This window comes from Coregonus clupeaformis, chromosome 31, assembly GCF_020615455.1.
Source record: "Coregonus clupeaformis isolate EN_2021a chromosome 31, ASM2061545v1, whole genome shotgun sequence".
NCBI lineage: Eukaryota > Metazoa > Chordata > Actinopteri > Salmoniformes > Salmonidae > Coregonus > Coregonus clupeaformis.
In genome coordinates, this window is record NC_059222.1 from 29,797,905 (window position 1) to 29,942,083 (window position 144,179).

At 42.8% G+C, this 144,179-nt stretch overlaps 4 protein-coding genes across 6 annotated transcripts in view; 2 read left to right on the forward strand and 2 right to left on the reverse strand.

Annotated features, from left to right (window-relative positions):
* LOC121547434 (gastrula zinc finger protein XlCGF57.1) overlaps positions 1-8,333 on the reverse strand; it is a 14,812-nt gene extending 6,479 nt beyond the window's left edge. Inside the window, exons 1-2 of the mRNA XM_041858716.2 lie at positions 8,116-8,333; positions 7,829-7,991 (exon numbers count right to left, since the gene is read on the reverse strand). Coding sequence (XP_041714650.2) covers positions 7,829-7,991; positions 8,116-8,289 — 337 coding nt within the window. The 5' untranslated portion in view covers positions 8,290-8,333. The remainder of the gene's footprint in view (positions 1-7,828; positions 7,992-8,115) is intronic.
* Positions 8,334-26,650: 18,317 nt separating this feature from the next.
* On the reverse strand, positions 26,651-30,668 carry dhrs7cb (dehydrogenase/reductase (SDR family) member 7Cb). Its single transcript, XM_041859395.2, has 7 exons — positions 30,513-30,668; positions 29,227-29,383; positions 28,872-28,984; positions 28,124-28,334; positions 27,950-28,042; positions 27,551-27,706; positions 26,651-27,257 (listed from the first exon to the last, which is right to left on the reverse strand). Exons 2-7 carry the CDS (start codon positions 29,378-29,380, stop codon positions 27,073-27,075), a joined length of 912 nt encoding a protein of 303 aa, XP_041715329.1. The 5' UTR covers positions 29,381-29,383; positions 30,513-30,668; the 3' UTR covers positions 26,651-27,072.
* Positions 30,669-46,962: 16,294 nt separating this feature from the next.
* LOC121547435 (myosin phosphatase Rho interacting protein) lies at positions 46,963-120,718 on the forward strand. Of its 3 annotated transcripts, XM_041858719.2 has the most exons (23): positions 46,963-47,893; positions 53,559-53,636; positions 59,793-59,858; positions 77,341-77,492; positions 77,587-77,852; positions 80,527-80,968; positions 82,606-82,732; positions 99,222-99,320; positions 101,063-101,119; positions 101,771-101,839; positions 102,084-102,173; positions 102,357-103,034; positions 103,185-103,322; positions 104,973-107,648; positions 112,002-112,149; positions 112,438-112,555; positions 117,436-117,595; positions 117,686-117,799; positions 117,913-117,999; positions 118,139-118,304; positions 118,807-118,892; positions 119,312-119,383; positions 119,680-119,771. In XM_041858719.2, the coding sequence occupies exons 1-22, from the start codon at positions 47,771-47,773 to the stop codon at positions 119,342-119,344; spliced, it is 5,973 nt and encodes a 1,990-aa protein (XP_041714653.1). In that variant the 5' UTR covers positions 46,963-47,770; the 3' UTR covers positions 119,345-119,383; positions 119,680-119,771. The 3 variants fall into 3 exon arrangements, with proteins under 3 accessions (XP_041714653.1, XP_041714652.1, XP_041714654.1); XM_041858718.1 differs by lacking the exon at positions 119,312-119,383 and having other exon boundaries at positions 119,680-120,718; XM_041858720.1 differs by lacking the exons at positions 104,973-107,648; positions 119,312-119,383 and having other exon boundaries at positions 119,680-120,718.
* Positions 120,719-122,001: 1,283 nt separating this feature from the next.
* Positions 122,002-136,390, forward strand: LOC121547436 (transcription factor 20). The gene is made up of 6 exons (XM_041858721.1): positions 122,002-122,279; positions 124,135-126,806; positions 130,195-130,288; positions 131,507-131,556; positions 135,273-135,350; positions 135,583-136,390. The coding sequence occupies exons 2-5, from the start codon at positions 124,140-124,142 to the stop codon at positions 135,318-135,320; spliced, it is 2,859 nt and encodes a 952-aa protein (XP_041714655.1). The 5' UTR covers positions 122,002-122,279; positions 124,135-124,139; the 3' UTR covers positions 135,321-135,350; positions 135,583-136,390.
* The last annotated feature ends 7,789 nt before the right edge of the window (positions 136,391-144,179 follow it).

Here is a 144,179-nt window from a genome sequence, read left to right on the forward strand (position 1 = left end):
TTATTTCCCGAGCCCTTATCAGAGTCAAGTAGGGCTGACCCCAATTAGTCGACTGGTCGATTGTTTGGTTGACCAAGATTTTATTTTAGTCGAGCAGTAGTAAATAAATAAATATGCAGTGCATTCGGAAAGTATTCAGACCCCTTCACTTTTTCCACATTGTTACGTTACAGCCTTTTTCTAAATGGATGAAATTATTTTTTTCCTCAATCTACACACAATACCCCATAATGGCAAAGCGAAAACAGGTTTTTAGAAATTAAAAACAGAAATGCCTTATTTACATAAGTATTCAGACCATTTGCTATGAGCCTCGAAATTGAGCTCAGGTGCATCCTGTTTCCATTGATCATCCTTGAGATGTTTCTACAACCTGATTGGAGTCAACCTGTGGTAAATTCAATTGATTGGACATGATGTGGAAAGGCACACACCTGTCTAAATAAGGTCCCACAGTTCACAGTGCATGTCAGAGCAAAAACCAAGCCATGAGGTCGAAGGAATTGTCCGTAGAGCTCCGAGACAGGACTGTGTCGAGGCACAGATCTGGGGAAGGGTACCAAAAAATATCTGCAGCATTGAAGGTCCCCAAGAACACAGTGGCCTCCATTCTTAAATGGAAGCAGTTTGGAACACCAAGACTCTTCCTAGAGCTGGCCGCCTGGCCAAACGGAGCAATCGCGGGTGGCCAGACGGAAGCCACTCCTCAGTAAAAGCCACATGACAGCCCGCTTGGAGTTTGCCAAAAGGTACCTAAAGGACTCTCAGACCATGAGTAACGAGATTCTCTGGTCTGATGAAACCAAGATTTAACTATTTGGCCTGAATGCCAAGCATCACATCTGGAGGAAACCTGGCACAATCCCTACAGTGAAGCATGGTGGTGGCAGCATCATGCTGTGGGGATGTTTTTCAGCAGCAGGGACTGTGAGACTAGTCAGGATCGAGGGAAAGATGAATGGAGCAAAGTACAAAGAAATCCTTGATGAAAACCTGCTGCAGAGCGCTCAGGACCTCAGACTGGGGCGAAGGTTCACCTTCCAACAGGACAACGACCCTAAGCACACAGCCAAGACAACGCAGGAGTGACTTCGGGACAAGTCTCTGAATGTCCTTGAGTGGCCCAGCCAGAGCCCGGAATCCAATCGAACATCTCTGGAGAGACCTGAAAATAGCTGTGCAGCGACGCTCCCCATCCAACTTGACAGAGCTTGAGAGGATCTGCAGAGAAGAATGTGAGAAACTATAGACTGAAGGCTGTAATCTCTGCCAAAGGTGCTTCAACAAAATACTGAGTAAGAGTTCTAAATAAACTGTTTTTGCTTTGTCATTATGGGATAGTGTGTAGATTGATGAGGGAAAAAACTATTTAATTTTAGAATAAGGCTGTAATGTAACAAAATGTGGCAAAAGTCAAGGGGTCTGAATACTTTCCGAATGCACTGTATGTATGTATGTATTTATATTTTATGTCACACCCATCTCAGTGAAATAATCCAATGCGGAGGCCACAGGGATGGCACAGTCCAAGAAGAAGAGTGTGCTAAAATGCACGTCTCTCTCCAGAATGCGCTCTCCTGCCAATTTGTGCACATTCATTGTTTCATAACTTCATTGTGTGAATTGTTTGCATTTGACTGTTAGTGTCTTAATTCCCCATTACATCCATCACCAGTAGTACATTTACCATTAATTCCTATAATTTCTCATCTACAATGTTTGTTTGGTTACGGTAATTTCTGTTAATGCCTTCAACATATTATTCCAGTGTTTTACCATTCTCATTGTTGGAGTGGACACGTTGTTTGTTTATTTCATTCCTTTTACGAGTTTTGTCAATTTAGTCATTTTAGTCATCGTCTTTTGTTTGGAGCTCTCCTGTCAATGTTGAGTAAGGACGCGCACTTGATTACGCATAGAAGTAGGCCTATAGGCTACCTGGCCTGCGCGCAAATGTAGGCATATAAATGTAGGCATATAAATGTGCCCATTTGGGGATCTGATAGTATTTCTGATTGGCTTAACGCACCACCACTAATGAGCTGTGTAGCTTCTCAAAGTAATGTTTTCTTCACCTCAAACAGCAAGCAAACAAAGAGAATGACAACAGTTCCTCAATGTATTTTAAACATCTTTCCAGCTCTTTCCCTTTCGATAACCACTAAGCTTGAAAGGGAAAAATGTCATGCTCTGATCCAGTGGAAACGTCATAAAATAGGGTTGCCTGATTACTTCTTATCCCTTAGCGAAAATAGCCTACAGCAGTGTCTGTCCTAAGCTCAGGAAACTGAGGGCCCAGAATATTTTATACAATGTTGCGAACTTCGGGCCGACCCAAGTTAATAGTTGATACAATGTTTCAAGTTCGGTGCAGACAGGCCATGAGTAGCCAATGTGATTCATAGGATATGTATTATTATTTTTTATTGGGATATTTTCTACCTACAGGCTGCAATGTTTTTATTTGTTGGCTTTATGTAGGCTATTTTTACATAGTTGGCGATATAAGTTACTTTTTAGGTTTGTATCATTTTCATTTAGATAGAATTTTGATTAACCACATGACAATGATTTTGAGATACGAAGACGTTATTATAAATTAAATGAAACTGTTCCACGAAAATATGCATATGAAAACCATATCTCGCACTCAGATCGGTAGAAATGGTAAGATAAATTGGTATTCCACATGAGAAAGGTTGCCAACTCCTCGTGTAGCCTATTACCGGCAACTTCAGGAGAGTAATGGCAGTAACTGCGAAAGCCAGCAGGAGCGGGAGGAGGATGGTCATGTCAGGTTAAGTTTTTCTTCTTCTGGTTATCTCGAGTCATTTGTGTCTCATTTCATCAAACAGTGCGCTTAAAGCATCAGACAAGCTCAATGCATATAGTTGATTTTATTAAAACACATAGGGTGTGTCTATAGGCTATGTGGATTTTTTTTTTTTTAATGTTGACCAATCGATTGGTTCGAAAGAACAAGACAACTTTTGGTCGACCAAGATTCTTTTTTTTGTCGGGTACAGCCCTACAGTCAAGAAAACTATTTTATAGTAAAAAAACATGATGTAATATAACAGAATAAAATAGAACAGAATAGTGCGAAGTGATTCGCATCTCGCATCTGGAACAGTTATTCTCAAAGAGTGATCATTTGAAACGGTGCTCAATTTGGCAAGTTGAAAGACATTTTTTAGGGTTACAAACCAATATCTGCCTTCTTTTTGATATACAGACATTTGATTTAGTTTATTATGCCTGTTCCTTTGGATTTTCTAAATGGATTAACAATTCTACATTGAACACTGCATGGGGATGAATTATGGCCAGGACATCTGTATGGTGAGTCGGCCTAGGCTTAATGATTGATGAAAATACGCTCTGTCTTTATCAAACTAATGTTTTTGCATATTTGTGGAACCTGTCTATGTTTAGGGGGGGTAAATAGCTTTAGAGGTCCTCTGTAGCTCAATTGGTAGAGCATGACGCTTGTAACGCCAGGGTAGTGGGTTCGATCCCCGGGACCACCCATACGTAAAAATGTATGCACACATGACTGTAAGTCGCTTTGGATAAAAGCGTCTGCTAAATGGCATATTATTATATTATTATTATAGCCTAGGCTAGCCAATTCTAAATGCCACTAACAGTTCGCAAAGTAGGGCCGTCACTAACGTTACTTCTTAACCCTAGCCACACAGTTAACCTTATGCCTAACCCTACCCTTAAATTAAGACCAAAAAGCTAATTTTTGTTTTCAGGAATTTCTACGATATAGCCAATTTCGACTTTGTGGCTGTGGCAACTAGTGACAACCGCAAAGTAGCCTAAGTGGAAAACAACACAATTGTTCCAAAACTGCAGATCACCGTTGGAACATATTTCCCTACTTCAGTCAACCAGTCCATTTAGAATGTGATAAAACTGTCGTCATTTGGCAAGGAATGTACTGTAGCTTGTGCGTCCCATCAGTTAGATACGTTTTTATAGGCATTTATTTATGTGCACATAGCATGCGTGTGTAGAGGGAGCAGTAGGAATGGAATTTAGTGAGAGAGAGACACGGAGGGAAAAGGGAATTTAGGGAGCAGAACTGTGTGACGCTTGGCTTGGTTTATTTTTTGTTGTGTACCACAGATGCACATGTACAAATGGAACACTAGAGTCAAAGCAAATGAACGTCGTCTTCAAGACACATTTTTGACCAAATAGTTTTACATTATTCTATTTATTTTTTTAAATCTCTGGTTAAAGATAGTTTTGACCTCAGTTCAAGTACTCGATTACTCATGCCCATCCCTACAACCAACTACTACGTCAATGCCGCTATCAAGCCAATCTGCTAACTTTAGCTAAATTAAATATATGAAACTAACTATGACTAGATAATTTTGTGCACAATTCTTTTTCTTCATTAAAAACTGTTCATCCGATGGATTTTGGATGTCCTTGGTATTATTTATTTGTTAGAGGGCCAACTTTACCATATTATAGTGGAAGCATACATACAGTCGTGGTCAAAAGTTGAGAATGACACAAGTATTGGTCTTCACAAAGTTTGCTGCTTCAGTGTTTTTAGATATTGTTGTCAGATGTTACTATGGTATACTGAAGTATAATTACAAGCATTCCATAAGTGTCAAAGGCTTTTATTGACAATTACATTAAGTTTATGCAAAGAGTCAATATTTGCAGTGTTGACACTTCTTTTTCAAGACCTCTGCAATCCGCCCTGGCATGCTGTCAATTAACTTCTGGGCCACATCCTGACTGGTGGCAGCCTATTCTTGCATAATCAATGCTTGGAGTTTGTCAGAATTTGTGGGTTTTTGGTTGTCCACCCGCCTCTTGAGGATTGACCACAAGTTCTCATGGGATTAAGGTCTGGGGAGTTTCCTGGCCATGGACCCAAAATGTCGATGTTTTGTTCCCCGAGCCACTTAGTTATCACTTTTGCCTCATGGCAAGATGCTTTACTGTTGGCATGACACAGGACTGATGGTAGCGCTCACCTTGTCTTCTCCGGACAAGCTTTTTTCCGGATGCCCCAAACAATCGGAAAGGGGATTCATCAGAGAAAATGACTTTACCCCAGTCCTCAGCAGTCCAATCCCTGTACCTTTAGCAGAATATCAGTCTGTCCCTGATGTTTTTCCTGGAGAGAAGTGGCTTCCTCGCTGCCCTTCTTGACACCAGGCCATCCTCCAAAAGTCTTCGCTTCACTGTGCGTGCAGATGCAATCACACCTGCCTGCTGCCATTCCTGAGTAAGCTCTGCACTGGTGGTGCCTCGATCCCGCAGCTGAATCAACTTTAGGAGACGGTCCTGGCGCTTGCTGGACTTTCTTGGGCGACCTGAAGCCTTCTTCACAACAACTGAACCTCTCTCCTTGAAGTTCTTGATGATCCAATAAATGGTTGATGTAGGTGCAATCTTACTAGCAGCAATATCCTTGCCTGTGAAGCCCTTTTTGTGCAAAGCAATGATGACGGCACGCTTCCTTGCAGGTAACCATGGTTACCAGAGGAAGAACAATTATTTCAAGCACCACCCTACTTTTAAAGCATCCAGTCTGTTATTCTAATATGTACATGTAGGTAGAGTTATTAAAGTGACTATGCATAGATAATAAACAGACAGTAGCAGCAGCGTAAAAGACGGACGGACGGACGGACGGACGGGGGGGCTATGCAAATAGTCTGGGTAGCCATTTGATTAGATGTTCATGAGTCTTATGGCTTGGGGGTAGAAGCTGTTAAGCCTCTTGGACCTAGACTTGTGTGTGATGTGGACACCAAGGAACTTGAAGCTCTCAACCTGCTCCACTACAGCCCCATCGATGAGAATGGTGACGTGCTCAGTCCTCTTCTTTTTCCTGTAGTCCACAATCAAATCCTTTGTCTTGATCACATTGACGAAGAGGTTGTTGTCCTGGCACCACACGGCCAGGTCTCTGACCTCCTCCCTATAGGCTGTCTCGTCGTTGTCGGTGATCAGGCCTACCACTGTTGTGTCATCGGAAAAACTTAATGATGATATTGGAGTCGTGCCTGGCCATGCAGTCATGAGTGAACAGGGAGTACAGGAGGGGACTGAGCACGCACCCTTGAGGGGCCTCCGTGTTGAGGATCAGCATGGCGGATGTGTTGTTACCTACTCTTACCACCTGGGGGCGGCCCGTCAGGAAGTCCAGGATCCAGTTGCAGAGGGATGTGTTTAGTCCCAGGGTCCTTAGCTTAGTAATAATAATATAATAATAATAATAATAATAATAATAAGCCATTTAGCAGACGCTTTTATCCAAAGCAACTTACAGTCATGCGTGCATACATTTTTGTGTATGGGTGGTCCCGGGGATTGAACCCACTACCTTGGCGTTACAAGCGCCGTGCTCTACCAGCTGAGCTACAGAGGACCACAGTGATGAGCTTTGAGGGTACTATGGTGTTGAACGCTGAGCTGTAGTCAATTAATAGTATTCTCACATAGGTGTTCCTGTTGTCCAGGTGTGAAAGGGCAGTGTGGAGCGCAATAGAGATTGCATATTCTGTGGATCTGTTGGGGCGGTATGCAAATTGAGTGGGTCTAGGGTTTCTGGGATAATGGTGTTGATGTGAGCCATGACCAGCCTTTCAAAGCACTTCATGGCTACAGATGTGAGTGCTACGGGTCGGTAGTCATTTAGGCAGGTTACCTTAGTGTTCTTGGGCACAGGGACTATGGTGGTCTGCTTGAAACATGTTGGTATTACAGACTCAGACAGGGAGAGGTTGAAAATGTCAGTGAAGACACTTGCCAGTTGGTCAGCGCATGCTCGGAGTACACGTCCTGGTAATCTGTCTGGCCCTGCGGCCTTGTGAATGTTGACCTGTTTAAAGGTCTTACTCACATCGACTACGGAGAGCGTGATCACACAGTCATCCAGAACAGCTGATGCTCTCATGCATGTTTCAGTGTTACTTGCCTCGAAGCAAGCATTGAAGTAATTTAGCTTGTCTGGTAGCCTCGCGTCACTGGGCAGCTCGCGGCTGTGCTTCCCTTTGTAGTCTGTAATAGTCACCTCACGATCGCGCATTCTTCTCTCTTCCGTAGCAGTCGTAAAAGAAACAGACTGGACAAGTAGATGCGCAATGGATTATGGTCATTGTAGTTAATTACCACGTCTTATGTGCTAAACTATGTAGCGTATTGCCCTATTGGAAACTACAACTCCCTACTACACCTCACAGTTCAGGCTGGATCTGATTTATCTCTAGAGAAACTGTGCTATGTGAGCATTGAGCTCACAGAAGAGGAAAAAATGAACTAAAAGGAAATGAAATAATTTAACAAATGTTGGTCAATTAGTTGTTTAAACACTGGAGTGAAAAAAACGAAATTTTGGTAAGATCGCTCAGGACTAATGTGCTAAACATACAAATAAAACAGAAAAATATATTAAAACATTTTCCTTAAAGTATATATTTTTGAAATTACTATTGTTACTGTCCCCACTACAACAACAAAAAAACACATGTAATTTTGTCCTTAAAACATTTAATTCAAATACTGTAGAATTCCATTCATTCCTATGGAGGACTGCTCCTAATGGGAAGTGCCAATATGGCCGACCAGTGGCTTCAAACCCTTAATAGCCTTTACATAGCATCAGCAATCCGTGGCTCTATATCGATCGATCCTATAGTGAGGATCGCTATAATATTGATGTTGCACATATTGACCTTACACAGGAAACGGAAATGTTCTGATTCAACGGTCACTGTGTGCTCCTTCTATTGTACTAGTCTAGGAACATTACCAACATTAGCAAAAGACGTTACATACTCACCCCTTCGTGGTTTTTCTTCCGTCCTTCCTCCTGCCCGACGGACAGGCCTGTTTTCAGCAGTCTTCTCCACCGCTCTCACTTCTGATTCGACCACGTACGTGAGCAGTGCTATTTTCTCCACCGAGGTTTTACTCAACACCTCCATGAATGATGCAAACTTTCTCTGAAAGATTAAGAATAATTGAACTTCCTGATACCGTTACTGAAAATTAAAAACACACTCACTGCCTCATTGTCACTGCCTGAAGTGAAGCTTTGAATAAATGACAGTTAATTTATGCACTCACCGTGTTGGTTTTATTCACGCGTGTCATTTCTCTCTTTAGCAAACTATTTTCTTCATTTTCCATAACAGCAACAAAGCACTCGTCTAGGAGTCTCGACACCTCCCTTACTGCTGATTCAACGAATATATCCATAATAGTAGATAATTGTGTCTGAAAAACCTCGTTGCTCGACATGGTTGTTATCGCCGCTCTGAAGCCAGCAAGAATTATGTAGTACTTCCGGGTCATGTATTTCTTCTTCTTCTACTATGGCATTATGGCGATCCGCAAACAACGTTAGAGGATTGTGGAAAAATGTGTGGAAATATTCTTCTTCAATGAGGTTTAACGGCGGTTGGCATCCAATTTGTTGCATTACCGCCACCTACTAGACTGGAGTTCAACTCCCTTATCTTTCCTTGAAAAATAAATTAAACCAAAGCAAATAAATATCCTACCATCTAATACTACACACACACCTTCAACACTACAACTAATAATTAACCCCACCCTTCTCCACTGTTTAAATACACTCACTCCTACCTCATGCGATCAACCTGAATTGATGGGACATAACCACTTAACACTCCCTGTAACTCTTCTGCTGTCAAGTCTCGCACACCCAAATATCTCTCTGCAGCTGCCACCACCACCTCAATTTTCTTTGATTTGCGTTCCATCCCTGCAGTACAATTAATAACCTTTGCTATAAACGCTAAAAATCCAATCTTGCTGAACCATATATCACTTTTTGATTTATCCCTCTGTACTGGTACATCTCTACTTTTGTGGAAATATCACCTTGATTAACTCTTTAGTATTATCCCAGTTTACCTATTTGCTTATGGTCTTGCCTACGCCTAGCGAACAGTTTTTTTAAATTATATGAGAAAAAAATATTCCATTTTATTTGGAACGGCAAGCCAGACAAAATTAAACGGGCCTATTTATATAATGAATATGAATTCGGAGGACAGAAATTATTAAATATTAAAGCATTTGACCTATCACTAAAAGCTTTAGTCATACAAAAGTTTTACTTAAATCCGAACTGGTTCTCTTGCAAATTAGTAAGATTGTCTCACCCAATGTTCAAGAATGGCCTTTTTCCCTTTGTTTAAAAAAAGTATAATTTTCGTAAATGATATCATCGGTAGGACTGGTGGAGTTGTTGCACATGCAGCTAACAAAAACATATGGAAATGTCTGCTCTACCCAAAATTACAACCAAATAATTGCAGCATTACCGCAAAAATGGAAGAGGAAAGTGGAAGGGGGAAAATGTAAGGAACTTGTCTGTCGGTCTTGCATTAAAGAACATAATTGGTTAAAGAAAACTGTGATAAATAACAAAGTATACCAGTTTCATTTAAGGACCAAAGGATTGACAGCCATTTACATTTTAGTCATTTAGCAGACGCTCTTATCCAGAGCGACTTACAGTTAGTGAGTGCATACATTTTTATATTTTTTATACTGGAATCGAACCCACAACCCTGGCGTTGCAAATGCCATGCTCTATCTGGCATAGGAATGAGACGGCAGGACTTAGAAAACCGATCCACAACGACCAGGATCGTGGTGTTCCCTTGTGAGGGGGGAAGGTCCGTCACAAAATCCACCGATAGGTGGGACCACGGCCGTTGTGGAACGGGTAGGGGTTGTAATTTCCCTCTGGGCAGGTGTCTAGGTGCCTTACACTGGGCGCACACCGAGCAGGAGGAAACATAAACCCTCACGTCCTTGGCTAAAGTGGGCCACCAGTACTTCCCACTAAGACAGTGCACTGTCCGACCGATGCCAGGATGACCAGAGGAGGGTGACATGTGAGCCCAATAGATCACGAACCTCGAGCGGCACGTACATCCGACCTTCTGGACACTGGGGAGGAGTGGCCTCGGTACGTAACGCCTGCTCGATGTCTGCGTCAACCTCCCACACCACCGGTGCCATCAGACACGACGCCGGAAGTATGGGAGTGGGCTCAATGGACCTCTCCTCTGTGTCATACAGTCGGGACAGGGCGTCTGCCTTAGCGTTCTGGGAACCTGGTCTGTAAGTGAGAGTAAACACAAAACGAGTGAAGAACTTGGCCCACCTTGCCTGACAAGAGTTCAGCCTCCTCGCCGCCCGGATGTACTCCAGATTACGATGGTCAGTCAAAATGAGAAAAGGGTGTTTAGCTCCCTCAAGCCAATGCCTCCACACTTTCAGAGCTTTAACCACAGCTAACAGCTCCCGGTCCCCCACATCATAGTTGCGCTCCGCCGGACTGAGCTTCTTAGAAAAGAAAGCACAGGCGCAGAGTTTTGGTGGCGTACCCGAGCGCTGAGACAGTACAGCTCCAATCCCAGCCTCGGACGCGTCCACCTCAACCTGGAATGCCAAGGAAGGATCCGGATGAGCCAGCACCGGAGCCGAAGTAAACAGGTCCTTCAGATGCCCAAAAGCCCTGTCCGCCTCCGCTGACCACTGCAGACGCACCGGTCCTCCCTTTAGCAAGGAGGTAATGGGAGCTGCTACCTGACCAAAGCCCCGGATAAACCTCCGGTAGTAATTGGCAAAACCCAAGAATCGCTGCACCTCCTTCACCGTGGTTGGAGTCGGCCAATTACGAACGGCTGAAATGCGGTCAATCTCCACACCTGACGCGGACAGGCGGTGTCCTAGGAAGGAGATGGATTCTTGGAAGAACAGAAATTTTTCCGCCTTCACATACAGGTCATGCTCCAACAGTCGACCAAGCACCCGACGCACCAGGGACACATGCTCGGCTCGTGTAGCGGAGTATATGAGAATGTCATCAATATACACCACTGCACCCTGTCCATGCAGGTCCCTGAAAATCTCATCAACAAAAGATTGGAAGACTGAAGGAGCATTCATCAAACCGTATGGCATGACGAGGTACTCATAGTGCCCCAAGGTGATACTAAATGCAGTCTTCCACTCATCTCCCTCCTGGATACGCACCAGGTTGTACGCGCTCCTGAGATCCAATTTCGTGAAGAAGCGCGCCCCGTGCAATGACTCCGTCATGCTCGCAATCAGAGGTAATGGATAGCTGTATTTACAGTGATCTGATTTAGACCACGGTAGTCAATGCACGGGCGTAAGCCACCATCCTTCTTCTTCACAAAAAATTAACTCGATGACACAGGGGAAGTGGAAGGCCGAATGTATCCTTGTCTCAGAGATTCGGTGACATATGTTTCCATAGCCGCCGTCTCCTCCTGTGACAGAGGATACAGGTGACTCCGGGAAAGCGCAGCGCCTACCTGGAGATTTATCGCACAATCCCCCTGTCGATGGGGTGGAAATTGAGTCGCCTTCTTTTTACAGAAGGTGAGAGCCAAATCGGCATATTCAGGTGGAATGTGCATGGTGGGAACCTGGTTTGGACTTTCCACCATAGTTGCCCCTACGGAAACACCTACACACCTCCCCAAGCACTGACTTGACCATCCCTTGAGTGCCCTCTGTTGCCATGAAATAGTGGGGTCATGAGAAGTTAACCAGGGAAGCCCCAACACCACTGGAAACGCAGGAGAATCAATCAGATATAGACTAATTATTTCCTCATGCCCCTCCTGAGTCTTCATCCAGAGTGACGCTGTGACCTCCCTAATCAGATCTGACCCTAAAGGGCGACTATCTAGGGCATGTATAGGGAAGGGCACATCAACTGGCACAATAGGAATCCCTAACCTACGGGTAAACTGACGATCAATAAAGTTCCCAGCGGGGGGCGCTAGAGAGCGTGCTATGGAGTAGACGTGCATTGCTAGAGCTCCGCTCAATTTTGAAACAAATTAATATTTATCTTAACCTCTCACAACCTATAACTTCAAACAAATATGACAAAGGGAAAAGGCAACAAAAAAGGGGGCGCTAAACAAGATAATTGGAATGAGATAGACAACGAACCAATTTCAACGTCGCCGACCCACGAGGAGCTAGCTGAAGAGGCTAGCTTCCAAGAGTTCCCCACAGATCCTACTCAAAGTGACATACTGGCTGCCATAAACGCACTAAGCAAGAAGGTGGACACAAGGTTGGCTGATATCTCAAAGAGTATTGGGACTTTGGCCGAAACTGTGAAGGCAACTAAGGGAAGGGTGCACGAGGTTGAGCAGACGACAATCGATCACGAGGCCAGGCTACAGGACATAGAGAAACAGTGCGCAACGTTCAAAAATGACAACAAAACCCTGAAGGCCCGACTGGAAATGCTCGAGTCGCATTCAAGACGCCAGAACATCCGAATATGTGGGATCCAGGAGGACACGGAGAAAGGGAAACCCACTGAATTTGTCTCGGAGCTGATACCGGCATTGCTGGGGAGTGAACACTTCAAAACGGCCATCCTGATCGACCGCGCACACAGAGCACAGGCAACGAAGCCGGCCAAGGGCGGGCCACCAAGGCCATTCATTGTAAGGCTGCACTATCCCCACACCAGGGATCTCATCCTCAAGCTGGCTAGTCAAAAGTTCCCCCTTAACTACAACGGAGCCAGGGTGTCTTTCTACCCAGATCTTACCTTGGAGGTGAGGAACCAACGGAAAGAGTATGATGAGGTACGCAACAAATGCAGGGGCGGCCAACATCCGATATGGATTCCTCTTCCCAGCCCGGTTTAAGGTGACAGTCGAGGGATCAACACGTACGTTTGACAACGCAAAAGAGGCAGATCTGTTCTTGACAAGCAAGCTCCCCGGCTGAGGATACAGAACGGCTGTGCCAGCAGGCTAAATGGCCAAATACAGGCCAGGAATGTGTGTGAATTGAATTTCCGGCCTATGTCTTTTCGATCAGAAGATCAGAAATTGGGACTTATAGGATAGGTGAGATGTTGTGGCTAATATAGCATTGTTTGGCATGTCATGTTTTAGCGCCACTCACCCCCTAACATGAGAGTTAAGTTAAGTGTTATTTAATATTAGTTTATATGCGGAGCATCTATAGACGACGAGTTAGTTCAAGCTTTATGTCTAGACACCCTAACGTTTGTGTGTTAGCCAAGGAGTGCTTCGTTTGGGGAAGTCACTCAGTAAAGGGACGGGAGGGGGGTTGGGGTCTGTGTTTTATGTTCACGTTTATTAGTACAGGTGGCATGACAAGCTCCGCACGGCGGGACGTTTTTTCTTCTGGGTTTTGTATGACAGCAGCAATTTGCTTTAAAATAAGAAATGCCACATAGTGACCGAGCACAGAGTAGACCAGGTGGAATAAAGATAGTCAGCTGGAACTGTAATGGATTAGGGCATGTCGTGAAACGAGCTAAGGTTTTTTCTCATCTTAAATCACTGGGTGCTGACATAGTGCTTCTTCAAGAAACTCATATTAAACGCCCCGCGCAGGCCAAGCTACGAGTCGGCTGGATCGGTCAGATATACCAGTCTAACTTTGATGCAAAAGCGAGAGGGGTAGCAATCCTGATAAGGAAAAACATTCCTTTTGTTTACTCAACCTCGATTTCAGATCCTAATGGTCGGTATATTATTGTGGCTGGTACACTGAATTCAAAACCAATAACCTTGGTCAATTTATATGGACCCAACTTCGATGATCCATTATTTTTTCAAAGGGTATTTAAGGCCATACCAAATATCTCGGATACAAGTGTTATTGTTGGAGGTGACTTTAACTGTACGTTAGACCCTCTTTTAGATAAACAGCTATCAAGGTCACTTCAACAATCAAATGCCAGTGTCTGTCTAAATACATTGATGACAAACCTTAACATTGTCGATATTTGGAGACTGACGCACCCAACAGACAGGGATTATTCTTTCTTCTCATCAGTTCATAAATCATATTCCAGAATTGACTATTTTTTGTTGGACTCCAAACTAATCTCAGCAGCTGAGTCGGTTACCTATCACCCCATTCTAATTACGGACCACTCTCCTCTGTCCATGGTGCTGAAACTCGACAATATGTCGACAGGTCGGCGACCGTGGCGCTTAGACGCATACCTATTGAAAGATGAGGCTTTTTGTCAGTATTTGGAGGAGCAGATTGCCTTTTTCCTCAGTACTAACGACACGGGGGATGTTGACGACTCCACCCTTTGGGAATCTCTAAAGGCTGTGATTAGAGGTTACATTATTTCTTATACATCAGAGAGGAAGAAACGTGCCAATACTAGGCTGAGAGAAATTGAAAGAGAGTTAGGGGAACAGGAGAATGTTTTTAGGACAAATTCCTTGAGAAGATCACAAAGTTAAAGTATGAATACAATACCATCCTTTCGAAACGGGTGGGCTCTTTACTTGCTAGAACGCAACAAAGTTATTTTGAACTGGGGGACAAACCACATAAATTATTAGCAAGACAGCTAAGGCATGTACAAGCATCTAGAGCTATTCACAAAATAAAAGACAAGAAGGGTAGAATAGTAACAGATCCGCAGGACATTAATAAATGCTTTGCACAGTTTTACTCAGAGCTATACCAATCAAAATGCGATGCTACTGATCCACAAACTATGGAACGCTTTCTCGCTGATTGTGAACTTCCTAAACTAGACAGGGGGCAGCTGCCGCACTCGATGCAGGGATAACCTTAGATGAAATTAACACAGCGATAGCACAATTTCCAAACAGCAAGGCCCCTGGGCCCGATGGATATGTAATAGAATTCTATAAGAAGTACTGCGCTAGTCTATCTCCACTTATGCTGCGAATGTTTCAACAATCCAAAGAAAATACCAAACTCCCGCAAACACTGTATGAGGCTACAATAGCCCTGATCTTGAAAAAAGATAGAGATTCCATGGAGATGTCGTCGTATCGCCCGTGTCGTTACTCCCCATAGAAAACAAGGTGTTGACAAAGATATTGGCAAACCGATTGAAAAAATATATTTCCGACATCATACACCCTGACCAGACAGGTTTTATCCCGGGCCGACATATATACTACAATTTGAGACGCCTTTTCAACGTAATGTATCATGATCATAAAGTTGAGGCAGTGGTAATAGCTCTTGATGCAGAGAAGGCGTTTGATCAGATTGAGTGGAAGTATATGATGTCGGTTCTGGAGCATTTCGGATTTGGAAAGGAATTTATTAATTGGATAAGAATTATTTATGCACACCCAATGGCGTCCGTGGTGACCAATCAGGAAATGTCGCAGTCATTCCGCCTGTTCAAGGGGTGCCGACAGGGGTGCCCTATTTCGCCTGCTCTCTTCGCTATAGCCATGGAACCCCTTGCTACGCGCATTCGGGCATGTGCCGATATAGCTTCTGTTAAAATAAAAGACACACAGCACAAAATTTCCCTATATGCAGACGATGTTCTTTTGTTTTTGTCCAAGCCTAAAACGTCTATTCCACCATTACTTAACTTGATAAACACATTCGGCTCCTTCTCTGGCTACAAGATAAACTGGCAAAAAAGTGAGATGATGCCAATATCACGGCCTGTGGATATGCAATTTCTGCAATCTACCCCGCTTAGAACAGTGAGGGACAAGTTCACAAGCCTTGGCATTGTAGTGACAAGAGACCTTGACCAGCTATTGAAAGTGAATTGGGACATGAAAATATATCAGCTTAAACAAAATATAGATTTCTGGAAAACTCTGCCTATTTCCTTGGTTGGTCGTATAAACGCTATTAAAATGGTTGTCCTACCCAGGTTTCTTTACCTCTTCCAATGTCTACCCAATTTCATACCACAAAGCTATTTTAAGAAACTGGATTCAATAGTAACTCCATTTTTATGGGATAACAAGGCAGCCAGAATTGCAAAGAAGCATTTATGCAAGTACAAGATAGAGGGGGGCTTTGGCCTTCCTCACTTCAAACTGTATTATTTGGCTGCTAATCTGAACATTGTGTCTTTCTGGAGGGAAAGTTTACCTGAGATGAGACGGAAGGATATGCCTTCATGGCTTTTGATTGAGCAGGCCTCCTGTCAACGTTCCTCACTCCCTGCACTTGTTAATAGCCCATCATATGTGAAAAAAGCCACTTATGACTCCAATCCAGTCATTTGTCATACTCTTAGGATGTGGAAACAGATTAGGGATTTTCTTAACATACCCACTGTGTACATAGACAGCCCGATTAGCCGGAATCATGCTTTCCACCCTGCAATGGATGATGTGGTGTTTTCACAGTGGAGGGAGAAGGGGCTCACAACAATTGGTAATCTATACATAGATGGTCAGTTAGCTTCATTTCAACAACTACAGGCAAAGTTCAACATGCCAACAACACATTTTTTCAGATACCTCCAAATCAGGAATTTCTTAAGGACACACATCCCACAGTATGGCATGAAGCCAAATAGTCCTACATTAGATAGCTTGATCCTTGTCAAACCCCATTCAAAAGGGTCGGTCTCCAGACTGTATGATGTGCTACAGGCCCACATAGAGGTATCCACAGACACCATTAAAAGGGCTTGGGAACAAGAACTTGGTTCAGAAATCTCAAATGAGGACTGGATAGAAGCTCTCAGGAATATAAACCACAGTTCAGTGAATGCCAGACACAACCTTGTACAGTTTAAGGTGATACACAGGTTACACTACTCAAAAGTAAAACTGCATAAAATATTCCCGGACACCTCACCACTGTGTGAGAGGTGCAAGCAGGAGGAGGGGACGTTGTCCCACTTATTCTGGACATGCCCTAAATTACAGGCTTACTGGGCTCTCATTTTTGATTACTTATCTAAGGCCTTTGATAGAGTTCTAGCCCCAGACCCATTGATCGCTCTGTTTGGTACAGTTGATGGGAATAACCAGGAGGGGAAAGCTGTCTCTCTTTGTACTCTATTAGCCAAAAGGCTCATATTGCAATTTTGGAAATTGGAGACTGTACCTACCTTTGAAATGTGGTTACGGGATTTAGGGAATGTAATCCATATGGAAAAGATTCGATACAACACCTCCAATAGAAGTCCATTGTTTTACAAAATATGGCAGCCGATACTGGATAAATGGTCTAGTCCCGCTTCATAACTGGGCTGACGATCTGCTGCTACTCTGTGCTGTACTCCACTCAATATTTATTTTTGGCTGAACTACACTGCTTGTAATGACTATATGCTGTCTTCTTATACACGTACCACCTAATAGGATTTTGTTTTATTTTGTGTATGTGTGAGTTAACTTTTGTTTTGTCCTCTAAACTGGCCATCCCATCCAACAGTACAATGAATGTCATTGTTTGTATTGCTGTCTCTTTTACTTTATTTTTATTGGAAAATAATAAACATATTATAAAAAATAAAAAAAATAAAGTTCCCAGCTGCGCCTGAATCTACTAGCGCCTTATGCTGGGAATGAGAAGAAAACTCAGGAAATACAACATTTATACACATATGCGCAACAGGGAGCTCTGGGTGAGTTGGGTGCCTACTCACCTGAAACGGTTCATCAGTGCGCTGCCTAATGCCTCGACTCCTTGAAGGCCCTCCCCAGCACCGACCAGCAGTGTGTCCTCTGCAGCCACAGTTGGTGCAGGGGACGGCCCCTCTACCGGCCTCCCTCATAGCAGCACCTCCGAGCTCCATAGGGGTAGGATCGGAGGTGCTGGGGGATGGAATGGACGGCCCCTCTACCGGACGTCCGCGGGTGGCCAACAGGTTATCCAGGCAGATTGACATATCCACTAGTTGGTCCAGGTTTAGGTTGGTGTCCCTGCAGGCCAATTCCCGACGAACATCCTCCCTTAAGCTGCAACGGTAGTGGTCGATGAGGGCCCTCTCATTCCATCCTGCGCTGGCAGCCAGAATCCGAAAGTCCAGTTCAAATTCCTGCACGCTCCTCTTCCCCTGTCTGAGGTGGAATAGACGCTCACCCGCCGCTCTCCCCTCTGGTGGATGATCGAATACTGCCCTAAAGCGGCGGGTAAACTCTGCATAGCTTACAGTTGCGGCGTCTATTCCCCTCCACTCGGCGTTGGCCCACTCCAGCGCTTTACCGGACAGACAGGAGATGAGGGCGGACACGCTCTCGTATCCCGAGGGAGCCGGGTGGATGGTTGCCAGGTAGAGCTCTACCTGGAGCAGAAAACCCTGACACCCGGCAGCTGTACCGTCATAAGCCCTTGGGAGCGAGAGCCGAATCCCACTGGACCCAGATGGTGAAGAGATGGACATCGGTGTAGGTGGTGGTGTAATTGGTCCATAGTATTTACTACTCGTTCAATAGCTGTGCCGAGAGCCTGGATCATGGCCGCTTGTTGTTGGATGCGTTCCTCCATCGATCCGGCTGGCACAGCTGTTCCTGCTGACTCCATGTTATGGTTCGTGTTTCTGTCAAGGCGTCAGTATAATGCGGTAGGCGAAGTCAGGCGCAGGACACAGAGCTAATCAAAAGCGTACTTTACTCAAAGGTAAAAGAATGAACAGCAAACCTCCACGCAGGGATGGAACAATCCCGCACACTAACGACAACCAAGACTAATACAAACACGCACAACACACAGTGTGAGACAGAGGGTTAAATAGGGAAGACATAACTACATGATGGGAAACAGGTGTGACCAATTAAGACAAAACAAGTCGAATATAGATACATGGATCGGTAGCAGCTAGTACTCCGGTGACGACGAACGCTGAAGCCTGCCCGAGCAAGGAGGAGGGGCAGCCTCTGCTGAATCCGTGACAATCATACTGTACATCCTGATGCCTAATCACCTTACCCTTATAGATATCTACCTCTACCACCCCAACCCAGCTAACAATTCTAGTGAGAGAGAACATGTTTGTAATCAAATCAAATCAAATTGTATTTGTCACATGCGCCGAATACAACAGGTGTAGACCTTACAGTGAAATGCTTCCTTACAAGCCCTTAACCAACAATGCAATTTTAAGAAAGAACACCCCAAAAAATCACACAACAAAATACAATATAAAATTATACGAAATAAAAGTAACAAATAATGAAAGAGCAGCAGTAAAATAACAATAGCGAGGCTATATACAGGGGGCAACGGTACCGAATCAATGTGCGGGGGCACTGGTTAGTCGAGGTAATTGAGGTAATATGTACAGTGAGGGGAAAAAGTATTTGATACCCTGCTGATTTTGTATGTTTGCCCACTGACATGATCAGTCTATAATTTTAATGGTAGGTTTATTTGAACAGTGAGAGACAGATTAACAACAAAAAAATCCAGAAAAATGCATGTGAAAAATGTTATAAATTGATTTGCATTTTAATGAGGGAAATAAGTACTTGACCCCTCTGCAAAACATGACTTAGTACTTGGTGGCAAAAACCTTTCTGGCAATCACAGAGGCCAGACGTTTCTTGTAGTTGGCCACCAGGTTTGCACACATCTCAGGAGCGATTTTGTTCCACTTCTCTTTGCAGATCTTCTCCAAGTCATTTGAGGCTGAAGTTTGGCAACTCGAACCTTCAGCTCCCTCCACAGATTTTCTATGGGATTAAGGTCTGGAGACTGGCTAGGCCACACCAGGACCTTAATGTGCTTCTTCTTGAGCCACTCCTTTGTTGCCTTGGCCGTGTGTTTTGGGTCATTGTCATGCTGGAATACCCATCCACGACCCATTTTCAATGCCCTGGCTGAGGGAAGGAGGTTCTCACCCAAGATTTGATGGTACATGGCCCCGTGCATCGTCCCTTTGATGCGGTGAAGTTGTCCTGTCCCCTTAGCAGAAAAACACCCCCAAAGCATAATGTTTCCACCTCCATGTTTGACGGTGGGGATGGTGTTCTTGGGGTCATAGGCAGCATTCCTCCTCCTCCAAACACGGCAAGTTGAGTTGATGCCAAAGAGCTCGATTTTGGTCTCATCTGACCACAACACTTTCACCCAGTTCTCCTCTGAATCATTCAGATGTTCATTGGCAAACTTCAGACGGCCCTGTATATGTGCTTTCTTGAACAGGGGGACCTTGCGGATGCTGCAGGATTTCAGTCCTTCACGACGTAGTGTGTTACCAATTGTTTTCTTGGTGACTATGGTCCCAGCTGCTATGCGTTTTTCTGGATTTTTTTTGTTGTTATTATGTCTCTCACTGTTCAAATAAACCTACCATTAAAATTATAGACGGATCATTTCTTTGTCAGTGGGCAAACGTACAAAATCAGCAGGGGATCAAATACTTTTTTCCCTCACTGTATATGTAGGTAGAGTTATTAAAGTGACTATGCATAGATAATAAACAGGGAGTAGCAGCAGCGTATAAGAGGGGTGGCGGGGCGGGCAATGCAAATAGTCTGGGTAGCCATTTGATTAGATGTTCAGGAGTCTCATGGCTTGGGGGTAGAATCTGTTTAGAAGCCTCTTGGACCTAGACTTGGAGCTCCGGTACTGCTTGCCTTGCGGTAGCAGAGAGAACAGTCTATGACTAGGGTGACTGGAGTCTTTGACAATTTTTAGGGCCTTCCTCTGACACTGCCTGGTATAGAGGTCCTGGATGGCAGGAAGCTTGGCCCCAGTGATGTACTGGGCCATACGCACTACCCTCTGGAGTGCCTTGCGGTCAGAGGCCGAGCAGTTGCCACACCAGGCAGTGATGCAACCAGTCAGGATGCTCTCGGTGGTGCAGCTATAGAACCTTTTGAGGATCTGAGGACCCATGCCAAATCTTTTCAGTCTCCTTAGGGGGAATAGGTTTTGTCGTGCCCTCTTCACGACTGTCTTGGTGTACTTGGACCATGTTAGTTTGTTGGTGATGTGGACACCAAGGAACTTGAAGCTCTCAACCTGCTCCACTACAGCCCCGTCGATGAGAATGGGGACGTGCTCAGTCCTCTTCTTTTTCCTGTGGTCCACAATCATCTCCTTTGTCTTGATCACGTTGAGGGAGAGGTTGTTGTCCTGGCACCACACAGCCAGGTCTCTGACCTCCTCCCTATAGGCTGTCTCGTCGTTGTCAGTGATCAACACTACCACTGTTGTGTCATCGGCAAACTTAATGATGATATTGGAGTCGTGCCTGGCCATGCAGTCATGAGTGAACAGGGAGTACAGGAGGGGACTGAGCACGCACCCCTGAGGGGCCCCCGTGTTGAGGATCAGCATGGCGGATGTGTTGTTACCTACCCTTACCACCTGGGTGTGGCCCGTCAGGAAGTCCAGGATCCAGTTGCAGAGGGATGTGTTTAGTCCCAGGGTCCTTAGCTTAGTGATGAGCTTTGAGGGCACTATGGTGTTGAACGCTGAGCTGTAGTCAATTAATAGTATTCTCACATAGGTGTTCCTGTTGTCCAGGTGTGAAAGGGCAGTGTGGAGCGCAATAGAGATTGCATATTCTGTGGATCTGTTGGGGCGGTATGCAAATTGGAGTGGGTCTAGGGTTTCTGGGATAATGGTGTTGATGTGAGCCATGACCAGCCATTCAAAGCACTTCATGGCTACAGATGTGAGTGCTACGGGTCGGTAGTCATTTAGGCAGGTTACCTTAGTGTTCTTGGGCACAGGGACTATCGGGGTCTGCTTGAAACATGTTGGTATTACAGACTCAGACAGGGAGAGGTTGAAAATGTCAGTGAAGACACTTGCCAGTTGGTCAGCGCATGGTACACGTCCTGGTAATCCGTCTGGCCCTGCGGCCTTGTGAATGTTGACCTGTTTAAAGGTCTTACTCACATCGGCTAAGGAGAGCGTGATCACACAGTCGTCCGGAACAGCTGATGCTCTCATGCATGTTTCAGTGTTCCTTGCCTCGAAGCGAGCATTGAAGTAATTTAGCTCGTCTGGTAGGCTCGTGTCACTGGGCAGCTCGCGGCTGTGCTTCCCTTTGTAGTCTGTAATAGTTTGCAAGCCCTGCCACATCCGACGAGCATCGGAGCCGGTGTAGTACAATTCGATCTTAGTCCTGTATTGGCGCTTTGCCTGTTTGATGGTTCGTCGGAGGGCATAGCGGGATTTCTTATAAGCGTCAGGGTTAGAGTCCCGCCCCTTGAAAGTGGCAGCTCTACCCTTTAGCTCAGTGCGGATGTTGCCTGTAATCCATGGCTTCTGGTTGGGGTACATACAGTCACTGTGGGGACGACGTCATCAATGCACTTATTGATGAAGCCAGTGACTGATGTGAAATCCCGGAACATATTCCAGTCTGTGCTAGCAAAACAGTACTGTAGCTTAACATCTGCTTCATCTGACCACTTTTTAATTGACTGAGTCACTGGTGCTTCCTGCTTTAGTTTTTGCTTGTAAGCAGGAATCAGGAGGATAGAATTATGGTCAGATTTGCCAAATGGAGGGCGAGGGAGAGCTTTGTACACGTGTGGAGTAAAGGTGGTCTAGAGCTTTTGCCCCTCTGGTTGCACATTTAACATGCTGGTAGAAATTAGGTAAAACTGATTTAAGTTTCCCTGCATTAAAGTCCCCGGCCACTAGGAGCACCACCTCTGGATGAACGTTTTCCTGTTTACTTATGGCCGTATACAGTTCATTGAGTGTGGTCTTGGTGCCAGCATCGGTTTGTGGTGGTAAATAGACAGCTACGAAGAATATAGATGAAAATATATATAGATATTTTTTTCTCATATAATTTAAAAAACTGTTTGCTAGGCGTAGGCAAGACCATAAGCAAATAGGTAAACTGGGATAATACTAAAGAGTTAAATCAGGGTGATTTTTCCACAAATTGACAGGTATTTTCCTTTCCATGGTAGTAAGATCTTATCTATTTTGCTAACTTTCTATTAAAATGTATTGAAGTGAGATCATTTATTTCCTTTGGGATATGTATTCCGAGTATATCCACATCACCATCAGACCATTTTATTGGTAAACTACATGGTAATGTAAAAATTGTATTTTTTAGTGATCCAATACGTAATATAGTACATTTGTCATAATTTCGTTGTAATCCAGAGAGGTTAGAAAATGTATCTAGATCCTCTATGAGGCTGTGGAGGGATTCTAGTTGTGGATTTAAAAGAAAACATGAATCATCAGCGTACAATGACACCTTTGTTTTTAAGCCCTGGATTTCTAATCCTCTGATATTATTATTGGTTCTGATTATAATAGCTAACATCTCGATGGCCACAATAAATAGATATGCCGATAGTGGACAACCTTGTTTCACTCCTCTTGACAGTTTAAAACTTTCTGAGAAATAGCCATTATTTACTATTTTACACCTATTTTACACCCTGTCTTGAGATGTTGCGTCAATATATCCACATAATTTTCCTTCCTCCTGCAGCAAAGCACCCCTACAGCATGATGCTGCCACCCCTGTTCTTCACGGTTGGGATGGTGTTCTTCAGCTTGCAAGTCATTATGGCCAAACAGTTCTATTTTTGTTTCATCAGACCAGAGGACATTTCTCAAAAAAGTACGATCTTTGTCCCCTTGTGCAGTTGCAAACCGTAGTCTGGCTTTTTTATAGCAGTTTTGGAGCAGTGGCTTCTTCCTTGCTGAGCGGCCTTTCAGGTTCTGTCGATATAAGACTCGTTTTACTGTGGATATAGATAATTTTGTACCTGTTTCCTCCATTATCCTCACAAGGTCCTTTGCTGTTGTTCTGGGATTGATTTGCACTTTTCGCACCAAAGTACGTTCATCTCTATGAGACAGAACGCGTCTCCTTCCTGAGCGGTATGACGGCTGCGTTGTCCCATGGTGTTTATACTTGCGTACTAAAGTCTTGGCTGATTTCTTTTGATTGTCCCATGATGTCAAGCAAAGAGGCACTGAGTTTGAAGGTAGGCCTTGAAAAACATCCACAGGTACACCTACAATTGACTCAAATGATGTCAATTAGCCTATCAGAAGCTTCTAAAGCCATGACATCATTTTCTGGAATTTTCCAAGCTGTTTAAGGCACAATCAACTTAGTGTATATAAACTTCTGAGCCACTGGAATTGTGATACAGTGAATTATAAGTGAAATAAACAATTGTTAGAAAAATTGTTAACAAGAAATTTGTGGAGTGGTTTTTAGTCAGCCACCAATTGTGCAAGTTCTCCCACTTAAAAAGATAAGAGAGGCCTGTAATTTTCATCATAGGTACACGCCAACTATGACAGACAAAATGAGGAAAGAAAATCCAGAAAATCACATTGTAGGATTTTTACTGAATTTATTTGCAAATTATGGTGGAAAATAAGTATTTGGTCAATAACAAAAGTTTCTCAATACTTTGTCATATACCCTTTGTTGGCAATGACACAGGTCAAACGTTTTCTGTAAGTCTTCACAAGGTTTTCACACACTGTTGCTGGTATTTTGGCCCATTCCTCCATGCAGATCTCCTCTAGAGCAGTGATGTTTTGGGGCTGTTGCTGGGCAACACGGACTTTCAACTCCCTCCAAAGATTTTCTATGGGGTTGAGATCTGGAGACTGGCTAGGCCACTCCAGGACCTTGAAATGCTTCTTACGAAGCCACTCCTTCGTTGCCTGGGCGGTGTGTTTGGGATCATTGTCATGCTGAAAGACCCAGCCACGTTTCATCTTCAATGCCCTTGCGGATGGAAGGAGGTTTTCACTCAAAATCTCACGATACATGGCTCCATTCATTCTTTCCTTTACACGGATCAGTCGTCCTGGTCCCTTTGCAGAAAAACAGCCCCAAAGCATGATGTTTCCACCCCCATGCTTCACAGTAGGTATGGTGTTCTTTGGATGCAACTCAGCATTCTTTGTCCTCCAAACACGACGAGTTGAGTTTTTACCAAAAAAGTTATATTTTGGTTTCATCTGACCATATGACATTCTCCCAATCCTCTTCTGGATCATCCAAATGCATTCTAGCAAACTTCAGACGGGCCTGGACATGTACTGGCTTAAGCAGGGGACACGTCTGGCACTGCAGGATTTGAGTCCCTGGCGGCGTAGTGTGTTACTGATGGTAGGCTTTGTTACTTTGGTCCCAGCTCTCTGCAGGTCATTCACTAGGTCCCCCGTGTGGTTCTGGGATTTTTGCTCACCGTTCTTGTGATCATTTTGACCCCACGGGGTGAGATCTTGCGTGGAGCCCCAGATCGAGGGGAGGTTATCAGTGGTCTTGTATGTCTTCCATTTCCTAATAATTGCTCCCACAGTTGATTTCTTCAAACCAAGCTGCTTACCTATTGCAGATTCAGTCTTCCCAGCCTGGTGCAGGTCTACAATTTTGTTTCTGGTGTCCTTTGACAGCTCTTTGGTCTTGGCCATAGTGGAGTTTGGAGTGTGACTGTTTGAGGTTGTGGACAGGTGTCTTTTATACTAAAAACTAAAAACTGGTGCCATTAATACAGGTAACGAGTGGAGGACAGAGGAGCCTCTTAAAGAAGAAGTTACAGGTCTGTGAGAGACAGAAATCTTGCTTGTTTGTAGGTGACCAAATACTTATTTTCCACCATAATTTGCAAATAAATTCATTAAAAATCCTACAATGTGATTTTCTGGAAAAAAATATCTCAATTTGTCTGTCATAGTTGACGTGTACCTATGATGAAAATGACAGGCCTCTCTCATCTTTTCAAGTGGGAGAACTTGCACGATTGGTGGCTGACTAAATATTTTTTTTCCCCACTGTAGGTCCTGGATGGCAGGAAGCTTGGCCCCAGTGATGTACTGGGCCGTACGCACTACCCTCTGTAGTGCCTTACGGTCAGATGCCGAGCAGTTGCCATACCAGGCGGTGATGCAACCAGTCAGGTGCTCTCGATGGTGCAGCTGTATAACTTTTTGAGGATCTGAGGACCCATGCCAAATCTTTTCAGTCTCCTGAGTGGGAAAATGTGTTGTCGTGTGCTCTTCACGTCTTGGTGTGTTTGGACCATGATAGTTCGTTGGTGATGTGGACACCAAGGAACTTGAAACTCTCAACCCGCTCCACTACAGCCCTGTCAATGTTAATGGGGGACTGTTCGGCCCTCCTTTTCCTGTAGTCCATGATCAGCTCCTTTGTCTCGCTCACATTGAGGGAGAGGTTGTTGTCCTAGCACCACACTGCCAGGTCTCTGACCTCCTCCCTATAGGCTGTCTCATCGTTGTCGGTGATCAGGCCGACCACTGTTGTGTCGTAAGCAAACTGAATGATGGTGTTGGAGTCGTATTTGGCCATGCAGTCATGGGTGAACAGGGAGTACAGGAGGGGACTAAGCACGCACCCCTGAGGGGCCCCAGTGTTGAGGATCAGCGTGGCAGATGTGTTGATGCCTACCCTTACCTCATGGGGGCGGCCCGTTAGGAAGTTCAGGATCCAGTTGCAGAGGAAGGTGTTTAGTCCCAGGGTCCTTAGCTTAGTGATGAGCTTTGTGGGCACTATGGTGTTGAACGTTGAGCTGTAGTCAATGAACAGCATTTTCACATTGGTGTTCCTTTTGTCCAGGTAGGAAAGGGCAGTGTGGAGTGCGATTGAGATTGCGTCATCTGTGGATCTGTTGGGGCGGTCCTGGGGACCTGTCTCTCTGACTCCTGCATTTACATGACAATATCACAGGGAGGGCTCATCATAGAAATAGTAATCACAGGGATCTGTGTGTGTGTGAGTGAATGAGTGAGTGAGTGAATGTGTGATGCATATCAATACCAAGTATGTCTTACTACTAGACATTCATGTCATATCCAATAGCAATAAAATATTGTAAAAATCACAGACAAATAATGTAATTCACATGGACAAGTGTATTGGTCAAATGAAAAGACAACATTAACAATCACCCCCAAAACTACATATGAGGCCATATATTATAACTATGGTTAGGCTAAACATTGAAATATCCAATAGAAACAACAATGTTTAAAGTGCGAGCAAAAGTTAATTTTGATAGTGGTGGGTGGTGTAACTTTGGGATCCTTTCTGCACAGCCATGACATGAGAATACAAGAACAGTGAACTGCTTCCATCTACAGGACCCAAGGCACACTGAAATGACATCAGAGGCCATGTCCATGTAGACTATAGGCTTCTAAATTGCCCCTGATGGGTTAGATTTCATTGCATTGCATTATGCCATAATACACTATACATTCTATTGTCCTTCTTTAATTGTCTCTGTTCTCTTCTTCTCTCTTCCCTTCCTTCTACTACATCTGTTCTGCCATGGCAGAGTCCTTCACTCCAGCAGCAACCACGGCAAAGAAGAAAGAGGGAAAGAAGGAGCGGAGGTAGAGAGCGACCCTGGGGATGGGATGGGCCAGCAAAACCTCTTTCTTCTTCCTGCTCACCGTTCGCACGATCTCATTGGCCAGATCGGCCGGGCACACGCCAACTGAAGAGAGAAGGAGCAAGACAGGAGCTAGCATAACATAACAGGGTCCAACTGAAGACCTCAGAATTATCATAATGAATATGCTTCGTTTTTTTCTCGGCATATATGGTATATTGCCTAATGATTTAGTCTGAAAATCATTATAGACTCAAGTCTATGAATGTGTATATGTGTCAGTCTGTACTCATATACTGCCGCCACAGTTTTCTTTGGAAACCATTAGGTGTATATGCATGTGTTTGCAGACACTAGACAGAGAGAGCTGTATGTACAGTATGTGTGTATGTACTCACATGTGGGCAGGCCCTTCTGAGGTTTAGCGGGGGTGGTGGAGGGGGGAGCTGCGTTGATGAAGGTGTGGCTGATAGTGCTTACTATTATCCCATACTCCTCCACCTCCGCTCGCAGGCAGTCAAAGAACGCCTGCACCGCATGCTTTGAGGCAGAGTCTGAAATAACACCCGCACACACACACACACACATAAACAGGATGCGACTCACCCATTGCTGAGGCTCATTCCATACATTGCAGAAGAGATACTGTGCCTAATCATTATCTTGAACTGTACTGTTCAGGAATCCTGTGCACCAGACTGTGAGAACTACAAGTCCCTCTTAAGAAAGTGCAAAAGGTTTTTCATCTCATAGAAAGCGTGTGGAATGCAACAGGGGAATGTGTAATGCATCCATACAGGAGGTTCTGAAGGGGATAGCCAGTCTGCCCTGGATGCTGTTGACCAATAGAATGTGACCAGACCTCCTAGACATCATAGCTGGAAGGACACCTGCAACATCAATCAATCAATAACTGAAACAATCACCTGCAACACACAATGTGTTTTCCTCCTGTGAAAAGTCCTTCATACCTTTGGCCAAGGTGCTGGGTCCAAAGTAGTTGATGTCCATGATGTTCCTGTCCAGCTCCAGTGAGACAGTGTGTACGGGGGCCTTCAGCTTCATGCTGCTGTTACACACCAGGATATCCACACAGCCGTAGCACTCCACCACCTCATTCACCACCTCAGGCATACTGTCCATGTCACTGAAGTCCAGCAGCACCAGCTTGGGAGGGAACGTCTGAGCAGAGGAGAGAGGGATGCAAAAGAAAAGGACATATGGATGAGAGAAGGAAGGACAGGAGAGGGATTTTATACTGTTACGTAGACTTTTACAGTAAGTAATATAATAGCAACATGGGTGTGAAGGTCTGAAGACAGCCAGCACTAAAGTATGTAGTTGTGCTTGAAAGAAAGGATGATTTAATCGCTAACTCTAACTTTAACCTCCTCTTACACATTTACCTTTTACCCTAACACTCCAAATAGCTTATGTCTTTGCTCATCATCATATCGCCCTTTTCTAGTGTTCATGTTGATGACATCTGTTATTTTTCCATGAACACACCACTGCTCTGCCCTGTGCAGGAGAGATACCCAGAGGACAGTGCACTGTCAGATGGGATATCCTGCCATTGTCTGCCACCAGAAGAGGAAGCAGGAGCGGTAACTGGCGAGATAGAGACAACAGGCGAGCACAAAACTATGATAAGAACTTTAACTGGAACTCTCCTTTTGCTCAAGGCCACCAAGGAGGGCCCCTATTAGTGTTACTCACCACTCTGGGGTCAGCCCCACTGGTCAATGTGTCGTACAGAGACTCCATCTTGTCCCAGCTGGCCCCACACAGAATCAGCCTGGCACCACCCTTATGGAAGTGACGAGCACACTCTGGAAAGGGAGAGAGGAACGGGAGAGAAAGAGAGAGGGATGGATTTAGTCAACTGTGGTATTTACCCAGTCCTCTGTTTCAGCATTGAACAACATTACATTGTTGGCTATACTTGATCAAAGCATTAATAGACTGTTATTCTTCCCAGGCTATTTTTGAATGGTGATGCATTTATACAGTCCATTCAAATATCCCCATTTGAATTGAGATTGAATTACGAATAAGAATATCAAATCCTCACCACTTCCCACTCCTGACACAGCATCAGTGATGACCACCACTTTGTTCTTGACCATGGACTTGGACATGTACTGGATGATCTCGTTGTAGATGTAGTAGATCCCAGCAGCCACCACGATCAGCATGGGCAGCACCATCACAGTGGGGAGCGCCATCTTCTGCAGGAGAGAGAGTGAGAGAGAGAGAGGGGAGAAGGAGAGAGAGAGAGAGAGAGAGAGAGGCCATCAGTAAATTGTGTATTTCAGTCTGTGATGTGGTTTGTGATGTACGATATTTTAAGTTCTGATCATGTTTCTGTATCAATGACAAACAGAAATCATATCTCAACATAATGTTATCAAATAACAAAATATTTCAACTGTAGTAAATGCAGTGTAACAAGATTTATACATTTGAAGAATGAACCTGGGGCTATGGAAGAATACTGGTGTTGCCCAGATCAGGTGTCTACCACAGGACAACATTCAACACCTCTCTTCCTATATCCACGTAAAGATGACATCAGAGAAATGTGAGGGAGTCATATTGGTTTGACGCTGAACCCTTCCCGAGGATAGCTGTGCCCACTTCCAAACCCACCACAAGCCCCAAGGCCTAGGCTCTTGGTATAGATCTACAAGGATTGGAACGGTGCAAGCATATGGCGAAGACACCAATTAACCCCCTAGAGAGCAAACACTTCTACTTTACTCCTCAAACTGACAATATAACTAAAGTATAGCCACAATCATGTAAAGTAGCTGTAGACAAAAGACAATACACACAACATTTCCACCCTCTAATGTATGTATATCCCTGTCTATCCCCTGTGCATGTGAGCATTCAGGGTTTTGCAGGGTGAGTCTGGTAGCACTGCTGACACACTGGCCATATATAGAGTGTCTGAGGAAGACAGCTAAATATACTCTGGGCCAGACCAACCTGCCTGTCGCCACTAAATGCCTTGCGCTGTGTCACCTCCAGGATAGTCACTGGATACCCCATGGAAGCAAATGGGGACATAAACATAGCCTACTGTAGGCAATGTATGACCTTACCCGCCCTATACAATAAGAAATATAACTTATCATGACACCAATTCTCATAAACAAAAGGGATATTTGTGCTCTGTATGCAGGCACCACAGGCACACAACAGCACAGCCAAGGCATGGGTAGGTTGACACAAGACCTAGGGATCTGTCTGTGTTATCACCTGGTTAACACATAGACGGCTACAGCACACACACACAAACACATACAAATACACACACACGCCTGTAATCTGGGTTATTCTCGGATCACTTACAGCGTGCGTAAGGAGCTAATCTTCTGTTGTTCTCCAGGTTCAGTTGGGTAACTGAGATTGATCCCTTCTCTCTCCCTCTCAATGCCTCTATCCCTCCGTCCATTCACACAACTCCCCCTCTGTGTGTTTCTGCCGGACCCACTGCTTAGGTGTGGGAGTGGGTTGCTTATAATAGCATGTGGCGGACTCAGCCATTAATACTCCTATGTGGTACCCATAGTATCTTAGACATGCCACAATGTTGCCAAAACGAATGGGGACAAATGGTGTGTTCCCCCTCCAATACACTTAAAATAGGACCCTGGTGCACTGACTGTGGCAAAGCTACAGATTAATATAACAAAACAGAATAGAGAGCAATGTGTAGTCATTCAGCAGGTTAGGATTAGGTTACATAAAGGTTACATGTGTGCTAAATTAATGGCACTTACAATTAAGGTTTGTATCTTAAAATGGTTCAATATTTGTAAGTGTATTAACAGAGTTAATACACTTTAAAATAATGAGCCATGTTATCAGAATGTAAAATATGAATGTTCTAGACACGTTTCATGGGAACGCTGCAAGATTGTTATATATATATTTTTTAATGCCTTGTCTCATGCTAATGGATTTCATGCTTTAGGCTAACCTGTTTTCCAATAGGCTATCGTAAAGCCTATGTCAGCTATGTTGTTACCCCCTGCTTAACCATTTCCTTGTGGAAATGCTCCCATTATTCTGAGTTAATCGAGGAGAAAGAGAATTGTAGTCAAATGCAAACTCTGCAAAGGCACCATTGATCTCTTCGTCCAGAAACACAACATCAAACCTGAAAAAGCATCTGGAGGTCATGCACAAAAGCACAAAGCTGTTAGCCAATGTTCCAGAAATGCGTGAAAGAGGAGAAATCTATACTCATTGTGAAACAAACTATATTTCCAAGTGTTCTAATGAAATGTCATTCCAGGGTTTTTCATTATTTTTACTATTTTCTACATTGTAGAATAATAGTGAAAACATCAAAACTATGAAATAACACATATGGAATCATGTAGTAACCAAAGAAGTGTTAAACAAATGAAAATATATTTTATATTTGAGATTCATCAAAGTAGCCACCCTTTGCCTTGATGACAGCTTTGCACACTCTTGGCATTATCTCAACCAGCTTCATGAGGTAGTCACCTGCAATGCATTTCAATTAACAGGTGTGCCTTGTTAAAAGTTAATTTGTGGAATTTATTTCCTTCTTAATGTGTTTGAGCCAATCAGTTGTGTTATGACAAGGTAGGGTTGGTATACAGAAGATAGCCCTATTTGGTAAAAGACCAAGTCCATATTATGGCAAGAACAGCTCAAATAAGCAAAGAGAAATTACAGTCCATCATTACTTTAAAACATGAAGGTTAGTCAACGTGGACATTTTCTTCAAGTGCAGTCGCAAAAAACATCAAGCGCTATGATGAAACTGGCTCTCATGAGGACCGCCACAGGAAAGGAAGACCCAAAGTTACCTCTGCTGTAGAGGATAAGTTCATTAACGTTAACTGCACCTCAGATTGCAGCCCAAATAAATGCTTCACAGAGTTCAAGTAACAGACACATCTCAACATCAACTGTTCAGAGGAGACTGCGTGAATCAGGCCTTCATGGTCGAATTGCTGCAAAGAAACCATTACTAAAGGACACCAATAATAAGAAGAGACTTGCTTGGACCAAGAAACATGAGCAATGGACATTAGACCGGTGGAAATCTGTCCTTTGGTCTGATCAGTCCAAATTTGAGATTTTTGGTTCCAACCGCTGTGTCTTTGTGAGACACAGAGTAGGTGAACGGATGATCTCTGCATGTGTGGTTCCCACCGTGAAGCATGGAGGAGGAGGTGTGATGGTGTGGGGGTGCTTTGCTGGTGACACTGTCAGTAATTTATTTAGAATTCAAGGCACACTTAACCAGCATGGCTACCACAGCGTTTCTGCCGGACCCACTGCTTAGGTGTGGGAGCGGGTTGCTTATAATAGCATGTGGCGGACTCAGCCATTAATACTCCTCTGTGGTACCCATAGTATCTTAGACATGCCACACTGTTGCCAAACCGAATGGGGACAAATGGTGTGTTCCCCCCTCCAATATATTTAAAATAGAACCCTGGTGCACTGACTGTGGCAAAGCTAAAGATTAATATAACAAAACAGAATAGAGAGCAATGTGTAGTCATTCAGCAGGTTAGGATTACAGTGGGGGAAAAAAGTATTTAGTCAGCCACCAATTGTGCAAGTTCTCCCACTTAAAAAGATGAGAGAGGCCTGTAATTTTCATCATAGGTACACGTCAACTATGACAGACAAATTGAGAAACAAAAATCCAGAAAATCACATTGTAGGATTTTTAATGAATTTATTTGCAAATTATGGTGGAAAATAAGTATTTGGTCACCTACAAACAAGCAAGATTTCTGGCTCTCACAGACCTGTAACTTCTTCTTTAAGAGGCTCCTCTGTCCTCCACTCGTTACCTGTATTAATGGCACCTGTTTGAACTTGTTATCAGTATAAAAGACACCTGTCCACAACCTCAAACAGTCACACTCCAAACTCCACTATGGCCAAGACCAAAGAGCTGTCAAAGGACACCAGAAACAAAATTGTAGACCTGCACCAGGCTGCGAAGACTGAATCTGCAATAGGTAAGCAGCTTGGTTTGAAGAAATCAACTGTGGGAGCAATTATTAGGAAATGGAAGACATACAAGACCACTGATAATCTCCCTCGATCTGGGGCTCCACGCAAGATCTCACCCCGTGGGGTCAAAATGATCACAAGAACGGTGAGCAAAAATCCCAGAACCACACGGGGGACCTAGTGAATGACCTGCAGAGAGCTGGGACCAAAGTAACAAAGCCTACCATCAGTAACACACTACGCCGCCAGGGACTCAAATCCTGCAGTGCCAGGCGTGTCCCCCTGCTTAAGCCAGTACATGTCCAGGCCCGTCTGAAGTTTGCTAGAGTGCATTTGGATGATCCAGAAGAGGATTGGGAGAATGTCATATGGTCAGATGAAACCAAAATATAACTTTTTTGGTAAAAACTCAACTCGTCGTGTTTGGAGGACAAAGAATGCTGAGTTGCATCCAAAGAACACCATACCTACTGTGAAGCATGGGGGTGGAAACATCATGCTTTGCGGCTGTTTTTCTGCAAAAGGGACCAGGACGACTGATCCATGTAAAGGAAAGAATGAATGGGGCCATGTATCGTGAGATTTTTGAGTGAAAACCTCCTTCCATCAGCAAGGGCATTGAAGATGAAACGTGGCTGGGTCTTTCAGCATGACAATGATCCCAAACACACTGCCCGGGCAACGAAGGAGTGGCTTCATAAGAAGCATTTCAAGGTCCTGGAGTGGCCTAGCCAGTCTCCAGATCTCAACCCCATAGAAAATCTTTGGAGGGAGTTGAAAGTCTGTGTTGCCCAGCGACAGCCCCAAAACATCACTGCTCTACAGGAGATCTGCACGGAGGAATGGGCCAAAATACCAGCAACAGTGTGTGAAAACCTTGTGAATATTTACAGAAAATGTTTGACCGGTGTCATTGCCAACAAAGGGTATATAACAAAGTATTGAGAAACTTTTGTTATTGACCAAATACTTATTTTCCACCATAATTTGCAAATAAATTCATTAAAAATCCTACAATGTGATTTTCTGGATTTTTTTTCTCATTTTGTCTGTCATAGTTGACATGTACCTATGATGAAAATTACAGGCCTCTCTCATCTTTTTAAGTGGGAGAACTTGCACAATTGGTGGCTGACTAAATACTTTTTTCCCCCACTGTAGGTTACATAAAGGTTATATGTGTGCTAAATTCAAATCAAATCAAAGCACATTTTATTGGCTACATGCGCCGAATAAAACAGGTGTAGACATAACAGTGAAATGCTTACTTACAGCCCTTAACCAACAATGCATTTCTTTTTCTTTTTTTTGTAAAATAAAACAACTACAAAAAAGTGTTGAGAAAAAAAGAGCAGAAGTAAAATAAAATAACAGTAGGGAGGCTCTATATACAGGGGGGTACCGGTGCAGAGTCAATGTGCGGGGGCACCGGCTAGTTGAAGTAGTTGAGGTAATATGTACATGTGGGTAGAGTTAAAGTGACTATGCATAAATAATTAACAGAGTAGCAGCAGCGTAAAAAGATGGGGTGGGGGTGGGGGGGCAGTGCAAATTGTCCGGGTAGCCATGATTAGCTGTTCAGGAGTCTTATGGCTTGGGGGTAGAAGCTGTTGAGAAGCCTTTTGGACCTAGACTTGGCACTCCAGTACCACTTGCCGTGCGGTAGCAGAGAGAACAGTCTATGACTAGGGTGGCTGGAGTCTTTGACAATTTTGAGGGCCTTCCTCTGACACCGCCTGGTATAGAGGTCCTGGATGGCAGGAAGCTGGCCCCAGTGATGTACTGGGCCATACGCACTACCCTCTGTAGTGCCTTGCGGTCGGAGGCCGAGCAGTTGCCATAGCAGGCGGTGATGCAACCAGTCAGGATGCTCTCGATGGTGCAGCTGAATAATTTTTTGAGGATCTGAGGACCCATGCCAAAACTTTTCAGTCTCCTGAGGGGGAATAGGCTTTGTCGTGCCCTCTTTACGACTGTCTTGGTGTGTTTGGACCATGATAGTTCGTTGGTGATGTGGACACCAAGGAACTTGAAGCTCTCAACCTGTTCCAATACAGCCCTGTTGATGAGAATGGGGGCGTGCTCAGTCCTATTTTTTTTTCCTGTAGTCCACAATCATCTCCTTTGTTTTGGTCACGTTGAGGGAGAGGTTGTTATCCTGGCACCACACGGCCAGGTCTCTGACCTCCTCCCTATAGGCTGTCTCATCGTTGTCAGTGATCAGGCCTACCACTGTTGTGTCGTCGGTAAACTTAATGATGGTGTTGGAGTCGTGCCTGGCCATGCAGTCATGGGTGAACAGGGAGTACAGGAGGGGACTGAGCACGCACCCCTGAGGGGCCCCCGTGTTGAGGATCAGTGTGGCAGATGTGTTGTTACCTACCCTTACCACCTGGGGGCGGCCCGTCAGGAAGTCCAGGATCCAGTTGAAGAGGGAGGTGTTTAGTCCCAGGATCCTTAGCTTAGTGATGAGCTTTGAGGGCACTATGGTGTTGAATGCTGAGCTGTAGTCAATGAATAGCATTCTCACGTAGGTGTTCTTCTTGTCCAGGTGGGAAAGGGCAGTGTGGAGTGCAATAGAGATTGCATCATCTGTGGATCTGTTGGGGCGGTATGCAAATTGGAGTGGGTCTAGGGTTTCTGGGATAATGGTGTTGATGTGAGCCATGACCAGCCTTTCAAAGCACTTCATGGCTACAGACGTCAGTGCTACGGGTCGGTAGTCATTTAGGCAGGTTATCTGAGTGTCCTTGGGCACGGGGACTATGGTGGTCTGCTTGAAACATGTTGGTATTACAGACTCAGTCAGGGACATGTTGAAAATGCCAGTGAAGACACTTGTCAGTTGGTCAGCACATGCTCTTACAATTAAGGTTTGTATCTTAAAGTGGTTCAATATTTGTAAGTGTATTAACTCTGTCTAACAGAGTTAGTACACTTAAAAATAATGAGCCATGTTCTCAGAATATAAAATATGAATGTTCTAGACACGTTTCATGGGAAGGCTGCAAGAACAGTCATGTGTCCAGTTTTCTGAGGGTTAGGAGAATATCCCATCAATGTCACATCAAACGTACACAGAACATGGTTGCCATGTTCTCAGACTGTAAGATATTAATGTTCTAGACACGTTTCATGGGAACGTTGCAAGAACATTTCTGTTGTCAGGACGTCGCCTGATAGTCCAAAAGAAACATTCTTCAAAAAATATTTGTTTCATCACACATAACGCCTTGTGGCTGTTGCCAAGCCCATCAAGGACCTGATTGGTGAACCACGGATCCGTTCACAGCTCTTTTTGTCTGTTCGCTAGGTTATGGATGCTCACACACACACACACACACAGTTTTTAACATTGAGTGTTTTCAATTTACATAATTGACACAGTTTGACATACAGTGCATTCGGAAAGTATTAAGACCCTTTCACTTTCTCCACATTTTGTTACATTACAGCCTTATTCTAAAATTGATTAAATTGTATTTTTTCCTCATCAATCTACACACAATACCCCATAATTACTAAGCAAAAACAGGTTTTTAGAAATGTTTGCAAATGTGTATCTATATATATATATTTTTTTTTTTAAATAATGAAATATCACATTTACATAAGTATTCAGACCCTTTACTCAGTACATTGTTGAAGCACCTTTGGCAGCGATTACAGCCTCGAGTCTTATTGGGTATGATGCTACAAGCTTGGCACACCTGTATTTGGGGAGTTTCTCCCATTCTTCTCTGCAGATCCTCTCAAGCTCTGTCAGGTTGGATGGGGAGCGTTGCTGCACAGCTATTTTCAGGTCTCTCCAGAGATGTTCGATCGGGTTCAAGTCCGGGCTCTGGCTGGGCCTCTCAAGGACATTCAGAGACTTGTCCCGAAGCCACTCCTGCGTTGTCTTGGCTCTGTGCTTAGGGTCGTTGTCCTGTTGGAAGGTGAACCTTCGCCCCAGTCTGAGGTCCTGAGCGCTCAAGGATCTCTGTACTTTGCTCCGTTTATCTTTCCCTCGATCCTGGCTAGTCTCCCAGTTCCTGCCGCTAAAATCTTGGTTTCATCAGACCAGAAAATCTTGTTTTCCATGGTATCAGAGTCCTTTAGGTGCCTTTTGGCAAACTCCAAACAAGTTGTCATGTGCCTTTTACTGAGGAGCGGCTTCCGTCTGGCCACTCTACCATAAAGGCCTGATTGGTGGAGTGCTGCAGAGATGGTTGTCCTTCTGGAAGGTTCTCCCATCTCCACAGAGGAACTCTGGAGCTCTGTCAGAGTGACCATCGGGTTCTTGGTCACCTCCCTGACAAAGGCCCTTCTCGCCCGATTGCTCAGTTTGGCTGGGCGGCCAGCTATAGGAACAGTCTTGGTGGTTCCAGACTTGGAGGCCACCAAATGAAGGAGGCCACTGTGTTCTTGGGGACCTTCAATGCCTGCAGACATTTTTTGGTACCCTTCCCCAGATCGGTGCCTCGACACAATCCTGTCTCAGAGCTTTATGGACAATTCCTGCATAACTTGTTTTTCCTTTGTCATTATGGGGTATTGTGTGTAGATTGATGAGGAAAAAAACAATTTAATCAATTTTAGAATAAGGCTGTAACTTGTAATTTGGAAAAAGGAAAGGGGTCTGAATACTGTAGACAGGTGTGTGCCTTTCCAAATCATGTCCAATCAATTGGATTTACCACAGGTGGACTCCAATCAAGTTGTAGAAACATCTCAAGGATGATCAATGGAAACAGGATGCACCTGAGCTCAATTTCGAGTCTCATAGCAAAAGGTCTGAATACTTATGTAAATAAGGTATTTCTGTTTTTTTATTTTTAATACATTTGCAAACATTTCTAAAAACCTGTTTTTGCTTTGTCATTGTGGGGTATTGTGTGTAGATTGATGAGGATTATATATTTTTTTTTATCCATTTCAGAATAAGGCTGTAACGTAACGAAATGAGGAAAAAGTCAAGGGGTCTGAATGCTTTCCGAATGCATTGTAAATGATTACATTGTGCATGTTAATTTATACAGTAACGCCACCATGCCTGTCAGTTATCTGTTAATTTGACTATTCTCTCATCATTGATTTGATTTACTTATTAATATATTACTTTAATGAGTAATGGAGTAATATAACGAGTTACTGTTTTCAAATATTGTAATAATATTACAGTTACTTTTTCAAGTAACCCATATATTACTTTCAGAAGCATATCTCTACCGCCTTGTTATATATATTTTTTTTAAAGCCTTGTCTCATGCTAATGGTTTTCATGCTTTAGGCTAACCCATTTTCCAATAGGCTATCGTAAAGCCTATGTCAGCTGTTTTGTTACCCCCTGCTTAACCATTTCCTTGTGGAAATGCTCCCATTATTCTGAGTTAATCGAGGAGAAAGAGAATTGTAGTCAAATGCAACTCTGCAAAGGCACCATTGATCTCTTCGTCCAGAAACACAACATCAAACCTGAAAAAGCATCTGGAGGTCGTGCACAAAAGCACAAAGCTGTTGGGCAAAGTTCCAGAAATGCGTGAAAGAGGAGAAATCTATACTCATTGTGAAACTAACTATATTTCCAAGTGTTCTAATGAAATGTCCATATAAACAATCAAAATGTTGGATAAATGCAATTCAAAACGGCAATGACATTAACATACAGTACCAGTCAAAAGTTTGGACACACCTACTCATTCCAGGGTTTTTCTTTATTTTAACTATTTTCTACATTGTAGAATAATAGTGAAGACATCAAAACTATGAAATAACACATATGGAATCATGTAGTAACCAAAAAAGTGTTAAACAAATGAAAATATATTTTATATTTGAGGTTCTTCAAAGTAGCCACCCTTTGCCTTGATGACAGCTTTGCACACACTTGGCATTCTCAACCAGCTTCATGAGGTAGTCACCTGGAATGCATTTCAATTAACAGGTGTGCCTTGTTAAAAGTTAATTTGTGGAATTTATTTCCTTCTTAATGCGTTTGAGCCAATCAGTTGTGTTATGACAAGGTAGGGGGGGATATACAGAAGATAGCCCTATTTGGTAGAAGACCAAGTCCATATTATGGCAAGAACAGCTCAAATAAGCAAAGAGAAATGACAGTCCATCATTACTTTAAAACATGAAGGTTAGTCAACGCGGACATTTTCTTCAAGTGCAGTCACAAAAAACATCAAGCTCTATGATGAAACTGGCTCTCATGAGGACCGCCACAGGAAAGGAAGACCCAGAGTTACCTCTGCTGTAGAGGATAAGTTCATTAGCGTTAACTGCACCTCAGATTGCAGCCCAAATAAATTATTCACAGAGTTCAAGTAACAGACACATCTCAACATCAATTGTTCAGAGGAGACTGCGTGAATCAGGCCTTCATGGTCAAATTGCTGCAAAGAAACCACTACTAAAGGACACCAATAATAAGAAGAGACTTACTTGGACCAAGAAATACGAGCAATGGACATTAGACCAGTGGAAATCTGTCCTTTGGTCTGATCAGTCCAAAGTTGAGATTTTTGGTTCCAACCGCTGTGTCTTTGTGAGACACAGAGTAGGTGAACGGATTATCTCTGCATGTGTGGTTCCCACCGTGAAGCATGGAGGAGGAGGTGTGATGGTGTGGGGGTGCTTTGCTGGTGACACTGTCAGTGATTTATTTAGAATTCAAGGCACACTTAACCAGCATGGCTACCATAGCGTTCTGCAGTGATACGCCATCCCATCTAGTTTGCGCTTAGTGGGACTATCATTTGCTGTTCAACAGGATAATTACCCAAAACACACCTCCAGGCTGTGTAAGGGCTATTTGATCAGGGAGAGTGGTGGAGTGCTGCATCAGATGACCTGGCCTCCACAATCACCTGACCTCAACCCAATTGAGATGGTTTGGGATGAGTTGGACCGCAGAGTGAAGGAAAAGCAGCCAACAAGTGCTCAGCATATGTGGGAACTCCTTCAAGAATGTTGGAAAAGCGTGTTTATTGGGCCAGTATAGTTAGGCCCTGTCCAGAAGCATAAACCCTCCTCCCTAGGCACTTGTGTGGATCTGAAACAACTTGATAGGTGTGAACAATAGGGTGAGTGCACTTTGAAGTAAATCTCATCTCTGTTGAAAGTACACTTGAACAAAATATTTTAATGATCATAGTGATTCAGGAATATAATTAAAACAGGTTAATATCCCCACCAACATTAGACAACTATACAGAAAGCCCTTCAATTGCTTAAATAAATCAATAAAATCAATGATGAGAATAGTCTGATTAACTGATACGTGACACGGACATGGTGGCGTAGCAGGAAGATCGAAGTACTGTGAATCAAGAGGTTGTGAGTTCAAATCCCAGTTTACTGTATACATACACAATGTAATCATACAAAAGCATACAATGAAATTCTAGATGATTCTGTGCTTCTACCTTTGTGGCAACAGTTTGGGGAAGGCCCTTTCCTGTTTCAGCATGACAATGCCCCCGTGCACAAAGCAAGGTCCATACAGAAATGGTTTGTTGAGATCGGTGTTGAAGAACTTGACTGGAACGAGCAGGTGTCCACGTAATTTTGGTTATGTAGTGTATGTATCATAGAAGTACATACAGTGGGGAAAAAAAGTATTTAGTCAGCCACCAATTGTGCAAGTTCTCCCACTTAAAAAGATGAGAGAGGCCTGTAATTTTCATCATAGGTACACGTCATCTATGACAGACAAAATGAGAAAAAAATTCCAGAAAATCACATTGTAGGATTTTTAATGAATTTATTTGCAAATTATGGTGGAAAATAAGTATTTGGTCAATAACAAAAGTTTCTCAATACTTTGTTATATACCCTTTGTTGGCAATGACACAGGTCAAACGTTTTCTGTAAGTCTTCACAAGGTTTTCACACACTGTTGCTGGTATTTTGGCCCATTCCTCCATGCAGATCTCCTCTAGAGCAGTGATGTTTTGGGGCTGTCGCTGGGCAACACGGACTTTCAACTCGCTCCAAATATTTTCTATGGGATTGAGATCTGGAGACTGGCTAGGCCACTCCAGGATCTTGAAATGCTTCTTACGAAGCCACTCCTTCGTTGCCCGGGCGGTGTGTTTGGGATCATTGTCATGCTGAAAGACCCAGCCACGTTTCATCTTCAATGCCCTTGCTGATGGAAGGAGGTTTTCACTCAAAATCTCACGATACATGGCCCCATTCATTCTTTCCTTTACACGGATCAGTCGTCCTGGTCCCTTTGCAGAAAAACAGCCCCAAAGCATGATGTTTCCACCCCCATGCTTCACAGTAGGTATGGTGTTCTTTGGATGCAACTCAGCATTCTTTGTCCTCCAAACACGACGAGTTGAGTTTTTACCAAAAAGTTATATTTTGGTTTCATCTGACCATATGATATTCTCCCAATCCTCTTCTGGATCATCCAAATGCACTCTAGCAAACTTCAGACGGGCCTGGACATGTACTGGCTTAAGCAGGGGGACACGTCTCGCACTGCAGGATTTGAGTCCCTGGCGGCGTAGTGTGTTACTGATGGTAGGCTTTGTTACTTTGGTCCCAGCTCTCTGCAGGTCATTCACTAGGTCCCCCGTGTGGTTCTGGGATTTTTGCTCACCGTTCTTGTGATCATTTTGACCCCACGGGGTGAGATCTTGCGTGGAGCCCCAGATCAAGGGAGATTATCAGTGGTCTTGTATGTCTTCCATTTCCTAATAATTGCTCCCACAGTTGATTTCTTCAAACCAAGCTGCTTACCTATTGCAGATTCAGTCTTCCCAGCCTGGTGCAGGTCTACAATTTTGTTTCTGGTGTCCTTTGACAGCTCTTTGGTCTTGGCCATAGTGGAGTTTGGAGTGTGACTGTTTGAGGTTGTGGACAGGTGTCTTTTATACTGATAACAAGTTCAAACAGGTGCCATTAATACAGGTAACGAGTGGAGGACAGAGGAGCCTCTTAAAGAAGAAGTTACAGGTCTGTGAGAGCCAGAAATCTTGCTTGTTTGTAGGTGACCAAATACTTATTTTCCATCATAATTTGCAAATAAATTCATAAAAAATCCTACAATGTGATTTTCTGGATTTTTTTTCTCAATTTGTCTGTCATAGTTGACGTGTACCTATGATGAAAATTACAGGCCTCTCTCATCTTTTTAAGTGGGAGAACTTGCACAATTGGTGGCTGACTAAATACTTTTTTCCCCCACTGTATATATGTCACATATATGTTGAAATATACAATAATTTCATGTATGTGACATATATTTCTGCCTTATATACACATACACTACATCAAAAGTATGTGGACACCTGCTCGTCTAACATCTCATTCCAACTATAACGATAAATTATACACAACTATAAATGTTTGCGAGCATCCACACCATCGGACGTTTGTCATTCATCGTTCTGCAGTACACTTGCAATCAACGGATCAACGCATCCTACTGCATGCTGTAGGCTTAATAATAAGGTGGTAACACAAGCCATTCAGTGCCTCAGCGTGTGTTCATTGTCATAGTGACAACTGCAAATAATACTTAAATGTACATGTAATGTAATATTATATAGAAACTCATATTTAAATGTGCAATTCGACAACAAACGCTTTTTAGCCTGCACATCCTTTACATCATGTCATTGCTTGCCTTGTTGCAAGGGATTTCCATTTTTCACATGTCAATTCATTTGGATCTTATTTTTGTCTGTGCTCATCTCTCTGTCTGTCCTGTGCAACCATTTGCAAGCATCAGTGCAACAATGTTATCATCACTGGCCAAAGTGATCACACCAACGCACTCTCTCTCCTTAACCTTCCGTGACAGTTCATTTGGCCTGGCCTATTTTACATTCAACAGTTAGCAAGAGCAAGCCTGCTTCGCTCCACGAAAAGGCTGTTAGGTCTAGTATAAAAAAGGCTAAAAATAAATGTCCTATAGCTTTTGTAGGCTATAGCTTTTCCTGGGATTTCATGAGGAATAGTGGAAAGGCTTGCATAGCCTATAGCCTTTTGCGCACGGGAACAGCTGGAAGAGAGTGGCTACAGATGTGCAGCCGAAGTAAGAAGCTAAATATTAGCGAGATATTAGGCCATTCATTAGCTAAATAGTAGGGCTATAAATATTTACCAGTCAAAGTGCAAGAAAAAAAGTTAACAGATGATGAAATGGCAGATCTGTGCATTCCCCTATGAATGCGCTCTGCAGTCCCGGACACGCAAAGCTCCATTATAGATTAGGACTACGTTTTTAGACATGAAAATTATTTTACCTAGGCTACATCAACACAGTGCAGTGAGGAATGTATTATTGTTATCAAGAGTACACCATTTTTATTTAGGGCTGTAAACTGCAGTGATGTAGTATAATTTGAATAACCGTTCAAACATCCTGCTTTGAACGCTTCATGCCGAAATAACTGCATACAGCCTAGGCATGATTATGCAACCATTTGGATCAGTTATGGGCCTATTCTCAACAGTTTACAAGGCCCAGAAAGTTACATTAGCAGGCTACTCATATATGGTGTATTTTGTTCACACCATCGCGCGCTCTTGCGCTCTCCTTTCAAACTCCCATGTTTTACATTCAGCATGCAAGAGCAAGCTGGAATTTATCCTCGATAGGCTAGTAGTAGCTGAGAGGATAGCATAGCTGTAGCTGAGAGGCAGCGGAGGCCAGGTGCGTAATTGTGCATAGAGAACCTTGAAGTTAGAAGCATTTGCAACCAATTCATTCGCTAAATATTACAGATGTAGGATCTTAATTTGAGCCAGTTTGCTACAGCAGGAAAATAATCCTACAGCAAAAGGAAATGTTAATTATTATGTGGATTATAATGAATGGACATTTTTGTAAGGGTTGATACATTTTTCTTTAGGGCAAATCAAGTCTGAAATTTCAAAGTGGAAATTACAAACTTTAGAAGCATTTTTAAAACTCAAATACACAAGTTTGCATTTCCAAATTCCACAAATTCTCATCAACAAAATAGTAATCAAATTATATATATGTAGGCATAATACTGCAGTGAATAGCTTATACCCAATGAATTTACACAGTGAAATATAAATATTTTTAATCAGATTATGAAATTACAGGCAGCCTAGGATAGTGTGATCCCCAGGCTGCGGTCCCAGTTCCCACAAGCACGCAGCTCGAAAATCTCCCCAATTGATTAGCTTTTTAGGGACAAGAATGATCATACCTAGGCTATAACAACACAATGCAATAATGCATTTTTTTCTTCTAGTGAGTAAATAATTCTAGTCTAGGCTGTAGGCCTAAATTGCAGCGAATATGCCATTTTAATGACCACTAAGCGGTTATGATATGGTTTGGTTTGGAAAGTTTTTTTTGCCTGGTCACAAACAGCTGATGTGTTGTGCATTGAAGTCCACAAGCGAAGGAAAAAGGTGAGAGGAGGGGAGCGCATAGATGTGAGAAGGAATACAATGTGGCTGCTATGAAAGTGAACTGTGTTTGCACGTGATCAGGGGTGTATTCATTCCACCGATTCTGTTGAAAAACGTTTCTTAAACGGAAGCAAACTGAACAAAACAGGGATAAACATACCTGAATTAGTCCAATCGAAAGTCTCGTTTGCAAATGTTGGACTAATGTTTACACCCTATATCAGCTAGACACAGGCAAGAGTGTGCAAGGCGGTATTGAATGTGTCACTGTCTGTCCATGTGTCACTGTCACCTCAAATTTCTCTCGACCTGTGTGCACCTACGTTGTAAACTTTCATTCATAGGCTAGGTTGTATCAACCTCATGATGGGTATATGGAAAATTAGAGTATCATGTAGTAGCCTAAACCTATCACTTTTACATTGAACTGGGTGAATGGAATATGAATGACAGTCATCCAATAGGCTGTAATAGAAATAAGGCCATGCTCATGAAAAACAAATCGTCCTCCCTCATCTTAAAAGGGACTGACTTCCACTGGTTTTCAATGCATGTTTAATTCCAAAACAATAATAATCTAGCCTAGGCAACCATTTGGATCAACAATGGGTATTTTCTCGACAGTTTACAAGGTCCAGAAAGGCACATTAGCAGGTCTGTCATAGTGTGTATTTTGTCAGGATATATTGGCCTTAACAGATAGACCTACCATCGAAAATATGGCCTTCTCATGAGCTGTTTTTTCGTGGATCATCATTCTCCCAAGTGTCCTATAATTAATGTGGCCACCAGTATGCTCACACATGCCCAGTTATTCAGGCAAGCTTACCACAGTGCGCTCTGCCTTCTCTCCTCTCCAAGCAGCCTTGCAGCACCTAGAACCAAGAATGCTTCAATAGAACGAGTTTTTGATTGATTGTCAATGTTTTATATGGTTGGAGGGGCTGGGGAAAAATGCGCTCTGAAAGTGATCCAAATAATAGCTCTAGTTATTGTTCTCCACTCTTTTTGTAGTTAGCGTTGTAGTGTGAACACTGCTGTTCACTTGAATTAGAACGACATTTTTTTAATCATTATAGTTATCGATAAAGTTATCGTCCTTGGTGTGGACCGCCCCTAACGAGTCCCTAATCGCGCAAAAAGCTTCAAAATAAAAGTATTCCCTTTACTTGAGCACAAGATCACAAATCGTAGTATATTTAGCGTGTTTCAAGATGCGTTCTGTTTATCTGATCCTACCCTCTCCTTTTGTGCTATTTTGGTAAGTATTGAGGCTTATTTTTGAGTTCTAATGGTTATTTGTAAATAGGTACTCTGCCAAGGTGGGTAAGTGAAATAAAATATGCAATCAGTGCATGTTCAAAAACGTAATTAACGTTATGTTAATAAGGGGACATCGAAATGTGAATTAAACAACAATGATAAATAGTAATGTGTTGAAAGGGAATTAACGATTGAAAAGGCTTTATTCTTCATTAAATAATATCTGGAATAATAATTTAATTCCCATTCCACTAGATGGCAGTGTCCCCCATGCTGCTCCCAGTCAGGGGTCTGAGGATTCAGAAACAAAATAGTTTATGCTCTTGAAACGCATCCGTGCATTGGTAGATGTGCTGTACATTGTTATGAATAGTTATGTTACACTGCTATAGACTGTTATCACAGTTATTGATTGTTATAGATACGTAAAACAATATACATTATTATTACACTGTTAAAACAACAGACCTACACTGTGAATATTTCAAATGAATATTTGTGTGGAATGTTTACATCAATTGGACAGACAGCACATTTATCTATTTCATTGTTACCTGATTTAAAAGTTGTGGACAGAAATGTGGGTTGAAATAAGGGAAGGGTGTAGTCTGTATTAACCAGTGATCTACTATAATATAGGGTATATTGTATGGTATGACATCAGATCCTATTAGCACAGTCTTTCACGACTTGTATAGCTCCAACAGCACAGTAACAAATAGCTGTATAGTGCTGTCATAGAGGCTTTCATTGGACACTGTGGCCCTGAAAGAAAGACCTCTCCAACGGGGCCAATGTGAAAATGTTTTCTTCAAAACATGTTTAAATCCTGTTCTGTTAAGAGTTGACAGTGGTTTAAAAACATTAATACTTCCAGCAACGGTGTTGGTATTGTTGTATCATTATAATTTATGGTTAAATGTTTTATATTATACAGTAAATCGATCTTTGTTAATTGATTTCAATAATGTTGCTTGTTTTTTCAATAAATGTATGTTTAAGTCACTTCAAACTATAATCTTTGTGATTTAAAATCAGAAAAAGGTCCTGTAAAAGTCAAGTAAAACAATTTCAGTGGGACTTTTATTTTGACATTTTACCGTATGATCACGTGACCTAAATGTCAGTAAATTCACAATGCTCAACAAATCTGTGAGCTCGCTACCTCTCTCCACTGGGAAAGAATTCGGCCGAAAAAAGGAAGAAAATAAACCAAGGGCGCAGCTAGCCGAGCTGGTTATGGAAACAAAGCCGAAAAACTCGTTGATGCTTCTGCAAGAGGCGCGTTGTCCGCTTACTATGTGTGAACGGGGAGTGAATTTCGCAGGACATTTGTAGTCTGGACCTTTTTAACCCTAGCTAAACAGCTAGGCGAGAGGATTTCTAGCTCGCTAGCTTACCTACTAGCCAGCGAAGAAGCAGTGTTGGTAGATTTAGCAAAGAGCAACCGCTAGCTACGATTGTAGCTAGCTAGCTCTTGCTAGCCAGCTACCTCCACTTTTGCGATTTTCCTTCAAATGGGAGTATGTTATTATGTGCAATTGCTGTTTTCGCAGTTTGCACAATAACATAAATTATTACAACAAAACCCAGCTAGCTAGTTTGTTAATCGCTTAGCTACTCGTTCGACTTTGTGAATGAAGGGCAGGCCATGGACTGAATAACGCAGAAGAATGGTGTCTCGCTATCTTGATGACTAGCAGTCATATATTGGATCATATAAATTGAGTACAACAAAACAATAGAAACCTTGAATTTGGTGTGTGTGTGTGTTAAACTCAAGACCACTAGTTAGCCTATGTAGTTATTTGGAACATCATGCATTAGATTTGCTGGGCCGTTGTTCCAAATTGAATGAAAGAAACGTAGAGAACGGGATTATCCATTCTGTTGTCAATTTGTAACTAATTTGCATTTACGGTGAACGGAGGCGATATACAATGTCTACAGCGAAAGAGAACCCTTGCAGAAAATTCCAGGCGAACATTTTTAATAAAAGTAAATGTCAGAACTGCTTCAAACCTCGGGAGTTGCATCTCTTGACCGATCAAGATCTGAATCAGGTAAATAATTGTTATTGTGATGATGTAGCCACATTGTCGCATAGGTACTTGTAACATGTGAACTCTGCTAATCTAGCTACAATGTAATCATTTGGTCGTCTCGAGCTTGCTGTTGCTGTCAAGTTGTGTAACAGTCGAATGTTGGCAACATTGTAGCCAGCTACCTAGTCAAACTTCCAGTTAGCATTCTAAAGCATTTTGAAACTGACACAATGTTGTAATTTCATGCTGTCTACTTTGCCATCCTCAAGTCTATTAATTGGATAATTGGGCATCTAAGTGTCTACTGTGATTATAGCTCAGCGTGTGTGTCATTCTGTCTGTGTCCTCATTCAGTGACCATTTGTTGAAGACCGACTCCTTTAGAGAGTAACTAATGGTGTATTATTTATATACACACACTGTATACCCTGCTTCAGTCTGACAAACTAAGGCGTGGTCTCACAATCAACCAGTGGTTCAATATGAGGAATCAGCTGTAATAATAGGACCCTGGTTCAAAGCCACAAATTAACATTAGATTTGGATAGATTCATCGGATAAGGGAGGTTTTTGACCAGCTTCAGGTTAGACATAACATTTATTACTGGCAAATAACACCATCCTCCCAAAAGGAGGAATCAGCTGACCCATCATGGGTCCTGTCCAATCTTGTTAGATCATTGCAGATGAAGAACAGGAGATGAGGAGGGGAAGGCACTTAGACTTTTCCACCCAGATTTCTCTCTCTGAGATCGTTAGCTAGTCTCTGTTGTATCCTGTAATTGATCCCATGCGCTGAGGTCCAGATGGGCCCTTGAACATGGCTCAAGAACAGCAATGCCAGCGAGCATCCTCTCCTCCACAAAGATTGTGTGTGTGTGTTTCTCTGCTTGTTTATTAGTGAGAATGTGTGTGTTTCTCTGCTTGTGTAGTGTATGAGTGAGAAAGTGTGTGTGTGTTTGCGTTTCTCTGCTTGTGTGTGTGTGACAGCCTGCTTGTGATTACTGCGGGGTTAACCCCTTCAGACCCAGCCTCCTGAGTCAGGACTAGAATCTTGAAGCGATTACATCACTTCTTTAATCCTCCTGAGACCCAGCCTTGCTCTCTCCCAGGGCCTTTATGGCATCACCAGTGGAACCAGAGATGCCTCTATCCACTGCTCTATCCATATAGGGCTAGAAATTAGTTGGTCTCGTACCAGGGGAGGCTTAACCTGATAATGTAAACAATACTCTACAGCTAGCTAGCTCTAATCTCATAAAATAAAACGACCCTTTAAAATAAGTTTCTAGCCCAAATCTATCCAAGGAACTAGTCATGACATTGACTGCCATTTTGGACAGGAAAATGTAAACAACACTGAAGAATGTAGCCTATCTGCTCTCTCATATTCCTCTGGTTAGTAGATAAACTTAATAACCCAGTCAGGGTGCTTCAATGGTGCATCTTAATGCAGTTTGAACACTGGATGGCTCCTAGAGGCGCTCATTATGGTGCTGCAGTGTTTCCCCTAGCATTTTTCCAGCAGCGGTGGCAACGGTCGCGGAAGGGGGGGTGTTGGTGGGGTCAGGCAAGGTTTTTCTGGATCAAAAAGGGGCTTAGGTGGTGGCATTGTCGGGGGCGTGGTTGGGCCTTTGGCTTGGCATAAATCGGTCTCGAATTGGCAGCATAGAGAAATGTTGTTTTTCAGCTAATTTCCTGCAATTCCATAAATTTTTCCGTGGAGCTGAGACATTTTTATGCAGCGTGAAAGCTAATTTCCTGCAATCCAACGCATTTTGCCATGGCTAATTCTGTGTTCTTATGCTCAAACATAATAAAACCAATGGGGCCCCCCGGGCATGTGCCCTGCGTGCCCCGTCAGTAATCCAGCCATGCAAAAAAATACTCCTAAATTAGATGTTTTTAGAATGGTCTATTCTCCCTGACTGTCTAGCTTTTGTTTTGGTGATTTCTAGTTCTCAAAGATCATATTATTTAAAAAATGTATAGGTCAGTTATCTTTTCTACATACTTTGTCTGGTTTTAGTTATTTAAGTTTATACTGAAAGTTTCTTGTTGTGGCGGGAACAATTTAGCAGTGGTGGTGCGACCCTGCTAAATGAATAAAGGGGAAACACTGTGGTGTTTGCCAGAGAGCAGTTTTTACGTTCTGTTGGGAGAGGACGATAGTTTCAAAGGTGTTTTTCTGGATCGAGGCTATTGCTGAGCTACGCTGCTTTGTAGTTACTGAGGCATCGGCGAGATGGAGAACCCATTCAGGATAGAAGGTGGGAGGGAGAGAGTGGGAGGCAAGGATATGATGGAAGTACAGACAGACTGAGGGATGAGAGAGAGGGTGGTGGGTGAGAGAACAGTTTGAGAGATGTAGTGGGGCACAGGGAGATGATGGGAGTATAGAGGAAAGGAGAGAGAAGAGAACACTCAGGGAGAGATGGTAGGAGGCAGGGGTATGGAGAGATTTAAGGGAGGGAGGAGAGGAAGAGCTTGTGAAAGAAAGTGCGGGGTTGGGATTGAAACTAGAACAGAGTTTCCCACGGGTTACTCTCACCAGTGGAGCCCAGAGTTCTCAAATGCACGTACATAGATCTCAATTCCACATGGTCCAGAATCATGTATGTTAGACCTATAAGTTCCAGTTCTATCTATACTGAACAAAAATAAACAACATGCAACAATTTAAAATATTTTACTGAGCTACAGTTCATATAAGGAAATCAGTATATTGAAATAAATAAATTAGGCCCTAACCTATGGACTGCACGACTGGGAATACAGATATGCATCTGTTGGGCACAGGTGCTTAAAAAAAAAAGTAGGGGCATGGATCAGAAAACCAGGCAGTATCTGGTGTGACCACTATTTTCCTCATGCAGCGCCACACATCTCCTTCACATAGCGTTGATCAGGCTGTTGATTGTGGCCTGTAGAATGTTGTCCCACTCCTCTTCAATGGCTGTGCGAAGTTGCTGATTATTGGGAGGAACTGGAATACGCTGTCGTACACATCGATCCAGAGCATTCCAAACATTATCAATGGGTGACATGTCGGGTGTGTATGCAGGCCCTGGAAGAACTGGGACATTTTCAGCTTCCAGGAATTGTGCACAGATCCTTGCGACATGGGGCCGTACATTATCATGTTGAAACATTAGGTGATGGCGGCAGATGAATGGCACAGCAATGGGCCTCAGGATCTCGTCATGGCATCTCTGTGCATTAAAATTGCCATCGATAAAATGCAGTTGTGTTCGTTGTCTGTAGCTGATGCCTGCCTATACCATACCCCCACCGCCACCATGGGGTAATACGTTTGCAACGATGACATCAGCAAACCACGACGCCATACACATGGTCTGCGGTTATGAGGCCGGTTGGACGTACTGCCAAATTCTCTAAAATGACATTGGAGGCGGCTTATGGTAGAGAAATTAACATTAAATTATCTGGCAACAGCTCTGGTGGACATTCCTGTAGTCAGCATGCAAATCGCACGCTCCCTCAACTTGAGACATCTGTGGCATTGTGTTATGTGACAACTGCATTTGAGTAGCCTTTTATTGTTCCCAGCACAAGGTGCACCAGTGTAATGATCATGCTGTTTAATCAGCTTCTTGATATGCCACACCTGTCAGGTGGATGGATGGATTATCTTAGCAAAGGAGAAATGCTCACTAACAGGGATGTAAACAAATTTGTGCACATCATTTGAGAGAAATATGCTTTTTGTGCATAACGAAAATTTCAGGGATCTTTTATTTCAGCTCAAGGCTCTGCAATGGTTTTACTTGGCTAGCAGGAGTAAGGTGGACTTTTAGATGGGTCTACCGTACATTTGAATGGACCTTTTGGCATGGCTCCTAAATGAGTGGAGGAGAGCGGCGCGTCCAGTCCTCCCTGGACTGTACTGGGGAGGCAATGAAGGGTTAACACGAGATCATTAGAGGACATATTGTATCTGTACCATTATGGCATCTGTGAGAGTATGATCAGCACCATTGAGGCCATCTCCATTTTGAAGTAGTCAATTTTCTTCTACTTCTTCTATGAGTTGGTAAACAAACTGAAAGGCTGCATACTGCCACTTGGAGTGTGTTGTTTGAACAGGTATAAAGCCAAGGTTGGCGATTTACTGCCACCTGCAGTTATGGAATGTTTTCTCACAAGTATAATTCATTGGCTGATCCCTCCTGATGACCTGGATGGAATGATGTGATCCTTCCTTAACCCATAGTAAGTCCCACCCAGTTTTCTACATACAAATTGTGAAAATCCTCAATAGCGCTACCCATGCTAAAACAGACTTTTAGCCACTAGAGTCCTCTATCTATCTCTATGGGTTAACCTCACTGCCGGTGGGAGGCCTTGCCTTGGAGGGCTGGAATGGAGGGGGAAGGTAGGTCTGTTGGAGAGAGCTGAGGGGGGAGGGCAAGGTCACGGGAGGACCACTTTAGAGGAAGTGAGGCCTGTGTGTGTGAAGGAAGATTGGAGGGAGAAAGGGTGCAAGGGTGTGTCCCTCCTCTCCAGGTCTCCTGGCTCCTCAGCCCACCAACATTGCTACAGGCCACAGCTGCTCGCTTACACTGCCTCTCCTTGTCTGTCTCGCTCATTCTCTCCTGTCCAGCTCTTTCTTGCTCACTCGGTCTCTTTCTCTCTGCTGCTGTCTGTCTCGCTCTCTCTTTGGATGTTTTGAAAGAGAGAATAATGTAGAAATGGGTTATGCATTATAGCACAACCTGTGTGATATGGGCTCATTTATTGATAACATTGCCCATATAAGATCTGAGGACAGGAAACATCCATTTTGGATCGTAGCCTATGCCTTGACTTCAGCGCTGCAGATAATCAGCTAATCATCAAGTAAAATCATCAGTCATAATTACTGCCAAAATGCCAGACTCTTATCAGATTTCTTAGGACTAGGTCATGCCACGTTTATCTCCTCAATCACCCATAACCTGTTAAAAGTAAACGATTAAATCAGTCTATAGGCACATTAGGCAGTCAGTTTATGCAAGCTGAAATAAGGCATATATGGATGGATTTATGACAGACATGCAGGGACACGGGCTAGCTAGCGACAGCCAGGGCCAATACCCAGACTAATAATCGTATACTCCTCTACTGCAGGTAAGACGCTAGCCTGGATTTTGAGGTAAAGAAAAAAGGTAGGAGGGGATTTTTTTTATATAGCAAAACAGGGCTGACAGCTGCTTCTTGGTAATGTTTAACAGTAAAAGTTGGAGACAAAGACAAATACGTTTTAGTAGAGTGCAAAGAGCAGCCATTTTAAACAGCCTCCCCCTCACCCTGTGGGAGCTCTACTCCATGTTTATACATTTCCACATCTTTTGAACTTCTGTGTTTTCATTGGAAACAAGCAGGTTTTTGGCTCAAACAACTTCCATGAGGTGAATGTAGGTTGATAGGCAGGCGCTGTTGTCATTCACACAAAGCTTCATTTATGTAATTTGAACGCAAGGCAATCGTGTATATCAAACGTTGCTAATTACGCCGACAGGCTTGCTAACTGGTTTTGTGTGGTTTCAAAACTGCCTCATTGAGAGGGTCTGTAGGAACATCTGGACCACAATGTGCTCTCTCCTTTCATTCACCCCTCCTTTCTCAGTGCTTCCCCCTCCCCCCCATTTTTAATGATTGTCTAAATTGCTCTGTTTTACAGGCCAAACCTATTTATGGCGGATGGCTGTGCTTGGCCCCAGAGGGAACAGACTTTGACAACCCCATGCAGAGATCCCGGGTAAGATCACCCATGAGGCGTGTATGTGTGCGTGCTCACATGGAATGGGGGATGGGTTAGTATGTGTGTTCCCTGTTCTTCCATAGCATTGTAGTCTCATGATAAACAGACAAACACCATTCCCGGGCAGCAGAACCTTATAGTGAGAGGGGATGGGTGACCATCAGGAGGTTTTAATCCACTTAAAATCCATTTGGGAAGTAAGCTGAGGTGTAATGGAAGCGCTTGAAACACAGCCCTAACATATGGTCAGAGAAATGGGCTTTAAATCTGCGTACGTAGAGTGTTTTCTTTTCATGCCAATTCACCAGGTGCTATACATCACAAGGTTTCAGCGCACATACGGGTGCACAGTGTCGAGAACGGGCTGAGCACTCACTCATGTCCGGATCATGGAATCTATTCAACACACTGCGCTAAGCCATATGGGCCATGGCGCCGGAGAACCTGCTCTAACTTGGGGGCAAGGCCGCTGGGGTTGCATTTGCATAACAATAGCTAACTGTGAACATGGGTTTACACCTTTGACTGTTAACACCTCACAAAGCAACTTTTGATTATGCAGAGGTTGTTGATTCTGCTCTTCACAAGTCGTCACTGTCAGCCCTAGCAATGTGTTAAGGAAAATCGCCTATTTTGAATGCACTTGGTGAGGTAGGTGATTCAGGGGTTCCGGGTTAGAGGATAAGGAGAGAGACTTGAGGTTCCGTTTTAGAGTCTGTGCTCCCGTTTTATTTCCTCCAAATCAAACATAATCCATCTAAATTTCCATTGACTTGTGCTAAAAGTAAACAAAAAACATTTGCATCAGCATATTTTACATCATAAACATTATTTTTCACAATCTGAGCCAGTAGTCAATCATAAATATCATAATTTCTCCAAAGCAGTAAAATAAATATTCATTACGAAGGTATAAATTAGATCCTTTCAATATGCAAACATTTCTATCAATATGCGACACAACATCCTACCGCTAATAAACAACAGTGCATCTTTAAATGCAGATCAATTGAAACATGAAAATAATGTAAAAAATATTGGGGTTGCTTACGTTTGGGTATTGGACTCACAGATAACAGAAATGAAAGGATAAATGTTGGTTTTGTACTACTGCTTGGATTGTTTGGCACTGAACTAAAAGACAAAGGAACTCAGGTATTTAACAAGTGAAATTGGTTGCAGGTGTGCTCAGAGCATAGAGCTGTATAGAGGTCTCTAGTGCCAAAAAGCGTGTTTAACATGGGCAGCGCCATTGAGGTCTGATACGTTGCAATCTCTATGGCTCAGAGGTGCCTGCAATTAAAGAGACAGTTAACAAAAAGTGTGATTAAAGGAACAGTTAACTAATAAGTCTAAGAAAAATGAGAGCCTTTGCTACACTAAAGAAACACAATTTCCTATAACATCAGGGTGTATACACTAGTATAACACTGGCGTTACAGTTGAAAAGCAGCAATAGAGAGTACTAGTGTTGTCACGATACCAGAATTTCAACTTCAATACCAGGTTTAGTATCACAATACTCGATACCAAAACGATACCACTGCAAAAAAAGAAGCCATATTAGCAAGTCACAGAATGGCACTTGATCCAGACAGATAAACTCAGCTACTGCTCTGTTCAAACGTTGGGCATCTTTTGAGTTCAATATCATTACATTATAATTTTTTTACATCAACATTTTTGAGAGTCCGCCATGTATACATGAATTAATCAATTATACAATAAATGTGACTTTGTTTTTACCATTCTAACTACATAACAACATAATGGTAATTTCTTTTGAATGGTAAATCTTTATTGATAAACTGGGTAAATCAATATCTAGCCTAGGCCTATCCACAATACAGGTGAATGCATATTCAATGTGTGCATGCATTGAGTTATTGAGCTTGTTTTGGCTGATTTCATGGGGCTACAGATGACAAACAATATGGGACTTATTTTATTGTACTGATCAACAACATTTGTATAGAAGTAGCTTATTTTATACAAATGTGCGCCTTCTCTTTAACAGAGTTCGCTGATCATCTTTGGGAGAGACGTGAGAGAGACTGAATAAGTAAATGAATAATGTTTTTGGTGGCAATCAGCTTTGAAATTAGCATATTTTGCATTGTAGTTTGCATATAGTCACAAACTAAGTACTGAGTAGTGAATGGATGTTATCTTTAGCTGTCAGCTAGCAAGAAAAATGGAAGCTACCAATATCTTTTTGCATTGTAAAGTGTTCTAGCATGTATAGACATTGTTTTGCGAACAATAATTACGCTTAAAAATTTCTACATGCCGTGTCGCATTATTCAAGTATGTTGACTTCTGTGCAGCATGATGGCCCCGTGCAGCTCAGTTGGTAGAGCATGGCGCTTGCAACGGCAGGGTTGTGGGTTCGATTCCCACGGGGGGCCAGTATGAAAAAAACAAAAAAACATGTATGCACTCACTAACTGTTAAGTCGCTCTGGATAAGAGCGTCTGCTAAATGACTAAAATGTAATGATGTAACATGATGCAGCCCAGACTCCCAGTGCTGGCTAGCGATGAGTAAGGGGAGAAGGCATGCTATAATAAGGGGTCGACTGCGCTGATAGGCAGGCTTGATTCGTGACACACATTTGACAGAAGTACCGAAACTAACAACTTCTAGTACTGAACCGTTTTTTATGTTCTAATATCGGAAAAAGTACAGAAGTTTTGGTATACCGTGCAACACTAGAGAGGGCAGGTTGGCTAAGACTAACTACAGTAATATATGTTACTGTTTCATCAGGGAGCCACAAAGATTAAGTAAACAAATGTAATCGCTGAATTCATGTCATGCTTGCTATTTCATGCAGCCACAGAATAGAAAGAAGCGAAACAAAATTTGCATTGTTTAAAGTTGAGACATATCATTCACGCAAAGTAAACAGACTGGGTGTTTTAAGTATGCCTCCAGGATAATGTAGTCAAGTTAATTAATCTCAGTGACAGTATACAGGTATTATTGCATGTTGACTAGCCAATCACAGTGACATGAGATTCAATCTAGTCATGATCAGTTTAATATATTCCATTCAGGTAAGCTTAGTAGATTGGAGGTCAGAGACCTGGCAGTGTGGTGCCAGGACAACAACCTCTCCCTCAACGTCAGCAAGACAAAGGAGCTGATCGTGGACTACAGGAAACGGATGGCCGAGCACGCCCCCATTCACATCGACAGGGCTGTAGTGGAGCGGATCCAGAGCTTCAAGCTCCTCGGTGTCCACATCACTAAGGATCTTTCATGGTCCACACACCAACACAGTCGTGAAGAGGGTCACGACAACGCCTCTTTCACCTCAGGAGGCTCAAAAGATTTGGCATGGGCCCTCAGATCCTCAAAGTTCTACAGCTGCACAATTGAGAGCATCTTGACTGGCTGCATCACTGCTTGGTATGGCAACTGCTTGGCATCCGACCGCAAGGCGCTACAGAGGGTAGTGCGTACTGCCCAGTACATCGCTGGGGCCGAGCTCCCTGACATCCAGGACCTGTATACCAGGCGGTGTCAGAGGAAGGCCCTAAAATCTGTCCAAGACTCCAGCCACCCAAGTCATAGACAGTTCTCCCTGCTACTGCACGGCAAGCAGTACTGATGCACCAAGTCTGGAACCAACAGGACCCTGAACAGCTTCTACCCACAAGCCATAAGACTGCTAAATAGTTATTTGAATAGTTAAACAAATAGCTACCAGGACTATCTGCATTGACCCTTTTTGCACTAACGTTCTTGACTCATCACATATGCTGCTGCTACTGTTTATCTATCCTGTTGCCTAGTCACTTTATACCTAGTTATATGTACATTTCTACCTCAATTACCTCATACCCCTGCAAATTGACTCGGTACTGGTACCCTGTGTATATAGCCAAGTTATCGTTACTCATTGTGTGTTTATTACGTGTTATTACTTTTCTATTATTTCTCAATGTTCTTTCTCTCAGCATTGTTGGGAAGGGCCCCTAAGTAAGCATTTCACTATAAGTCTACACCGGTTGTTTACGAAGCATGTGACAAATACCATCGTTCACTTTTGGGAAAACTGGTCCAGCCACTTGGTAGCTAGTTATCATTAGTTCAAATAATGCAATATTGGGTACTAATATGAAAGTGCTATTGTAAACTATAAAGTATAAACCCACCATTGCTTAATTTATGAATGAGTTCCCAGGTGAAGTTGCCTGTTTGCCTTATCTGTTCAGCTATTTCATTCCACTCCTTGTTCTCCATGTCATTTGCCAAATACATAGGAATTACCAGGAATGGCAGGAGTGGCAAGGAGTGTTAGCTACAGTGGCTTGCCCCCCTTGGCATTTTTCATATTTTGTTGCCTTACAACCTGGAAATAAAATTGCTTTTTTGGGAGGGTTTGTATCATCTGATTTACACAACATGCCTACCACTTTGAAGATGCAAAATATTTTTCCTTGTGAAACAAACAAGAAATAAGTCAAAAAAACAGAACTTGTAATTGCTGCTTTTTGCAGCAATTACAGCCGCAATTCTCTTGGGGTATGACTCTATAACCTTGGCACATCTGGCCACTGGGATTTTTGCCCATTCTTCAAGGCAAAACTGCTCCAGCTCCTTCAAGGATGGGTTCCGCTGGTGTACAGCAATCTTTAAGTCATACCACAGATTCTCAATTGGATTTAGGTCTGGGCTTTGACTAGGCCATTCCAAGACATTTAAATGTTTCCCCTTAAACCACTCGAGTGTTGCTTTAGCAGTATGCTTAGGGTCATTGTCCTGCTGGAAGGTGAACCTCCGTCCCAGTCTCAAATCTCTGGAAGACTGAAACAGGTTTCCCTCAAGAATTTCCCAGTATTTAGCGCCATCCATCGTTCCTTCAATTCTGACCAGTTTCCAGTCCCTGCTGATGAAAAACATCCCCACAGCATGATGTTGCCACCACCATGCTTCACTGTGGGGATGGTGTTCTCGGGGTGATGAGAGGTGTTGGGTTTGCGCCAGACATAGCGTTTTCCTTGATGGGCAAAAAGCTCAATTTTAGTCTCATCTGACCTGAGTACCTTCTTCCATATGTTTGGGGAGTCTCCCACATGGCTTTTGGCGAAAACCAAACGTGTTTGCTTATTTTTTTCTTTAAGCAATGGCTTTTTTCTGGCCACTCTTCCGTAGTGTACGGCTTAAAGTGGTCCTATGGACAGATACTCCAATCTCCGCTGTGGAGCTTTGCAGCTCCTTCAGGGTTATCTTTGGTCTCTTTGTTGCCTCTCTGATGAATGCCCTCCTTGCCTGGTCTGTGAGTTTTGGTGGGCGGCCCTCTCTTGGCAGGTTTGTTGTGGTGCCATATTCTTTCCATTTTTTAATAATGGATTTAATGGTGCTCTTTGGGATGTTCAAAGTTTCTGATATTTTTTTAGAACCCAACCCTGATCTGTACTTCGCCACAACTTTGTCCCTGACCTGTTTGGAGAGCTCCTTGGTCTTCATGGTGCCGCTTGCTTGGTGGTGCCCATTGCTTAGTGGTGTTGCAGACTCTGGGGCCTTTCAGAACAGGTGTATATATACTGAGATCATGTGACAGATCATGTGACACTTAGATTGCACACAGGTGGACTTGATTTAACTAATTATGTGACTTCTGAAGGTAATTGGTTGCACCAGATCTTATTTAGGGGCTTCATAGCAAAGGGGGTGAATACATATGCACACACCACTTTTCCGTTATTAATTTTTTATCATTCTTTGAAATAAGTTATTTTTTTCACTTCACCAATTTGGACTATTTTGTGTATGTCCATTACATGAAATCCAAATAAAAATCCATTTAAATTACAGGTTGTAATGCAACAAAATAGCAAAAACGCCAAGGGGGATAAATACTTCTGCAAGGCACTGTAAAACGACTGGTACCCAGACTACAGGCGGAGGGTTCTCGGATTTATGTTATTGTATCTTTTAAGCATCTCTTAGCTATATGTTCACTACAAACTATTAGTCCCAGGACATGTTGGAGCTTAAGTGTTGGTTTGGTTTCAGCCCAATAACAATGCTCCTCTTTCCCTGCAGAATTTTATACAGTATTAGTTTATAGGCTGTTTCTTTAATAGTTTATAAGCAGATCTTCAGATGAAGTGCTAATGATGTTCCTCTTTCTCCCAACAGAAATGGCAGCGGAGGTTCTTTGTGTTGTATGAACATGGCTGCCTGCGTTTCGCCCTGGACGAATCGGTAAGGAGCTGTCATATCAGCCATGCTACTTCCACCTCCTCCCTAACAACCTAACAGCACTCCTTAGCTGTGTCTATAATCAGGTTATAACACTGCCTCTCGTGCCTTGTGGTTTCATGCAGAGCCAAGGTGACAGGGAAGAGTAGTATTTCATATGGTCCTTGAAGGACGGGAAGGCATGTTGGGAAGTTGAATGACCTGACTGTGTAGTGTTAGTGTAATCAGTGGTACCTGCCTGGAAAAGAGTTGACTGGGAAGCCTTATCTCTGTTAGCTAGCCTTGTGCTGCAAGGTGTTAAAACTGCCCCACCCTAAATCTCACACTGAAGAACCATGAAAAAGTATATGGAGGTGGAGGGAGAGAGAATAGAGTGGAGGAACAGAGGACGAAAGAGGTAGAATAATACAGATTGTGAAAGAAAGAAACGGAGGAACCGAGAATAGAGAGAGTCCCTTACAGCTTATGACGTCCCCTCTTTGTGTGTGTGTGTGTGTCACTGGGGAATGTGACACGGGTGACCAACCCCACTGGCCGATCAGGCTGGAGATTAGGCTGCTTGTGTGTATACAGAGAGGCCCACTTCACACTCTGCTCTGCCTGAATGTCAAAGCTGCCATAGCTTCGGTCCCTGGCCTATAGCTTCTAATCTTGACCCTGGCTTTGGACCTGCTTTATATGTAACTGACTTGTATCAAACCCCAGTTATCAGTTCTCTGCAATCCAAAATTGATGAAGAGGAGAGGATGCTGCTTTTGACTGCTGAGATGTAGGCCTACGCACTCTGTGGCTGTGTGTTTGTGTCTAGGTGGTTGCTTTGTGAAGAGGAGATCATTGAAATCATTATCTTCATGTTGTCATCACGTGGGGATCCATGACAAAGGGAGGAAACATCCTGGTTTCGGTTTGTGCATACGTGTGTGTGCGTGCGTGCTGACTGTGCTTGCGTGCGTCCATTTTTCCAGTGTGCATTGTGTGCGAATGACACCCGTTCGTTCGGTGTGTAGCACTTTTTTCCTGTCATTGTGACGCTGGTTATGCTATTTAGACGCGGTGGGCCTAATTGTCTTCGTGCCTTTTCATCTGTAGCTCAGGGAACACTCCGGAACGCCACCGGGAAACTGGGTCAGGAAAATGGCCGCTTTGTTGCCGTCACTGTGCGCCCCAGCCCCCCAGAATAGGAACGCTCCCAAAATGTTGCTGATACAACATTTTGGGAGTTCAGGGTTGAGCTCAGTGCACATGATTGTTTACTTAGTTAACACTCTAGTCGGAGGAGCGGAAATGAAAGTAGATATGCTTTGTTTTCTTATTCATCATCAACGTATAAATCCTCAGCCTGATCGGACCCCAACCCCTTAAGTTATAGGCCTACTGTATATAGTAGAGAGAGACAATACCCCGTCTTTTCCCTTGCTTGCCATGTATGCTTACACAATACAGCTACCAGTTTAGATGCGGTAAAGGAGTCAATAGAACGCAGATGTTCCATTGACCAGATTGGCCCACATTCAACAAATCTGATGGAACAAAGTGGATATTCGTCAACTCCGTCATGATTTATGTATTGTAAAAGGCCCACAATGTGGTTACTTAAGTTCGATTTGGATATATTTGGCTGTTTTTGCTGCATAACATGTAGACGTTTTCCCTTTTCAGGTTTAGAAGAAGTGACTGCTAAATGCAATCTCCCATTTGTATAAGATGGTTAGTATAGCTAGCGAAAAGTAATCGGTGGTGGTAGTCAGCCATTTTTAACTGTAATGCAGTGGATTGGTAAAGATGACATGAACATGTGTTGGGGTTGACATCCATACCAGCATTATACTCCTATTTTTACCTCAACATAGTGTGAAATACACATAAACAATATCCTAAATGTAGGCAGATTTTGCTGGTGGGCAATGAGGACACTTGGGATCTTTCCCCCACGCGTTTCCATGGCAATTCCATTGTTTTGGTGGAGTTCGATTTACCTCTACTGCATCTATAGCCTATATCTTGGCCGTATACAGCATAGCATAAATACATATTTTACCTCTCTTTTTTTGATGAAGGGTTCTTCTCTTCTTTTGTCTTTTTGTTGTGTGGAATTTTCATTGTTGGAAATAAAAGACTGTAAAACAACAGGAAATCAGCGTGATTTTATTTTAAGAAATCTGTTCCCAAGTATTCCCATGCATAATAGAGAGACACGTGATCGTATACAAATGTAGGCAAGGTTTGAAATTATTATGTTTTAGTCAAACATTATATCTGTTTGGGCTTCTTGCGGTCAATTTGCAGTCTACAAATTATTTCCGTCCCCCGACCATCCGCTACAAAAAAAATCGGCCCGCGGCTGAATCTAGTTGATGATCCCTGGTCTATATGTTAATTTGCATAATTTAGGGGAATTAAATTGGCGTGTGTGTATTTTCGTTAGGCTAAATGAGGACTATCTTATTTATCCAACACAACTATCACATGCGCACAGCATAGAAAGCCTATTTTGAGCGGGATTTCTCCTGTAGCTCCTCAGCTGGTTGCTGCATTAGTAACCTAAAACGTGCTTTTATAAGCCCATTCATTGTGCAACAATTCTAGATGCAATTGCGTGCTAAAAACTGTTTTGGTGCACGATTTAAAAATAGCTGCTATTTTTTTTTCTCAGTTGGTAATTGAAGCGTGCCTCCCATTCACCATAGGCTAAAAGTGTAGGCAACAGACTATCGGCGTCACCCACCACTTTACAATGTGAGCTGGAGGCAGTATGCATTTTGAAAACATACTTAATTTTTTTTACCTGAGTGTTTTATTTCATGAGACATCTCTTACCTTGCTTCAAAGTAGCCTTTAGTCAAAATCCGACAATGAAAAGGTAGAGGCAATTATTTTATTAAGACTTCATAGGCATGTGAGTTTCAAGTTTGGGGAAGCTTACAATTTATCCTTCCATTTCTGCCGATCTGCGTGCCAGTTATGATTTTCATACAGTGAGGGGGAAAAAGTATTTGATCCCCTGCTGATTTTGTACGTTTGCCCACTGACAAAGAAATGATCAGTCTATAATTTTAATGGTAGGTTTATTTGAACAGTGAGAGACAGAATAACAACAAAAACATCCAGAAAAACACATGTCAAAAATGTTATAAATGATTTGCATTTTAATGAGGGAAATAAGTATTTGACCCCTCTCAATCAGAAAGATTTCTGGCTCCCAGGTGGTCTTTTATACAGGTAACGAGCTGAGATTAGGAGCAGACTCTTAAAGGGAGTGCTCCTAATCTCAGTTTGTTACCTGTATAAAAGACACCTGTCCACAGAAGCAATCAATCAATCAGATTCCAAACTCTCCACCATGGCCAAGACCAAAGAGCTCTCCAAGGATGTCAGGGACAACATTGTAGACCTACACAAGGCTGGAATGGGCTACAAGACCATCGCCAAGCAGCTTGGTGAGAAGGTGACAACGGTGCGATTATTCGCAAATGGAAGAAACACAAAAGAACTGTCAATCTCCCTCGGCCTGGGGCTCCATGCAAGATCTCACCTCGTGGAGTTGCAATGATCATGAGAACGGTGAGAAATCAGCCCAGAACTACACAGGAGGATCTTGTCAATGATCTCAAGGCAGCTGGGACCATAGTCACCAAGAAAACAATTGGTAACACACTACGCCGTGAAGGACTGAAATCCTGCAGCGCCCGCAAGGTCCCCCTGCTCAAGAAAGCACATATACATGCCCGTCTGAAGTTTGCCAATGAACATCTGAATGATTCAGAGGAAACTGGGTGAAAGTGTTGTGGTCAGATGAGACCAAAATGGAGCACTTTGGCATCAACTCAACTCGCCGTGTTTGGAGGAGGAGGAATACTGCCTATGACCCCAAGAACACCATCCCCACCGTCAAACATGGAGGTGGAAACATTATGCTTTGGGGGTGTTTTTCTGCTAAGGGGACAGGACAACTTCACTGCATCAAAGGGACGATGGACGGGGCCATGTACCGTCAAATCTTGGGTGAGAACCTCCTTCCCTCAGCCAGGGCATTGAAAATGGGTCGTGGATGGGTATTCCAGCATGACAATGACCCAAAACACACGGCCAAGGCAACAAAGGAGTGGCTCAAGAAGAAGCACATTAAGGTCCTGGAGTGGCCTAGCCAGTCTCCAGACCTTAATCCCATAGAAAATCTGTGGAGGGAGCTGAAGGTTCGAGTTGCCAAACGTCAGCCTCAAAACCTTAATGACTTGGAGAAGATCTGCAAAGAGGAGTGGGACAAAATCCCTCCTGAGATGTGTGCAAACCTGGTGGCCAACTACAAGAAACGTCTGACCTCTGTGATTGCCAACAAGGGTTTTGCCACCAAGTACTAAGTCATGTTTTGCAGAGGGGTCAAATACTTATTTCCCTCATTAAAATGCAAATCAATTTATAACAATTTTTACATGTGTTTTTCTGGATTTTGTTGTTGTTATTCTGTCTCTCACTGTTCAAATAAACCTACCATTAAAATTATACACTGATCATTTCTTTGTCAGTGGGCAAACGTACAAAATCAGCAGGGGATCAAATACATTTTTCCCTCACTGTATGCACATTTCCGTGGAACAGTTTCATTTAAATAATAACGTTTTAGTTTCTCAAAATAATTGTCACGTGGTTAATCATAGAAATCGGAATAAAAAATTATAAAACTCAAAAAGTTAAAATTAAACTAATGCTAGAGCCATATGGACACATTGATACACCGTGATCCATTGGCGGCTTAAGACATGAGCGCATGGAACTCATAGCCTATAAGCCAACGCATCAGTAGGCCTATAACTTCCATTGTCAACTAAGTAAAAATAAGCTACATAAAGAGGACAAATAAAAACCGTATAAAATATGATGAAAATGCTGGTTATTTCAATCGCATTCATCTCTCTTCTCAGCCTGTCAGCTCTAATCGGGAGTTTATCAAAATAGACAATCAAAGGGCAAACAATTCACACAATTAAACAATGAATGCGCAAGAATTGGCTGGAGACAGCTGAGCCATTCTGGAGAGAGACTGGCCTCTATATCTTCACCACACACCTGTCCCCTTCTTCTTGTCTCAACATTTTAAATTATACTCAACACACATTACCTTCACACATATTTTAGATGCTTTTCACGGACGGCCGCAACTCAATAATCAGCTAGGCCTATTTGGGGTTGAAAGTAGAATTAATTTCTACTCCTATATGTGCACACGCTTGCACCAACATTCTTTATGGGCCTAATCATAGAATACATATAGAATCCCTATTCATTCAATAGGATCTCTGTGGGCCTAGTCATAAAGATTTGTCATTTAACTTTTAAAATGTATTAACTTTTTATTGTGGCATAAACACAACCATTCATGATGTTTTCATCTGATTGTGAAACAATCACTTCAAAGGGCTACTTTACTAAGATGGAAGAAGGAAGAATGGTGCCAGAGGGGATGGCTGCCGCTTTTTTACGGCCTCCTAACCAATTGTGCTATTTTGTGTGTTTTTTCGCATTGTTTGTAACTTATTTTGTACATATTGTTGATGCTACTGTCTCTTATGACCGAAAATAGCTTCTGGACATCAGAACAGTGATTACTAATCTCGAACTGGACGAAGAGTTTTTCTTCAATGAGTTGGACGCAAAGGATAGAATGTTGCTCCCAGACAAGGCCCAAATCCCCGTCATTCGCATGAAGGAAATAAGGAAATACAGGGGACGGAGATTAGGCTGCCTTGTGAGAATTCGGCGACGAGTGGGTAACCTGCCTCTACCATCAGTTCTATTAGCTAACGTGCAATCACTGGAGAATAAACTGGATGAGCTCCGTTCGAGACTATCCTACCAACGGGACATTAAAAACTGTAATATCTTATGTTTCACCGACTCGTGGCTGAACGACGACACGGATAATATACAGTTGGCTGGGTTTTCCGTGAATCGGCAGTACAGAACAGCTACGTCTGATAAGACGAGGGGTGGGGGTGTGTCTATTTGTCAATAACAGCTGGTGCGCGATGTCTAATATAAAGGTAGTCTCGAGGCATTGCTCGCCTGAGGTAGAGTACTTCATGATAAGCTGTAGACCACACTATCTATCTGGGCTCCCGAGTGGCGCAGCGGTCTAAGGCACTGCATCTCAGTGCTTGAGGCGTCACTAAAAAAACCCTGGTTCGATTCCAGGCTGTATCACATCCGGCCGTGATTGGGAGTCCCATAGGGCGGCGCACAATTGGCCCAGCGTCGTCTGGGTTTGGCCGGTGTAGGCCGTCATTATAAATAAGAATTTGTTCTTAACTGACTTGCCTAGTTAAATAAAGGTTAAATAAAATAAAAATAAAAATTAATCTACCAAGAGAGTTTTGATCTATATTTTTTGTAGCTGTCTGTTTACCACTACAAACCGACGCTGGCACTAAGACTCTATTTACTTAACTGCATTTTTGGTTAAGGGCTTGTAAGTAAGCATTTCAGTGTTGTATTCGGCGCATGTGACGAATACGATTTGATTTGCTATGCTACCCGCACACGTTCATCCACTCGTAATATATTTCCAGCCTCCAAAGAGTGGTGAATGGAAAGAGACATCTGTTACACAAAACACTAGAAAGTGTAATGATAAAGTAAGGAACTTGTCCTGGTTAAAGAAAATTGTGATAAATGAAAAAGTATATCAGTTTCATTTTAAGGACCAAAGGATTGACAGCCGTCCCATATAGATTGCAAAATAGTTGGGAAGAGATTTTTGACGTACCGATTCCATGGCATAGTGTTTATGAACTGATACGCAAAACGACGCTGGATTTAAAACTTAGAATTGTTCAATTTAATTTATTATACAAAATTCTTGCTACCAATATAATGTTATTTATATGGGGGATACAATCTTCCCAGCTCTGCAGATTTTGCTGCAAAGAGACAGAATCATTAGATCCTTTGTTTTGGTACTGTCCATTTGTAGCTTGTTTTTGGACACAGGTCCAGGAATGGCTGAAGGATTGCAATATTTACCTGGAGCTAACCCTGCAGATAGCACTACTGGGTGATCTGAAAAGTGATAGTCAATCGATCAATAATATAATAATACTTTTAGCAAAAATGTTTATTTTCAATTTACAATCTGTAGAAACAATGAGAATAGAAGGGTTCAGAACGTTTGTGAAACATCACAGTACAGTTGAAAAATATATGGCAAATAGAAATCCAATATGGATGGTGTTAAGAGATAGATGGGTGGTGTTGAATGGATCTGAAGGATGGGACTAATAACAACTAACAACAACAAGATAACTAATGTAAAGCATACTGTGTCCATAATAAGTATATACGTTATAGGTTGGGAGCTTTTGTGAAAGAGCACAGTTAGAAAGATATGGCATATAGAAGCAAACCGGATGGACGTCATGAAAATGATCGGAAAGGTTGAGGTAGAGGAAGTTCAGGAGTAAAAACAAACAAAATATAATTATTGTAAAATTGACTGTGTCCATAAAATGTATATAGTATGTATAAGCTGGAAGTAGAGGCCTAAGCGTTGTTGTTCACTAGTTTACTCCAATTAGGGAAGGGGTGGTGAGGTTGGAAAGTAATAAAGGGAAATACAATGTTTTAAAGGATATTTGTATATATATGTATGTACAGTTGAAGTCAGAAGTTTACATACACTTAGGTTGGAGTCATTAAAACTTGTTTTTCAATCACTCCACAAATTTCTTGTTAACAAACTATAGTTTTGGGAAGTCGGTTAGGACATCTACTTTGTGCATGACAAGTAATTTTTCCAACAATTGTTTACAGACGGATTATTTCACTTATAATTCACTGTATCTCAATTCCAGTGGGTCAGAAGTTTACCTACACTAAGGACTGTGCCTTTTAAACAGCTTGGAAAATTCCAGAAAATGATGTCATGGCTTTAGAAGCTTCTGATAGGATAATTGACATCATTTCAATTGGAGATGTACCTGTGGATGTATTTCAAGGCCTACCTTCAAACGCAGTGCCTCTTTGCTTGACATCATGGGAAAATCAAAAGAAATCAGCCAAGACACCAGAAAAGAAATTGTAGACCTCCATAAGTCTGGTTCATCCTTGGGAGCAATTTCCAAACGCCTGAAGGTACCATGTTCATCTGTACAAACACCATGGGACCACGCAGCCATCATACCGCTCAGGAAGGAGACTCGTTCTGTCTCCTAGAGATTAACGTATTTTGGTGCGAAAAGTGCAAATCAATTGGAGATCAACAGCAAAGGACCTTGTGAAGATGCTGGAGGAAACAGGTACAAAATTATCTGTATCCACAGTAAAACTAGTCCTATATTGACATAACCTGAAAGGCCGCTCAGCAAGGAAGAAGCCACTGCTCCAAAACCGCCATTAAAAAAGCCAGACTACGGTTTGCAACTGCACATGGGGACAAAGATTGTACTTTTTGGAGAAATGTCCTCGGGTCTGATGAAACAAAAATAGAACTGTTTGGCCATAATGACCATCGTTATGTTTGGAGGAAAAAGGGGGTACTTGCAAGCCGAAGAACACCATCCCAACCATGAAGCACGGGGGTGGCAGCATCATGCTGTGGGGGTGCTTTGCTGCAGGAGGGACTGTTGCACTTCACAAAATAGATGGCATCATGAGGAAGGAAAATGATGTGGATATATTGAAGCAACATCTCAAGACATCAGTCAGGAAGTTAAAGCTTGGTCGTAAATGGGTCTTCCAAATGGACAATGGATTTGCCACAACAAAGCATACTTGCATAAGTTGTGGCAAAATGGCTTAAGGACAACAAAGTAAACGTGTGCGAGCAAGGAGGCCTACAAACCTGACTCAGTTACACCAGCAGGACAATGCGCTATACTACACAGCCAGGTTAATCAAGGTGTGGATGGAGGACCACCAGATCAAGACCCTGTCATGGCCAGCCCAATCTCCAGACCTGAACCCCATTGAAAACTTCTGGAATATGATCAAGAGGAAGATGGATGGTCACAAGCCATCAAACAAAGCCGAGCTGCTTGAATTTTTGCGCCAGGAGTAGCATAAAGTCATCAAACATCAATGTGAAAGACTGGTGGAGAGCATGCCAAGACACATGAAAGCTGTGATTGAAAATAAGGGTTATTCCACCGAATATTGATTTCTGAACTCTTCCTAAGTTAAAACATTAGTATTGTGTTGTTTAAAAATGAACATGAACTTATTTTCTTTGCATTATTTGAGGTCTGACAACACTGCATCTTTTTTGTTATTTTGACCAGTTGTCATTTTCTGCAAATAAATGCTCTAAATGACAATATTTTTATTTGGAATTTGGGGAGAAATATTGTCAGTAGTTTATAGAATTTGAATAAAAATGTTAATTTTACCCAAAAACATACCTATAAATAGTAAATCCAGAGAAACTGATAATTTTGCAGTGGTCTCTTAATTTTTTCCAGAGCTGTATACAGTGTGGGAAAAAAGTATTAGATCCCCTGCTGATTTTGTACGTTTGCCCACTGACAAAGAAATGATCAGTCTATAATTTTAATGGTAGGTTTATTTGAACAGTGAGAGACAGAATAACAACAAAGACCATCGCCAAGCAGCTTGGTGAGAAGGTGACAACGGTGCGATTATTCGCAAATGGGGGAAACACAAAATAACTGTCAATCTCCCTCGGCCTGGGGCTCCATGCAAGATCTCACCTTGTGGAGTTGCAATGATCATGAGAACGGTGAGGAATCAGCCCAGAACTACACGGAATGATCTTGTCAATGATCTCAAGGCAACTGGGACCATAGTCACCAAGAAAACAATTGGTAACACACTACGCCGTGAAGGACTGAAATCCTGCAGCGCCCGCAAGGTCCCCCTGCTCAAGAAAGCACATATACAGTGGGGGAAAAAAGTATTTAGTCAGCCACCAATTGTGCAAGTTCTCCCACTTAAAAAGATGAGAGAGGCCTGTAATTTTCATCATAGGTACACGTCAACTATGACAGACAAATTGAGGAAAAGAAATCCAGAAAATCACATTGTAGGATTTTTAATGAATTTATTTGCAAATTATGGTGGAAAATAAGTATTTGGTCACCTACAAACAAGCAAGATTTCTGGCTCTCACAGACCTGTAACTTCTTCTTTAAGAGGCTCCTCTGTCCTCCACTGCGTTACCTGTATTAATGGCACCTGTTTGAACTTGTTATCAGTATAAAAGACACCTGTCCACAACCTCAAACAGTCACACTCCAAACTCCACTATGGCCAAGACCAAAGAGCTGTCAAAGGACACCAGAAACAAAATTGTAGACCTGCACCAGGCTGGGAAGACTGAATCTGCAATAGGTAAGTAGCTTGGTTTGAAGAAATCAACTGTGGGAGCAATTATTAGGAAATGGAAGACATACAAGACCACTGATAATCTCCCCTCGATCTGGGGCTCCACGCAAGATCTCACCCCGTGGGGTCAAAATGATCACAAGAACGGTGAGCAAAATCCCAGAACCACACGGGGGGACCTAGTGAATGACCTGCAGAGAGCTGGGACCAAAGTAACAAAGCCTACCATCAGTAACACACTACGCCGCCAGGGACTCAAATCCTGCAGTGCAAGACGTGTCCCCCTGCTTAAGCCAGTACATGTCCAGGCCCGTCTGAAGTTTGCTAGAGTGCATTTGGATGATCTAGAAGAGGATTGGGAGAATGTCATATGGTCAGATGAAACCAAAATAGAACTTTTTGGTAAAAACTCAACTCGTCGTGTTTGGAGGACAAAGAATGCTGAGTTGCATCCAAAGAACACCATACCTACTGTGAAGCATGGGGGTGGAAACATCATGCTTTGGGGCAGTTTTTCTGCAAAGGGACCAGGACGACTGATCCGTGTAAAGGAAAGAATGAATGGGGCCATGTATCGTGAGATTTTGAGTGAAAACCTCCTTCCATCAGCAAGGGCATTGAAGATGAAACGTGGCTGGGTCTTTCAGCATGACAATGATCCCAAACACACCGCCCGGGCAACGAAGGAGTGGCTTCGTAAGAAGCATTTCAAGATCCTGGAGTGGCCTAGCCAGTCTCCAGATCTCAACCCCATAGAAAATCTTTGGAGGGAGTTGAAAGTCCGTGTTGCCCAGCGACAGCCCCAAAACATCACTGCTCTAGAGGAGATCTGCATAGAGGAATGGGCCAAAATACCAGCAACAGTGTGTGAAAACCTTGTGAAGACTTACAGAAAACGTTTGACCTGTGTCATTGCCAACAAAGGGTATATAACAAAGTATTGAGAAACTTTTGTTATTGACCAAATACTTATTTTCCACCATAATTTGCAAATAAATTCATTACAAATCGTACAATGTGATTTTCTGGATTTTTTTTCCTCGTTTTGTCTGTCATAGTTGACGTGTACCTATGATGAAAATTACAGGCCTCTCTCATCTTTTTAAGTGGGAGAACATGCACAATTGGTGGCTGACTAAATAATTTTTTTCCCCCACTGTACAGGCCCATCTGAAGTTTGCCAATGAACATCTGAATGATTCAGAGGAGAACTGGGTGAAAGGGTTGTGGTCAGATGAGACAAAAATCGAGCTCTTTGGCATCAACTCAACTCGCCGTGTTTGGAGGAGGAGGAATGCTGCCTATGACCCCAAGCACACCATCCCCACCGTCAAACATGGAGGTGGAAACATTATGCTTTGGGGGTGTTTTTCTGCTAAGGGGACAGGACAACTTCACCGCATCAAAGGGACGATGGACGGGGCCATGTACCGTCAAATCTTGGGTGAGAACCTCCTTCCCTCAGCCAGGGCATTGAAAATGGGTCGTGAATGGGTATTCGAGCATGACAATGACCCAAAACACACGGCCAAGGCAACCATCAGTCCTGTGTCATGCCAACAGTAAAGCATCCTGAGACCATTCATGTGTGGGGTTGCTTCTCAGCCAAGGGAGTGGGCTCACTCACAATTTTGCCTAAGGACACAGCCATGAATAAAGAATGGTACCAACACATCCTCCGAGAGCAACTTCTCTCAACCATCCAAGAACAGTTTGGTGACGAACAATGCCTTTTCCAGCATGATGGAGCACCTTGCCATGAGGCAAAATTGATAGCTAAGTGGCTCGGGGAACAAAACATCAACATTTTGGGTCCATGGCCAGGAAACTCCCCAGACCTTAATCCCAATGAGAACTTGTGGTCAATCCTCAAGAGGCGGGTGACAACCAAAAACCCACAAATTCGGACAAACTCCAAGCATTGATTATGCAAGAATGGGCTGCCATCAGTCAGGATGTGGCTCAGAAGTTAATTTACAGCATGCCAGGGCAGATTGCAGAGGTCTTGAAAAAGAAGGGTCAACACTGCAAATATTGACTCTTTGCATAAACTTAATGTAATTGTCAATAAACGCCTTTGACACTTATGGAATGCTTGTAATTATACTTCAGTATACCATAGTAACATCTGACGAAAATATTTAAAAACACTGAAGCAGCTAACTTTGTGAAGACCAATACTTGTGTCATTCTCAAAACGTTTGACCACGACTGTAGACTGATCATGTCTTTGTCTGTGGGCAAACGTACAAAATCAGCAGGGGATCAAATACTTAATTAGGCCAGAATGTATATGTCCATTGCTATCCGCGCGTTTGGGTGTCGGCCAGTCATCTCTGCCTTGGCCAAATTTCAGTGTTTTCGTCTTAACCATTTTGGAGTGTAGGCTATACCAACCGTTTTCAAGACGATTCACTCATTTTTCATGCCTCTGACATGCGGTAATGATAGAAAGTGGTGTTATAGCCTACAGTTTTCTTGACATTTTGTTTTTAATTATTGTGAAAGGCTCATGTTTTACCGGTACGTGGTACCCCCACTATTTATTTTGCCGGCACGCCGTACCGGACCATACCACCTTACTTTCACCCCTCGGCCTATTGCCACTACCCAAATTACAGGCTTCCCAAATAGGCATAGGCCTACAGGCTTATGATTTGAAACAATCCACAGCTATTTTCTAAAATGGTAATGCTAATGATCCTCGATTCCTCTGTGGCTAAGTCATGCTTTCTGATGAAGTATTTTGAATGATTTAATTTATTTCTGTATAGACAGGAGTAATTATATAATTTTGGCAAATGTATTTCAATTTACTTCCCTATAGGACCCACCGCTATGCCATTTCTCTCCTGTTCTATTGGTTTTCATCAACTTTATTTTATTTTGTTGTCCAGAAGCCAAAGGCACAATCTTAGTCATTTGCAACCCATCCTAGTTGTTGGATCTTTAGAATCCCCCTCTTTCTAAGTTTCTAACATACATTTTCATCTCTGGTACATATGGAACTGTTCTAATCAGGAGTGCTGTTTTGATTTGTGTTTTCCCGCGAATTGCATTTTGGCAAATATTTGAAAATTACATTTTTATTGGCTGCATCATTATATGAGTTGCTTGTTCTCTTAAGATGAATTACCATAATCTAAATGTGATTTCTGTCATTCTGAGCACCGTGGGTGGACACCCTAATGCATATTGGTCCGGTAAATGTCTCTAATGGCCGTTAAATTAAAATCTTCCTTGTCACGTTGTCCGGCGCCACATTTTCCTAACAGAATCCCTGGATGGTGTGTATTTTAGACACTCTGAAGTTGTTTACTGACATTAGGCTATTAACTAGCTATGCAAATTTTAGGTTGTTTGGGATGTGCCAGAGAGAATATGAAGCTCAGCCCTGATTCTCCCCTGCGCTGACGGACTGTCTACTGCTCTACCCCATAAAAGACCCAATATGGACTGCTGTGGCCCTTCTCCTGCTCAGAATGGTTGTTACTGTTAGTAATTCCTGTGCTCTTGGCCAGCTGAAGAGGCCAGAGTTAGGCAACCCAGCCCAACCCACGGGTAGAATGGCTGGAAGTCACACCGGGATCAGGGGAAACATCAACAGTGACCAGAGCACCCTGATGAATCTCCGTAAATATAAAGCTATCTCACGTGATACTAGATAAATTGATTTCAAACATTGATCTTAATGATCTACCGATGTCATGTTTCATTGAGCAGGTTGTTTGTTGCAATGGAACCATGGCGTGCATAGTACGTAGAATGGAAGGCCAAATATCCTCAGAATGTTTTTTTTGCATCTGACACATGATATAAGCAAAATAATTACAAAAAGGTTGAAAAATAAGAGCTTTCGTGTGACTCACATAAAGTCGAGGCAACCTTCAGGGAAGTATTAAGGGAAGATTTCACTGAAGATGTTTAATGCGAGTGGGCAGTGGCTTTTTAGAGCTGAACTATTTTAGCCTAAGAGGAGACGGACTGAGAAGGAGATCCTCTGAGGTCTAGGCTCTACACAGCATTCCTGTGATATGCCCATATTTGGTGAAGTACAGCAGGCTCCCAGTAACTAACGGGCTAGAGAAACCGAGAGAGCGTTAGACCCCAAAACCACATGAAAATGCCAGATATGCCCCAGACCCAAACATTCCACATACACACAGCCTACCACTGCAAGCACCTAGATCTAATGTAGGCTAATGTAATTTTACTACATCAGACGGGATTGGACGTGTTGTACATTTGATCATCTGAGAAGGAGAGTGGGAGTTTACTATCTACTTCACTTGCTTTGGCAATGTTAACATACGTTTCCCATGCCAATAAAGCCTTAAATTGAATTGAATTGCGAGAGAAGGTGAGAGAGTGTGAGAGGCATATGGTGAGAGACTGAGGAGGCAAGAGAGACAGAACCTGAGAAAGACAGACGTGAGGGTTTGAGTGTTTCTCAAACCCTGAGTTGTGCACCGACACCGGTCCCTGACATGTTGCCGCTGACCAGTCCCTTGGGTAATTGACAGACACCAGTTGGGCAGTTCTCAAATGCTAGTTTTAATCTAAGCGGACCTCCCAAGAAGGGTGACTACAGCTCCTTAGTCTCTGATGAGAACCTGGGCCGGAGGGTCAATGACTGGGAGGATAGTAACAGGAAACAGGGGTCATTCAGTTCTCTCCACACTTTGACTGATATAATGCTACAACAGAGAACGGACTAGATACTAACTATCCTGAAGCTTCCCTATGGCCTGGAACCTGGGTCTATGCCAGGTGTTGAATTCACAATGTCATTTTATTCCCCTGGCTGAGGTATTTAACCATAGTATTCATCCCATGGGAGTAGAAGCTATAGTAACAGTGTCTGCCTGCGTGTGGAAAGAGGACTAGGAGTAGTGTGTGTGTTCTGTTTTGATGCAGCAGGGCAGGCAGCTGCATGTCGAAGCACATATGCCATATAAAACAGCAGCTTGCTGCTTCCCTTTCACCCCTGAGCAGAGCAGGCTGTGGTTTCTGACGCTACTTGCCACCGGCCCGGGCAATAAAACTCCCCAGAAAAATGTATAATTAATGGATTATAATGGAGTGGGTCTACTCCACTTAATTCTAAAGCTGTCTCTGCGAGTCTCACTCTGACACCGTTTTAGAATGAGATGATGAAGCCCATTCATCAAATCATATTGACTGGCAGTTGGAGAAAGAAGTTGTACTTTATCGCCATTGTGAACTAGTGGGAATGCCCCATTTTCCCCTAAAATCTCAATACTTTACTTGACAGTTTGTTCATTGCTCGATTAAAAACATTATATTTTGGTATGTTTTCTAGCTTTATTAGCAGTGTTTTATTGCCTCTTTGTGTGTCCCATTCTTAGAAACTGTGAACTGAGTCAGAGAGACAGTCTGTGAGAAAGTCGTTAGCTTTAATAATATCCCCCTGTGCAGCTAAATATAGCCGGCCCTATAGAAGGAGGACACAATAGGAGGATATGGGATTGGATCTGGAGTGGAGAAATCAAACCCACTACAACACATGGAGTATGTCTCAAATGCCACCCTATTCCCTGTATAGTGCACTGCTTTTCATCCATTGTGCTCTGGTCAAAAGTAATGCACTATATAGGGAATAGGGTGCCATTTGGGACTCAGCCAGAGAGGATTAATTGCGGTGTTGGCAGATGGAGGAATCTTTGTGTTTGTATTTGTATTTTGTATTTATTACGGATCCTCATTAGCGGCTGCCAAGGCAGCAGCTACTCTTCCTGGGGTCCAAACACAATTTACATACGATTTACATACAATAAAACAATACATAATACAACACCTTATGTGTTGATCAAGATGTATACATACTCACAGAACACAGCCACTGGACTGGACTGGCCCTCTCCCTCTCTCTCTCGATATGGGTTGGACTTGCCCTGGCCTTAGGCACAGATCTAGGATCAGCTTATCTTCTCCCAATCCTAACCACAACCATTTGAGGGGAACAAGGGAAAAGTGTGACCAAGTCCATGTAATACCTTCATGCCTTCCCCCTCACAAAGATCGAAAGGTGCATTTTTTATGAGACAGAGATTCACCCCCCCCCCACCCCCCTCTCTCTCTCTGCAGGGCAAAATTCCCCCTCGTCCCGCTCGCCTTACAGTGAAGAGACTAGCTTGCTGCAGTCTGTACTCTCTAAGTTTCTCTAAGTGTGACCCAGTGTAATTGCCATATTTGGAAGCCCTCATGGTTTACTGGCAGCTTGCATTAAAGCAGGATCCATGTGAATGGCCTTAAAAGGAGCTAAGGAGAGAAACAGCACCTGTTTTACATCTGCAGCCAGGCAGGCAGAGTACAGTTCAGTCAGGGCCTGATAACAACAGTACAGGAATCGCACTGAACTAGAGAGACCATGCTAGGGTTCAGGGGGAATTCTAGGAGGCAGCAGGGCAATATGGAGTTTGGGAGAAACCGTGATGAATTGTGCCTCTCCAAAGGCAAACATGCACGTATATGCAGAACCACACATGTGCGTTAGCAGTAGCACATGCACACACACACACAAACCTATTTAGTCCAGCCTCGCAGGGCTGTCACGTCCTCCATTCACTCCACTGTGTGCTCTCTGGAACTGAAAGGATTTCCCCCGTTGTCCTGGCAACCCATCGATAAAGGATGCGTGACCTTATAGTAGGGGCTGATAAGCCCGTCGTACACGTCCTCTCTGTGTGAAAGGGAAAGAGTGAAGGAAGGAGGGAGGGATGAAGGAGGAAAAACAGACGTGATATCTATCCACCTGTTACAGTGCCTTCGGAAAGTATTCAGACCCTTTGACTTTTTCCACATTTTGTTATGTCAAGGGATTGGAATACTTTCCTAAATCCACCTGTTATATAGCAGCTCCGGGTAGAAGTTGCCCTTCGGCACAGACTGAGATCTAGGACCCCATGCCCCTTCAGCACCTATTAGAACTTATAGTTTCAACTGTGGCTGTTGAAAGAGACTAATCAGACATAGACTGTACTTCCCAGTTTGCTACAAGACAATCACCTCTTATCATTCTACTGATTGTAGTCCTGTTCTACTGGTATTTACCCTGGTATACGGTCTGTATCATGTCAGGTTTGGCCATTACCTGTGACTGAATGTTGTTTCTCTGTTATTCCCCCTCCAGCCGAGCACGCTGCCCCAGGGCACGGTAAATTTGAACCTGTGTACTGACGTAATCGACGCAGAGCCCAAGACGGGCCAGAAGAACGCTCTCTGTATCATCACTCCTGAACAGGAGTACTTCATACGAGGGGAGAACAAAGAGATCATCAATGGGTAAGTGGGTTTGTGTGTGTAGTGTATGTCCTTATGTGTGTGTGTGTATTCTGTATGCCTTCACTAACATTCTGTTCCTCTCTCTCTGTCGCAGGTGGACTGAACAGCTGGTGGTGTATCCCAGGACCAACAAGCAGAACCAGAAGAAGAAACGCAAGGTGGAGCCCACCACTTCTCAGGAGCCAGGACCAGCAAAGGTGGCGGTGACGGGCTCAGGTATCCCCGAGGCGGGCTCAGAGAAGGTTCCAGACTCCAGCTCCATCATCTGGCAGGAGGAGCTGAGCCAGAGAGAGGCTGAGGGGGCGGCCGTGTGGCCTGCTGCTGACCTGCCCTTGCTGGGCTCACCACTGCCCTCTACAGGTATGGAGGAACCACAGCACACCTAGCCCCATAGTCCCCATCTTTAGTGTAGTATATGGGTCTTTCTATAAACTAGGGTACCAGTGAGAATTTCCTACTCTGGACAACTTGTTACAGCTGTTGATAAGTCATTGATAATAATCTGTCAAATGTTTTTATGTCATTACATTAAGATATAATGGGGGAACTTAGCTACAGTGCCCTCCGTAATTATTGGGACAGTGAAGCATTTTTTATTCTTTTGGCTCTATACTCCAGAAGTTTGTATTTGAAATTAAACGATGACTATGAGGTTAAAGTGCAGACTGTCAGCTTTAATTTCAGGGTATTGTCATCCATATCGGGTGAACCGTTTAGAAATTACAGCACTTTATGTACATAGTCCCCCCATTTTAGGGGACCAAAAGTATTGGGACAAATTCACTTAAATGCGTATAAAAGTAGTTATTTGATTTTTTAATTTTTTTTTGCAGACGCTCTTATCCAGAGCGACTTACATGAGCAATTAGGGTTAAGTGCCTTGCTCAAGGCCACATCGACAGATTCTTCACCTAGTCGGCTCGGGGATTAGAACCAGCGACCTTTCGGTTACTGGCACAACGCTCTTAACCACTAAGCTACCTGCCGCCAGGTAGTTAACTTTTATATGATATAACGACAACTTACACTGCCATAAATGCAAGGACAGAAAAGTAATGTTTTGTCACACAATTTTTGACAAATCCGTCAAGACACCAACCATGGGAATGGGTTAAGCATAGGTTTTAAATCAACTAGTCAATTTTTTTATTGAGTGCCCTCCTTAATTATTGGGGAACATTTGTTGGATGCATTTGCTGTTTGTTTTGGTTGTGTTTCAGATTATTTTGTGCCCAATAGAAATGAATGGTAAATAATGTATTGTTTCATTTTGGAGTCACTTTTATGAAGCTTATGGTAGTCCCCAGTCACGTGTCACGTGGTGTTTGTTTACAAGCACACAAGGACGAGAGACCTGAGCCTTGGTTAGCTTCTTCCAAAATCAACCATTTGCTTGGTAACAGCAGAGAATCCCCTCCTAGATCAAGAGCCTTGCTGGCTAATATTTGTTTTGTGCGTGCAGCAAACTCTGAGTAGCATTTTTGAGTTACTTGTATACTTGTATAGTTTAGGTCAGAAACTGTACAAAATGTTCGCAATGCACTCGTTAGCATATAGTTAGCATTCTCTATGGGATTTTACACGTACTTGTTAGCATTGCTATGTTTCGGATTTCAGAGTATCAGTGGGGTTTGAAAACAGCGCCCCTTGTGTTCAGTGCCGGTATGACAATCTGGATACCGCCCAAGCCTAGTTGCACTACACTGTTGCGGTAAAACCATGTGCGGTTATTATGAGGACGATAACATCTAATGCTGGCTTCAGCTTGGCTTTCCATACAAATCCTTCCATTACAAAAAGGAACCTGGTTTTTGGACACTTTCTTATTATAAAAACAGTGATGGTGAGATTAATGGTACCGCTGTACCTGGCTTTATTATGTGTGCCTGCGTCGGGCACATAGGCTACAGAAAAATCGCCACGCAAATTTATTTCACATTATTCTCACATATTCTAGAATATAATAATAATTGGAATATCAACGCATTGTCAAGGCCTAAAAAAATGTATTATTCTTAAAGTGGTAATATCCTACTTTTAAAAAATACTTTTAAAATGCTTTTTAGTGGGGGGTCTATATTAGGCCCTATATGTACAATTATATAAATTAAACAATTGAACCCTGCTTAAAGGATGTATAGTTGTATAGGTGGATTTATGGGCCTATTTGCATATATCCGCTAAGTACACATGTGGAACTACATAAAAATATTTTTATTTTTGTTTCAAACCATTTAGAAGTTATCCCAATGTCACACATTGGCCCCATTATTTATAGAAAGACCCATACAGTGGCTTGCGAAAGTATTCACCCCCCTTGGCATTTTTTCTATTTTGTTGCCTTACAACCTGGAATAAAAATGGATTTTTTGGGGGTTTGTATCATTTGATTTACACAACATGTCTACCACTTTGAAGATGCAAAATATGTTTTATTGTGAAACAAACAAGAAATAAGACAATACTTTGTAGAGCTACCTTCTCTTGGGGTATGCCTCTATAAGCTTGGCACATCTAGCCACTGGGATTTTTGCCCATTCTTCAAGGCAAAACTGCTCCAGCTCCTTCAAGTTGGATTGGTTCCGCTGGTGGACAGCAATCTTCAAGTCATACCACAGATTCTCAATTGGATTGAGGTCTGGGCTTTGACTAGGCCATTCCAAGACATTTAAATGGTTCCCCTTGAACCACTCGAGTGTTGCTTTAGCAGTTTTTTGAAACAAGTTTATTTTTTTCATTCCACTTCACCAATTTGGACTATTTTGTGTATGTCCATTACATGAAATGAAAAAAAAATCAATTTAAATTACAGGTTGTAATGCAACAAAAGAGGAAAAACGCCAAGGGGGATGAATACTTTTGCAAGGCACTGTATATGGCAATCTGAAAGGATTGTAATGGTCTTAGCAAGCTACACAGCTGTAAAATATTATAACATTAGAATTTAGAGATAGTAAGAGTGTCTTTAGTTTTCGACTGTTTGTTTTCATCTGTCCTTCACCATCTTTGACCCTCCACCCCGTCCCTCTTCCAGGTGACTGTGGTTCTGTGGGCCGGGGCTCAGACGCCGGCTCAGTCAACGGTGACGACGTGGACCGTAGCGGCCTCCCCCTCCACGGCTCGGTCCCACTCCCCTATCACGACCTTCTGTCTCCCACGGGCTCCTGCTCCAGCCTGGGCGGGGTGCCCCGCTGCCTCTCCCCGGTCCCCAGCGACCCCTTCCCCTCCGGCAGCTCCCTGCTGTCCAACGGCTCCCACATCAGTGGCTCTGTTAGCTCGCTGGACTCTGACGCCAGCGGCAGCACGGTGACCAGCACAGAGAGCCACCCGGCGGGGCGGTTAGGGCTGGGCCACATCGGGCACAATGATACGCCACGGTCCAGGAGGCTGGAGGCCGAGGCCAGGAAGGCAGAGAAGAGGAGTCGAGTGAGGAGTCCTGGTGAGGAGAGAGAGGCCGTGTTCAGTCCCGAAAGGAGGCAAGTCTGTCTTTGTCTGTCCATCTGTCTGCATGTCTGTTCTGTCTTAGTTCAGAAAGACAGAAGAGAGAGGCCAATGTTCAGTCCTAAGAGGTCAGTCTGATGAGCATAAAAGAAGGTTCCAGACTGCAATCACCGTCTGTTACCTGGGATATATTTAGGTAAAGCCTTAGCTGTTAATCAGGTACTTGTATAGGCTAGTAAACCAGGTTAGTGGACTCTGCTGTCTGACTGCCAGGTTACAGACCAGCAGGCACTGTGGCCTGGAAGGACATCAGTAGAGATTCCAATGACGCAGCAACAAACACGGTCTCTGCTTCTAAACACATACACACACACAGCCTTGTGATGCACACACACCCCCAACGCATCTGCGTCAAAACACACACACTCAGACCAAGAAGAAAAGGCAGTATTTGGTGAAATCCAGACAGTGTGAAATTGATGAATCTCTGCGTTCCACAGTTCCAGTATACTTCTCATAGGAATTATCTTTGGATATAACAATTACCTTTCCCTGTGGTTTTATCAGGGCTGAGGTTCAACATCAGCACGCTGAATAAAAAGGCAACATAAACACCCACCCACCCACCTACCCACCTCATCCCCTTACCCAAAACCAGGCCTGAGAGGAAGGGCGGGACGAGAGAGCGAGGAAGAGAGCAGGAATGTCCAGTAGACTGAATAAAAATGGGTCCATTTGGTTTCATTTCGGAATACTGCCATTCTGGATCCCAGCAGCCAACTAGCACTCTATTACATAATTATCACACACCGGCACACAAACACAAACACACACACACTGCCACTCTGCACCCCAACAGCCGGTGTAGGAGCCATCAGTCATGTGACTGAAAATACCTCTCATCCTCTCTTTCTCTATATTTCTTCCTTTCTCTCTCTCCCTCACTCGTTGCCTTGTAAGAAGCCAGCTACCGCTGAAGATTCCCCTAATAAGGGCACAGTAAAAAAAAAAAAAAAAAAAAATTGTAATATTTCCAAGTGACTCTCGCTCCTCATAAAAGGGGAGGAATATGTCAAAGCTGCCAGTGTATCTATCATTTCACTGCATGTCTGTGCTGTTTGTTTGTTTGCGGAAGTTGGAACAGAAAGGTTGGGGTGAACACAGTCACAGGAGTATGAGCCTAAACTGTCCTTCTCAATGTCATCATGGTAGCTTAGTGGGTAAGAGCGTTGTGCCAGTAACCGAAAGGTCGCTGGTTCTAATCCCCAAGCTGACTAGGTGAAAAATCTGTCGATGTGCCCTTAAGCAAGGCACTTAACCCCAATTGCTCCTGTAAGTCGCTCTGGATAAGAGCGTCTGCTAAATGACTAAAATGTAAATGTAATGTCTGTTACTCAGTTTCATGTAGCAGTGTATTGTAATGTTAACTTATAAATGCAGATTATGCAACGTTTACCCAGCCCACACACACGCAAAACTACAGTAACCAATAAAGTTAATCTATTCTCTCCACCTGAGAAGGAAGTCTATTTTTTGCCATGTCCAAAACATTATACACATTTATTTTATCCACAAAAATATATAAATAAAAAATAACTAAAGGCCTCTGACCTCTACCCTTCACCTCTGACCTTTACCTCTGACCTTGAACCTTGTTCCCTGTGTGTTCCAGTCGATTTGGGGTGATAGAGAAGCTGGAGGCATTGGAGCTTGAGAATGCAGAGAGGATGGAGGTGGAGGAGGCTGGGAGGACTGGAGCCAGACAGGGCCGCAGCGAACACAGACGCTTCCACAGAGAGGTACAACTACAGCACTGTGTGTGTGTGTGTGCGTGCATGCGTTTGGTACAGAGATTGTACCCCCTTTAAACCCATTCAGTTTAACTCGATCTTAGAGAGGTCATAGATTATGAGTACAGGCTTAGCCTTTGCGTGGGCAGCACCTGATTGTCCTAGCAGTGCTAACATTGTCTACTAGTTCAGGGTATCCCAAACTTGGTCCTGGGGCCCCCACTGGGTGCACATTTTTGTTTTTGCCCTAGCACTACACAGCTGATTCAAATAACCAACTCCTCATCATGCTTTGATTATTTGAATCAGCTGTGTAGTGCTAGGGCAAAAACCAAAACATGCACCCTGGGGGTCCCCAGGACCGAGTTTGGGAAACCCTGTACTAGTTGACAATGGATGTGTTCACACTTTTTTAAAGCCCAGTGTTTTGAAAACAACATCAATGGCTGCTTTGAGACATGAGACAAAATGGCGCCGACAGCCACGGTCGCCCTGTTTCTAGCTCCTTGCCAACTTTGCAGTATTTAGCTTTTATTTTTGTTATTTCTTACATTATTTGCTCAGAATGTTTCTAGTATTATTTCCTACAACTTAAAATAACTTTTGGACATTAGATCGGCGGTCACTCGCCAGAAATTCGACCAGAAATTTGACTTCTCTGACCAGGATCCTTTGTTTGGACTTCCCAAGGCAGCCCCATCCATCCCAGGTGCTAAACCAAAACGTTGACGCCAGAGGAGAGGGAGGAGAGGTGGGGTTCTAGCCAGGCTCAGATGGCGAGCAAAACCATCCACCGCTTCCGAGTATATTACTCGTGAACGTTCAGTCCCTGGACAACAAAGTAGACAAGCTCAGGGCGAGGTTCTCCATTTAGAGAGACATAAGGGACTGTAACATACTCTGTTTTACGGAATGATGGCTCTCTCCGCATATATTGTCCCCGTTCATACTGCCACCGTGGTTCTCCGTACATCGCACGGACAAGAAGAAAGAACTCTCCAGTAAAAACAAAGGTGGCGGGGTATGTCTCATGATTAACAACTCATGGGGTGACATACAGGAACTTAAGTCCTTTTGGCTCTCTCAGATATCCTCAGATCCTCGAAAAATTATACAGCTGCACCATCGATAGCATCCTGACTGGTTGCATCACCGCCTGGTATGGCAACTGCTTGGCCTCCGACCGCAAGGCACTACAGAGGGTAGTGCGTACGGCTCAGTACATCACTGGGGCCAAGCTTCCTGCCATCCAGGACCTCTATACCAGGCGGTGTTAGAGAAAGGCCGTCAAAATTGTCAAAGACTCCAGCCACCCTAGTCATAGACTGTTCTCTTTGCTACCGCACGGCAAGCGGTACCGGAGTGCCAAGTCTATGTCCAAAAGACTTCTCAACAGCTTCTACCCCCAAGCCATAAGACTCCTGAACAGCTAATCATGGCTACCCGGACTATTTGCACTGCCCCCACCCCCCACCCCATCTTTTTACGCTGCTGCTACTCTGTTAATTATTTATGCATAGTCACTTTAACTCTACCCACATGTACATATTACTTCAACTACCTCAACTAGCCGGTGCCCCCGCACATTGACTCTGCACCGGTACCCCCCCTGTATATATAGCCTCCCTACTGTTATTTTATTTTACTTCTGCTCTTTTTTTCTCAACACTTTTTTGTTGTTATTTTATTTTACTTTTTTATTAAAAATAAATGCACTGTTGGTTAAGGGCTGTAAGTAAGCATTTCACTGTAATGTCTGCACCTGTTGTATTCAGTGCATGTGGCCAATAAAATAAATTCTTATTAGCCAATGCCTGTCACGTGTTCGGGTTCTTCTCACAGGCATCACAGCGCCGAAGTAGGCTACTATTGAAGACCAACACATCGGGGATGGAACGGCGTGCGTCCTTATCGAATTCTGAGGCACATATTGAAGATGTTAGAAGAACTGTCCACATTTACTTTTTGTCAGCCAACAAGATGAGTAACGAACAGCAAAAGCACTAGCCTATGTCAATCTACTATCCCCCATAGTACAAAAGTTGACCTATTCTATTGGTCAGCTTGTCGTTCTGTGCGAGAAAGAAATATTCCAAACAGACTCCTGGTCAGTTGTGGGACGATAGATCCCAAACTAATAAAACCACTGTACATGCATATATATTTTTTTTAAGTAATGAGGTTAATGCAACAGATCATAAAATGTTGATCAACTATTAAGACTATTTCTTCACGTTACAAGCGCAGCAATGCGCACACAGCAGTAGGCTATAAGTGCGAATGTTCCAAAATGCAATTAGCGGGAAAACACTTCTCCAAAGCGCACCACAAATGCGAGTGGTTTCATGACAGAGATGAAAATATCCTTTAGAAAGTGGGAAGATCTAAAGATGCAACAACTAGCATGGGTTGTTAATATAACTAGGATTGTGTCTTTGGCTGTTGGACAACAAAGGGAAGTTGAAAACATGAGACAAATAATGGTTTCAATGGCATATGAGGAAGTGTTTATAAAATAACCCCCTTAACATTCCTATGGTTGGTAAGACATGCCTAATACATTTTTTTTTTTTAAGGCTAAATTGTGTTTTTTCCATTGGATAAAAGTACAGAATCAGAGCTTCAAAATGGCATATTATACACTGTAGTTGGAGGAAACATGGGGAAGTAATCCTGATTTTAAAAGTTGATACATTTATAATCCCATTTAGGAGAAAAACGCATTCAAACATTTTGCTGTGATTTTCACACTTGCTCTACATTAATCCTTCGGAAACGTATGTTTAGAAAAGGAATACATTGACCAAATTTCCAAAATGGATTCTCTGAACATTATGTCACCAACTTACCCCATTAGGCAAACCATTTACAGAATTAAATTGCCCATTTTTGTATAATAAAGAACCTTTCACATTGAACAGCTACAGCACTGTTCTTTGTTTATGCCCATTTGGCATCCTTAAAGAATTCACATTGGAACACATGCAACTGTGGCCATGTGCTAAAGCAGTAAGGTAGTGCTTAAAAAACAAAAGATTTAAACAATAAAATACTTTATTAACTTTAAGTGCTAAAGGTAGTAGCCTACAATTAGGAAAAATGTAGAAGACATAAAAGCTTAGGTAACAACAATATCTAGACCTAGGACTATATCATAAGGTCCTTTGAGCAACTTTGGTTCAGGTCATGTTATGAAATGAACAAAGGAATCTAGCTTGAGAGCATATTTCCATGGCATTTTCATTGCATAAGTCCTGATCTTGGCCACAACAACACCAGGCTCCAGATAATTAAAGCTGTAAACGAGGAAAGTAGACAAGCCGTTAACCTTGCATACTAGTAATAATATTAATTGACCCCCAAGTTCAAGCAATAAACTCACAATTACAAAAACAAAATGCCTGAAGTGTTGCTTATTCACCCTCGATCATCTCCTTGTACTGGTGGAGGAGAGCAGGTTGATGCTGAAAGACAAATTCCCGAAACATAAGTTAAAACATGAATTAATTAATGTCCTGTAGCTTGTTATTGCCTGTTGACTGCTACAGCTGTACTAAAATGGCCTGTACACACTTAACTTGCTTCCAGCCCAACAATGGCAATGCAGAGAAAAGATAACTAGCTAGCTAGATGTAGCAAACATTTAGCTTCAGAATTACCAACTGGCTAGCCAGCTAGTTGAACATGTAAAAAAACGACCTCGAAATCTATAATCCAATAGCTAGCTAGCTATTTAGCTATCATTTCATCGTGGCTAGCTAGCTAGCAAACGTAGCATGTGTCCCTATAACGTAACATGGAGTTGATTAGCTTTCTAATCGATTAGCATTCGCCCCACAGTGGCTATTTTCGGTAGCTAGCTAGTTAAACATGACAAACGGGCAAACATGAAAATGATCATCATCATGTCATGCATGCCTTACCACATCAGCAATCAACATTAACAGCAGAATGCAACTGGCCAGCTCAGCTAGCTGGCTTGCGTTGCTTCATCCCGCAACAAGCCATCTGTAAACAATGGCTTATTGCGGGACGAAGCAAGCTATAACTGTACCTGTATGCAACTGTCTAGCTAGCTAGCTATATAGCTAACAATAGCTAGAAATGAAAACGACTTTTTGAAACAGTTCAGACAATAGTGCATTCGGAAAGTATTCAGACACCTTCACTTTTTCCACATTGTGTTACGTTACAGCCTTATTCTATATATTTGTTTAACTATCATCAATCTAGCTATACACAATACTGCATAATGACAAAGCAAAAACAGAAATACCTTATTTACATAAGTATTTAGGTCCTTTGTTATGAGACTCGAAATTGAGCTCTGGTGCATCCTGTTTCCATTGATCATCCTTGAGATGTTTGTACAACTTGATTGGAGTCAACCTGTGGTAAATTCAATTGATCTGGGGAAGGGTACCAAAACATTTATGCAGCATTGAAGGTCGCCAAGAACACAGTGGCCATCATTCTTTGATGGAAGAAGTTTGGAACCACCAAGACTCTTCCTAGAGGTGGCCGCCCGGCCAAACTGAGCAATTGGGGGAGAAGGGCCTTGGTCAGGGAGGTGACCAAGAACCCGATGATCACTCTGACAGAGCTCTAGTTCCTCTGTGGAGATGGGAGAACCTTCCAGAAGGACAACCATCTCTGCAGCACTCCACCAATCAGGCCTTTATGGTAGAGTTACCAGGCGGAAGCCACTCCTCAGTAAAAGGCACATGACAGCCCGCTTGGAGTTTGCCAAAAGGCACCTAAAGGACTCTCAGACCATGAGAAACAAGATTCTTTGGTCTGATGAAACCAAGATTGAACTCTTTGGCCTGAATGCCAAGCGTCACGTCTGGAGGAAACCTGGCACTATCCCTACTGTGAAGTATGGTGGTGGCAGCATCACGCTGTGGGGATGTTTTTCAACTGCAGGGACTGGGAGACTAGTCAGGATCAAGGGAAAGATGAACAGAGCAAAGTACAGAGATATCCTTGATGAAAACCTGTCCAGAGCGCTCAGGACCTCAGACTGGGGGCGAAGGTTCACCTTCCAACAGCACAACGACCCTAAGCACACAGCCAAGACAATGCAGGAGTGGCTTTGGGACAAGTCTCTGAATGTCCTTGAGTGGCCCAGCCAGATCCCGGACTTGAACCCGATTGAGCATCTCTGGAGAGACCTGAAAATAGCTGTGCAGCGACCCATTCAACCTGACAGAGCTTGAAAGGATCTGCAGAGAAGAATGGGAGAAACCAAATACAGGTGTGCCAAGCTTGTAGTGTCATACCCAAGAAGACTCGAGGCTGTAATCGCTGCCAAAGGTGTTTCAACAATGTACTGAGTAAAGAGTCTGAATACTTATGTAAATATCATATTTCAGTTTCATTTTTATTTAATTGATTTTTTTTTATACATTTGCAAACCTTTCTAAAAACTTGTTTTTGCTTTGTCATTATGGGGTATTGTGTGTAGATTGATGAGGGATAAAAAAAAAAAAAAATCAATTTTAGAGTAAGGTCCAGGTGTCTGAATACTTTCAGAATGCACTGTATTTGTAGAATATTTTAACTCCGGAAAGGGTATGTGTCAACATGCTGACATATCTAAGCCTTTATACTTAGGCATGAATTAATCCACATACTTTCAAAAATGTATAATATCTGTAGTCATTACCTGATCATTTATGGATCCATATTTCTAATAAAAATCACAATTTCAATAGATATCCTTACATGATATGTAATATTCATCCTCAGATGTCTAATCGAAAATGGACTAAATCTGACTGATGATCAATGTCCAGCGGCCAAATTATTTTACTTCAGGCGCCGAAAATCATCGTGCTTCTTCACTTGAAGGTGACATATCTGAGCATACAGTTGCACCATATTCAGTAGTAGGCTACAGGGCACGGAAAAGCAAAAATTGCCATATTTCATCCAAAGCACATCTCTACTATTTCTGTTTTTAAAAATGCAGCATAGCAAATCCAGAGGTCCAATCACACCTGTTTTCTGTAAAGATGCAAATATAGGCCAATCTTTGCTAAAAATGTGTATATATATATATATATGTTTAAAGGAAAATTAAAGTTGCACACCCTCAATACCCCTGCCAGCCCTGTTTGTTATGGACGATGGATGCGATGGGTCGTCAGTGGCACCGGTCCCTCGTAGTCTAGACCCAACGTGTTGGTAGTGTTGGTCTGTGATACACTCCAAACTGTCAATCGATTGTCATTTCACATAACCATACACAAGATAGCTACTCTACCTGCAGCCTTAGCTAGCTAAGTTAGTTAGCTAGCTATCTTATATTAACCAGTAATACAAAATACACCCAAACGTTTTAAAACGTTAGCTGTCACCTTGAGGCTTAATAGGGGGTAGAAATCAATTCCTGAAGGGAAGGAAATGTTGTTATTTGTTAGCTAGCTAGGCTACCAGTTAGCTTTTACCCCCCTATCAAGCCTACTGGCTGTTGGCCAAATTAGCTAACGTTTTTGATTCTACAGTCGTGGTCAAAAGTTTTGAGAATGACACAAGTATTGGTCTTCACAAAGTTCGCTGTTTCAGTGTTATGAGATATTTTTGTCAGATGTTACTATGGTATACTGAAGTATAATTACAAGCATTCCGTAAGTGTCAAAGGCTTTTATTGACAATTACATTAAGTTTATGCAAAGAGTCAATATTTGCGGTGTTGACCCTTCTTTTTCAAGACCTCTGCAATCCGCCCTGGCATGCTGTCAATTAACTTCTGGGCCACATCCTGACTGATGGCAGCCCATTCTTGCATAATCAATGCTTGGAGGTTGTCAGAATATGTGGGTTTTTGTTTGTCCACCTGCCTCTTGAGGATCGACCACAAGTCCCGTGTAGCTCAGTTGGTAGAGCATGGCGTTTGCAACGCCAGGGTTGTGGGTTCGATTCCCACGGGGGGCCAGTATGAAAATGTATGCACTCACTAACTCTGGATAAGAGTGTCTGCTAAATTACTAATATGTAAAATGTTAATGTAAATTCTCAATAGGATTAAGGTCTGGGGAGTTTCCTGGCCATGGACCCAAAATTTTGATGTTTTGTTCCCGAGCCACTTAGTTATCACTTTTGCCTTATGGCAAGGTGCTCCATCATGCTGGAAAAGGCATTGGTCGTCACCAAACTGTTCTTGGATGGTTGGGAGAAGTTGCTCTCGGAGGATGTGTTGGTACCATTCTTTATTCATGGCTGTGTTCTTAGGCAATATTGTGAGTGAGCCCACTCCCTTGGCTGAGAAGCAACCCCACACATGAATGGTCTCAGGATGCTTTACTGTTGGCATGACACAGGACTGATGGTAGCGCTCACCTTGTCTTCTCTGGACAAGGTGTTTTCCGGATGCCCCAAACAATCGGAAAGGGGATTCATCAGAGAAAATGACTTTACCCCAGCCCACAGCAGTCCAATCCCTGTACCTTTTGCAGAATATCAGTCTGTCCCTGATGTTTTTCCTGGAGAGAAGTGGCTTCTTTGCTGCCCTTCTTGACACCAGGCCATCCTCCAAAAGTATTCGCATCACTGTGCGTGCAGATGCACTCACACCTGCCTGCTGCCATTCCTGAGCAAGCTCTGCACTGGTGGTGCCCCGATCCCGCAGCTGAATCATCTTTAGGAGACGGTCCTGGCGCTTGCTGGACTTTTTTGGGAGCCCTGACGCCTTCTTCACAACAATTGAACCTCTCTACTTGAAGTTCTTGATGATCCGATAAATGGTTGATTTAGGTGCAATCTTACTAGCAGCAATATCCTTGCCTGTGAAGCCCTTTTTGTGCAAAGCAATGATGACAGCACGTGTTTCCTTGCAGGTAACCATGGTTAACAGAGGAAGAACAATGATTTCAAGCACCACCCTCCTTTTAAAGCTTCCAGTCTGTTATTCTAACTCAATTAGCATGACAGAGTGATCTCCAGCCTTGTCCTCGTCAACACTCTCACCTGTATTAACGAGAGAATCACTGACATGATGGCAGCTGGTCCTTTTGTGGCAGGGCTGAAATGCAGTGGACATGTTTTTTGGGAATTAAGTTCATTTTCATGGCAAAGTGGGACTTTGCAATTAATTGCAATTCATCTGATCACTCTTCATGACATTCTGGAGTATATTGCCATCATCAAATCTGAGGCAGCAGACTTTGTGAAAATTAGTATTTGTGTCATTCTCAAAATGTTTGACCACGACTGTAGTTACTAAGATAAATAAAACATCTCAAATTAGCTACTCACTTTAGCGTTAACGTCTTTGAGGTATTTTCTGAACAGCTTCTCACTTCTTTGTTTCTCCAGTTGTCAGTTCAACCACACACCGTTTACAAACTAATTTGTGGCGCCCAAATTCAGAAATGACAGTTGAGTTGGAACTCCACAGCAGAAAATATGTGATTCTTGTTGCTAGGCTACCAGTTACAGTGCTTTTAGCTTGTGGTTTACGCGTGCCTTTTATGTACATGGTATACAAAACGTTTAGCTAGTGTCTGAAATAATTATATGGATTTAATGTTTGTCCAATTATTGAACATAAATTGTACTTATTTAGCATATCAAAAAGCATATCAAGATCCTGATATGGACCTCAGTCAAGAGCATATGCTTTGTATGTGCTGAAAAAATATACTATATAGGCCTACTGTCAGTATTTGTCATCATATAGAGAAAATAAGATGTCCACATAGGCCTATCTCAGGATATCTAATGATTCAATATCTGACCATACCATGTATGATATCCAGTGGGAATCCCAAAATGATTTGTGTATTAAAGAAAAATATGGATTTCATATTTGACAAATTATTGATGTGCTGAAAACTCAGAAATGCATCAGAAATCGTCCTTATTTTCAGCATATCAAAAAGCATATCAAGATCCGGATATGGACCTCAGAAAGAAAGAAGCATATCTGGAATCAATATAGCTTGTTATCTTGAATGTGCTGAGAAAACACTGATATGCCATGTATACAGTCAGTATTTGTCAACATGAAGAGAGAAAATAGGATGTCACATATCTCAGGATATTGAATGAGTCCATATCCAGCCATAGGAAATGTCCATGTGTGATATTCATAGGAAATGTCCATGTGTGATATTCATAGGAAATGTCCATGTGTGATATTCATAGGAAATGTCCATGTGTGATATTCATAGGAAATGTCCATGTGTGATATTCATAGGAAATGTCCATGTGTGATATTCATAGGAAATTTCCATGTGTGATATTCATAGGAAATTTCCATGTGTGATATTCGGAGTAATACCAATCTCATATATGTCTAAAATACACATTTGGATTCAGAATTTGTGAAGATATGGTGCAAATCCACAAAACTCAAAATATGGATTGGAAATGGTCTGTATTCTCTAGAATATAAAAAACATGTCATGTAAAGATATCCACTGATATGGACCCTTTCCGCCCAGTGAAACCTCCCTGGTCTTTGTGGTTAAATCTGTGCTTGAAATTCACTACTCGATTGCGGGACCTTACAAGTAATTGTACAGTGGGGAAAAAAAGTATTTAGTCAGCCACCAATTGTGCAAGTTCTCCCACTTAAAAAGATGAGAGAGGCCTGTAATTTTCATCATAGGTACACGTCAACTATGACAGACAAAATGAGGAAAAAAATCCAGAAAATCACATTGTAGGATTTTTAATGAATTTATTTGCAAATTATGGTGGAAAATAAGGATTTGGTCAATAACAAAAAGTTTCTCAATACTTTGTTATATACCCCTTTGTTGGCAATGACACAGGTCAAACGTTTTCTGTAAGTCTTCACAAGGTTTTCACACTGTTGCTGGTATTTTGGCCCATTCCTCCATGCAGATCTCCTCTAGAGCAGTGATGTTTTGGGGCTGTCGCTGGGCAACACGGACTTTCAACTCCCTCCAAAGATTTTCTATGGGGTTGAGATCTGGAGACTGGCTAGGCCACTCCAGGACCTTGAAATGCTTCTTACGAAGCCACTCTTTCATTGCCCGGGCGGTGTGTTTGGGATCATTGTCGTGCTGAAAGACCCAGCCACGTTTCATCTTCAATGCCCTTGCTGATGGAAGGAGGTTTTCACTCAAAATCTCACGATACATGGCCCCATTCATTCTTTCCTTTACACGGATCAGTCGTCCTGGTCCCTTTGCAGAACAACAGCCCCAAAGCATGATGTTTCCACCCCCATGCTTCACAGTAGGTATGGTGTTCTTTGGATGCAACTCAGCATTCTTTGTCCTCCAAACACGACGAGTTGAGTTTTTACCAAAAAGTTATATTTTGGTTTCATCTGACCATATGACATTCTCCCAATCCTCTTCTGGATCATCCAAATGCACTCTAGCAAACTTCAGACGGGCCTGGACATGTACTGGCTTAAGCAGGGGGACACGTCTAGCACTGCAGGATTTGAGTCCCTGGCGGCGTAGTGTGTTAATGATGGTAGGCTTTGTTACTTTGGTCCCAGCTCTCTGCAGGTCATTCACTAGGTCCCCCGTGTGGTTCTGGGATTTTTGCTCACCGTTCTTGTGATCATTTTGACCCCACGGGGTGAGATCTTGCGTGGAGCCCCAGATCGAGGGAGATTATCAGTGGTCTTGTATGTCCTCCATTTCCTAATAATTGCTCCCACAGTTGATTTCTTCAAACCAAGCTGCTTACCTATTGCAGATTCAGTCTTCCCAGCCTGGTGCAGGTCTACAATTTTGTTTCTGGTGTCCTTTGACAGCTCTTTGGTCTTGGCCTTAGTGAAGTTTGGAGTGTGACTGTTTGAGGTTGTGGACAGGTGTCTTTTTATACTGATAACAAGTTCAAACAGGTGCCATTAATACAGGTAACGAGTGGAGGACAGAGGAGCCTCTTAAAGAAGAAGTTACAGGTCTGTGAGAGCCAGAAATCTTGCTTGTTTGTAGGTGACCAAATACTTATTTTCCACCATAATTTGCAAATAAATTCATTAAAAATCTTACAATGTGATTTTCTGGATTTTCTTTTCTCAATTTGTCTGTCATAGTTGACGTGTACCTATGATGAAAATTACAGGCCTCTCTCATCTTTTTAAGTGGGAGAACTTGCACAATTGGTGGCTGACTAAATACTTTTTTTCCCCACTGTATGTGTTGGGTACAGAGATTGGGTAGTCATTCAAAAACCACTATTATTGAACACTGAATGAGTCCATTTATTATGCAATTTGTTAAGCAAATGTTTTACTCCTGAACTTACATTATTTAGGTTTGCCATAACAAAGGGGTTGCATGACATTTCAGCTTTTAATTTCTAAAATGTTCTACTATCAAAATTCCACTTTGACATTATGGGGTATTGTGTGTAGATCAGTGACACAAAATTCAGGCTGTAAAGTAACAAAATGTGGAAAAAGTAAAGGGGTGTGAATAGGGCTGTTGCGGTGACCGTATTACTGCCACACCGGCGGTCACGAGTCATGAAGGCAGTCAAATTCCACATGACCGTTTAGTCACAGTAATTAGGCTTCTCCAAGCTCTGATGCTGCTGCTGTTCATTAGTAGCCTACCAAACTTGCTAACTGCCTGGTACTCAGCACTCTATTGTCCCTCTAATCACTCTGACATCAATGCAAATGTTTTCAAAAATTCTAATCAAACACTTCATAAGAGGCCATGAGCTCATGTTGCGCAACATTTCTATAGGCTATGCAATTGTGGGAGAAAACAGAGTGATGGCCGCTATTAAAAAGAGGAGGATCCCATCAGCTTTCTATAGGCTAGGCCTACTATATTTATTTCTCAACTTTCCTAATATTAAGCACATTGCTTATATTTACAACAGGAGTATAGCCTACCTGGCTGGCATGAAAATGAACCACGGGGAAAAGCATCCTCCATTCGCTATTTAAGTGCATATGACATGTATTTTTTTCCCGCTGCCCCTGTTTCGACACAGGTGCATGATAATGGTCCATTTTAAATCAAAACAAATGTCATGCATATATTATTTAATATATGTAAAGACAAGATTAAATCAAGAAAAGTCTGATGGGTGACAATATCAGCCTATCACTTGTGAATTATATATTATCACTTGTGAATGATGCCCAGCATAAGAAACAATGCCTTTTTTTTGCGACTTTTTCTAATCATAGTCGCACACACCTCATGTAGCCTAGCCCATAGGCCTATATGTTTTAATAAGGTTTGTATCACAACTAAAGTGGCCAAATAACTTCTTAAAATTAAGCACATTAATCAGCATTACAAGGAGTGTAGAGCCTAACTGGCATATATAAGCAGAGCGTGAGTTTCAAGTTTGGGGAAGATAATTTTCACCATAAAAAGGACCTCTATAATAAAAGCATTACATGCATAATTGCATTTGCGGTCACTTTTGTTAATGGTGTTTTACGCTAATGGGACATTTGCGCTTATAGCCTACTACCATGTGCGCATTGCTGCACTTATAATGTGAAGAAATAGCCTAATAGTTTATCAACATTTTAAGCTAAACGTTCTGATCTGTTGCGTCAGCCACATTGCATAAATACTGTTTTTTGATGCTAGTGGTTGCATTAATTTGGGATCCCACAACTGTCCCAGACTATGTTTGGAATATTTATTCCTCGGACAGAATAGAATAGGTTGACTTTTGTACTATGGGGGATAGTAGATTGACATAGACTAGTGCTTTTGCTGTTCGTTAGGCCTACTCATCTTGTTGGCTAACGAAAAGTAAATGTGGACAAGTTCTTCCAATGTCTTCAATATGCACCTCGGAATTCGATAAGGACGCGCGCAGTTGCGTCCTCGATGTGTCTTTCCTTAACTTGTAGCCTGTGAGAAAGACCCGATCACGTGACGGAGAGCCATGTGAGTGAGAGGGCTTCCGATTGCGCAGCACACTCAGAGAGAAGGGCACAACGCAGCACTCCAGGCCGCAAAAGGCATGGACTTTTTTAGGGAGCATTACGGCCACAAAGGGGATGCCACCGCGAAATTCGAGGCATTATCAAGTGCTTGTCAAATTGTGAATGAGAGACTATTGGAGTGTGTACAACCTACGCAAAAAACAAAGCAGAGCTCATGCCTTTAAGCAACTTTTTTCAAATCATCATTAGAATCTCATCATGCAGCCTTACAATGTATTAAACATCAAAACATATAGCCCAACGTTTGTAGAACAACTAAAGTTACATTAATAACTCTAAATTAAGCATATAAGCACTCCCTCAAATCGTTTGGAGAAAATATTTCTATTTTATTCAGCTTTGTTCAATTGTATTCTTCATACTATAAAATAATGTAAAATAATGCCACGGAATTATAAGCAAATCTTTGTCTGCTAAATGAACTAGTGTAGCCCACAGCCATTTGGCATAGCCAGATCAGGACCTAACATAAGGACAACTCAGAGTATGCTATTCTTTTCTTCTGAAATAGACTACATTTTCTTCATATCATGCTTCTTTAGACCTGTCTAAAATAAATAATGGATTTATTGTGAAGTTGTAGGCTATATTACATGTATTTATTATACTTTTTAAAATGGCTTGTAGGCTATATGTGGATGCCAGGAGATGCTAAATGTGTTTATGTGAATTAACGGTCAATGACACTGACAGTTATTTGCTTGACAATCACCGGCTGGTGAAATTTCGTGACCGCCACAGCCCTAGGTGTGAATACTTTCTGAAGGCACTGTATATTGTCCATACTGTCTATACACACCACATACAGTGGGGAGAACAAGTATTTGATACACTGCCGATTTTGCAAGTTTTCCTACTTACAAAGCATGTAGAGGTCTGTCATTTTTATCATAGGTACACTTCAACTGTGAGAGACGGAATCTAAAACAAAAATCCAGAAAATCACATTGTATGATTTTTAAGTAATTAATTTGCATTTTATTGCATGACATAAGTATTTGATCACCTACCAACCAGTAAGAATTCCGGCTCTCACAGACCTGTTAGTTTTTCTTTAAGAAGCCCTCCTGTTCTCCACTCATTACCTGTATTAACTGCACCTGTTTGAACTCGTTACCTGTATAAAAGACACCTGTCCACACACTCAATCAAACAGACTCCAACCTCTCCACAATGGCCAAGACCAGAGAGCTGTGTAAGGACATCAGGGATCAAATTGTAGACCTGCACAAGGCTGGGATGGGCTACAGGACAATAGGCAAGCAGCTTGGTGAGAAGGCAACAACTGTTGGCGCAATTATTAGAAAATGGAAGAAGTTCAAGATGACGGTCAATCACCCTCGGTCTGGGGCTCCATGCAAGATCTCACCTCGTGGGGCATCAATGATCATGAGGAAGGTGAGGGAGCAGCCCATAATTACACGGCAGGACCTGGTCAATGACCTGAAGAGAGCTGGGACCACAGTCTCAAAGAAAACCATTAGTAACACACTACGCCGTCATGGATTAAAATCCTGCAGCGCACGCAAGGTCCCCCCTGCTCAAGCCAGCGCATGTCCAGGCCCGTCTGAAGTTTGCCAATGACCATCTGGATGATCCAGAGGAGGAATGGGAGAAGGTCATGTGGTCTGATGAGACAAAAATATAGCTTTTTGGTCTAAACTCCACTCGCCGTGTTTGGAGGAAGAAGAAGGATGAGTACAACCCCAAGAACACCATCCCAACCGTGAAGCATGGAGGTGGAAACATCATTCTTTGGGGATGCTTTTCTGCAAAGGGGACAGGACGACTGCACCATATTGAGGAGAGGATGGATGGGGCCATGTATCGCGAGATCTTGGCCAACAACCTCCTTCCCTCAGTAAGAGCATTGAAAGATGGGTCGTGGCTGGGTCTTCCAGCATGACAACGACCCGAAACACACAGCCAGGGCAACTAAGGAGTGGCTCCGTAAGAGCATCTCAAGGTCCTGGAGTGGCCTAGCCAGTCTCCAGACCTGAACCCAATAGAAAATCTTTGGAGGGAGCTGAAAGTCCGTATTGCCCAGCGACAGCCCCCGAAAACCTGAAGGATCTGGAGAAGGTCTGTATGGAGGAGTGGGCCAAAATCCCTGCTGCAGTGTGTGCAAACCTGGTCAAGACCTACAGGAAACGTATGATCTCTGTAATTGCAAAAAAAGGTTTCTGTACCAAATATTAAGTTCTGCTTTTCTGATGTATCAAATACTTATGTCATGCAATAAAATGCAAATTAATTACTTAAAAATCATACAATGTGATTTTCTGGATTTTTGTTTTAGATCCCGTCTCTCACAGTTGAAGTGTACCTATGATAAAAATTACAGACCTCTACATGCTTTGTAAGTAGGAAAACCTGAAAAATCGGCAGTGTATCAAATACTTGTTCTCCCCACTGTATTTATATCCCGGATATTTCTTCTCTTGATTCTTCTTCTTGATTCTTTCTTCTTTTTTTTCTTTCTTTTTTAAATTATTATTTGTGTATTAGTATTGTACTGTTAGACATTTATTGCACTGCTGGAGCTAGAAACAAGCATTTCGCAGCACCTGCTTTAACATATGCTAATCTGTGTACGCGACAAATAAACTTTGATTTGATTTGACATGACACAGCACTGGAGCTCTGAAAGAGGAGCTAGATTCTGTGAGCTGTCGCACATGAAGCAGACTCTTTCTCTCTCATATACACACACACACACACACACACACACACACACACACTCTCTCCCTCTGTCCTTGTTTCAGTTAGAGGTCAAAGGATCTGGAGAGTGTGCTGTATTCATTTCCAGTTTCCATTATGTGGCTGGATTCCCATGATGATACTAACTTCCCTTTTCCCACCCTGACTCTGCTCTGGCCTGCCCATGCCAGGACAAAACGCCTCTGTTGTAGGACCAACAACAGAAAGACCTCAAAGAGAGAGACTATACCCAAATTGTCCCTCCAAAAAAGTGTCCCGGCCAAAGTATCCCCAGAAGAGAGCTGTTTTTATGACCAGTTTGTCCTGTCAAGTATAAGGGCACTTATAGTAAACATCATACCACCTGCACTTACACACTCTCTCTCTCCCCTCCTCTCTCTCTCACTCCACTTCTCTCTCTCTCTCTCCACCTGTCTCTCTACTCTCTCTCGTTCTTTCTGAGACACACACTGCTCCTGGATGGGGCTTGTTTTCTTCTGTATCAGAGCATTGTCTTTGTTTCCATTCTCTGGTTCAGTGAAAGTCTGTTGGGTTCAGTTTCCTGTTAAAAGATGTGTGATTCTGTTAGAAAAATAATTTGTTATTGTGACAGTTGTGCAGAGATATGTTAGCATATGTTAAACTGTTCACATGGGAGGAGTGAATTGTTCTGCTCATAAAAACACATAGCATACTACAGAAATTAAGGCTATAATATGTTAGGTAGGAAGACTGTTCTGTAAAAGTGCACACTCCAGGAGAAACAGAATTGGGCTCATGACACATTGATATGACTCCTTACTTCAGATGAAAACACTCATATGAACCATTTTGATAAAAATGGCTGCTGGAGTATTGACGTCATGTTGTGTGTTTCAGGAGCAGAGACATGGCCAGGGCCTGGACTTCCCCTCCACTCTGCCCCCTCTGAGACGAGCCAAGTCCCTGGACCGCAGGACCACCGAGTCTGTCATGACCGTTAGTACCATTTCACTCTCCTCTCTTCTGTCGTTCAATCTTACTATGTGGCCTCTCAGGGTCTGCAGTCAGACATACTCAAACACACACCAGGGAGAAAATTGTTATCAATGAGCGTTGTTGTTTACGTAAGGCGTGTGTGTGTGTTCTTGTGTGTGTGGGCTAAGCTGAAGGAACTTTCTCTCCAGGTCCCGACAACACCACAATAGTTCTGCTGTTCTCCTAAAGTTGCGGAGTTAGAGGTCATCAGCAACGCCAGGACTTTAGCCCGGCTGAGTCGAGGGGTTGTGGGGTTGGTGGAGTATACGGGTTGGGTAACATTGTGTGTATAAGGGTTGGGTAGCAGTGTTAAGAGTATTTGGGTTGAGAAAGGGCCCAGCAGGCCTTAGCTAGTGTAAATGTTATGATAACATTAAACCACTAAACCGTTTAACCACATGGTACTGGAGTTTTTGGCTAGGACATCATGTCGTTACAGCAGCTTTGGTTGGGAAATGGTACTCCTGGCTTGGCTGTAGTAATGAATGAATGAACCCATATTGGTACATAGAGTGCCTTTGTTGGTTCAATAAAATAAGGGATTGTTATAGTTTCATAAAGTTTATTATCTATTAGTCTGCACCTCGTGAACTTTGACAAATTCATTAGGTATTTTGGGGGGTCTTTTGGTTCCTACTCTTTTGGGCTGTTTTCGCGACCAGGGTTTTTATGACTGGGATGTTGGATGATTCTACTGTACAGTAGAGTACAGTCAAGGGCACTGTAATGGGTGATGTGGTTAGGACATGCTGTTTCAGAGCTGGTTGGTTGGTGTCCTGGACGTCCTAATGCAGTCCTCCATGCTACAGGGGGCAGCGCAGTCCCCTCTCCAGTCCAGGTTATCTTCTTGCTACTCCTGTGTTTGGCCATGGCCCTCAGGCCTCTGTGTGTTGGCACCCATTCTGCTGTGTGTATGTTTGAGGAGTGTGTGTTTGTGAGAGAGAGGGAGAGTGTGTGTGCCACAAACCAGCACCGCTTCCCCAGGGCACTTTGTGTGTGTTTTCTTCCACTGTGTGAAACCACAACAGACATTTTTTCAGAAGGCTCTGTGATGCCTAATGGAGTAGGTACATATTTCCCCTAACCACTGGTCCAGGGTCAGTTATTATTGTATCCTCCTAATGTTAATGGTAGGATTGGTGGTAAGGTAATCTGATCCTAGATATGTGATCAGGGGAAACTTCTACCTCGAGCAGAGCCAGCATGTGGAGGTTTTTTTTCTGCTCTTTCTCAGACATCAAGTTTTTGTTTTGCAGGTTGACCATAGTTAACTAATGAAGGGTATTTTTGAACCTTACAAATGTTCAAGATAGTCGTTACAGATATTCTAAATTGTCTAAATATGTTACCATCTAAGTAATGTAGCGTGTTGGAATTGCAATGATTCTGTCAGCTATGTGCTCTAGTCGCTTAGTCAGGCTAATTCATACTTTTCTTTCAGCTGTGGGTGCCTGTAAGTATGACCTGTTAAAGTTATGGAGTCCTATGTGGAACCGAGATGTGGTTTTTAAAAGGCTGCAAGTTTAGTATCTGTGGTTTCAGCATCTCTTGGTTCGTCTTGCATGATCTTACTGTGTGGGTTCACTAGACTGCCTTTACTGGACCACAGGTTGATTTAATTGACATTTTTAAAGAGTACATTTTATGTTATGCTTTTAGGGATGGTTTGTAATAATGCTAAGCGTCTTTGTTTATCATTCCAGCCTGACTTGCTGAACTTCAAGAAAGGTTGGATGGTGAAGCTGGATGAGCAAGGACATGTAAGCAATAAACAAAACATACAAACATCACCAAAACAACTGATGTTGTTTTTCTAATGTTTCTGGAAAATGTAAACACTTGAAAAAATAACATTAATTTGATGCCATGAGATTAGAAAATTGTACTTTTCTTTTTGGTGAGATCAACAAAGTAGGCAGTCGGTTGAAGTTCAAACGGTTATCTGAACGTTCACCTAAAGCATTCTAGAATGTCTGTAGCATTCTATGGCCTTTAGAGCCACGGGTCAGTCTTTGATGGCACAGCTTCAATGGGTGACAGTTGAAAGGGTTATGTGGTGCTTCTCTTTTTACAGCAAGTCTATTCTCTTTTACAGCTATATTTATTGTGTAGACTGATGCTCCAACGCTATATTACACAGTGAAAATTAACATAAAGCTTTCATAGAAATCATTACTTTTCAGAGGGCTACCAACATCACTTCAGTCTCCTCTGCTGTCATAGTTTTTTTTCTGGTCTGTTGCATACAGAAACCAAGCTCCTAATGTCATTACTCCATTATTTATTAGTGTCTCATAACTCTCACTGGCACTAAATAGATTATTTATTCTCAGTCTACAGCAGTAACAGAACAGTTTCTGTATTTCCAGTGAACTCTGTGACCTGTGTTCCCTCTCTCCTTTCCTCTACAGTGGAAGAAGTATTGGTTCGTACTGACAGACCACAGCCTCGGATACTACAAGGACTCCATTGCTGAAGAGGTGATTTATTTCTCAATCCATCTAGACTCTTCATTCGTCCTAGTTTAACTGTGAACAACTGTAGCAATGGCAGTAGTTATCTTTAAAGAAATGGAATACCTGTTTGCTAATATAGTATTGGTTTCTTATTGATATCTTCGTAAGTATAATCTCAACTCCAGCAACTGGCTGCTTGTATGCTGATAATAATCTATTCTGTCTTCCTGACTTAGTTTTCATCATCTGTAATGTTACTAAATTGCAGGCTTCAGATCTGGACGGGGAGATAGACCTGTGTACGTGTTATAACGTCACTGAATACCAGGCTCAACGCAACTACGGCTTCCAGATACATGTAAGCCCCAATCTCTCGCATACAGTCTCATATTATCTTTATGTAATAACGATGATTTGCATTTATGTAACCCTTTTTATGTCAGCTCTTCAGTGTATGGATGTAACACACCCCTTTACTATCACCTAATAGTGCAGCAGTTAATGTACAGTTTGAATCTAACACCCTAACTGTCTTCCTCAGACCCAGGAGGGCATGCACACCCTGTCGGCCATGACTGCAGGCATACGGAGGAACTGGATACAGGCTGTAATGAAAAGCGTCAGACCCTCCACTGCTCCGGATGTGGCAAGCGACCACAGCTCCTTCTCCCCGCTGGAGGGGCTGGTTCGGCCGGACAGGACCCAGGACTCCCTTTCCTCCGAAGCCTCGTCCATGGAGCGAGAGCCAGGGCCAGGCCCCAAGAAGAGTCGGGCCCGTGAGCGCCGGCGAGAGGGCCGTTCCAAGACCTTCGACTGGGCCGAGTTCCGACCCATCGCCCAGGTTCTGGCCCAGCAGCGGGCCCAGGAGGCCGAGCCCCTGCAGACTGACCTAGGTGACCCCGATCGGAGCCGGAGGCGGGAAGAACGAAGGAGGAGGTATGAGTCTGTGACTGGCTCCTCCGTGGACCAACCAGCAGGCTCCGAGGGTGGGAGGATGGACTATGAGAGTGGGGGAGGGAGTGAAGGCAGCCCTGGGGGTGAGTGTGGGGGTCCCCCCTCCCTGGAGAGGCAGCAGAAGGTGGAGGAGGAGATCGAGCAGCACTGGCAGCAGGTGGAGCAGACACCAATCAGGGATGAGAGGAGGGTACCTCTGCCCTCGACACTGCAGACCAGGGAGACGGCCGAGCTGGAGAAACTGCTGGAGAGCTACAAGAAAGGAGTGAGTATGGGTTTTGTGTATGTGAGTGCGCGTGTGGTTCACTAGAACGAAGATCAATGCAATGTAAAAGGTAAGGGGTTCTTGATAGGTCAGTGCTCTCCTGTGTTTCCTCACATTTTCACCTTGTCCATTCTATGGTGCCTCTCCCAGGTAGAAGAGCTGAAGGTGCAGTTGGAGAGCTGTCACCAGCAGCTGGTGGACTCCAACCAGCACAAACACAATCTGGAGGTCCAGCTGAGGACGGCTCTGGAGAGAGAGCAGCACAGCCGCACCGGATACATCTCCCCGGTAAGCACCACAGCTCTATCTTCTTCTCCTTCTTCTTCTCCTCTTCCTCAGAGCTGTTTTATTCTCTATAGTCGTGTTGAGTTAATACCTGAGCTAAGATTTCATAAACTCAAGGTACAGATTGAGCTGTCTCTTTCCATTTCGTAACCTCCTTTGCATGTTGTATTTTTATTGTGAGAAAACATCAAACTGACTGACATCAAAGCTACAAAACAGCTCCAGAATGTGCCTTTGCATGAGTCCGTTCATTGCATGTGAGGAGAAACATGAAGATCTTGTTTTTATGACTCCTTTTTACAGCTTCTTCTGGTTCATCACCTCTTGCTGTTGTTTTTTAGATGTACGACATATGTCATGAACTCATGCTAGTGTATTGAACATGATGCATTCAATTAATGATTAACATTAGATGGATACGTTTCCTTATCAACGTTCCTGTAATGCTGTAAATGGCATGAATGCATTAGGCTACTTGACTTCAACAGTACAGCCATAGTTGTTGAAATGATGACGTTTGGCTCAGAACTGTATGAAAACCTTTTCGGCTTGTCTCATTATGAATTTTTTGCATGGATGTCTTATTTTCCATATTTTATTCACCACTGTTCCAACCATCCATTCTTCTTTTAACCGATGTGTGAGCCATACCATTATGCAGGTGATAGTTGTCTATTGGATTTTGCTTGCTTGTGTGTGTGTGTGTGTGTGTGTGTGTGTGTGTGTATTTGTGTGTGTGTGTGTGTGTGTGTGTGTGTGTGTGTGTAAAAGAGGGAAAGAGAGAGCGCGGGAGAGGTGAGAATCTGTCCGTATGGAGGGTGTATAGATGCTTTTTGAATTCCTCACCACATATTGTGTACATCTGTTGAGTTTATCAAAGACAGTTGGTTTTCTTGGATAGCTTGTGTAACAATGAAAATTAGATTCAGTTCAAAGGGGACTTTGGAGAAATGTTTGAGTTGATGGATATGATGTTTAGAGAGGGAGAGAGGGAATGTGAGTAATTTATGCTGACCTTCGCATTTTTGCTAAAGCCTTCAAAACAGGTCATTGACATCCTCATAAGAAAGGAAAATAATAAATTTCCTGTTCATGTTGTGGTTGTTTTTACTGAAACCATACATTGAACTCAGTTTTGACCTGCATTGTTACATTTGCAATTACGCAATGTGATGCAATTTGATGAGTGCCTTTTGAGAAATGTTTCTGTTTTTGTGAAAGACACGAAGAGTTCAGAAAAAGGAGATTTCAAGAACGTTGTTTATTCCTAGGACCTGGTATGCAACTCATCTCTAAGTAAACCACCTAGCTAGCACTAATTTTGCATTACTTACCCCATTAAATAACTCTTAACCATTTAATGTGCATGCTATTTTGTGATTTACTAACTGTGGCCATTAAATCTCTCTTTCCATTGCTCTAATTCTAATCATTTAGCCTAATGATAGAAGCTGGATTCTATTTCTGTAATGTTTTTAATCATTATGTTTAGTTACGTAATTTTGTAGTCAAAATTATAATTATGATGATTTCATAATGTTTAATTGCTATGAATACAGGGGGAAATAATTGATGGATTACCTAAAACAATTTAGTTAGCCTTTTTCACCCCTGCTGTGTGTGTTAACCAACTGTCTGGTCCCCTTTTCCAAGCTGGAGCTCCCTTTGGGTCTGGAGGCTGATATCGAGCCCCAGACGAAGAGGCCAGAACTGGTTAGTTCTCAAGCTCAGAGCTTAGCAAGGAAGTACCAGGAGACCAAAGAGCTCCTGCAGCTACAAGAACTGAAAAAGCGCAATATGCAGGCACAGCTTGGCCTCACACTTTCTCACCTCTCCATCAAGGAACCTTACCTTTCTGACCCCCAAAAAACAGCCCCTCTGCACAGCCTGCCTCCCTCAGAGCCACTCGTCGAAAAGACCGTTAGCTTTTTGATTGAAGATAGTGCAGACATTATTCAAGAGCTAGAGGCCTTGATCTCAGGAAAGCTCCTGACTCTAAAGGGACTGGATAGATTGCTACGGTCTCACAGTGAATTCAGCCTGGAGGGTAATCAGGATATAGGAGAACAGGGTAGCTGCCAGAGGCTCTTGGAGAGCTGGAAGTATCAGCAGGAGGTAGAGAACGAGACTATGAGGAAGAGCTTGGCCAGGGCGGGCGAAAGCATCCACAATTACGAATCACGACTCCTGACCATGGAAGACATGCTAGGAAGGGTTCAGAAGCAGAAGGTGGAGAGTCTGAAGAGCTCTTACGGACCACTGTGTCAAAATGAAGAGCACTCAGAAAGCCAGGAGATCACGATCAGGACTTTGTCCCAGAGGGTCGAACTTCTAACGAGCGAAAACGGAGCGCTGAACCAGCGCTATCAGGAGATAGTGAACCAACTAACTGAGGCAGATAGGGAGATAGACAGGCTTAAAGCTGAGCTAATCAACCTGCAAGGTGGGAAACAGCACCTACTGGTCCTAGAGGAGCTGAACAGGGTCAGGGCCAGACTAGCGGAGTGCGAAGCCAACGCTATTGACAGGGTGTTCTATGAGAGCGAGCTGAATGAGAAGTCTGTGAAGCTTCATGAGGCGCTGGTCACCTTGGAGGTGCTAGGAAACAGCCTGAAGGACACAGAGAGAAGACTGCAGCTGAAAGAGGCCACTCTCAAAGGTCTGGGATTCCAAATAGCCAAAGAAGGTGACGATGAGTCCCCTAAGGAGAAACTCAAAGAGCAGCTGGAGGCCACAGAGGCCAAGCTCTTAGAAAAGGAAGTGCTCTTTCAGTCCACACAGCATCTCTGTAGAGAACTTCAAGCTCAGACGGTTGAACTTAAAACTAGAAACCAGGAATCTGAGAGACTCCAGAGTCAGAAACTTGTAGAGGCAGAGAATGAGATTAGGATGTTGCGAGCAAAGTTAGAGGTAGAGGCAGCTAGGGGAGAAAGAGAAGTGAATGTTAGTGAAGAGTTGATGCAGACAGGTGAGAGGCAGGTAGCAGACGAAAGTGTTATAAAGCAATTAGTAGGTGAGGTAAAGATGAAGTCAGAGGCCCTTAGTCAAGTGTTAGAGGTGTTAGCGAAGGTAGATGTTAGTGTGGACAAAACGCTAATTGATATGAAAAGCACTTTACATATCACAGACTGCCTTGGGTCCTTTGAAGAGGAGACGGATGAAGTAAGTCAGAGAGTAATGAAAAGGTTGGTATTAGAGGCAGAGTTCTGGAGTCGTCTGTTGAGTGCTGTAGAGGTTAGCACAGGCGAGACTGAAGGTGAAAGTGCATGTCGTTTTGAAAGGCGTGTGGCAGAGCGTATGGTAGCTGAGAAGAGCATGTTGCTGTTAATGAACAGGATTTGTCCTCGACCAAAGATGGAAGTTGATAATGAGATGACTGTGACTGCACAGACCCTGGAAGCATACCTTTTGAATTGGTGCAGCTGGCTTGATAACGACACAAACACTCTCATTTTGAAAGATTTAACAGAGGCATTGCAAGATAAAGTGTATTTGTTGAACCTGATTGCCTCCACCATTGAGACGTCCACTAATGACAAGCTCCTGTCCTTGGTCCTAGCTAGCTTTGATTCCAGCAAACTAAAGAAAAAATGGTCTGAGCACCTTGAAGACGCAGCCACAGAAGCCCACATGTCCTATCTCATCAGCAGGCTGAAGTTCCAACACGAGAAAGAGCTGAAAGAAACAATGGTTGAGAAACTTCCGATTTGCAACTCCGACTGTGCCAACTGCTCTCTACTGAGAGAACTGAACCGAGATCTACAATCCAAAATGGCGGATCTACAGAATGATCTGTCAAGCCTTGAAAGCCCTATGAGTGAAGATACTAGACCAATAACACACATTCAGATCGAAGGTGAGCCCATTGACTCCCTGGACAAGGCCATACAGCTACAAGACATGGTGGCCAAGCACAAGCTGGAGCTGCAGGAGATCAAGGACATCTACGCACAGGAAACAGAGAAGCTGAGACAGGAGGTGGCAAAGGTGGCCGAGATATTGCATCTAGAACGTGAAGAGAACGTGAAGGAGATAGACTCTCTGACTGTCTGCATGGAGAACCTGAAGAAGAAACACGAGATGGAGAGGAGCATCCTGCTAGAGAAGTTCCACCACCAAATGGATGTCACCCCAGGAGGAAGCTATCTCACTGGGGCAGAGGATGGGACGATGTCCCCTGAGACATCCACAACCTCCGCCCTCAAGGAGCGCATCCAGGAGCTGGTGGCCCAGGTCTCAGCCATGACGGAGGAGATGAAGCGGAGGGAGCGCCAGGGCGACGCAGCTACCCTCCGGCTGAAATACGACAAAGACCTGGAGAATCTGAAGGTGGAAGCCATTCCTTGTACTTGCTGTTCCTCCGTCCGTGATGCCTTCTGTCTCCTTGTGGCACCCCCCACCCTCCCAACCCCCTCCTACCTGCCCTACCCCCCTTTCCTCTCTAACCCTGCTCTCCTCACTCTGCTTTCATTTTCTTTGTAAACCAGTATGCTCCAGTGTTGCATGGTGACTAATTCACTGTTCAGTGCATGTGGTTGTTGACAACTAGTTGTGTGCTGAGGAACCCATTTTGTTTGACAGGAAAAGTCTAGAACTCCCAGACCTAGGGCAACTGGAACATTGTTAATGTGGGAGGCTAACCAGAACATGTCCTACAGTCACATGAAAGTCAGGCTGACAGAATTTAGTCATGTTTTATAGTGTCTATCAGCATATTTTCCCATCCAATGTGAAATTGCACCGTATCATACCAGAAGGTATAGTTGCTGACGAAATGAGTTCCTCAGAAGCTACAGTTTGATGTGCTTGATTACAGATTCCTTTCTTCAATAGGTGTTGTATATTAGAAATGTCAAATACAAATGGTTGAACCCCTTTTAAAGCTGTCTAACTATTAAGTTATTCTCAACAGACACATGATTTAGATAATCAGGTGGATATATAGCTTTTTTTATTGAGGATGAAATCAACTGCATTCGAAGATGCATGGGGCTTACCTTTTTGTCTTTGATGTTGTGATGTTGCTTTAACTGACTAAACATTAAACTTTTCCCCTCCTGACTTGCTGATGAACAATTAATGATAATTGACAGGATTTCAAAACATTGCAGAATATTTTAAGCTTAGACGTATTACTTTTTTGGAAAAGTAATGCTTAAAAGGAAGAAATGTAAAACAATGATAATCTACCCAGAATCTTGGGTACTGTATGTAAACGTATAGTTACCCAGATGTTTTTATATGTCGTAGATCCTATTTTTGTGTATTTTTTGACTACAGAGAATTTCCTCCATTGTCATGGTCTCTCTACATCACATTATGTTGTAGATGTGTATTAGAATTACGCACGTAATTTATGATCAGGCTCCAGCTGTATATGAATGGTTTTAAAAGCTGTTGTTTTCTGCCTGTGTTTATTAGTCTTGAATAGAGACTGTTTCTAAGCAGATGGCATGGGTTGTTAACCTCAGGAAAGAGACATGCATGTAACTTCCAAAATAAAGGAAACACTTAAGTAAATGAGGGATACAATTACATTTTACATTTTAGTCATTTAGCAGACGCTCTTATCCAGAGCGACTTACAGTTAGTGAGTGCATACATTTTCATACTTTTTCATACAATGTATTTTGAAAGCAGGTGCTTCCACACAGGTGTGGTTCTTGAGTTAACTAAGCATTTATCATCCCATCATGCTTCAGGGTCATGTATACAAATGCCCATTGCCCATTATTTTGGCTGCCATGGCTAGAAGAAGAGATCTCAGTGACTTTGAAAAAGGGTTCTCAGTAACCAGATCTCAACCCAATTTAATCTTATGGGAGATTCTGGAGCGGTGCCTAAGACAGCGTTTTTCACCACCATCAACAAAACTACAAATGATGGAATTTCTCGTTAAAGAATGGTGTCGCATTCCTCCAATAGAGTTCCAGACACTTGTAGAATCTATGCCAATGCACATTGAAGCTGTTCTGTTGGCTCGTGGTGGCCCAACGCCCCATTAAGACACATGTTGAGACTATGTTGGTGTTTCCTTTATTTTGGCAGTTACCTGTAGGTCTTCTAGTCATGTTTACGATACAGTTGGGTGCACAGCTGACATGAAATGAAAGGCATATGCTACTCCATGTATTTTGTTGCTGCTGGTGATATAATCTTTATATTGTTGTTGTGTATAGGGACGGACTGGTGGTAGCTGTCCTCTGGCAGTAATAACATTGTAATAACATTTTAGCAGTGCTCTTCCTGGTCCTTGATGGTCGCTGTGTGTGCAGGACAGGTTTCATCCCTTGAACAACACATTCCCTCAGTTAGACCCAGACTTTGTTTGCAAATTTCTCAATAGTGTAGTTGTATACTATACACCAGTCACCCCCCTAAACAGGAAATGGGCCACACACACAAACACACACACACACACACACACACACACACACACACACTAAACAAAGGGCAGGTGTTGCTTGCTGTGATGTCACAGCAGGAATTGTCCCCATGTATCCAGCCAGGAAGTTGGCTCGCTCTCAGTCTCAAAGTTTGTTCCCGTCTGGGCCAGTTTCCCGAGCACTGGGGACTTATCCCTGTGAAAACAGACTTTTGCTAGAGAGGGAGCGTAGGATAGCACCGTTGACTGAGTACTCAGATTAGCAGCGCTGAATAGAGGACGGAAGTAGGTTTTGGGTCGATCTGGTCAGAAGGCTATTCAAATCCCCTCTTGTGGAAACATGCACTGTAATTGCAATAGCATTGTGAATGGCTCTTTCTAAAGCCGTGTTGATCAGGATTACCCCCTCCTCCCCTCCCCAACCTCCTTTCTCTATATCAGGGTTTCCCAAACTAGGTCCTGGGGCCTCCCCTGGGTGCACGTTTTGGTTTTTGCCCTAGCACTACACAACTGATTCAAATATCCAACTCATCATCAAGCTTTGATTATTTGAATCAGCTTTGTAGTGCTAGGGTAAAAACCAAAATGTGCACCCAGGTAGGGCTGGGCGATTATGGTCTGTTTTATGCTTATTGCACATTTATAAAACACAGACTAAACAGCTAGTATAACAATCTTTATTTGACTAAAATGCTGCTAGCGATACGTGGTAGTGTAATGCGCATGCGACAAACTGAGCATTCATTTTCCAGAATGAATGTTCATTGGTACATCCGTTTTAGTAGTGTCTGCTCTGTTCGAAATTTGAGGAGTTGAAACAAACAAGGTATGGTTCGAAAGGTAAACTTCTCCTCTATTACAGTAAAATAATGTCTGTGTGTTTCAGTGTCCATATGACCGATTCTGTTGGACCAAACCTCAAATGCAAATAGTGAGTTGAAACCGCTTGTCAGAGAGGAAGAAGTGATCTCTCATCTTTGTTGTTGTGAGTGGTAGGGGGAGGGGCTTGGGACAAATAAGTGAAGCGAGAGGTTTCACTCTCGCCAAAATTTGTCCAAAATAAGCCCAATGCATTTCTATGTGCTTATTTTGAACCTAAGCTTGTCACCTGCCTTCCCGCCTTTGGGACAACGACTCCCATTGTTAGGGCGGAGACCAGGTGCACAGAAGGAGCGAACAAGACCAAAAAGACAACATGAGAACAAGCGGACATAAACGCTCATAAAAACGAAATTACCAAAATCCTTGATTCTGCGATACAGGCACTTTAAATATCGCACAAAAACATACATTTGAATTAATCCGATATATTGCCCAGCCCTACACCTGGGGGGGCCCCTGGACCGAGTTTGGGAAACCCTGGTCTATACCACTGAAAGGCAATCCACAGACATGCTGGCCCTGCCACCTCACGATGAAGACACGTCAGACTCCACTGTCTGTCCCCACAGAATCAGCCTATTATCCATTGCTCTATTTGGTCTCATCTTAACCTCCTATATTCCACCAAAGATTTGTTCAATGGAAGCAGATTATACGTTTTTCATATTATAGACATTTACATTTTTTCATTTTAGGAATTTAGCAGACGCTCTTATCCAGAGCGACTTACAGGAGCAATTAGGGTTAAGTGCCTTGCTCAAGGGCACATCAACATATTTTTAACCTTTGTCGGCTCAGTGAATCGAACCAGCAACCTTCCGGTTACTGGCCCAACGGTCTTAACTGCTAGGTTACCTGCCGCCCTAGACAGCTAACAATATCACACACTAGACATGAACTCAATTTGTAATAGGTGTTTTATGTGCAAGCGGCCCAGAGTTTACTTAGCTAAAAACCTGGCATCGGTTGAATACCTTTACTGTTGCAGGGATAATTAGGCTACAGAACACAGCCTTCTCAATCACATTGCGTTCTCGCTGCCTATGCATTCCTTTAACATATTGTGTATTTCTTAACCCTTTGTACCATAGGCTTATGTTGCTCATGGCTAAACGTGCAGTAGCTAGCTTGGTGTTTGTCATCAGTGATCAGTGTCAGTGAATGGTTGGTCAGCAGTGGTTGATGCTAGGGCCAGGAGTTTTTCTTGAACTGGACAAGTTCTGGATCAGAGTTGATTGGCTTTAACTAGATCCTGGGTTTGACTTGTCCAGGAAAACATTTCAGGGCCCTCTATACCATATAAATAGGGTCCAGAGTTTTTCATAGTCATGTCACATGGTCTGGCAGGAAAACCCTTGGCCCTAGCTTATGGTTGCATGTGGACTCACTTTTCCCACATTACCTTCCATTAATAGGCCACCTGTGAGAGGGGCTTTGCTGCAATGGAGGATTCCCACCAGAAGGTGATCGACGAGCTGCAGAGGAAACACCAGAGAGAGCTGGAGAACCTACACGAGGAAAAGGAGAGGCTGCTAGCCGAGGAGACTGCAGCTACCATAGCCGGTCAGTAGTAATTACGATAGCAACTAATGCAATCAGCATTAACACCTTGGTAATCATATAGGCCTAATGTCCCTTGCTAGCAGTAGCATCAGGTTAACATGAAGTATTTTGTTCACTTGTGTTCGCAAACCCATAATTGTGAGTTACCATGTTTTTTTGGGCTCTGCTTTATAAAACAGTGGATTTGTATTTCTAAAACACAGTTACCTAATGTTTTGAGTTAGCAGATGGTCCGGCTATGCTAGAGCTCTCCCCCAATAACAACGTTCTTTGTTTTTGTTTCCCCAGCGATCGAGGCGATGAAGAACGCCCACCGGTCGGAGCTGGAGAAGGAGCTGGACAAGGCCCGCAAGTCCAACAGCAACACGGAGAACGCAGACATAGAGGAGATATGCAGGCAGCACGAGTAAGTTAGCATATCATGTAGGGCTGGAAATTGCCAGGGACCTCACAATACTATGTTATCACGATACTTTGGTGCCGATACGATATGCATTGCGATTCTCACGATTCTATATGTATTGTGATTCGATTATGTGATTTTATTGCAATTCGATGTAAAAGTGCTGAAAACTAATTTGCTCCCTATTTTAAAAGAAGATGGAGAACAAGCTATGAAGGACAAATACTGGAGTTTTGGTGCAGGTACAGCCAACTAGCGCAAAAAGAATATTGCAATATGTCAAAATGATACGATATATCGTCAAAAATTATTTCCCAATATGAACTGTAACTGTATCGATTTTCTTCCCCCATCACTAATATAATGTCCCCTCAGTACGACAAGCACATTACCATCGCCAAGACCATATTATTTTCAAGTTATCATATCCCCTCAGTACCCCAAGCACATTATATACAGTACACTATGCAAAGATACTCTCCAAGATCATACAATCTTGAAATCGCAATAAGCAGGTCAAGTCTCAGGTCTTCATTGAGAGTCAAGACTCAAATTTCCAGTCCAGACTCTATTCTTGAGTTAATGTTTACAATGTTTACTGTTTCTCTTCAGTCAAAACTACTGACTCAGGTCCCCATCGCTCCCAAATAACTACCTTACCCTATGACATACAGTCAGGTCCAAAATTATTGGCACCCTTGATAAAGATGAGCAAAAAAGTCTGTATAAAATAAATAATAAAAATGCTGAGCTATTATTGTATGCTCAAAAAATTTGGGAAATTATATTATTTTATACTAATACAATTTCTCAAAAAGATAGGGGTCAAAATTATTGGCACCCCTGTTTTCAATACCTTTCAATACCTCACTTTGTGAGGGTAACAGCATGAGCCTTTTTCTAAAATGTTTTATGAGATTGGAGAACACATTGGGAGGGATTTTAGACCATTCCTCCATACAGAATCTTTCCAGATCCTTGATAGCCTTCGTCTGCACTTATGGACTGCCCTCTTCAATTCAAACCACAGGTTTTCAATGGGGTTCAAGCGCAGAGACTGAGATGGCCATTGCAAAATGTGGATTTTGTGGTCATTTAACCATTTCTTTGTGGATTTTGATGTGTGCTTGGGGTTATTGTCTTGCTGGAATATTCACTTGTGGCCAAGTTTCAGCCTTCTGGCAGAAGCAACCAGGTTTTTGGCTAAAATGTCCTGGTACTGGGTAAGGTTCATGATGCCGTTGACCTTAACAAGGGCCCCAGGACCAGTGGAAGCAAAATAGCCCAATAATATCAAAGATCCACCACCATATTTTACAGTAGGTATGGGGTTATTTTCTGCTTATGCATCCTTATTTCGAGGCCAAACCCACCACTGGTGTGCTTGGCCAAAGAGCTCTATTTTCATGTCATCTGACCATAGCACCAGTTCTAATCCAAGTGCCAATGCTGTTTAGCAAACTCCAGGTGTTTACATTTGTTGGATGACATGAAAATAGAGCTCTTTGGCCACGCACACCAGTGGTGGATTTGGAGTCGAAATAAGGATGCATAAGCATAAAATTAACACATTACAAGGTCATTATTTACAAATGATTTACAAGTATGGTGAGCAAAAAATAGTTAACTTGTGGTTGTGAAGAAACAAAAGCAGTGCATTCTGTCAGAGGAATTTAGAACTTTGATCAATGCTGTCACTGGCAGGTTACCATGACAATGGAAACAATGACAGGGTCAAAGTATATATTTTTCTCTTGTTCCCACCCCTTCCCAATGCTGGCTACGCAAGGGATGTACACGGAACAAAAATATATATGCAACATGTAAAGTGTTGGTCCCATGTTTCATGAGCTGAAATAAAAGAGCCCATAAATGTTCCATATGCACAAAAAGCTTATTTCTCTCAAATATTGTGCGCAAATTTATTCACATCCCTGTAAGTGAGCATTTCTCCTTTGCCAAAATAATCCATCCATCTGACAGGTGTGGCATATCAAGAAGCTGATTAAACAGCATGATCATTACACAGGTGCACCTTGTACTGGGGACAATAAAAGGCCACTCTAAAATGTGCAGTTTTGTCACATAACACAATGCCACAGATGTCTCAAGTTTTGAGGGAGCGTACAATTGGCATGCTGACTCTAGGAATGTCTACCAGAGCTGTTGCCAGAGAATCTAATGTTCATTTCTCTACCATGTTGTTTTAGATCATTTGGCAGTACGTCCAACCGGCCTCACAACCGCAGACCATGTGTATGGCGTTGTGTGGGGGCGAGCGGTTTGGTGATGTCAGCGTTGTGAACAGAGTGCCCCATGGTGGCAGTGGGGTTATGGTATGGGCAGGCATAAGCTAGGGACAACGAACACAATTGCATTTTATTGATGGCAATTTGAATGCACAGAGATACCGTGACGAGATCCTGAGGCCCATTGTCGTGCCATTCATCCGCTGCCATCACCTCATGTTTCAGCATGATAATGCACGGCCCCATGTCGCAAGGATCTGTACACAATTCCTGAAAGCTGAAGATGTCCCAGTTCTTTCATGGCCTGCATACTCACCAGACATGTCACACATTGAGCATGTTTGGGATGCTCTGGGTCGACGTGTACGACAGCGTGTTCCAGTTCCCGCCAATATCCAGCAACTTCGCACAGCCATTGAAGAGGAGTGGGACAACATTCCATAGGCCACAATCAACAGCCTGATCAACTCTATGCGAAGGAGATGTGTCGGGCTGCATGAGGCAAATGGTGGTCACACCAGATACTGACTGGTTTTCTGATCCACAACCTTACTTTTTTTAAAGGTATCTGTGACCAACAGATGCATATCTGTATTCCCAGTCATGTGAAATCCATAGATTAGGGCCTAATCAATTGGCTGATTTCCTTATATGAACTGTAACTCAGTAAAATCTTTGAAATTGTTGCATGTTGTGTTTATATTTTTGTTCAGTATATATATATATATGGGGTATACCGGCAAGAAAGTGGTAAAAATGGCACTGCAAAAATTACTGCTTAGCTCCTCAAAAGTTAAATCAGCTGATCAATCATTTCAGTTGGCCTGAGTTCCAAAGAGTCTCTGAGCCTATACAGATTGAAGAGAGTTGTAGCAGAGGCACTGCAACGAGATTACAATTTACATAATATGTACATAAACTTTCAATTTACATTAGCAAAGGAATGTCATGTGCCGAGAGAGGGTTCGGGGGCTGCAGTTCAAATTTACCGTAAATATCCCAGTATAGCCACTAGTCAGTACGCATGCTTTTAACAAACTATTCAACTATGCAAGCAACTTTTCATCTTAACCATATTACACCCTTGAATAATGCAATCACACCACATTATACTCTTGAATAATGCAACAATTAACAAGGGTTTATTTTGTTGTCCGTACACTCATTACATTTTAGCTTCAAGACAAAAGCACAGTTACTGCTAGCTAGGTAAAGCTAACAACATCATCAAGTAATGTTAGCCCATCAAAAATGAACGATTACCCCTCTAACACGGATGTAAAAGTACAGTAGGCCTACCTTACACCTTTAGAATAAATCAGGCTTCATTTCTATCAACATCATGCAAATCATTACATGTGGTAAAAGCAAATTGTGACTGAAAACGTGGGTAATTCACTGGGGAGTTTAGATCAGCTGTTTTACGTGGCTCAGTGCAGCCAACCAAGCACCATTGACAGTTTTCTTCTTTTTTTTACTGCAATTTCAGGTAAAAACTCAATAAAACAAGTCTCAAATATAAGGAAACCGTCTATACATTTCAGCTGTTTCAAAAACATTGATCTGCTATTACGATTTTTACTGTAGGAGTGTTAGGCTCAACGAGACAATTCTGTTTATACTGCCCTGCTTGGAGGGGGGAAACTGACGGGCGAGTGTCGTGCGCTACATCCGGAGGTAGCGGTCGAGACATGAGAAATTTGCAGCTTTACATTACAGTAATAAGTCTATTCTCTGGATTTCTTTCGATACCTCTCGACAATCTCCTATTTTCTTCAATGAAAATAGGCTCTGTTCATTAATGAAGAGGTCTCTGAGTTTATACGGCTTGGGCTGATAATTAGTTGTGATGACATGTGTGAAGGTATTTCTCCTCACCTGCCCAATCTGCAGAGTGCATGATATCATATGACACACACTTCACCTCAGTCACAGGTGTAACTGCAGATGCCCTATCATTGCATATTATGAAAATTTTTCATTCCTGTCAGTTTGAACAGCAAAACAGAGTTGGGGGAATGTTGTCCATCATCCGTCAAAATGGGGATATTCAAGATAAATAACTTCATTTTGCAGTGCCGTCTTTTTCATTCAAGTTCAAACCCAACCCAGAGCCATGACAATTAAAGGTTGGGCAAAGCCAGTATGTGACTGTGACTGGCTGTGCCTTGCCAACTGTAACCAGGGCAACCTGGAACTGCGGTGGCGGCGAGTGATCTTGCCAAGGCTGGAATTACAGACAGAAACAGTTCCAGTTCTGTCACGCGTTTCATCAGTCTGTCTGGTGTTTATTAAGGAACTGATTAGGAGCAGTCTGGCTTGGTCTGTCTAGACTCTAGATACACTGAAGCTACACTCCAGTGTCTGGCCAGAACTAAACACCCTACAAAATGAAATATTTTTCTATGCTCTGTGCTACTATTTCCTTTGGTCAGCTATTATGAGGGAAACGAGAGCTCTGCATGGTCTTTGGTTGAATTTCCTGAGTGTTACAAATAAAAAGGTATGGTATTGATTGGCTGAGTGTTTTGCCTTGTATTGTCTGACTTACCGAGTGTTTTCCTGTGTTCCCTCTCGCTCTCTTTCCCTCTCTCTTGCTCTCTGTCTCTCTCTCTCTCCTCCTCTGTGTTGCAGAGAGGAGCTGTGTTCGTTCCAAAGGGAGATCGAGGTGCTGTCGGAACAGTATTCTCAGAAGTGCCTGGAGAACGCCCACCTGGCCCAAGCCCTGGAGGCTGAGAGACAGGCCCTAAGACAGTGTCAGAGGGAGAACCAGGAGCTCAACGCACACAACCAGGTGCACACACACACACACCCAGGCACACACACACACACTGATAATAGACCTCACACTTACCATGACACCTAATGTGCCTTGTGTCTGTAGGAGCTGAACAACCGTCTAGCCGCAGAGATCACTAAGATGCGCTCTATGGCGACTGAAGACGGGAGTGGAGACACCTGCAATGTCACACATGGGAAGGAACTGTACGAGCTAGAGGTAAGCTCCTCTCGAGGTGAACCCAAGATTGGACTTGATTTGAAATTAGCTGAAATCTTCCTGTTTGTTGAAAGGGTACATTGCTTTATGCACAGCTGAAATTTCCTTGCCAGGTGATGTTGAGGGTGAAGGAGTCGGAGGTCCAGTATCTGAAACAGGAGATCAACTCTCTGAAGGATGAACTCCAGGCCGCCCAAAGAGTAAGTCCCAAGACCCAAGTTACCTACAACTGCTTTTTTATAGTTTTTCAATGTATTTTATACTATTTTCTAATTTGTTTATGCTGCGGTTGTATTCCTCACCCAACCATCCTAAACAATGTATCCTTTGTCCCTCCAGGATAAGAAGTATGCAACGGACAAGTACAAGGACATCTACACAGAGCTGAGCATCGTGAAGGCCAAAGCAGAGAGAGACCTGGGGAGGCTCAGAGAGCAGCTGCAGCTGGCCCACGAGGCACTGGGGGAACCCTCACTGGAGGAGGTGGAGAGAGCAGGAGGATACGGTAGGAATATTGAACACTTTCTATCCTTCTACTCCATTTGTGTGCTACAAATGGCACCCTATTCCCTACATAGTGCACTACTTTACATACTTTACATAGTGCGCTACTTTTGACCAGAGCCCTATGTAGGGAATAGGGTACCATTTTGGACGCATCCCTTTTCCCTGAACACTGACCATTTTCCTCCTTACACAGCTAGCACTATTACCTCTGAGCGCTCAACCTTTTGATTGGTTGGTTATTGTTTTGGTCATGACCAATGTGCCACAATGCCTCAATATTTGAATGTGGTCTCTGAATTTACATAAGAAATTATCTAAGATGTCTCAATGTCAAATATAGTCCAGACTGTCTCCAACCTGCAACCCACTGACCCTTTCAACAAGCAGCCAGATAAGTCTATTTATTACAGTAGTTTCTATAGTATACAGTCCAGAAGCTGCACTAGCCCCTTTTTCCAAACGACTTGTCGTTAAAGAAGCTGTCTGTTATCTCTCCTCAGATATCATGAAGTCCAAAAGCAACCCTGACATTCTCAAGATGGCGGCTGCTGCCGCAAAACGCTCAGAGCGCACCATGAGGTCAAAGGTACGTCTTCTAAACACCTGAGTAAGACATCTTAATGTGATTTACCCAGTAGAGAAGTCTCCAGCAGCTAAGGTTATGTATGGAAACCGTTCAATAGGAACCAAGTGCCATTGAGCTGTGACACACTGCCACCCTCAGGTTAACTACTGCATTACACTGCAACTTTTTACTTCCCCAGCAGGTGAATGTACTGTATTGGGTGGGTTATTGGCCCTATGAGCGTTCAGCAGTTTTGTTATATTACTCTTAAAACCTTGAAACAATCCCTTTGTACATCTATTTCATTGTGGGTTATAATGGTTCTGTCAGATGTAGAAAGAAGTGTACCAACACGTGTGTCAGGAAACCTGGTAAGTGTGGTGCGGTGTGTTTCACCTCTTACTCTCACATGCCGGTGTGTTTCCCCCTTCTGTCCTCAGTCTGTGGCCCGTGACATGCCCTGGGACAGCTAGGGCTGCCTGAGGACCTATAGGCCTACCCTTCTCCTTTAGGTAATTTACCCAACCAGACTACAACGAATAGGATGCCAAAATCACATATCGATAGTGGGTTTGAATGGGAGCACCTTTTTTATTTGCCGCCATTGGGACCTTACAGAGAAATATCACTTTTACCAGGGAGAGAAATGAGTGCACGACTCTGTATGGATCATTGATGATACTCCTCTGTTTGCATCAATCTGCTTCCTCATCAATGATTCAGTCCTGTCCACATTAAAGTCACAGTTAAACCTGGCCAAGGTCATTAAGTCATTTTTTTGTCTCTCTGTTTCTCTCTCTCTCTCCAGAGTCTTAAGGAAGGGCTGACAGCCGAGCAGCGACTCCATCTGTTTGACAAAGACACTAAGGAGTTCTGACAGCGTCGCCTGCGTCGAACCGCTCCACCCACCTTGCTGCATGTTTAGAGAGCCCACTATATTTTAGCTCGGTAATTACTTATTTAGAAACACACTGGTCACCACACACATCGTATATTTAAAAGACTTGGTATGAAGATTGAATTTTATGTCTAGACTCTGCATTCCATGCACTTCAGTTACTGTGACATTTTGTTTGTTTTTGTTTTCATCGCCATGTCGTACTGTAAATACCCTGTACTGTTTTTAATGAAGCATCTATCATGCATACACTAAAAAAGATGACTACTGTTTTAACTCCTTAGTCTGTGTGAATAGCCAAAGGAATACGTGTAATGTTGTAATGGCTAAACATAACTACATAATGATAAATAATTACTTACATAAGCAAACCGTAGGAAAAACCTTGCCTTCAGGCCTGTGTATTATGCTAGGTGAGGTCAGTATGCACATGTTAACTCTTCCTTTCACCCCCTTATTTCAGCACAGATTACTGTCTGGCTCAATAAACAGCTATGGAAAGAAAATGTTTGCCTGCATCATTGTACAAGTAAACTATCTGCTACGTTGGATGATGCTCCTCCATTGTCTGAGTTGTTGGCTTGTATATGATGATTATTAACATAATATAATATGTTTTCTGAAACAGGACCATTTTAAAATTACCCCTGGAAAGTGACTGCTGAATAAATACATTATGGATGGGATTTTCTGATTATAATATAAATATATACATTGATATAGTTTTTTCCTTCTCTCTAATCTTATTGGTCCAGCTCTATGGGAGGATGAGTTGTTGGAGTCGGTTATGTCTGTAGTCTTGTTCAGTGGCAATCTCTTTGTATTTATTTAAGTGTTTTTGGATTACTGTCTCACATGCCATTCCCTCTGTACTCTACTATTGTAAATATACAGCCAATGTACACCAACTGACAACAGGTTTATTAGCAATAAATATTTTTGCACCCTGTCTTTCATTTAAGTGTTGTTTTCATCTATTACACTGTATTAATCATTTTCCAAACTGATTAAACTAACCAGCGTTATGTATTATTATTATTATTATTATGTAGTTAAATTACATTGATCATCTAGACTTATTTGCACAGTTCAGATGTGAGAGGACTGCAGTCATTTCATAGTGTAGGTTTCCTATCAATAACTTACACTATACAGTGCATTCGGAAAGTATTCAGACCCCTTGACTTTTTCCACATTTTGTTACATTACAGCCTTATTCTAAAATGGATTACATTTATATTTTCCCTCATTAATCTACACACAATACCCCATAATGACAAAGTGAAAACAGGTTTTTAGAAATGTTTGCAAATGTATAAAAATAAAACAGAAATACCTTATTTACATAAGTATTCAGACCCTTTGCCATGAGACTCAAAATTGAGCTCAGGTGCATCCTGTTTCCATTGATCATCCTTGAGATGTTTCTACAACTTGATTGGTGTCAACCTGTGGTAAATTCAATTGATTGGACATGATTTGGAAAGGCACACACCTGTCTATATAAGGTCCCACAGTTGACAGTGCATGTCAGAGCAAAAAACAAGTCATGAGGCCGAAGGAATTGTCCGTAGAGCTCTGAGACAGGATTGTGTCGAGGCAGCATTCAGGTCCCCAAGAAAACAGTGGCCTCCATCATTCTTAAATGGTAGAAGTTTGGAACTACCAAGACTATTCCTAGAGCTGGCCGCCCGGTCAAACTGAGCAATCGGGGTAGAAGGGCCTTGGTCAGGGAGGTGACCAAGAACCCGATGGTCACTCTGACAGAGCTCCAGAGTTCCTCTGTGGCGATGGGAGAACCTCCCGGAAGGACAACCATCTCTGCAGCACTCCACAAATCAGCCCTTTATGGTAGAGTGGCCAGACCGAAGGCACTCCTCAGTAAAAGGCACATGACAGCCCGCTTGAAATTTGCCAAAAGGCACCTAAAGACTCTGACCATGAGAAACAAGATTCTCTGGTCTGATTAAACCAAGATTGAACTATTTGGCCTGAATGCCAAGCGTCACGTCTGGAGTGTATATACAAAAGTATGTGGACACCCCTTCAAATTAGTGGATCGGCTATTTCAGCCACACCCGTTGCTGACAGGTGTATAAAATCGAGCACACCGTCATGCAATCTCCATAGACAAACATTGGCAGTAGAATGGCCTTACTGAAGAGCTCAGTAATCACTCCAGTCAAACGCCACACAACATTAAATGTCTTGAACGCTGCCCGCTTTCCTACCTTCCCATAATGCTTCACTGTGATCGCCAGCTGACAAGTGCTGTTCTTGAAGTGCAGCTCACGCGCGGAGAGAGAAGTGGGTCCAGGAAAGTATCTACAACCAGGGATTTTTATTTATATTTTTTAACCCGTTTACAAATGTACTAATATAAATGTGGAATTTTTCAAACATATAGTTTGGCGTTTTAGGGTACTAGCAGATGGGGTCTTGACGAGATGTTGGGTGGGACTCACTGTTGAATTTGACGTTTCTAAAGCCCCCCACTCCTTCCCGTTTGGGTAAGTTTCAGTCTCCGGCAGCGCAGTATGCTCGCTCTTTTGTTTCATATGAAGGGCCTAGCAAGTTAGCTTAGCAAGCTACCATGAATAAGTCAACGAGAGTAGTTAGCTAGCTAGATGCATCACTCCGCCGTGATGTGCGGGGAGATCGAGCCCCAACGCTGAGTGGCACTATCACCAGCAAATTGTCAAGTCTTTTATTATGATAGCCACCAGCCGTCCACCCATTATTTCCCAATAAGCTAACGTTGCCATATCAGTTACAAATTAACTTGTCATGATCCAGGGCAGAGCATTAGCTATCGGGATAAGTGCCGTTTGTGGTAAGCGGCTAAGTTGTTTGCTAGCTATCTAACGTTAGCGTAGCACATCGCGAACTGGCTACATTAGATAACCAAAACAGCACTTATCCTGTTTACTAAGTGAACGTATCATGTATGGTTAATGTAATAACTAGCGAGGTAGCTAGCTAGCTGTAATTGTAGTGGCACGGTTCATCCTTCACATTTGACTGAAGACACACAAATGTAGGTAATACAGTACTAATAGCTCGCGCCTGTCAGCTGTCATTCCAGTTACGGCAAGTTTAGTTAGCTACCTAGCTAAACATAAATGTACGTTCTATTCGTTTGTGAGAAGGCAAAGAGGTTAGAAGCCAGTTCTCAACTTTTGCTACTTTCTCTTCTTAACACTCTTATTTTAGTGCATTTCCAGCAAACACTTTTCTGAGTTGACCACTTTTTCCAAGTCAGCTTGCTAACTACACGCTAGTGCTAACGCGCTACATTGTTGCAATTTGGTTGTTCATTATTTAGTCATTAGCATAACCCGCGCGACACTAACTTACACGATTCTGCAACATTCTAGCTGAACTCCGTAGCTGCATTACTTCCAACAGTATTAACGGGAAACGGAGTGAACACTAACAGCCAACGAAAACGTTAGCTAACCTTTAGGTTTTAGGTCTGACTTCTATGTTGTAATGTTGCACACTGAAAGTTTGCACTTTGGATAATTTACCGAAGATGGGCACATTTAGCTTTCTAGTTAGCAAATTATCAAATTATATCTATTTGTTATAGCTAGTGTTACTTGTTGTCGATAAGTTACTCTGTAGCTAACGTAACGTTGGCTATCTAGAAAGATAAAAATGCAATCCACTGCTGGCAAATGTGCTTCATGATGATGGAACCTAGCCTGGAGACCCGACGTTGAATTGCATTGGATTCAACTTCGGCCATAAATGAGGGTTTGGATCAGGAAAGTTTCCTCTCATTACCTCTACAAGCCAGAACGTTGATTAACATATTTTAATGTACTTTATCGGTTGTCTGTGAGATTGTTCCTTTTGCAGGTAGGAATGTGAAACAATATATCTACAGGAAAGTGTAATTACATCAACTTTTCAAAGTGCTGGTAGTGCCTTCAGATGTATATCACCTGAACCATGTAAACATGTGCATGAGGTCGATGAGGTCGGCAAGTATGCACGTGTCTCGTGCATGTATTATAGATATTTGAATGCACTACCAGGGCTTTGAAAAGTTGATGTAATTATACTTTACTGTGGATATTTTGTCTCCTATTCCTACCCTCAAAGGACCAACCGCATGGACAACCGGTAAATTAAGTTAAAATATCATTTTCTTTAACATTCTGGCTTGTAGAGGTCGTGAGAGGAAACTTTCTTAATCCAAAGGCTCATTTATGCCGAACGTAGAATTCAGTGTCAGATTTCCAGGCTAGATGGAACCCAATCTTGTCCTATATCCAGTCATGTTCCCACTGAGGTCAGCAAAAATAGTTTCAATGCCATGTATTTATCTAACCTTTCTGCATTTCTGCTCAATTTCAGTTGCTATGGAGCAACCACCGGGGGATTCCGATGATTTACAGCCCCAAGACCTCTCCTCCACCCGTAGCCTCCCTGCTGCGATAGACCTGACCAGAAAAGGTGAGGATTGCCTCGTAAAAGCCAACTCCATGGAGCCCCTACAGGTGGTCAAGCCTCCAAGCTGGTACCCAGGCTCTGGATCCAGCAAGGGACTCTCCTTCCCAGAAACTGACCCCGACCACAGGCTTCAACCAGGAGACCAGATCCAGCCGGACAATGCCTTCTCCAACACTACAGTCACACTCTCCTATGTAAGCCGGTCTCATGTTTTTTCCGCTCATGACTCTCTCTCTCAGCATTCCTCTCTCTACTGTGTACCGTCGATCAGCAAGTTCTCAACCATGGATGGCTACCTGCAGCAGATGGATAGGCCTCTGGGCTTAGTGCCTCAGTCTGAAATGTTTGACTCTATGCCTCGAGCTCAGGTGGTGGGTGAGAATGTAGCAGGGGTGTGTCTGATGCAACAGGCTCATGAAATCAACAGCAGTCGAGTCGCCAGTAATGGAGGAGTAGAGAAATACAAGCCTCAACAGAGAGGGAGTTCAATGGATCACAGTCTTTCTCAGGACGCAGACCACAATGCAGGACTGAAGAATGGCAGGAGTAGCAGCAGCTGGTCTAATTCTGCAATATGTATCGATTCCTCTCCAGAGCCTCTCATTACAGACATGGAGGAGGAGGAGGAGGAGGAAGGACGGAGGAGGGCTGACTCAGAGGTTCTCTTTCTCATCTCATCTAGAACGGAGGAGCCAGTCCTGATCCAGGACAACAGGGACCTGTGTTCTCATAATAGGGAGTATATCAGTCCTCTGGAGGACCCAGTCTCTCCCTCTGTTACCACACTGGATGACGTAGAGGATGTGTTCATTCTGCCTCAGGCCTCCTGCACACCCAGCTTTGAAAATTATTTAGCAGACGAGACAGCTGATACCAGCTTGGATGAGCTGGAGAGAGGTGGGCCTGGGCTGTCTGCAGTACAGGGGATAAGGTCTAATGGTGATAATACACCAATGTTAGATACCAGCAAGGACTACCAGCAGTCAGGACATAAACCCAAGGCAGCTTCAGAGTCTATTGTTGACTTGACCGAAGACGAGAGCACTGTGCCAGAGATTTTAGAAAAGAAACCCAAGGAGACGGCTGCTTCTCACTTGAATGGTAATGCAAAGGCAGAGCAGAGGACTTTTGAGAAGAAAAAACTTCCCCCTCGCTCTGGCAGGGGAACTAGGTTAGAGGCCATAGTGATGAACATAAACCCTAACTGGTATAAAGTATCCACTAAGAAGCCCAAGGCCTCAAAGACCCAGACCCAGCCTCCGACAAATCCCCAGACTCAGAGCAGTCCATCTAAAGCCAATGTTAGTCCTAACAAACATACCTCATCTGTAGGGAAGAAGAAAGTCCAGAATAAAGCAGCATCTAGTTCAGAGGGAGAGACTAAAGTAAAGGCAGCCAGAGTAAAGCCAGACGCAATGAAAGGCTGTATGGATAGCATTAACAGGAACACAGACAGTTGTAAAGAGTCAACGTCAGATTCTGAACACACCTGTTTTTCCAAATACCCACACAATCACAGCACATCTCCAAAAACCTCCAGCCCGCCCTTTGCTCCAGTCAAAGATTCAGAGAAGGAGTCGGAACACAGAGAGTCAGACCCTGAGCCCTCCGAGGTGGATGTACTGACTGTATCACGGCCACTTAAAACATCTCCAAAAAGCCACGGGAAGCATAAAGCTAAGACTACATGCAGTGAAGCAGCTTCTCCCACAGCCAAAACCATGAAGGCAACCCCCGCTCCCAAGAAGAAACGGAAGAAACCTAGACTGGGCCAGTTTTCCTCTATGTTTTCCCCTCAGGAGCCTGAAATAAAACTGAAATACGTCAACTACAAGGAGGAGAAGAGGGATATTAGGAGGGACACGTTCTCTCCTTTCATCCATATGGACCTTAAGCCCTCCTCCACCTCCCCCGCCAACTGTACTGTCATTAACTACCCAGAGGAGGAGAAGCCCAGGCAGAAGAAGGGTCAGGGGCAACAGCAGTCTGGGGGTTTCATCCCTGGGGCTATACCCTCCACCTCCTGTCTCCACCTGGGCCGCATCTCCACCCACAGCCAATACCACAGCTCCCTGGTCTGCTGCCTCTGTAGAGGCTCGGCTAATGCCATGGACCTGGGGGACCTCCACGGCCCCTACTACCCTGAAGGATACAGACCCAGCACTAAACCCCCTGTTAGCACCCCAGGCCTCAAAGAAGAGGAGGAGGATTTCAGTGACTCTGACTCCTCCTGCAGCATGAGAGGCCAGGGCAGAAAGTGTGCTCGGCCCCCAGGGGTCCCCTGGCCCCACAAACCTGGCCCGCGGCTGAACCAGGATGGCCTGCTGGGGAGGTGGACCAGTGACCCTTCAGGCAGCCCTGCAGCAAAGAGGGCCAGGATTGAGGCTGGGACTGGGGCTGGGGTTACATCTGAGGCTGCGGCTGCAGTAGAGGACTGGTACAGCGCCCCTGTGGTGCCTCTAGACCAGTGTGAGTACTGGCTCCACGAGGACTGTAGCATCTGGTCTGCAGGTGTGTTCCTGGTGAAGGGGAGGGTCTACGGTCTGGAAGAGGCGGTCAAGGTGGCTCAGGAGACGGTAAGTTTAAATTCTGCAGCCCAGAAATGTGCCTCTGTATGTTTAAATGAGTCTATTGAATTATGATTGGGGAGTATACAGTGCATTTGGAAAGTATTTAGACCCCTTGACTTTCTCCACATTTTGTTACGTTACAGCCTTATTCTAAAATTGATTAAATTGTTTTTTCCCCCCTCATCAATCTACACACAATACCAAATAATGAGAAACCAAAAACAGATTTTTAGACATTTTTGCAAATTTAGTTGTTTTTTTAAAACCCCGGAAATATCACATTTACATAAGTACTCAGACCCTTTACTCAGTACTTTGTTGAAGCACCCTTTGCAGCGATAACAGCCTATAGTCTTCTTGGGTATGACGCTACAAGCTTGGCACACCTTTATTTGGGGAGTTTCTCCCATTCTTCTCTGCAGATCCTCTCAAGCTCTGTCAGGTTGGATAGTGAGCATCGCTGCACAGCTATTTTCAGGTCTCTCCAGAGATGTTCGATCGGGTTCAAGTCCAGGCTCTGACTGGGCCACTCAAGGACATTCAGAGACTTGTCCCGAAGCCACTCCTGCGTTGTCTTGGCTGTGTGCTTATGGTCATTGTCTTGTTGGAAGGTGAACCTTCACCCCAGTCTGAGGTCCTGAGCGCTCTGGAGCAGGTTTTCATCAAGGATCTCTCTGTACTTTGCTCCGTTCATCTTTCCCTCAATCCTGACTAGTCTCCCAGTCCCTGCCGCTGAAAAACATCCCCACAGCATGATGCTGCTACCACCATGCTTCACTGTAGGGATGGTGCCAGGTTTCCTCCAGACGTGACGCTTGGCATTCAGGTCAAAGAGTTCAATCTTGGTTTCATCAGACCAGAGAATCTTGTTTCTCATGGTCTGAGAGTCCTTTAGGTGCCTTTTGGCAAAATCCAAGCGGGCTGTCATGTGCCTTTTTACTGTGAATTGTCTTCCGTCTGGCCACTCTAACATAAAGTCCTGATTGGTGGAGTGCTGCAGAGATTGTTATTTTTCTGGAAGGTTCTCCCATCGCCACAGAGGAACTCTAGAGCTGTCAGAGTGACCATCGGGTTCTTGGTCACCTCCCTGACCAAGGCCCTTCACCTCCGATTGCTCAGTTTGGCCGGGCGGCCAGCTCTAGGAAGAGTCTTGGTGGTTCCAAACTTATTCCATTTAAGAATGATAGAGGTCACTGTGTTCTTTAGGGCCTTCAATGCTGCAGACATTTTTTGGTACCCATCCCCAGATCTATGCCTCGACACAATCCTGTCTCGGAATTCTACGGACAATTCCTTCGACCTCATGGCTTGGTTTTTGCTCTGACATGCACTGTCAATCATGGCACCTTATATAGACAGGTGTGTGCCTTTTATCAAATCATGTCCAATTTAATTTACCACAGGTGGACTCCAATCAAATTGTGGAAACATCTCAAAAGATGATCAATGGAAACAGGATGCAACTGAGCTCAATTTTGAGTCTCATAGCAAAAGGTCTGAATACTTATTTAAAATTAAGGTATTTCTGTTATTTATTTGTAAAAAAGAAAAAGTGTTTTATTTTTTAAATCCATTTTAGAATAAGGCTGTAATGTAATAAAATGTGGAAAAAGTCAAGGGGTCTGAATACTTTCTGAATGCACTGTATGTAGTGTTCTTTACCTCCCATAGGGACTATGTCTGTTGTTTTAGCCATCTTTTTACAATTTGAGATTTATCTAATGTTTTTGTAGAAGTACACTACTGGTCAAAAGTTTTAGAACACCTACTTATTGAAGTTTTCTTTTTTTTTAAACTATTTTCTACATTGTAGAATAATAGTGAAGACATCAAAACTATGAAAAACACATGTGGAATCATGTAGTAACCAAAAAAGTGTTAAACAAATAAAAATATTGATATCTTCAAAGTAGCCACCATTTACCTTTGACAGCTTTGCACACTCTTGGCATTCTCTCAACCAGCTTCATGAGGAATGCTTTTCCAACTATCTTGAAGGAGTTCCCACATATACTGAGCACTTGTTGGCTGCTTTTCCATCACTCTATGGTCCAACTCATCCCAAACCATCTCAATTGGGTTGAGGTCGGGTGATTTGTGGAGGCCAGGTCATCTGATGCAGCACTCCATCACTCTCCTTGGTCAAATAGCCCTTACACCGCGTGTAAGTGTGTTCTGGGTCATTGTCCCGAGTGGTGCAGTGGTCTAAGGCACTGCATCGCAGTGCTAGCTGTGCCACTAGAGATCCTGGTTCGAATCCAGGCTCTGTTGTAGCCGGCCGCGACCGGGAGACCCATGGGGCGGCGCACAATTGGCCCAGCGTCGTCCAGGGTAGGGGAGGGAATGGCCGGCAGGGATGTAGCTCAGTTGGTAGAGCATGGCGTTTGCAGCGCCAGGGTTGTGGGTTCGATTCCCACGGGGGGCCAGTATGAAAAATAAAATAAAAATAATGTATGCACTCACTAACTGTAAGTCACTCTGGATAATGTAAATGAAAAACACATGATAGTCCCACTAAGCCCAAACCAGATGGGATGGCGTATCGCTGTGATAGCCAAGCTGGTCAAGTGTGCCTTGAATTCTAAATAAATCCCAGACAGTGTCACCAGCAAAGCACCCCCACACCACAAAACCTCCTCCTCCATGCTTTACGTTGGGAAATACACATGCAGAGATCATCCGTTCACCCACACCGCCTCTCACAAAGACATGGCGGTTGGAACCAAAAATCTCAAATTTGGACTACAGACCAAAGGACACATTTCCACCAGTCTAATGTCCATTGCTCGTGTTTCTTGGCCCAAGCAGGTCTCTTCTTATTGGTGTCCTTTAGTAGTGGTTTCTTTGCAGCATTTCGACCATGAAGGCCTGATTCACACAGTCTCCTCTGAACAGTTGATGTTGAGATGTCTGTTAATTGAACCCCCACACACACACACACCTTGTCACAACACAACTGATTGTCTCAAACGCATTAAGAAGGACAGTAATTCCACAAATTAACAACTGTTAATTGAAAATCATTCCAGGTGACTACCTCATGAAGCTGGTTGAGAGGATGCCAAGAGTGTGCAAAGTTGTCATCAAGGCAAAGGGTGGCTATTTGAAGAATCTCAAATATAAAATATTATTTGATTTGTTTAACACTTTTTTGGTTACTATATGATTCCATATGTGTTATTTCATAGTTTTGATTTCTTCTCTATTATTCTACAATGTAGAACATTTTTAAAATAAAGAAAAACCCTTGAATGAGTAGGTGTTCTAAAACCTTTGACCGGTGGTGTATGTAATAGTACTAGAGTTCTGTTTAGCAATGTAAAATATTATAGCATCTTGTCTTTTGGTCTTGGTCTGTAACACCCAACCAATTAATTATATTTCATGTTTTCAGACGTGTTCTCGCTGCGATATCCCAGGTGCCACGTTGGGCTGCTTCTTCAAAGGATGCCCCAACAAGTATCACTACAGGTGTTCTCTACAGTCAGGTGAGTCTCCCCCTCTGCCCTGTCCCTAGCTGGGACCCTTCTACTTCTGCTTAGTAATGGGCCCAGTTGCAATATTTATGCGGAAGAAGGGAGGAGGGAAGGATACATTTGGAAGCATCTCAACCAGGCGTCCAGGACTAGGAAGTGTACTGGGTCCTCCCATAAGTCTGCCATGATTCTAATGCAGGATGGTATGTATCGTCACTTCCTGCTGTGTTAACAGCAGTAAAATTTAGATTTAAAAAAAACTACATAAAAATACACCTTATGGAACAGCAGGGACTGTGATGCAACACAAACATAGACACATGCATACGAACACACGATAACATACGCACTATACACACATGGATTTTGTGTTATATATGTGGTAGGAGAGTAGAGACTTGAGGGCACACACTTAATATGTTGTGGAATCTGTTATGAATGTATTGTAATGTTTTTTTTATTTTTATGTGTAACTGCCTTAATTTTGCCCGACCCCAGGAAGAGTAGCTACTGCCTTGGCAGCAGCTAATGGGGATCCATAATAAATACACCTATTAGTTCTCCAGCCCGTCACCAGCTACCGAGTCCTCATAGTAAACATGACCCAGTCTAGTCTATTCTTGCAGCCGAGACAACGGGTGTATTCACCGGGAAGCAAACGGGCTGAAATGGGGAGGGGCCTACTTGAATTTGTCCAATAAGAAACGCTTGTTTTAGTTTTTCCGTTGCAAAACGTTTTGCTACGGTGTGCACTAATGAAAACCCCCCACGCCAAGGCTTTCATATTGAACTTGGTAGCAGTCAGCCCAGAAGTTTGAGCCACCTCAGTGACTGATGACTAATGTTCGTAATCGGTTCTGAGACGTGATTTTATCTTGACTTATCATGTTGCTTTATATATGTATCTTATTAAAACAGACATCCAGCCTTGTTCCCTGATTGTCTATTTTGTGTGCCGAATGCCATGTTGTGCCACAGTCTAAGTTTGGTAGAGTGGTGTTTAAGGTCAGGCCTCGTACTGTGGTTCAATAACGGTAATGCCACCCCAGCTCCACGGACGTACCCTGTGTGTGTTCTTTAAATAGTTGTGTGTTGCAGGCGCTCTCTGTTACAACCTATCCCTATCTGTAGCCTGTTGGTGTTTGTGGAGGCTGGTTCGACTGCTGTTGGCTATTGAGCAATCTGATGAATCACTGTCTTTTATTGATCCAAGCATTCTTCTCCCCACAGACTGTGTCCTCAATGAAGAGAACTTCTCCATGAAATGCACCAAGCACAAGGTATGGATGGTTGATTAATTGAAGTGACTGCTAGGTTTGATCCTTACTAAGCCTATCTCTCTGTCACTCAGTGGCTGTGTTTTTAGTCTCACTCTATTGGACAAATGTTGTCTTTGTGGAAGAGTTGAGGCTGGCATGAAGCCAACAGTTTAACAATCCTCCATTTTATGATTTACTGTGCGTCGCTAATATGAAGTATGGCTTCAGTTCAGCATTGCTTCATGCCGAGGCTGACTACACAGCCCTACAGTATGATATACGGTGCCTTCAGAAAGTATTCATACCCCTTGACTTCTTCCACATTTTGTTTTTACAGCCTGAAAAATCCAGAAAATCACATTGTATGATTTTTAAGTAATTAATTTGCATTTTATTGCATGACATAAGTATTTGATACATCAGAAAAGCAGAACTTAATATTTGGTACAGAAACCTTTGTTTGCAATTACAGAGATCATACGTTTCCTGTAGGTCTTGACCAGGTTTGCACACACTGCAGCAGGGATTTTGGCCCACTCCTCCATACAGACCTTCTCCAGATCCTTCAGGTTTCGGGGCTGTCGCTGGGCAATACGGACTTTCAGCTCCCTCCAAAGATGTTCTATTGGGTTCAGGTCTGGAGACTGGCTAGGCCACTCCAGGACCTTGAGATGCTTCTCACGGAGCCACTCCTTAGTTGCCCTGGCTGTGTGTTTCGGATCGTTGTCATGCTGGAAGACCCAGCCACGACCCATCTTCAATGTTCTTACTGAGGGAAGGAGGTTGTTGGCCAAGATCTCGCGATACCTGGCCCTCCCCTCAATACGGTGCAGTCGTCCTGCCCCCTTTGCAGAAAAGCATCCCCAAAGAATGACGTTTCCACCTCCATGCTTCATGGTTGGGATACTGTTCTTGGGGTTGTACTCATCCTTCTTCTTCCTCCAAACACAGCGAGTGGAGTTTAGACCAAAAAGCTATATTTTTGTCTCATCAGACCACATGACCTTCTCCCATTCCTCCTCTGGATCATCCAGATGGTCATTGGCAAACTTCAGACGGGCCTGGACATGCGCTGGCTTGAGCAGGGGGACCTTGCGTGCGCTGCAGGATTTTAATCCATGACGGCGTAGTGTGTTACTAATGGTTTTCTTCGAGACTGTGGTCCCAGCTCTCTTCAGGTCGTTGACCAGGTCCTGCCGTGTAGTTCTGGGCTGATCCCTCACCTTCCTCATGATCATTGATGCCCCACGAGGTGAGATCTTGCATGGAGCCCTAGACCGAGGGTGATTGACCGTCATCTTGAACTTCTTCCATTTTCTAATAATTGCGCCAACAGTTGTTGCCTTCTCACCAAGCTGCTTGCCTATTGTCCTGTAGCCCATCCCAGCCTTGTGCAGGTCTACAATTTTATCCCTGATGTCCTTACACAGCTCTCTGGCCTTGGCCATTGTGGAGAGGTTGGAGTCTGTTTGAGTGTGTGGACAGATGTCTTTTATACAGGTAACGAGTTCAAACAGGTGCAGTTAATACAGGTAATGAGTGGAGAACAGGAGGGCTTCTTAAAGAAAAACTAACAGGTCTGTGAGAGCCGGAATTCTTACTGGTTGGTAGGTGATCAAATACTTATGTCATGCAATAAAATGCAAATTAACTACTTAAAAATCATACAATGTGATTCTCTGGATTTTTGTTTTCGATTCCGTCTCTCACAGTTGAAGTGTACCTATGATAAAAATTACAGACCTCTACATGCTTTGTAAGTAGGAAAACCTGCAAAATCGGCAGTGTATCAAATACTTGTTCTCCCCACTGTGTGTGTGTGTATGTATATATATATACACAATAAACCATAGTGTAAACATGTTTTTAGAAATCTTTGCACATTTTATTGAAAATTAAATACTGAAATATCTCATTTATGTAAGCATTCTGAGTCAATACTTTGTAGAAGCACCTCTGACAGTGATTACAGCTGTAAGTCTTTCTGGGTAAGTCTCTAAGAGCTTTCCACACCTGGATTGTGCATCATTTGCCCATTATTCTTTTCAAAATTCTTCAAGCTCTGTTGATAATTTTCAGGTCTTGCCATAGATTTTCAAGTAGATTTAAATCAAAACTGTAACTCGGCCACTCAGGAACATTAACTGTCTTCCTGGTAAGCAACTCCAGTGTAGATTTGGCCTTATCTTTTAGGTTATTCCCAATCTGGCCTTCATACCATCATGGCCACCTAATCATCCCCAGCTTCCAATTGGCTCATTCATTCCCCCTCTTCTCCCCTGTAACTATTCCCCAGGTCGTTGCTGTAAATTAGAATGTGTTCTGAGTCAACTTACCTGGTAAAATAAGGGTTATATAAAAGAACAAGTATTGTCCTGCTGAATGGTGAATTCATCTCCCAGTGTCTGGTGGAAAGCAGACTGAACCAGGTTTTCCTCTACGATTTTTTGTGCTTAGCTCCATTCCGTTTATTTTTATCCTGAAAAACTCCCCAGTGCTTAACAAATACAAGCATACCCATAACATGATGCAGTCACCACTATGCGTGAAAATATGGTGAGTGGCACTCAGTAATGTGTTGTATTGTATTTGGCCAAATTATTTTGCAGCGTTACTTTAGTGCCTTGTTGCATACAGGATGCATGTTTTGGAATATTTTTATTCTGTACAGGCTTCCTTTTCACTCTGTCAATTTGGTTAGTATTGTGGAGTAACTACAATGTTGTTGATCCATCCTCAGTTTTCTCCTATCACAGCCATTAAACTCTTAACTATTTTATAGTCACCATTGGCCTCATGGGGAAATCCCTGAGCGGTTTCCTTCATCTCCGGCAACTGAGTTAGGAAGGACGCCTGTATCTTTGTAGTGACTGGGTATATTGATACACCATCCATAGTGTAATTAATAACTTCACCATAGCTTAGTGGTTAAGAGCGTTGTGCCAGTAACCGAAAGGTCGCTGGTTCTAATCCCCGAGCCGACTAGGTGAAAAACCTGTCGATGTGCCCTTGAGCAAGGCACTTAACCCTAATTGCTCCTGTAAGTCGCTCTGGATAAGAGCGTCTGCTAAATGACCTATTTTTTATATTTTTTATATTCAATGTCTGCTTTGTTTTATTTTTTTACCCGTCTACAAATAGGTGCCCTTCTTTGCAAGGCATTGGAAAACCTCCCTGTTCTTAGTGGTTGAGTCTGCGTTTGAAATTCACTGCTCGACTGAGGGACCTTACAGATAATTGTATTTGTGGGGTACAGAGATGAGGTAGTCATTCAAAAATCATGTTAAACACTTTTATTGCACACAGTGAGTCCGTGCAACTTATTATGGGACTTGTTAAGCACATTTTTACTCCTGAACTTATTTAGGCTTGCCATAACAAAGGGGTTGAATACTTATTGACTCAAGACATTTCAGCTTTTCATTTTTTAAGTTAATTGGTAAAACATTTTAACATAATTCCACGTTGACATTATGGGTTATTGTGTGTAGGCCAGTGACATAAAATCTCAATCCATTTTAAATTCAGTCTGTAATACTAGAAAAAGTAAAAGGTGTGAATACTTTCTGAAGGCACTGTACACAGTCCTAGAAAACCAGAAGGGAATGAACATTGGGATTGGATTTCTCCAGCACTTAGTCACTGCGAGTATTGTACAGTACACTGATCTACTTTCACTGTTACATTTTCCTTTCACTGGGAATCTGTGTGTTTTGTGTGCGCGCATTCCTCCCCAGAACAAGTCATTCAAAGGCCCTCCTGGGAGCAGAAGAGACGACAGGTGACACAACCAGGAGACAGACTGACTACACATGGTCAGTGGTTCTCTGTTACATTATACATGACAGCACCACCTCTTCTGGTCTTTGTTAAAAAATATATATATTTTTTAATCCAGCATTAATTTTTTGTACATTATTGTAACATTCTTTAATAACAATGATGTTAGTGGGGCATTTACTATGTATATCCAAATCACGAAGTGCTAAATGTTTAACTCTCTTTGTTTGGAAACCTGAATGTGTTTTTGTTTTTCTTCCGTTCCAGGGGGGTTTCTCCTATGAGCCCGGTAACCGTGGTGACACTGGAACACTGTCCTCTGATTGAAAGCTGACTTTCTACTCCTCCTGCTACCTGTAGTGTTGCCTTCAACACGTAATGCACTGCGCCTCAGACTAAGCAGGAGACCACGGCTGTCCTAATGTCCTGTTACCTCTGTCCTTCTCATGGGCTGCTAGATGGGCTAATGACCAAACAGAACAGAGGAGTTGGGTGTGGGGCCCAAAGCCAAGATCACCATTAGATAGAAGAGAAATGTGTTCACGTCGCTTATGATGGCATGCTAAACACGTGCTATCGCTTTGTAATTATTTATTAGGAAAAAGGATTCTCCCCTTTTTTAAAATTTAAATGTTGACAGTACAATTGGAGATATTTAATTTTGTAAAGCTTTGTAAGTATGTGATTTATATATTGCTTATTTATTTTTTGGGAATCGTGTGGCTTTTGTTTTTACTTTGCAATTGACCTGGAGGTGTGTTTGTTATGGAAGGCTGTTTGGGTCGTGTTATTTGACGGGTCAAATAGTGTTATTTAACGTGTATCTTTTTGACACGCAACAACCCGAACAGACTTCCATAGTTTGTGTATCTAAGTTATTAGTAAGAACCAATGCTGAAGACTCCACTTGGTAGAGGACGTGATGGTCGTATAGGGGTGGTGTAGAGAGAGTGCAGAATGGTGTAGTATTTCAACCCCAAGTTTCTGTACAGAACCATTTCTGATTACAATACAGGTACAGTGAGGGGGGAAAAGTATTTGATCCCCTGCTGATTTTGTACGTTTGCCCACTGACAAAGACATGATCAGTCTATAATTTTATTGGTAGGTTTATTTGAACAGTGAGAGACAGAATAACAACAAAACAATTCAGAAAAACACGTCAAAAATGTTATAAATTGATTTGCAATTTAATGAGGGAAATAAGTATTTGACCCCTCTGCAAAACATGACTTAGTACTTGGTGGCAAAACCCTTGTTGGCAATCAGAGGTCAGACGTTTCTTGTAGTTGGCCACCAGGTTTGCACACATCTCAGGAGGGATTTTGTCCCACTCCTCTTTGCAGATCTTCTCCAAGTCATTAAGGTTTCGAGCCTGACGTTTGGCAACTCCAACCTTCAGCTCCCTCCACAGATTTTCTATGGGATTAAGGTCTGGAGACTGGCTAGGCCACTCCAGGACCTTAATGTGCTTCTTCTTGAGCCACTCCTTTGTTGCCTTGGCCGTGTGTTTTGGGTCATTGTCATGCTGGAATACCCATCCACGACCCATTTTCAATGCCCTGGCTGAGGGAAGGAGGTTCTCACCCAAGATTTGACGGTACATGGCCCCGTCCATCGTCCCTTTGATGCGGTGAAGTTGTCCTGTCCCCTTAGCAGAAAAACACCCCCAAAGCATAATGTTTCCACCTCCATGTTTGACGGTGGGGATGGTGTTCTTGGGATCATAGGCAGCATTCCACCTCCTCCAAACATGGCGAGTTGAGTTGATGCCAAAGAGCTCGATTTTGGTCTCATCTGACCACAACACTTTCACCCAGGTCTCCTCTGAATCATTCAGATGTTCATTGGCAAACTTCAGACGGCCCTGTATATGTGCTTTCTTGAGCAGGGGGACCTTGCGGGCGCTGCAGGATTTCAGTCCTTCACGGCGTAGTGTGTTACCAATTGTTTTCTTGGTGACTATGGTCCCAGCTGCCTTGAGATCATTGACAAGATCCTCCCGTGTAGTTCTGGGCTGATTCCTCACCGTTCTCATGATCATTGCAACTCCATTGCAACTCCATGGAGCCCCAGGCCGAGGGAGATTGACAGTTATTTTGTGTTTCTTCCATTTGCGAATAATCGCACCAACTGTTGTCACCTTCTCACCAAGCTGCTTGGCAATGGTCGTGTAGCCCATTCCAGCCTTGTGTAGGTCTACAATCTTGTCCCTGACATCCTTGGAGAGCTCTTTGGTCTTGGCCATGGTGGAGAGTTTGGAATCTGATTGATTGATTGCTTCTGTGGACAGGTGTCTTTTAAACAGGTAACAAGATGAGATTAGGAGCACTCCCTTTAAGAGTGTGCTCCTAATCTCAGCTCGTTACCTGTATAAAAGACACCTGGGAGCCAGAAATCTTTCTGATTGAGAGGGGGTCAAATACTTATTTCCCTCATTAAAATGCAAATCAATTTATAACATTTTTGACATGTGTTTTTCTGGATGTTTTTGTTGTTATTCTGTCTCTCACTGTTCAAATAAACCTACCATTTAAAATTATAGACTGATCATTTCTTTGTCAGTGGGCAAACGTACAAAATCAGCAGGGGATCAAATACTTTTTTCCCTCACTGTACTTGATAATATCTATTCATAAAGACCATACTTTGCTACAAGACTCCGTTTACAGGTTTATTCTTATGTGATGAAAATAGTACCTGATTCATCTGATTAGTTCTGATTTACAGAGGGCAAGAATAGGCAAGGTGTGCATTTCAACTGATTTTACTTGCACTTTGTTTTGTCAGCAAATTTTTATAGTGGATATGAAGAGTTATTGAGGGAACTGTAGCTTATGTGTATTGTACATTAATCTTGTGAATGTACTTCCTCTAAAGAGGAGGGATATTGCTGAAAGCACTTTGGAGTAGCATTTACCATATGGAACTGTAAAATCCTTTGCCATGGCTGCAGTATTATCTCCAAAGCGGACTCACCCTGGCCTGTGGCATCTAATTCAGGCACTGCCCCTCATAGTTGTGTTGGTATCATCAGTAGAGAACTTGTTCATCTGTTTTCATACCATTGACACCATGGCTGTATTTATCTCACTGACACAGCTGTCAGAGACTAAAGTGATTGGTCCACACATCTTCATTACCGGTCATCTGCTCTTGACTTTCCTCTTCTGTTATTTACTGAGACTCTACACTATTTTGTTTCTTTATTTTCTTGAATTACATTTACAACGATAGTACTGCAAGCCAACACTACCATTACTCCCAATACCTTACACATTCATTATTTGTTTGAACAAGGGCACACCTTTTGGAGTTTATTTTGCCTCTGGGAAATGCTAGGACCATTCAACCATCACTTGATGTAAACTGACTTGATTTTAGATTACCTCTATGTTGTCTGTAGAATTCCAACAAGTATAGACTGTAGCGGTACAGTCAGTCTAGTTTTTAACCATCGACCACATTTTGTGCTTTACATCCACCTTTACCAGGTAGCCGTTGATTTGGTCGGAATGTTCATCTTCAACCTTTTCCATTCACCTGTCTGTCTGAAGTCATCCCTCACCTGAACTCTCCTAAAGCCTTATCACAGCTACTAGAGCTCTATATTGTCTTACTCATCTTTACCAGCTTTGTTGCAAAGACAAATCAGTGGGTGTCCAGTACATTGCCTTCTGTTGGACATCCACACAACTAACCATGGCAGCTCGAATGCTCCTTCTGCTGCAGACGTAGATGTAAACCGAGCAGGTCTGATACTGTACATTTAGAGAGGTCGCTGTGGTTGGTTGCTGTAGGTTGTGCTGTCTGGCAGTTAGTTTCTATGTGTACTTTTCCATAGTGACAGTAGAGGCAGTGTTGTTCTGAGACCAGTGAAATCGGTCAGTCTGTACAGGGAGATTGAACAGCAGAGATGGTGAATTTTACAGCAGGCCGCTCACTGGGAGAGGATTCCTCACACAGGAGGAGATCCACGTGTGTGTCTGTACCAATATCCACACTAGTATAGCACCTAGAATTAAGCAATGTATTGGGCATGCATTCTAAGTGGTATGGCTATTGGAATGTAGCTAGCTACACATAAAAACCTATTCTACTTACCTCCACATCTGGTTATATTGTGCCATCTTTGAAACAGATTTTTCCTAATTGTCACAGCCGCTTTATTTAATCAAACTGATGCATTGTACCAGATATGGCTTCTGGACTATTATTTTCATGTTTGTAAAATGTGTTTGGTTTGTAATATTGTTTCCATGTCTAAATCTCAGGGCTGGGTGTCAATTATTCAAATGATTTGTGTTTTTGTTTTGACCTTTGACGTTTTATCACACATTGACTGGAAAGATGCTAACAGTAACAGGATATTGATCATCACAGCAGAGGCTATGCGTTGGCTACTATAACCTTTTCTTTATACAGTCTACTGGTTTAAACCTGTTCTTGATACAATTTAGTTGTCAGTCAGTTGTATTATGGGTAACGTTTGACAAGAACTGCCAATGTCACTTCTCTCTCCCTCTTTATTTTAAGGCGACTTTACAGATGTTATTTTGTACTGTGGATTACCCCTGGCTAACAGAGGTGACTGTAAAATACATATTTTGTTGAACCCCTTTTTTGTGTGAAGGTCTCGTGATTTTAATAGTTATATTTTCAATAGTTATAGAGTATAGACAACCTACCGCTCAAACTTGTAACTTTCTTAAACTTCCCATGAATCTTCATAATATTATTGCAAACACACTGTTGGTGCAGAGATGCTGGAACATGGTACTGTGCTGTTGCAGTTGCTAAATGGCCTGTTGTGATATGGTGTAATAGCTAGAAATGTAAGAAGAGCATGTCCGTATCTCCTGCAGAGTACTGGGACATCTGAGTCCAGGGAACAAACTCACACCAGCATTCATTCCAACAAGTTTTCATTTTATTGTTGACTAAATCAGAGCTTACAGGGAAGATGGTTGTATTGCAAAGACAGAATCAGACATGAGTTCTTGCGCTGTGTTCCCCTACTCAATAAAACACCACTAAAATCATGATGCCGCATCAATATGTCACTGGACAGATAGACAGGGAACTCCAATACACAACTTGCAACACATTACATCGTGATAGCGTTGCAGAAACCTCTTTGTCCAACTCATCTATTGGCTACAGCAGTGGTCTCCAACCCAGGTTTCAGCCTTAGATTTTGATGATTAGTTGAATCAGGTGTGTTAGTGTTGGGCTAGAATAAAAGCCTGCACACCTAGTGGGTCCCCAGGACTTGGTGATCACTAGCCTCTAGAGAAACAACTCCAGCCCTGTGTATCAGGACTGGAAGTTGTTTTGAGTCAGAGCACAATAAGGTCATAGGTTGTCACAAGTTGTAGTAATCTCACCACCCAAGACACTGATGTAAGGTCAGTGGAGTTTTTCACCCTTATGGATAAGGTGAGGATTTGGGGAGGGTAAGCTGATCCTACATCTCTGCTTGAAGCCAACTTCTACCCGGAGCGTGATTGAACAATACTTCAACTAGCTACAAACCTTACTGAACAGTTCATTGTTGGAAGATGTCAAACCTCAAAGAAATAAAAAAACTTTACTGACTGTTACGACATTCAGACACCTAATTGTGAAGAACAGAATACTACAGCCTGTGACAGCAAAAAAACAATTGTTTTCCAGCACATACAGATTCATGCAAATATGTCTGGAAATCACAACACAGTTAAAAAATATATATCTTATTTCTGACTTTAAAATGACTCATTCATCACTCTTTCTTGTGATGTTTTGCTTGGCAAGGAAGTGAGAAATCCTCTCCAGATTTCCCTTGCAACTTCTCAAGACTTGGAAATTTAGAAGCTACACACTTAATCAAAAATGCATTATTTTGAGAACTACAGTATCTAAGTATTCTAGAAAGTCTCCTAGGATTCCCAGGCTCAGTAACCTAGCTCTAGATCCTAGTTCTTATTGGTGAGATGGAAACACATCAACAGCATACAAACACAACACATTGAATAAAAATGAACCATGATTGTTTTGTCTGGTTTTTAGCCCTAAGATGTCTCAAGAGGTGATAAGACCAATATTCACTTCAGGACATAATGCAAGAAATTGTGCTACAGCTAAATTCCACATGACAACAATCTTGACATAATTTTTTGTAAATCCAGTTAAAATTGTCCATAAAGATATTTTTTTGTTACTCATCATGCAATTTTTTAAAGATGTGATTGTGTACTTCACTGTATTTTTCTGCTTGAATTTAAAATGCTAAATAATTATCAGAATCCAAACAATACTCTATTCATCAGCATTAAGACATTTAAAACAAAACAATAATCAAATAAATTGACTAAAATTTGTAAAAATGAAGTAGATATGTATGTGTTAAGGTGCAGGGATAAAGTGTTGGACATCATTAAGAGCTATCTGTCTGTCTCCAAACAGGAGGCTCTGGGACATTTTGGCTTGCTGCAGCAGAATAAAGTTATCTGTAAAATACAGTACCAGTCAAATGTTTGGACACACCTACTCATTCCAGGGTTTTTCTTTATTTTGACTATTTTCTACATTGTAGAATAACAGTGAAGACATCAAAACTATGAAATAACACATATGGAATCATGTAGTAACCAAAGAAAGTGTTAAACAAATCAAAATATATTTTATATTTGAGATTCTTCAAAGTAGTCCCCCTTTGCCTTGATGACAGCTTTGCACACTCTTGGTATTATCTCAACCAGCTTCATGAGGTAGTCACCTGGAATGCATTTCAATTAACAGGTGTGCCTTGTTAAAGGTTCATTTGTGGAATTTCTTCCTTCTTAATGCGTTTGAGCCAATCAGTTGTGTTGTGACAAGGTAGGGGTGGTATACAGAAGATAGACCTATTTGGTAAACGACCAAGTCCATATTATGGCAAGAACATCTCAAATAAGCAAAGAGAAACGACAGTCCATCATTACTTTATGACATGAAGGTCAGTCAATCCGGAAGATTTCAAGAACTTTGAAAGTTTCTTCAAGTGCAGTCGCAGAAACCATCAAGCGCTATGATATAACTGGCTCTCATGAGGACTGCCACAGGAAAGGAAGGCCCAGAGTTACCTTTGCTGCAGAGGATAAGTTCATTAGAGTTAACTGCACCTCAGATTGCAGCACAAATAAATGCTTCACAGAGTTCAAGTAACAGGCACATCTCAACATCAATTGTTCAGAGGAGACTGCGCGAATTAGGCCTTCATGGTCGAATTGCTGCAAAGAAACCACTACTAAAGGACACCAATAAGAAGAAGAGACTTGCTTGGGCCAAGAAACACGAGCGATGGACATTAGACCGGTGGAAATCTGTCCTTTGGTCTGATGAGTCCAAATTTGAGATTTTTGGTTCCAACCGCCGTGTCTTTGTGAGACGCAGAGTAGGTGAACGGATGATCTCCGCATGTGTGGTTCCCACCGTGAAGCATGGAGGAGGAGGTGTGATGGTGCTTTGCTGGTGACACTGTCTGTGATTTATTTATAATTCAAGGCACATTTAACCAGCATGGCTACCACAGCATTCTGTAGTGATACGCCATCCCATCTGGTTTGCGCTTAGTGGGACTATCATTTGTTTTTCAACAGGACAATGACCCAACTCACCTCCAGGCTGTGTAAGGGCTATTTGACCAAGAAGGAGAGTGATGAGTGCTGCATCAGATGACCTGGCCTCCACAAATCACCCGACCTCAACCCAATTGAGATGGTTTGGGATGAGTTTGACCGCAGAGTGAAGGAAAAGCAGCCAACAAGTGCTCAGCATATGTGGGAACTCCTTCAAGACTGTTAGAAAAGCATTCCTCATGAAGCTGGTTGAGAGAATGCCAAGAGTGTGCAAAGCTGTCATCAAGGCAAATGGTGGCTACTTTGAAGAATATAAATATGTTGATTTGTTTAACACTTTTTTGGTTACTACATGATTTCATATGTGTTATTTAATAGTTTTGATGTCTTCACTATTATTCTACAATGTAGAAAATAGTAAAAATAAAGAAAAGCCCTTGAATGAGTAGGAGTGTCCAAACTTTTGACTGGTACTAAAAAAAACTTCATCTAAATGGTCACACTTCATTTGGATAGTCCCACATAAATTATCTACAGATGGTCATACTATCAACAAACTGTTGATAAGCAACTGCTTGCTAAGGTTGCGCTTAGGGTTAGGTTTAGAATAAGGTAAGGGTTAAGTTCAGGGTTAGGATAAGGGTTAAGGTTAAGGTTAGGGTTGGTGGATAGCAGGGTTAGGGTCAATTCTATTTTAATTCCAGGCAATTCAGAAAGTAAACCAAATTCCAATTCCAAATGTTCCTAATTGAAAAGCATTGAAGAGAATTGGAATTGGAATTTCAGTGTACTTCCTGAATTGACTGGAATTTAAATGGAATTGACCCCAACCCTGATGGATAGTTAGTTGAAATGTTGACAGTTATTGTCTACATCTACAAACCATCTACTTGGGACTATCCATATAAAGTGTTACCAACTTAATGCCTTACTCTTCTCCATCTGGTGGCTTTGAATGATCCAATATTAATGTGTAGCACATCATCAGACTAAATCTAAATCATAAACTGGAGAGAGAATACTCCATGCAACAACTACTATTAAACACAGTAATTTTCAAGATCCAGTTGTTGCAACAGTATTACATTTCCTGTTCAAAATGTGTTGCAGAAGACCAAGCAGAGATTTGGCACTAGAGAGTCCAGAAATCTTTACTGAAATTAGTCAAACACAAAACACCTAAAGCTAATCTGGTTATTTAGGATTGAAATAAATAAAGTAAATCCAAAGGCAAAATAGAAATCCACCTAATCATATTTCCAA

What these genes read in the sequence shown, in the direction of transcription:
- dhrs7cb (XM_041859395.2), bottom strand. Translation starts at nt 29,380, where the DNA reads ATGGCGCTCCCCACTGTGATGGTGCTGCCCATGCTGATCGTGGTGGCT. An exon ending in TGTGTCAGGAGTGGGAAGTG is followed by an intron (nt 28,985 to 29,226) that starts GTGAGGATTTGA and finishes CTCCCTTTCCAG; the next exon opens with AGTGTGCTCGTCACTTCCAT. An exon ending in GTGGGGCTGACCCCAGAGTG is followed by an intron (nt 28,335 to 28,871) that starts GTGAGTAACACT and finishes TCCTCTGCTCAG; the next exon opens with ACGTTCCCTCCCAAGCTGGT.
- LOC121547435 (XM_041858718.1), top strand. Translation starts at nt 47,771, where the DNA reads ATGTCTACAGCGAAAGAGAACCCTTGCAGAAAATTCCAGGCGAACATT. An exon ending in CCACCGAGTCTGTCATGACC is followed by an intron (nt 99,321 to 101,062) that starts GTTAGTACCATT and finishes TTATCATTCCAG; the next exon opens with CCTGACTTGCTGAACTTCAA. An exon ending in AGCTGGATGAGCAAGGACAT is followed by an intron (nt 101,120 to 101,770) that starts GTAAGCAATAAA and finishes TTTCCTCTACAG; the next exon opens with TGGAAGAAGTATTGGTTCGT.
- LOC121547436 (XM_041858721.1), top strand. Translation starts at nt 124,140, where the DNA reads ATGGAGCAACCACCGGGGGATTCCGATGATTTACAGCCCCAAGACCTC. An exon ending in TCAAGGTGGCTCAGGAGACG is followed by an intron (nt 126,807 to 130,194) that starts GTAAGTTTAAAT and finishes TCATGTTTTCAG; the next exon opens with ACGTGTTCTCGCTGCGATAT. An exon ending in TGAAATGCACCAAGCACAAG is followed by an intron (nt 131,557 to 135,272) that starts GTATGGATGGTT and finishes ATTCCTCCCCAG; the next exon opens with AACAAGTCATTCAAAGGCCC.